We start from the raw sequence: 119,221 nt of genomic DNA, 5'->3' as shown, positions 1-119,221 counted from the left end.
GCGCCGTGGTGGCTTTGTTTGATTCCGGCAGCAACATTACCATTGTTGCTCGCCGCTTCGTCTTACCGCAACAGTGGTTAAAGCAGCATTTGTTGGTTACCTGTGTACATGGGGGGACTAGGTCATATCGTTCCGCTCACTGCTATCTTACCTGGAAGGGGGAACCAATCAAATGGCGGTGCTGTGTTACCTGACCCCCTTCCCAGTGATCCTGGGACAAGACTGGTCTAAAAGAATCAGCGGTAAGCCATTCGCGCTCCGGGCCTCGTTGGATCTTGTCATGAGGGGAAAAGGCACCCTCCCGCGCCTCCACGCCGTGCACAAGGGCAGGCCCTATGGGCGCTGGTGTCTCGGGGACCTTTCCGTGGCTACGGACCTTGACCCGGAAGATTCCGCGGAGAAGGGACTAGCCAGGAACTCTTCCCGGGCCCAGGCCCCAAGACCCTCTCGGCGCCTGGACCATCAATTTCGGTCCACGCCGCCTCCTTTAAGAGGGAGCAGTGGAATGATGACTCCCTGCGCTTTGCCCGAACGCGATTGTTCTGCCTAACAGCTCGACAGCGGACGGATCCACACCGGGAACCCTTCTTTGTCCTTGAAAATGATCTGTTGTACCGAAAGTGGCTACCCATGAGGGCGAGGTGCGGAAGTTGTTGCTAATTCAGCGTACCTTCCGGCGGGAGATATGCGAGTTGGCACATGCTCACCTCCTAGGCGCCCACCTCGGGGCCGAAAAAACACTGGAGAGGATTAAGCTCCGCTTTTACTGGCCTGGGATCAATGAGGAGGTCCGGCGGTTCTGTCAATCCTGTCCGGAGTGCCAGACCCGCCAGATTCCTAGGAGGGACCGTGCTCCTCTAGTCCCTATTCCCCTCGTGGACATCCCCTTTGAAAGGATAGGGGTCGATTTGGTGGGACCCTGGAGCCCTCAACCCGTGGCCACAAGTATATCCTAGTCATGGTGGACTATGCCACCCGGTACCCAGAGGCGGTTCCCCTGCGCCCGCTAATACTAAAAGCATCGACGGGAACTGGTTAACTTGTTTTCACGCTGGGCATACCCAAGGAGGTCCTCACGGACCAGGGTACGCCTTCACTTCGGATACGTTCAAGGAGGTGGCCAAATTACTGCAGATAAAGCACCTGAAAGCGTCAGTCTATCACCCGCAAACTGACGGGTTGGTGAGCGATTTAATCAGACGCTTAAGCAGATGCTCCGCAAGGTAGTCAGCGCGACGGCAGGAACTGGGACCAGCTCCTCCCGCCGTGCTTTTGCCTACCGGGAGGTACCCCAGGCCTCTACGGGCTTCTCCCCTTTGAATTACTATACGGGCGACAACCCCGGGAATCCTCGACATCCTAAAAGAGGGCTGGGAGGCCGAGGCTCTTCCCTCCTCTAATATTTTGAGCGTGGCGCAACTGCGCCGACCGACTCACAAAGATCAGGCCCCTCCTAAAAGAGCACGTGACTTGGCGCAAGCAGCGCAGGCCCGGTGTTACAACCGCAACTCCGTCCTCAGGGAGTTCCGCCCGGGGACCGAGTTATGGTGCTCGTCCCGACCTCCCACTCGAAGCTGCTCGCTCACTGGCAAGGGCCTTACGAGGTTAAGGAGAGAAAAGGACTCGTCGACTATTTGGTAAAACAGCCCAACCGTCGACCGAAAGTGAGAGGATCTATCATGTCAACCTGTTAAAGCCCTGAGAGATAGAGAGGAGCTCCCAGCTCCCGTAGGTCACTCTCCCTTTCACAAGCACAACTGCCCTTAACCTCGGCGAAGAGCTGACCCCAAGCAGCGGCAGGAGTTAGCCCAAACACTCCGAGCCATCCCCGAGGTGGTGAGCGAGTCACCCGGCGGACCGCTGATTGAGCACGATATAGTCACGGAGCCCGGGGTAATCGTCCGGGAGAGGCCCTACCGACTCCCGGAGGCAAAACGCGCAGAGGTCGAACTGGAGGTGAAACGTATGTTGGACATGGACATAATTGAAGAGAGCCATAGTCCCTGGTCCAGCCCTATTGTCCTCGTCTCCAAGCCAGACGGCTCCTGGAGGTTCTGTAATGACTTTAGACGCCTGAATCAGATCTCCAAGTTCGATGCCTACCCCATGCCCCGCATTGACGACCTCCTTGAGCGGCTGGAGTGCGGCTCGATATCTGACTACCCTTGACATGACAAAAGGGTATTGGCAAATTCCTTTAACGGCATCCGCAAAGGAAAAACGGCCTTTAGCACCCCTAGCGGGCACTGGCAGTACAAGGTCCTCCCATTTGGGCTGCACGGGGCCCGCGACCTTCCAACGCCTGGTAGATAGAGTGCTGAAGCCCACCAGTCCTATAGCGCCGCCTACCTGGATGACGTTGTCATCTATTCCGCACCTGGGAGGAGCATCTACTGCAGGTCGCAGCTGTCCTCCGAACACTGGCTAAAGCCGCCTCCGCATAAACCCCGGAAGTGTTTTTGGATTAAAGGAGGCCAAATATTTAGGCTACCTCGTGGGACAAGGACAGGTGCGCCACAGAGCTCCAAAGTGAAAGACATCTTAGAATGGCCCGTCCGAGTACCAAGAAACAGGTGCAGGCTTTCTTGGGGCTTGCGGTTACTACCGCCGGTTTGTTCCCGTTTCTCGAAGAGCAGCACCCTTGACTGACCTGACAAAAAGGGCGCCCCTATACGTGGTGTGGACCGACAAAGCAGAACACGCGCTCAGTGACCTAAAGAAGGCCCTAACGCCGGCACCTGTGTTACGGACGCCCGATTTTGGGCTCCGCTTATTCTCCAGACCGACGCCGGACACAGGCCTGGGTGCCGTGCTGAGCCAAAGCGTCGATGGTGTCGAGCACCCTGTGATGTACCTTAGCCGGAAACTGATGGACCGGGAGACCCGCACGCGCAGTGGAGAGGGAGGCCTTGGCCATTAAGTGGGCAGTGACCCACCTCCGTACTACCTGCTGGGTCGCGAGTTCGCTCTGGTGACTGATCACGCTGCACTTCAGTGGATGTCCCTGCACAAAGAGTCGAATCCGCGGGTCACCAGGTGGTTCCTGGACTTACAGCCGTATAAGTTCACTGTCACTTATCGGCGGGCACCCTTCAGGCCAATGCCGATGCCCTCTCGTATTCACGACCTCTCGGTTAGGTCCGCCCGACCTGACGGTCCTGGGCTAAGGGGGATCGTGTCACGCACGCGCAGTAGGAGGCCATGGATTGATTCGACAGCACCTGGGAAACCACTCGCCAGGGAATGGTGGGGTATTAACTTTCTCCCTCTGCTTCCTCATAGGAAAAAGACCGCCCTGCACCATAGGCATGGATGACCGCAGTGCGATACTTCCGCCCTTCCTCCGCCATCTTGCCCTGACGTCATCCTTCCCATCCTCCCTTGCGGTCCTTCCCGACATTCCTCCACTTCCGCTCCTCCCCAATAAAATGGCAGACGCCAGGAGTCGGTGTCGCGCATTATGAACTGTTTAGTTTATGATTTTGACCTGTTTTTTTTCTGTACAATATACGGGGCCGGAAAACCCCAACCCTTGCTACTGTCTCTCTCGGTCTTTTACAATATATATATATATATATACCAGCAACACTCATGACAATGACAAAACAATTACATTGTTAATCATGTTACGTTATTCCTTTTATTACTTCTTTAACACACTACTCTCCGCTGAAGGCTGGGTATTTTGCTAGTATACAGTATATATATATATATATATATATATATATATATATATATATATATATATATATATATATATATATATATATATATCCATATATTATATATACACACACACATACAGTATATATCAGCACTTCCCGATTCATTTTACACTCGCACCCCCTGTGATGGACGATCCCAAATTCACACCCCCTTGGTTTGAGAAGAAGTATGAAAAAATATGACGTTAATGCAGAAAAACAGATCACCAATTGAAGCTTTATGAATAATGGATACTTTATTCGCCATCAATAATTGTTTTGGTAAAGCCATACTCAGTGTAATCCTCCTTCCATTTTCTAATTTTTTCGTGACTAGCCATGATTAAATGAACGGTAAAAAAGTAAGAGCAAAGCGACGGTGACTTATTGAGGCAGGCAGGCGAAAGCACAACAGCACGCGGCCTCGATGTAGTGCACGCGTCAAGTCGATCTAAAATGCGCGATCAGATTAGAAAAATATATCTTTCAAGTTCTATTTGGATATAAGTAGGTTCTATTTAGTCGACAGAAATATCTTTGGTACTAATGTAAGTTGAATTTAGTCTTTAAATTTCTATGGTGAAGATAAATTTATGCAATGATGACTAAATTTAACTTACATTCCTACCAAAGATATTTCTGTCGACTAAATAAAAATTCCTTCTATTTAAAATTTAAATAGAACTTGAACAGATACGATAGTTCATAATATCCACGCAGACTTGCGTAAGAGTGGAGTCATCCATTTTAACAAGCAGCGTATTGGACTGATACGAAATAGCCTGCCCATTTAATTATTTAGGAATGGATTGATAAATTAAGATTTTGTACAAATAATGTTTTTCATTTTTCTTTCTCGATGGATTCTGGCACCCCCAGCAACAGCTGCTCGCACCCCAAAGGGTATATATATATATATATATATATATGTATATATGTGTGTGTGTGTGTATGTGTGTATATATGTAGATATGTACTATATATGATATGTATATATATATATATATATGTATATATGTGGATGCATGTGTGTGTGTGTGTGTATACAGTGTATATATATTGCGTCTGTCCTGGTTATGCTGGGGGCCTCGGGTATAGGGCTTGGAAGCCCAGCCCTGTAGGGACCCGTGGCCACCGGCAGGCGGATGCCAGAATATCCGTGTGAGACCGGTCGGTACCCAGCCGTGGCCCCAGGAGGACCGGAGGAGGGCTTGTGCCTCCTCCAGGCGGCAAAGGGGCGATCACCCTGGTTGCATTGGGGCCACGGGTAGAGGGCTTGAAGCCCAACCCTGTAGGGGCCGTGGCCACTGCCAGGCGGCGCCCTGGTGCCTGAGGAACCCTGGAGCCCAGCATTTCCGCCACACCAGGAAGTGCTGGGGGGGGGGAGAAGACAGGAGACACCCGGACGGCTTCCAGGTGCACAGCCAGCACTTCCGCCACACAGGGGTGTGTCCAAAGGTTCCTACTTAAGGGGCCGCCTCCCTCCAGTCATCAGCAGAAGTCGGGTGGAAGAGGACGGAGCTGGAGGGAGGACTAGAGGCGGCCAGGAGAAAGGCAGAGAAACTGTGTGGCCTGGACATTGGGGGAATCAGTGCTGGAGGCACTGGGGTTTGTAGTGCACGTTAAAATTGTAAATAAGTCTTATAAATAACGGTGTGTGGTGGAACCATGTTGTCCGTCTGCCTGTGTACGGGTTCCAGTCCACAATATATATGTATATATGTATATATATGTGTATATATGTGTGTGTGTATATATATATATATGACAGCGACACTCATAACAGTGACAAAACAATTACATTGACAATCATGTTATGTTATTTTCAAAATGTTTCCTTTTCTTTTTCATTACTTCTTTAACACACTACTTCTCTGCTGCAAAGCGTGGGTATTTTGCTAGTATTCTATATGGTGTTCCACTATCCTGGGTCCGCTGCTCTTCTCAATCTAAATGCTTCTGTTAGGTCAGATTATCGCAGGGTACAACGTGAGCTACCACAGCTGTTCTGATGACACACAGCTGTATTTATCAATAGCACCTGATGACACCGACTCTATCGATTCACTAACACAATGTCTTACTGATATTTCTGAATGGATGATTAGTAATTTTCTCAAGTTAAATAAAGAGAAAACTGAAATTTTAGTGATTGGTAATAACGGATTCAATGCCAGAAATAAACTTGATGCATTAGGATTAAAAGTTAAGACGGAAGTAAAAAACTTAAATTTTAAATTGCATATTCATCAGACCACTAGGACAGCATTTTTTCACATAAGAAACATAAGTTAGACCTTTATATCATTGAAAGATGCTGAGAAATTAATTCACGTGTTTGTTTTCAGTCGACTAGATTACTATAAAGACATAAATTGTTTGCAACTAGTGCAGAATGCAGCTGCTAGAATCCTAACTAGGAAAAGAAAATCCGAACACATTTCTCCAGTTTTGATGTCACTACACTGGTTACCTGTGTCTTTCAGAATTGACTTTAAAATTCTGCTTATGGTTTATAAAGCCTTAAATAATCTCGCTCCATCTTATATATCGGAATGTCTAACACCCTATACTGTATTCCAAATCATAACCTTAGATCCTCAAATGAGTGTCTCCTTACAATTCCAAAAGCTAAACTTAAAAGTAGTGGTGAGGCGGCCTTCTGCTGCTATGCACCTAAAATCTGGAATAGCCTGCCAATAGGAATTTGCCAGGCTAATACAGTGGAGCACTTTAAAACACTGCTGAAAACACATTACTTTAACATGGCCTTCTCATAACTTCACCTTAATTTAATTTTGATACTCTGTATGTTCAATTCATCATAATAACTATTCATGGTGGCTCTAAAATCCATACTGACCCCTACTCTCTCTTCTGTTTTGTTTTTCCGGTTCTTTGTGGTGGGGGCCTGCACCACCACCACCTACTCAAAGCATCACGATGCTCCAATATTGATGAATTAAAAGCCAGAAATCAACGTGACCATCATCATCAAGTCCTTCCGTGAGAACCCTAAATCCAAAGAGGACTGTTTCATTTATGTTAGGTAGAATGCCCAGAGGGGACTGGGCGGTCTCATGGTCTGGAATCCCTACAGATTTTATTTTTTCTCCAGCCGTCTGGAGTTGTTTTTTGTTTTTTTTGTCCACCCTGGGCATCGGACCTTACTCTTATTCTATGTTAATTAATGTTGCCTTATTTTTTATTATCTTATTGTGTCTTTTATTTTTCTATTCTTCATTATGTAAAGCACTTTGAGCTACTTTTTTTGTGAAAATGTGCTATATAAATAAATGTTGTTGTTGTTGTTGTTGTAGAACTAGTATTACCACTAAGGTAGACTATTTTGGCTTTCCAAGATAGACCATAAGGCAGCACGTAAGTTTCTTAAATATAAATATATCTATTGTGAAAGATCAGCCTCGACACAGACAGACACGGACTCCAAATGTCCAAAACACACACCATTTATTTTCTTTTGTGCACACAACACAAACACAGTGCACAAATCACCACACTAAACTCAGTCCTTCTTTTCCTTTCTTCAGTCGCCTCCACTCCTCTCTTGCAAGCTCCGTCTACTGCAACTGCTATGTGCTCCAAGTGCTCCGTGATGGTCTTCCAGCAGGACTTTCTAGTGTGGCAGGAGTGCTGCCCTTGCATCCAGAAGCACTCCGGACGTACATTTTTCCTGTTCCGGCAGCACTTCCTGGTGTGGCGGAAGTGCTGTTGTCTTTGGCTCAGGTACCATCCAGGCGCTCCCTGGTGGCAGCCACGGACCTCCCCCGAATTACAGCATACTAAATATTGTCACCTTCTATATACTCCCCTCCCGATCTCTACACTGCTCCTTACGTATCTTCCATTGATTGAAACAGTGCTGGATGTCTTCTTGCTTGAGACTCTTCAACAGGCTTGCTGTTTCTGTCCTCACTTCATCCACTGAAGAAAAATGTGTTCCCTTCAGGTCACTTCTGATTTTCGGGAACAAGTAAAAATCACAGGGAGCTAAATCGGGCGAATAGGAAGGATGATCGAGGACAGGAATATTTTTCTCAGTCAAAAACTGCTTTACGGAAAAAGCAGTATGATCATGTCAAACAATCTGATTCACTGTTTTGATGTTTTCATCCATCTGAGACGAGCGTGGGCGACCTGGGTGTTGAACGTCTTCCACATTTTCTTGTCCTTCCTAGAAACATTTGTGCCACTCAAAAACTTGTGTGTGAGGCATACTGGTATCACTGTATACTGTTTTTATCATTTCATAAGTTTCTGTGACCGTTTTGTTCAATTTCACAACTTGTGTAGCGGTTGTTTGTACAAATATTGACTGGGCAATTCACAGGATATGCCTAGCTGGTTGGCAGTTTGAGAGGGAGTGTTCTATGATTCTCGTTCGGCCGACCTCCAGACGGTTTTCCAGAAAAGCCCCAAGCTCAGTCCGGTTATTTTTGTGTCTCACCTTGTATACCTTTTTTTGTTTGTTTTTTACATTCCAATGTAATTCCAACATTACAAGTAGAGAAAAAAATGATTGAGAAGTAACTGCAAAAGTGGAGTACTTCACAGATTGAGTCTGTTGAGAGGAGGCCTGGACACCCGGCCAAAGCATGAGATGACAGTTGTGTGTTGTGCAAAGGTGTTATTACTGCTGTCAGCGCAAGAGTCCTGAAGAGGAGGTGTTGTTACTGTTTCAGGAAATGACTGCTCCTCCTTCTGTTCCCCTGACTTGCTCCTTCTTCCTGATGGCTGTAAGTTGTCAAGCTCACTGTCTTTAAATCTGAATTTTGCATAAAGGACTCAGCTAGTCTCAAATCCACTCTGTTCCAACAATAAAGTGAGTCATCTACTCCTACTAAATTGGATCTTGGGGCTACCTTCCGCACACAGGATCCCAGTTTCCAGACACCTGTTTGATCTCCTGACTGTGGCTTTACCCAAATGGCTTCTGTCAGTGAAAACTCTGAGAGACCTTTCTGTTAAGCTCTATGGCAATTGCATAATCTTCGAATTCTGATCAGAATACATCCCAATTTACACCTAGGTCACCACTGATTTTAATTGCTGCAAAAGGTGGAATGTGTGTGGTCACAGATGAGTGAAGGATAGGACTACTCACTTGAATTGATTCGCAGCTGTGCAACCTTTGTCTGTGCTTAGGGTGCAAAAGAAAAGCAGTGCCTTCTTGGTCTACAGAATTATTATGTGGTTAGACATCTGACACTGTTTTTTATGTTAATAATGACAATAGCCAGGCATTTGGTTCAAAGATGGTCATGTTGTATACTGCTTGATAAATGCACTGAAGAAATATGCTGGTCCTGACTCACACTGATGGCATCACCATATGCTGTGGCCGACTAACCAGGTAACATCTTTAACAATTTGTGGGTGTGACTTTGTGACATCTGTGAGGAACTGTTCCGGTTAGGCATCAATGACTGGTCAAACATCCAAACTCTAAAGGGGAGAAGGAAGGAATATGAGAGAGAATGGGCGATCTACGTCTGGGCATCATTTGCAGTTAAGAAAAGAATTGAAGAGACAGATTCTATCAACATCAATCTTGAAACAGTATAAACGACTCACACTCTGTTGTCATGGACAAAGTTGGTGAGGTAGCCACCTGCACACCTTTTAAAGACTGTTCTTTTGCCCCGGCTAGCCAGTCATCAAAGGAGGGCGATAGCATTGTCTTCTCATCTTCCTCCATTTGCATTTTCCAGTGTCCTCCCTACCCCACACTGACAACACACAGTTTAATCTTGGGCTACTGTGTCTGAAGTCTTGTGGTAATAAAGTCAGGCATCGAATAAGCCCTAAAGTGAGTGACTTATTGCAAGATGAAGGGTTGACTCTGATAACTAATGCCTCTCACTCTTTCTTTCACCAGACCTAAAGAAGAAAATTAACAATGCCATTCACCTACCTCCACCATTTCCAGGTTCTCAAAATGGCTGTCCAACATCATTTCTGCTTCTGACTCCAGAAGATGACTTTACTTTCCGGTCCCCCTCTGATGATGTCACTTCTGGCTTCTTTTGATAATGTCACTTCCGGTGCCTCCACGATGACATCACCTCCAGTTCCTCATTGATGACATCACTTTTGGTTCCTCCACAATGATGTCACTTCTGTCCTACAGGTTAGACATCATTTCCTGCCATATCACTTCCGGTCACAATTTTTTATATGTATCTTCAATTCACTACTGTCGTTTGTGAAATGCTTTGGTTTTTGATCCATTTTTCAATAATTTTTCATCAAGTCCACTCAACATTATACGGGGCAATTCCCCAACTCTTTTTGACTTGCATGTATCAATTCTTTTTCCTATTACATTGGCGTAGTCGGCAGAATTTAAGTGTTCGAAATGTCTGAAGAACAGGATCTGAGTACCATTTTGGCCACCATAATGACCAAGCTCGAATGACTGCTCAGTCTCTTCCCCTCAGTTGACTTACTTGACTGAGGGGGATGATGTGGTATCTTATTTTCTTATATTTTTTTTATTATTTATTGATTTTATTGAAATCACACAACATTCCATATCCTGCCAGGTTTTGAAAAAGATCTGCACAAATCCTCTAAGTGAGAATTAGATTTTTTCCAATTTCAAATAGTATATAACATCAGTTACCTACTGACTTAAAAAAAGGAGAGTTAGGATTCTTCCAGTTGAGCAAAATAAGTCCACATGCAAATAGTGTAGTAAAGGCAATTTTCTTATATTAGAACATATTGCAAAACGCAACGTCTGGCCAAGGTCAGAATGGGCTTACATACTGGCACCTTATCTGAAAAGGGAAGCGCAGAAGGCTTATTATGATCTGACTGAGGAGCAGGACTCCAATTTTTGATACTTTAAAGGCAGAGGTGTATACAAATACTAAAGCGTATTGGCAGCACAGCAGGCAAGGGATTGGAGGGAGTGGAAGTTCAATCCAGAATGGATGATACAAACCCAAGCCTTTGAGGTATGGAGCAAAATAGGGCATTGGTTAAGGCCAGATATTAACAACACCCAACAGGTGTTTGAACACTTAGCATTTGAGACCTTTGTAAATGCCCTCCCTGACTATCTCGCCCAGCAGTTATGCAAGCAAGTATATACCACCATGGATGCCTTAATCAAGGTGGCCGAATGGCATTGGGTACTCTTTAAATCGGAAAGGTCAGAACGGTCCTCTCGCCAACACAGACAGGTTCGTGTCGCTGTCCCTGTGCCCACCCGATGACTCACAGAAACTCCAGTCCGACCAACGGAAAAACAGTTCAGCCTTTCCTGCTGTTTCAAGTGTGGGGAGGTTGGACATATCTTTCTGCATGCCCCACTGCAGGTGAGCCTATGGATTGTTCACATAGCAAGGGAGAGCGGTACTGTGCTCTGATTAACCCTTTGGCTCTTCCTTATGCAGGAGTAGTGATAATAAATGGATATAAGGTAATGGCTATGTTCGATTTGGGGAGTAACATTTCTATTGTTGCTCGCCGTTATGTTTTACAGTGACAGTGGCTTAATACTAAGACCAGTCTCAATTGTATACATGACGAAACTCTCTATTATAAATCCACCTCATGTATTCTTTCAGTTGATAATTCAATGAAGAGTTTAGTAGTAGCGGTTTTGTCCGATCCACCCTATCCTGTAATATTGGGGTGAGACTGGTCTGATAATAAAAGTGGTATTAACATTACTACTCCTTGTAAAAAGATGGGCTTGTTAATGGATGAAAATAATGTTACTCCGGCTGCCTTCACACCGTGTATAACGGCCACTAGGACCCATGCATCAACTAAGTGTGACAGAGTGGAAGGTCCCTCAGGCAATCCGGAAACCATCCTAGTGACCAGAAAACCTGTGTGGACTGAAACTCTGCCTATTGAGGTCAAAAGGGATCCTATTCAAGAATTAACTTCACAATTTAAGTTAACACCATCCTCCTTTAAAAGTGAGCAGTGGAACAACAATTAGTTGAAATTTGCAAGAAATGCAGTCATTTCAGTTAATGGACAGATGCCCCAAGATCCTATGCCACAAATGCCTTACTTTGTCATTGAAAACGATCTCTTGTATCGTGTGGCAGAACATGAGGGGGAGGTGAGGTCATTGCTGCTAGTCCAGTGTACTTACTAGCAACTATGTGAACTAGCACATGCACACCTCCTAGGTGCCCATTTGGGAACTGAAAAAATGTTAGAACAAATTAAGTTTGATTTTATTGGCCTGATATAAATGAGAAGGTCAGTCAATTCTGTGCTTCATGCCCTGAATGCCAGCTTTGTCAGATTCCTAGGAAGGGCCACACTCCTCTAATTCCTTTACCCCTGATTGATATTCCCTTTGAATAGGTTGGTATTGACTTTGTAGGACCTTTGGAATCCTCAAAACATGGCCATAAATACATGTTGTAGACTATGCCACTTGATTTCCAAAGGTCCCTCCTTTGCGCTCGGCTACTTCCAAAATTATCTCATGGGAGCTAGTAGGGATATTTGTGTGTGTCAGGATCCCCAAAGAGGTGTTAACAGACCGAAGGACTCCCTTCACTTTGGAGATGTTTAGGGAGGTAGCCAAGTTACTGCAAATTAAACATCTTAAAACTTCAGTCTATCACCCTCAAACAGATGGTCTGATAGAACAATTCAATGAAACGCTTAAACAGATGTTATGCCTGGTAGTTAGCAAGGATGAAAGAAACTGGGATCAGTTACTTCCCTTCACATTATTTGCCTATTGGGAAGTACCACAGACCTCCACAGGGTTTTCTCTTTTTGAGTTATTATATGGACAGCTACCCAGGGTTCTATTGGATATGCTAAAAGAAGGCTGGGAAGAAGAGGTCCTTTTCTCCTCTAATATCTCTCTATTATAATAAAAAAATCTTGGGATGAGACGTGACTTTTTGAGAGACTTTTTGGAATGAAATCCTGTGACACGGAGACTTTTAACATGAGATTCTTTAAAGTCACCACATACTTGGAACCTTTGGAAGCAAGTCTTGTGAGATGGTGACTTTTGCCATTAGATTCTCTCAAGTCACACCCTACTTACAACCATTTTCATACAAGACCACGGCCATCTAACCTCTCAGTTGTGTGAAAGCTTTTGTCAGACACACTTCCTGTGCTCTCAGCTCTTATAAATTTTATTAGGACAATAATTGTATATGTTCTAGACATGTCAATGACTAAGTGAAGAAAAAAGAGCAGGGACAAACATTTAAAAAAAATTTGTCAGGTAATTTATTACACATAAAAAAAACTAACTTCACTCACGGGCAGTTATAAGTTGAGTTGTCACAATGTAAGTCCAAACATGAAATCAAAATTCAAATCGATCTTGAAGAAAAGTTAATTTCAAATATTGTTTTAATGAATTTTTAAAGTAAAAGTGAAAATATTACATATGTAACAATTCCCATGAAAATAACAGTTTCTTTAAATTGTATATCCAGTTAACCAAACCCAGTGGTGGGCAAGCAAAGCGAGCAGGGGGCCGAGCACCCTAGTTTTAGAATATATCGCTCAGTTACTGTATGTGATAGATTGGCAAAAATTCAACCAGTGTTAAAAGATCATTTGGAGAAGGCTCAAACAGCGCTGGCACAATACTATAATAGAAACACTACCCTCCAGGAGTTTCTTCCACGAGATCATGTTATGGTGCTTATACCTACTTCATAATCCAAATTATTGGCGCATTGGCAAGGCCCTTATGAAATTAAGGAACGAAAAGGACTCATCGATTATTTGGTGAAACAACCAAATCATCAGCCGAGTGAGTGAGTATATCATGTAAATCTGCTGAAACTGTGGAAAGACAGGGAGATTGACTCTCCTCCAGACAGCCTAGCTCCCTTTTCATCGAACATCACCACCTTAATTTTGGACCTGATTTGACCTGAAAACAAAGACTGGAGCCGGAAACAGCCATCCTGTCGATACTGAAAGTAGTAAGCGAGCAACCCGGTCGCACTGCTTTGATTGAACATGACATCATTACTAACCCAGGAGTAACTGTCAGAGAACACCCATATCAGCTCCCCAAGGCAAACAAAATGGAAGTGAAGTTGGAAATCAGATGTATGTTGGAACTGGGTGTAATTGACAAAAGCCACAGTCCCTGGTCTAGCCCTATCATCCTGCTTGCAAAACCAGATTGGACATGGAGATTCTATAATGACTTCCAATGTCTCAATCAGGTCTCCACATTTGATGCTTATCCAATGCCTCGAGTAGATGATCTCCTAGAAAGGCTAGGTAATGCTCAATATCTAACTACACTTCACATGACTAATGGGTACTGGTAAATTGCCTTAATGGCCTCCACTAGGGAAAAAACAGTGTTTAGTAATCCTAGAGGACACTGGCAGTATACAGTCCTTCCATTTGGTTTGCATGGGGCAACGGCGACCTTCCAACGTCTGGTAGATACACTGTTAAGGCCCCATAATGCAATAGTACCGCCTACTTGGATGACATTGTCATCTATTCTGGCACATGGAAAGATGATATACTGCAGGTTAAAGCTGTCCTCTCAACAATTGGACAAGCAGGACTTTCAATTAATCCAAAAAAAAGTTTTTTTGGGTTAAAAGAGGCTAAATATTTGGGCTATCTGGAGGGCAGGGGAACAGTAAAACTACAATGTTACAAAGTTGAGGCCATTCTCAATTGGCCCCGTCCAATGACTAAGAGGCAAGAACAAGATTTTCTGAATTTAGCGAGCTATTACCGCTGATTTGTACCTTGGTTTTCAGAAAGGAGGAAAATACTGCATCAAGAGACCAGGGGCTTCATGCATAACGCCGTGTGTAGAATTCACACTATAACAGGGCGTGTAGACAAAAGAGCAAATGCAAAATCTGTGCGTTTGCCAACTTCCACGTTCTTCCACTCCATAAATCCCGGTCAACATGAAAAGTAACGCACATGCACATGTCTGCTGCCATTCCCCAAACTCCTCCCAGAATTACGCCTCTTTGAATATGCAAATCAATATAAATAGCCCTTAAGCGCAGCCTTCTGTGTAAAAACAATGACAAAAGCACAAGGGAAAATAAAAGAATTTCAGTGAGTACCAAGTGGAGTCAAGGAAAAACGTATTATTTGTTGGTTTAAACAGTAGTATAAACAACAAAAGGAAGTTGATCGAGCGACATAGCATGTTGGAGAAACGCGAAAGCTCAAGTTCACAAAGTCGCACAGTGCCCGAAATAAAAATGAAGTTGTCACATGTCAAAGTCGCTGTGAAAAGGCTAGTCATTGCCCACTGTCTGAGTGTCATATGAAAGTTTATTAGGGTACAGAGAAAAAAAAAGGAAATGGAAAAAAAGCACAAAATGTGAACTTTAATCTCTAAATTTCCAATTTAATCACGTAGTTTATTTTGTCATTAAAATAGAACATCAAAAACTTCATCTTAAAATCGTTTAATTTACTAGCTTTTCAAATCCCATCGTAACTAAAGTAGCACATTAAATGCTTTGTTTTGTATTTGATCTTCTATGTGCTCTATATGTGTGAATCACTATGTGCTTCCGGGCTTTCTCTTCCTCCAACAGGACACATAATCCATTACATTCGTAATATTACAGAATAATTATTATACTGAGATATAATATCTCACGTATATATACGTGATATAATTTTCATGATGATAGGAGTTAAAGTATGTTATTAAATGTGGGAACACGGTGGCACAGTGAATGTTCATGTCTCACGCAAAATGCTTGCTGCACCATGTGCGACCTTTGATGAAATACTTTATTGTAGCAGTACTGTCTCTTTCAAACGTACTAACCCCCAATTCCTGTCCTTACTTTTCTTTCTCCAAATACCCAATCGCCATACAATCAGCTCTGTAATAGATGTTAATCCATCTGTAAGCTTAGAACGCCGATTTTTCAAAACTTTTAAGGAACATTGAAATATCTTCATAGTACATGTTAAGTTATTCTATCCATCTATCCTTCCAATGTCGCGCCAGCACCAGCAAGAATACAGCGCGAGGAAGGAACAATCCGTGAACGTAGTGTCAGCTCAATTGGTGATCTGTCTTTCTGCGTTAACTGCATATTTTTTCATACGTCTCAAACCAAGGGGATGCGAGGCTAAAATGAATTGAGAAGCGCACGTACATACTTAGTGCATCCCCTCTCGGAAATCGAACCTCGGAAGTCAGCACTAGAGGCGAAGCCTCTACTATTGCACCACGGTGTGCGGTTTGTCTATTTGAGCGTAGCAGTGTAATTCAGTTTTTGTTCAGCACTCTTTGGAACTGTTGCTTTTTGTCTGCGCTCGTCAGTTCACGTGAGCCACTGAATATGGTTTTATATGTCACTCGCTCGCTTCTAATTGTTTTGCTGCCTTCTTAATTATATAATGTATGTTTTCTTCAGAGCTTTTTGTAGCTCTTCCTGGTTTTCTACGTAATGCGTGATTACATGAGAGGCGTGATGATGTCACACGAAACTCCGCCCCCCACGGCTTTCGAGCTCAACTCCATTACAGTAAATGGAGAAAAATAGCTTCTAGTTATGACCATTATGCGTAGAATTTCGAAATGAAACCTGCCCAACTTTTGTAAGGAAGCTGTAAGGAATGAGCCTGCCAAATTTCAGCCTTCTACCTACATGGGAAGTTGGAGAATTAGTGATGAGTCAGTGAGTGAGTCAGTCAGTCAGTAAGGGCTTTGCTTTTTATTAGTATAGATTGAGATTAATCATCTGTATCTGTAAGTTTTATCTGTATAATATAATAAACATATTTTGCTGCATTTCATTTTAGAAATGATATTGTCATCATATGGAAATAGGCGCTTTATAAAGTGCCTCAGGTTGTGCAATATTATAACTGTATCGCAAGTTTACAGTGAGGTAATTGAACTTATAAGTACAAACAGTTCTTCAAGGAGCACTTGATAGACTGATTGAGTGCATTTATATGTCTTGGGATGAAACTGTTTCTGAACTGCGAGGTCAGTACAGGAAAGGCTCTGAAGCATTTGCTGTGTGAGAGCAGTTCAATAGACAGCATGGCCGAGGCAGTGAGTGCTAGCTGTTGTATACTGATGATTCTCTTTCCGATCAGCTGCTGTACAGCTGTGATTCTCCACTCAGATACAGTGATATAAATACTCAGAGTGGTGCAGTGAGAGTAATAAGGAAAATGATGATCCAATGTGGCGACCCCTAACGGGAGTAGCTGAAAGAAGAAGAAGGTGCAGTGAGAGTAACAACGCTAAAGCAGCTATTGCATTTAGAATACTTTGACCATTCTGTGGGCAATTATATTGTTACAGGTTAATTAAAATCAGATGCATTAAACTAATAAACAATATGCGGTTAATTTCAGTGTATTTATAAAGCCACGTCAGGGATGTGGATCTAAAAAAGAAAGGGTAACCACACAGGAACAGTAGCACTGCTTTGATGCTGGGTGCCGCCACTCTGCAAAACCGAGTGCAGAACTTGCGTACGACAGGGTATGAGCTACCGTGGAAATGTGCGTGGCTTTACACCAAGTTTAGGTTTTATAAATCGTGATTTGAAACGTTCTTAAGCAAAATTTTTGTCCATTTGCACCGTTTATACCTGAGGCCTCAGGTATGTAGCAGTGGAGCGGGAAGCTTTGGTCATTAAATGGGCTGTGACTCAATTTAGGTACTACTTCTTGGGATGAGAATTTACCTTGATCACGGATCATGCTGCTCTACACTGGATGGCCGTGCATCGAGAGTTTAATCCTCATGTCACTAGGTGGTTTTTAGACCTTCAACCTTACAGATTCAAAGTCATTTATCGTAAAGGTTCTCTACAGGCCAATGCTGATGCCCTCTCCTATATCTATGTCCATCTCGGTTCAATGGGTCTGGGCTAGGTCGGGGTCATGTCACACATGTGCGCTTAGGAGGCAGCCAACAAGCCTTAAGGTGAGTGATTTATCATGAGATGAAGGGTTGATTCTGAGTACTAATGCCTTTCTCTCTCTTTCACCAGACCAAAAGAAGAAAAGTAACAATGCCACTCACTTAGCTCCACCATTTCCAGGTTCTCAAAATGGCCGTCCAACATCAACCTTTGACTCCACAGGATGATGTCACTTCTGGTCTTCCTCTGATGACGTCACTTTCAGCTCCAGCTGATGATTCCACTTCTGGTCACTCCACGATGACGCCACTTCCAATTCCTTCATAATGGTATCAATTCCAGTTCCACCATGATGACATCACTTCCGTCCTACAATTTTGACATCATTTCCTGCCATATCATTACTGGTCACCATTTTGTATATATATCTCTAAGTCACTACTTCTGTTTATCAAATGCTTTGGTTTTTGATCCATTTTTCAATCATTCTTCATCAAGTCCACTAGATATTATATAGGGCAATTCCCCAACTCTTTTTGACTTGTATGTGTGAATTCTTTTTCCTGTTACAGTCTGTTACAGTCTGCATTGTGTTTTATATATATATATATATATATATATATATATATATATATATATATATATATATATATATGTGTGGGGTTTTTCTGATTGGGTGCATCCTTTATAGTTAAAATTTATAGGGAGTGTTTTTATGTTGGGGCGGCACGGTGGCACAGTGGGTAGCGCTGCTGCCTCACAGTTAGGAGACCTGGGTTGGCTTCCCGGGATGTTAAAGTGTCTCCGAGAAATTCTTTATAAGTAGGCCGTGACGTGCAAGTAGTCTCATGGGACTTCAAAGTGTCTCCCTGAGATGATCACGTCTTGACCCAAAAGTTTTTTATATAATATACCTGTATAGCTTTGGGATGAGAACGTCAGAACAACCTAGATCCACTGAGTTCAGGGCTATTGTTATAAACCCATGTAGTTTGTGGTGATAGCCAAAAAAATTGCTTAAGCTCATGTTCGCATGCAGGAAAAGAGAAAAATGTTAATTATATAAGAATAGAAATTTATTTGTAATCAATGCTGCACAATGGCAAATGATTTGAAAACCATCAAAGGATAAAAGAAACAATTCTCATTTTATTCAAATTATAAAAATTCACATGTTATCCAATTGTATGCTCAAAATGTGCAACATTCATAAGATGATGGAGAAGAGGAAAAATAAAAAGTAAAGAGGACATGAAACAGCATCGTAAGGAAGCTTTGTAAACATTAAAAGGCCAGGAGATATCTAAATTAGTAAATATGACCACAAAAGGTGAACAATAAGGGGGTTTCACAATACTGATAAACATTTTACACAACACCCCTTCAAACTAAACCTGACTGAAAAAAGAGCAATTTGTACAGTCAAATTCATTGTTTCCATCAAATGAGAGAAGAGAAGTACGAAAAGGTGAAGCTGTAGCTGCAGCAATAATAGTATGATGCTGTATGTAGAATGATAAAATCAAATGAAACCAATCTGACTAGGTTTTATTCGGTTTTGGAAGATTGTGTGCTAAGTAATAAGTTTCACCAGCCTGCAGATGAATCTTGTGATTTAAGCTCATAAATGTTTTGCTGTTTGGAATGAGCCAAGCAATTGCTGAAATCAGTTGTGAAATTGTGAATTAACATATGTTATTAAATAGCCAACTAAACAAATACAGGTTACTCGCTGAACTGTATTATTTGTATCCAAATCATGCTGGATGCTGAAGGGGGCTGTTGCTTCAGTGCTATTATTCACTTGTCTGCTTATTTGTAAGTAATGACTCTCAATGAATACATATAAATGGCAATGTAAGAATTGCTTCTCTTTAGCATTCAATGCTGTTTACACCTGTTCTGCTTTGTTCATTCTTCAATCTTCAGCATTTCAGTAAAATTAAGAAAGAAAATACTATGCATTTAAAGTTATGGAAAAAATACAAATAGTTAGGAATTTCTAGGAAATATTTGTAAGCAAGATTACTAAACAATATTACTGAGTAAAAGTTAGAATAATGCACTAATTGTGAAATTGTGTGAATTAAAAATATACAGTCATGGTTGTTTCCAACACTGAACTTCAAAACCACTGGAATATCCATTTTCTTGTTTTGTTTCATGGAAAACCTGCAGTCTTCAAATAAAGGTGGGTTTGTGCAGACATTTGTCTGGCTTTGTCTCTTGTGCATTTTGTATACCATACTTACAACTCAAAAGATGGTGCTACTCTTCTTTTCCTTTCTGCCATGTTTCCCGCTTGAGTAGTTTGCTATTAGAAAGACGCACACTCTGATAACTTTGCGGAGGTTGCCACTACCCAATTTATTTAGTTCACCGGCACATATCATATAATAAGCTTTTGATTAAGACCAAGGTCAAGGTTCTAATCTCAGTGGTTCACAAGTAATCATGTGACATACAGACATAGCCCTTATGATTTTATAGATAGATAGATAGATAGATAGATAGATAGATAGATAGATAGATAGATAGATAGATAGATAGATAGATAGATAGATAGATAGATAGATCAGATGTGCATTATTTATTCAGTGCCTGTATCCCATATCTGTTAAATAGTAATTCGTGGACACACCTTGAAATTCCAATGCATGAATCTAATTGACATGGTGCTCTGCCATATTTAGCAATGCTCTGAACTCCTTTGTGATCTTCATTCTGCTTATCTTTGGTCTCATTCATACCACTGAGTGTTTTGTGAAAACAAATCTGACAGGAAACTTCTTGATGTCTTTACAGAAAGGTCAGCTTTCTTCACTGCGATAGAAACTTTAGCATGGGATCTTCATGTATATAATAGTATTTTTGCATTTTGGGTAAGGTAAATTTGAAACTTTAGCATGGGACCTTCATGTGCATAATAGTATTTTTGCATTTTGTGTAAGGTAAATTTATTTAAGTATTTATTTTGGGCAATTGAGAGAAAATGTGAAAAAGGGGAAAAATGGAATGGCAGCCGGACAGGTTCTATAGAACATGTTCATCCACCACCAAGGGTCATGTAGCCTCCCAGATATACTATATTTTTAACTAATGCATAGTTTTATAAAAAATAAACTGAAGCTGAACTTTGACAGGCAGACTTTCAAAATGCATCAAACGGTGAAGAGTGGCTAGTTTGTTAATGAATGTATGTCTTGTAGCCTCATCCAAGTGGTCCAGTGCACATTCAAGGGAACCGCACAACACTGAGACATGGGAATTGGATTCTCTGTACTAAAATGAGTAGATTTGATTTGGTGATAGGAGAAAAGCTGCTCTTGACTGACAATTAAGTCATAATATTTACATGCAGTTTGGTACACTTCTCCATTCTTCTAGTGCTGTATTAAACTGCAGCACATGTACCAGCTGAAGCACTCAGTCTACATAACAATAATAATAAATTGTATTTATAAAGTGTATTTCCCATGCTCAAGTCGACTAATACAGTACTTTTATAAACTCTTCTTAATGATTAAAAAGGCAGATCTGGTAGACGAAACACAGAAGCACAATTTTCCATGTTGTCGCCGTGCGTTAAGGAGGACACGCTTGTATAACCACTTCTTAACCTGATTGGTGTCTTTTAATGATTTTGCTTCTTAGTGAGGGTTTCGTTGGAGATGTATCATTGTCAATTTGGCAAATACTTGAAACACTGGAGGAACATTATTTCTCTGATCTGAAAAAAATAAGGAATCTTGTACCATGCCTTTCTTACTTTGATCAGGAGTCTAACCAAGAGAAAATAATTTAAAAAAATGATTTGAAATACAGTTAAGAAAAATAAATCTACTTTTAAAAGTCATCCTATTGTAATATCATGAAAATTGGTATACTGTATTTAGGAAAACCCTTGCAACGACTGACACCTTACACTTTACCGGGCCAAGCTTCTTAATCGCAAATCTGACATCCTCAGAGTGCACACTTGCACAACAACAAACACTATTCCCACCTCTTTGGGGAAGCTGGTCTCCGCGTCTCAGTACCTGATTGGATTTTTCGTGCCTTATATTTTAGGTCTTACCTCGTTTGCCGAAATCCGATTGGATCGGCCGCGCGGTATTTTATAGGTCCCGCCTTCTTTGCCTTTTGTGACGCGTCAGGCGGCTTTTGAAGCATCTGCTAGAGGCCAGTGACTCTGCCACTCATTCCGCCCTTCCCTGTACTTCCGCCTCTGTGTCAGGCTGTATTCAGGTTATTGCGCTCGTCTTACCTGGATGTAACCGGGGAGCGAAGGGAAGCGAGACTAAAGAAGGTACATCGAACAACTGTAAATTTCATTCTGTTATTCAGACGGTTATTTTAAAGTATCGGGAGGACATCTGCTGTGCCACTCGAGGCCCTTGAATGTCCTAGTATTGGCCCCTGTGCTTGCGTTGCAATCATGTGAAAAACAAATATTTTGTATGTCTTTTTTATTCCAGAAAGTTAAAACTTAATTCGTTACTAGTATTTGGTTTAGTTTAGTTTAGCTGGGGCAATCTCCCATCCAAAACATACTCACACTTAGACAAACAAGATTCTGTAAATTAATGGGATGTAATCGAAAACCGAGAATATGTATTGAAACGTGATATTTGACATAGATCGTAAAATACTGTTTCATCTAATTATAAATCAGACTTGATCTTGTTTAACGTTAATTTGATGCATCGAAACTCAAATCTGAACGAACAATAGTCTTATGTAGAAACTAGGAAGGAGAGTTCGGTTTAGGGAATGTTATATTGCAAATTAAATTTTATGTTTGAATTAAACTGGATTTTGCGAAGTACACGATTTTTAACGCCGCTGATAGAAATCGTTGCGACGTCTCGCGTTATGTGTTCTTATTAAATGAGAACTAGTTTTGGAATTTGTTTTTGCCTTCACTATCATTTGTTTCAATTGTAGTTGTACCCTTTTGATTGGGTGATTTATTACTATATCCTACTTGGATTTTTGTACTAATTTAGCATGACATCGCTTTATGTAAGTAGACAGTCATTGTGTTTTTAGCACACTGAATTGAATTTTAATGGGACATGATTTTTCCTGACAGTTTTTTTTTTTTTAGAGATGCATAATGCAATACAGAAATAGTGTAAAATAGCAGGTGGCTGTACATTTTGAGTATTTGGTTTTACAATTTGCCCTTTTGGGAAATGTTCACTAGCTTACAAAAGTTTAGTTTTTTTTTCTTCCTGCTGATACAGCCACAGATACAATAAGTGCAAGTCATATTTAAATGGAATGCGGAGTCTGCAATTGTTATGCAATTCTTCTAAGGGTTTTGCCTGTGGGTGGGTTAGCATACTTACCTTTGTCATATTGAGGCATACTTTGACAGGAGTCCTCGGCCAGTTTAACAAGGGAAAAATTCAAATATGCAGACCAGTTTAAGCATTGAGGTACAAACGCGTATATTTAGTTTAGTTTTTTATTTTTACAAAATATGGTTGATTCGTTGTGTGCCATCTGTCATGTCAATCAATAACTAACATGAAACAGTGTTTTAAAAACCGTTGGGAACACTTTAAATTATACTGTTCTCGTAAACGTCACTATAAGGTGAAGGCTGTTTAAGCAAATTCTAACATTTATTAGGAATACATGTATACATGATGTCTTAAGCAAAAGTTATGTTAAAATCAGTCAACAGTGAAACGGGCGTTTGGACTCGATTTTTCTTAAATTAATTTTATTCCTATAAAGTGCTTTTCACAAAATATGGGCTCATTTAAATACTAAACGGCATCAGTAATGTACAAAACCAACCACCAGTTATGTATTAAGCAAATGTATCAACTTACAAAAAAACTCTCTCATCAGTTTACAGGTTTTAGAATTTTTTGAGATTGTTAGTCTGGCATATTTCCATATTCCAGAAGGCTAAAAAAAATCAAATTTCCAGTGCAGTGTTTCTTAATTAATTTGCATTAATAATAATGTTTTCCCTCAAAAGTAAATTTATTGGAGCTTTGTCATGTTATAAAGTGAATTAATGTAATAATTTTATTTATGAACATTACATGCCACTCAAAGATGCTGAATAATGTTACTGTAAGTGAAAAATTCAATATCTAAAAAGGAAAATGTAGTAATATATATTTGTAAAGATGCTTTAATGTTTAATGATCCATGCACCCTGACTTTCTAAGCTCGTTCTCTATAGGACTGGGTTAACAAGAAAGAATCTTAACGGAGGCATGAGCCTGAAATATTCTCATACAGTATATGTCCGTGTTTCTGTCTGCCTGTCCATATACTTGTTTCTTCACTTCCTTCACTTCCTTTGTGCATTAAGGCCCATCCTGCTTGATGTTGAAATATTGTGTGTACTTTAATGGTAAATAATAATGTGACACAGTTCTGGAGTTGTTAAAGCTGATTGCCCTGTGTCTGTGCCCCTTAATACATTGGCAGTAGGAAACCATAGTGGTTTGACTGTAACCATCCCGACATTCATTTACATTAGGCAAGTTCAGAAAATGAATTAATAATGACAAATATGACAGCAGCAATACGACAACAAAATCAGAAATTGATTTTGTTTATGTTCAATGATCACCAGGATTTTGCTTTAACATTTACAATTATGTACAAGCTAATGAGACCTAAAGCATCAAGCTTACTATTTGTTACAATGAAAATGGATGTGAAATTATACTATGAATACAACTTACATTATACAAATAAATTGGACGAATTTTACTAGAAACTAATTCTTTCTAGCTTTCTATCAGGATTTTAATATCTCTATAGGTAATTCAGTGCATTAGGGTTCATTTACATTTAATGCATACATGCAGTTAGAATTACTATGTAAATTTTCACTGGTAGAGTTTCCACTTTTGTAACCAAGACCACTTCAAAAGTCAGAATGATAGACAAGCATACCAGGTTATCACTTCAGGAATCCGTAGTCTATATTGCTTAAACTGTTTTTGGAGAAATTCAAGCTGTTTTTTTCAAGTATGCATCAAATAATACAACAGAAATGTTGTGCCATTATTTGTTAAGATTTGTGATATGATCAGCTTAGTTTACATTTCTTTAGCAAAAGTAAATTACTATGGTAATATTACTTCATGTTATAAGCAATAATAACTGAACATCTTATCCATAATAGCAAGTTGTTGTTAAATAAGCCAAAAAACAGACTCTATGAACAAAAATTACAATTCCTCTAGATTTTGAAGAAGAGGATATCTAATGTAACTCTGGTACTAAATAAAAATTACATCCATGGTTAATGCTGTATGTCAGATCCTATTTAGCAAACCTCATTGAAAGATACTAGTAACATATTAAAAACTTAACAAACTGCTAGTAAAAAACTAAGCAAATTATACTTTCACAGACATGAAAAACACCACATGTTGAAGCTAAGTGAATTGTATTCTTTAATACTTTACAGGAGACACAGTTATCACATCCAAACAGAACATTTGCATGATATGTGTGTTATATCTCTTTTTTCAGTTAGAAAAGTGGAGTGCATGTTCAAAGTCTAATTTTGTTCCTGTGGTCATTACACTAGCAAATAAATTAGATGTTTATGTAGCTGTAGTATAACCTGCGGAGAGTAAAGCAACAAAGTTGCCCTCTGGGCCAAAGAGCATGTCCTACTTTGATTCACCAGAGAAACTGTTTCTTCAATTCTGAGTCAAACACACATTCAGAAACCCCACTATATTGATACTGTTGCAGATTATAAAAATACTAAAGTACAAAACATCAGCTTTCTTGCACTTCCACTTCCATAGTGTAAAGTGAACTTGTGACAGGATGCATCTACAAAATGGACTGGAACAAATAGTTTTAGTAGATTCTCTGCTACCATTAAACAAGCAATTTGAAAATCTTCTTGTATGAAATGACAACACATCAAACAGAGCAGAATGAAGTGTTTCTACTGTCATTTTATTTGTGTGTAAACTTCTTCATGTGTGTAAGATGGACTGAGACAAGAAACTTCATCCTTTAAAATTCTCGCTTCCAGATTAAGAAGTTAGTGATTAAACACATTGTTTAGTGACTTTAAGTCATGCTTCTTTTCTGTTAGATGTAAAAGTAGACTGGATAATAAGTTAAATGTTGCGCTTTGTGTTTGTTTATTTACTTGTTTTCTCTAAATACTTTCTTTTTTTTCTGGAAATTGAAGATCTTTGTCCTTTAAATGGACATTTGCAGCTTCCCTTTAGTACACATTGGTTTACCTTCTAGTAACATGGTCCTGTAAACAGGTGTAGGACCACTTTGTGTGGTCTGTTCCTCTTGTAATAAGCTGTTCTTTGTCTGTGAAGTACATCAATGAAAATCAATAGACATATATTTAGAAATTTGAGCGATATGTCTGCTTTTTAAATCAAAGTCTAGCGTCTTCTACCTTTCTCTGCATGGCTGTCAGTCTTTGATGAGAAACCTGGATTTATAGCAGCCAAGTTTTGTAAAATATTCATTTTTGTGTGTGTGTGAGATGTTTTCCAGTGTTTAAGCTAGGGTATATATATATATATATATATATATATATATATATATATATATATATATATATATATATATATATATATATATATATAATACACTCTAATTTATTAAGCAATTTTTTGTGTAGCTGTTTTGAACCCCCCCCCCTTCCAAAAGTGTATGACATAATTATAGAAAGTGCTTTTTTTTTTTTGTTTTTTTTTTGATAGTTTCTTAGTCTTAAACTTTTGAACTCTGTAATAGCCCGTGTGTGGTACATATTTAAGGAATCAGAAGATCACATAAACTATATATAATTTCCATCCATCTTCTATCTTCTACATATTCAGGTCAGGGACACAGGGAGCCAGTGCGTTACCTGGTAGCATTGAGTGTAAGACAGGAACAAGCCCTCAACATGGCGCATACATCTGTAGATTCCGGCAGAATGTGTAAACTCCACCCAAGCAATTTATTTAACACAAGGACTCTGGAGGTGTGGAACAAAAACAAAATGTATTAGGAGGCCAAAGAGTATTCACTGTTTTTAAATTATTTTACTCATAATTTATGTAAAGAAAATTACTTTAATAGAAAGCAATGAAAATATTAGGATTGATAAACATAAAACTTTTAACCTAGAGCATACCAAGTGTGAAAGCAGCACAGCAAATATAAACAAATTGCTATTTTAGAAAAGAGCAGGTAGAGTGAGTACACTGCACACAAAAGGTGCAAATAAGAATCTTTCAGTTACCAGACTGGTTCTTGTCTTTCCAGCTTAGAAAACTTTCCTCTTTAACAAGCAATTATTTTGTCAATAATATATTCAATCCCATCTCTACGAAGGCACAACTTTGTATAGCTCATATTTCATTAATCAATAATCTGGGCAGATACAGAAGTTTTGAAAGTAATGTTGAAGTAATAATTTAAATAGCAACACAATCTCAGCACTACTACAGATGTATTTCAAGCATATCAGCATAAATATTTTTAGGAATAAATTTTGATTTCCTGTCTCTTGAAACTAGGTTCAAAAATGTATTAGTAATGGTAGTTACTATGTGGTGTTGGCATTACTAAGATTTATTAAAATGTATAGATGTATGTACTCATTAAGCAGGTTCTGGTACATAAGAGTTCTGGGTGTGGCCAATACCTGTCCCGGCACTCAAAGCTTTTAAGGTGACTCGACAAGTCAAACAGGATTCCATTCAAATAGACCGCCTGTTGAATGTGTCACTATAGAAAGAAGTAAAAGAGGTTTGGGAACGATTGGGTTTCATTAAAGCAGACCAGAATGAAATATTTAATTTTTAAATCCATTTTTCAAGGAAATGCATGGTAAGTATTCTACATAATTTAATTTACTAAAAGTAATAGATAAATTATTCATGTTTTACTTTGGAAAAGGAAATCATTTTCTGTGCTACCCGAGATAGTATAGGATTTCATGACCTTTCTTCAGCTAAATAAAGCACAAAGGTCTAGTAGATTAGTAGGCTTAAATAAGTTTTTTGTTTTATAAGAATTTGCACTGGACTATTTAGTATTTTTTCGTCCACAAAAAAAAAAAAAACTATTTAATTTTTGAATATTTGTTATTTAATATACTGCAGAAAAGATACTCCAAAGAAAAGCTTTATATGTAAGGGAAATGAAATGTTTAATTTTTATTTTAGTTTTATATCTGGCTTTTTCATGTGGATATTCTAATGGACTAAAGGATAATCTTTGATATTTCATATGGGATCTCCTCAAAGTACATTAAATATTTTGAAGTGGGGGGAAAAAATGTAAAATTAGAATTCAGCTGGATTTGCTTTGTTGTATTTGGCTTGGCAATAAACAAATGATAATCTCTTTTCTGTTTAAGAAAATGTTTTTAATCCTCCTTAAGTTTTCCCTCATTTTCTTGGCTGTGTCAGTATTAAACTGATAGAGACTCTTCCTTTTCTTTCTTCCATGAAACTTTTCAATGAACTCTACAGTAGTGTATATTTTTCCAGCAATATTTGTTAACTAGAGTTTAATTTCCAGTCCCATCAGTGCTAACTGTCCACATATTCTGTTTCATATATTAGTTGTTAGTTGTTTTCAATAGATTAAAAACAAATTACATGTGGAAATAAAATGTTTTTTTCATGTTTATATACTTTTCTTACTCTTCTTCTTTTTCTGTTTGTCATTAATGACCCTTTTGAGGGAAAAGTAAAATATGAAAATACATAGAATTGAACTGAACATACATCCATCCATTTTATGATGTTTTATTTGTGTCCAAACCTTTCAATATATTATGTTTACAGCATATTAGTTTTCGTCACTTTCATTGTAGTTGAGTATTTATAGTGCCAGAGTGATGAGATAGCTCTTTTATTATGCTGAACTGTTGCAGTAAAATGAGAGTAAGGCAATTTATTATTAATGTATTTTTCAATTTGGCAACAGAATAAAGGAAAAGGAAGGCTACCAGTATGTTTTTTTTTCCATGTTTTCAATATAAACAGTATTATTTCCAGTCAGTGTCAGAAGGCTACTCTTAGATATCAAGGGGTATCTTTGATGTATTTTGTTATTCAAAGACCAATATAATAAGTAATTATACTTGTTCAGATGTTTCTCTTGTGCAACATCATGCTTGTGTAGAATTTCATCAGTTGTGTAATGAAAATGTAATTTTCCTTATCAACTGCTCAGTTTTATCTTCATTGTTAAAGACTATATTTTCAGGTCGCTTCTCAAACTACAGTATAAGTTTGAAAAATTACCAAACTGCTATTCATGAAATATTGTATTATATTGCCAGAGGCAATGTGATTGATAAGAATTGTATCTTAGCGCAGGCTTGTATTGTTTTGAATAGGTCTAATAGAAAATTACCATTGTACCTTCTTTTATGCCTAGAGGAAAAATAAGGAGTTAAATAACAACTACGTCTATTCATAGTTTACTGCAAGACTTGTTTTTAAGGCATCCCAAGTCTTGATAGTTTGGCTAGGTTATTTGTTACCAGGACAAGGGCAAAACATTCTGATGAATGTAGCAACAGATGCGTTTATCAAAGGTGCTCCTCATGGGAGAGTTAAGTGTGTCCCCCTTCCCCATCCAACCGTCCACCCCCTAAATATTATTTGTGGAAATTTTTGTCTAGTTGTAAAAAAAATCTTTTAGTATTACTGGATTTTTTTACACTGTTATTTATTATTTCTCAAATATACATTTGTCTTGTTTGTACCAATTAAATTGCTGGGTTTCCTGTTAGCTGAGAGATGCTAGGAAGCCATTCAAGCACCTGAGCATCAGGAATCAGATTACTATTAATGGCATTCAAAAAGCTGAATTGTTTATGCTTTGTTATGTTCATTTGCTGCTGAATAATACTGTGAAATACAAATGAAATTGATTTCCTCTTTGCATATTTATATGGTTATAAATATCACCTCTGGTGGAATTTTATTCTTAGGTTGATTTTGAGCATCTCCATTATGTCAGGTGATGTACATGGTGAAAGTGTTTTCTTTTTTTTTTTACTTTTGCATGCTGGCTTGAATCCAATTTACTTAAAATGTCTGCTGTATTGCATTATTTTATATATATTTTATGATATGTGATTACAATTAAGAGCCATGATAATTGTAAAGAATTAAATGTAATGTAAATAATGTGTTTTTTATGTCTAAACTAAAGGTACAGAAAAGATAGATATTAATAAGATATTTAATGACAGTATTATAAAAATAATTATGCTGAGTTTTTCTATTGTAAATCATAGCTAGAGATAGGTAGCCATAATGGCTATATTTTTAAATCCATTTGTATGAGTCCAAGTTTTTTTTTGTAGAGTTACCAATCTGAGTAAATAATAATGTTGATATGTAAATTTAGGCATTTTATGGTAATCAAAGAAATCAATAAAAGCATTAGCTACCAAAACAGATGTTATTTTCTTCAGGTGTGGGTAGTGTTCGCTGTAATTTCAATGAGATTCTGATTTTCTTTGAAACAGTTTTTGTATGTCAATATTATGTCATAACCTACAAAACATCTCAAAGCACAATGATCCAAAAAAGCTGTAGTCACTGCTGAAAACTGTGTCACCTTCTTATGGAAAAGATCAAGAGAATATATATGTAAAATGTGTAAAATGGTCAATTCTATTCTTCAGTACTATTAGAGGCCTGGTTATCCAAATAAAAGTACTGAACAGGTGTCAACAGTATAAAAATAAAGTCTGCTGGCTACATATAATTTGTACTGTACAGATATTTGCCTCCTTCACAAAGACTGACAAGAAAAACACGTTTCAAATCACTTAAGTTTATTTAATAATTTTGTGGAATATGACAGAAGATCTAACATCAGGATTATTATTGAGGATCGTAATGCATACTTTTCCCAAGGTGAGAAAGGATACCATTATCAAAATGCAGGGGAGGTCAAACATCACTTTAGGACACTTAAGTCGGGTATTATGTTGTCCTGATAGACTGCAATCCTCAATTTAACTATTAATAAGTTCTGTAAGGTAACATTTGGGATTATGAAATTTGCATTTTTCTATTGCTGAAGAAGGGATTTAAAATGGTCTGTAAAAGTTACTGTAAACTAGTGCGGTGATTTGGGGACTTGCATTATTATGATAATACTACTTGTTCTACATATTATCCTTTTTGGCACATTTGAATTAAACTGTAGGTTAATAACAAAACAATTCAACAGACTATAAAAAGCATTAGTATAGACAATTCTGCCTTATATAAAGAATAAACTTGCTTTACCATAACATGAATGTTAAGAAAATGGTAATTCTACAGTTTGTCTGGACTGGAAAAGGATGTGTTTATATGTAAATATTCAAAGGTTATTTCATTGTGAAAGGCAACACAGAAAAATTCATCTGATTTTCACCCAAAGTAAATGTTTGTTTAGTTAGGCCAGGTTTATACTTCACACGACGCGACTTGTGCTCCAGTGGACACTACTGCTACGCAAGCATTGTACTGTTCATACTTGCAATCATACTTTACGTAAATCTGGAAGATTCCACCAGGTGGCAGTGCAAGATATCAACATGGTGAGAACAGGTGCGGATTCGCTGTGTTGTGAATTGCCTGAAACGCCCATTAAATTTTTTTATTTTTTTATTTTTTTTTTTAAATTTATTACAATCATTCCATACAAATCAATCAATTTTTACAAAAAGTAGGATTGAGAACAAGTCGACCCCTAGCCCTGAGAGAGAGTGCATGGCCAACGGAGTAAAACTTAAGGCTTGTAAACATACCTAAATTGATGAGTTTGATAAGCCAATAGAGATGAATGGAGAAGAAAAAGAAATGCAGAAATAATTGCTTCCTCTGTGCTTTAAGAGCTTATTCTAAAATATTATTGATTAGATCCTGCCATGTTTTGAAAAAAATCTGTACAGATCCTCTAACTGAGTATTTGATTTTTTCCAATTTCAAATAGTATAAAATATTGGAAGGGCGGCACGGTGGCGCAGTGGTAGCGCTGCTGCCTCGCAGTTAGGAGACCCGGTTCGCTTCCCGGGTCCTCCCTGCGTGGAGTTTGCATGTTCTCCCCGTGTCTGCGTGGGTTTCCTCCCACAATCCAAAGACATGCAGGTTAGGTGGATTGGCGATTCTAAATTGGCCCTAGTGTGTGCTTGGTGTGTGGGTGTGTTTGTGTGTGTCCTGCGGTGGGTTGGCACCCTGCCCTGGATTGGTTCCTGCCTTGTGCCCTGTGTTGGCTGGGATTGGCTCCTGCAGACCCCTGTGACCCTGTATTCGGATTCAGCGGGTTGGAAAATGGATGGATAAAATATTGGTTTCCCCACTGACTTAAAAGAGGAGAGTTAGGATTCTTCCAGTTTAGCAAAATAAGTCTGCGTGCCAAAAGTGTAGTGAATGCAATCACAGTTTGTTTGTCCTTCTCCACTTTAAACCCCTCTGGAAGAACCCCAAACACAGCTGTTAATGGGTTAGGAGGGATTGTGACACCAAGGCTGTCTGAAAGGCACTTAAAAATTTTGGTCCAGAATGATGTTAATTTGGTGCAGGCCCAAAACATGTGACACAGTGAGGCTGGAACTTGATTGCAGCGTTCACAGGTTGGATCTTGCCTAGGAAACATTTTGGAGAGTTTTAGGCGAGACAGATGTGCTTGATATATAATTTTGAGTTGAGTAATTTCATTTTTTTACGCATATGGTGCTCGAGTGAATTCTCTGCATTGCTATTTTCCACTACTTTTCTGATATATTAATTGAGAGATCTTTTTCCCAGTGTCCTCTTGGATCTTTGGAAGGGAGGAACTGTAAAATAATTTTATATATTGCAGAGATGGTGTCTGAGTCAGGGTCGACGGTGCAAGATGAGGAAAATCAGGAAGGTTCTGTTTAACAAAGTTCCTAATTTGAAGATAGTGAAAGAAATTTGTAGCTGGAATGTTAAATTTGGAATGTAATTGTTTATAGGATGCAAAGACGTTGTCTATATAAATATCTCTAAGCAAGTTAATCCCAAATTTTTTCCAGATATTAAAAACTGCATATGTTTGTGAAGGTTAAAAGAGGTGGTTCTTTTGCAGAGGTGCCACAGATAAAAGCTTCTCCATCTTAAAATGCTTTCTACATTTGTTCCATATTCTGAGTGAGTGAAGTACAATTGGGTTACAGTATTAATCTATTGCCGATAACTTGCATTTATTGGGGCACAGAGCAGGGAATATAAAGAAGTACTGCAGGATTTTAGTTCTATTGCGGACTAGTGATGGGAAGTTCGGATCATTTTACCAACTCGGACCTTTGAGTCTCGTTCAGCAAAATGAACGAATCTTTTTTTCCAAGTCATTTCATTCATTTTAGCAAAATATAATTAAAATGTTAACACATCTACTGCTTACACAAATGTTGATCACACTACAAACAAGACAAAACTATAATACTATAAGAAACAGAAAATATTAATTCATTGTTTACCTGGGTCTTTAGTCTATGATTCACTCACCTCGCTTCTGATCTGACAAGTTTTCGGGTTTGAGTCGTTCATTCATCACGTGACAGCCCAATTAGCTAACCAAGGAAGTCTGAGCTGGATAAAGAATTGATTAGTTCATCTCTACAGTCTTCGGGTATGAGTCATTCGTTCATCACATCACAGCTCCATAAGTTTAACCTATGCAGTCTAAGCCGGAAAGAGAATTGATTAGTTTATTCCTAAAGTCTTTCGAGTCGTTCTTTCTTTTGTCACGTGACCACTTACTGGCTCAGTACCTCGGTCAAATACTAACGTAAAATTCCATTTGTTGTATGTTGGATCATATTTAGAAATTATCATAAAATTATCAAAAATATCTAAAACGCATTTTCTTATAAATAAAAAAGGTCTGTCAATTTCTGTCACTATGATTTTGCTATTGTTTCTTGAGGATCTGTGGTGTGTTATTTTATAAATAAATAATCCTGTTACAAATAAATTATTGATTAATTTGTCCTTTCATTGTCTTTGTCTATCAGTAAACAAACACTAGACTATATAATAAAGTAATCCAACATACAACAAATGGAATTTTACGTTAGTATTTGACTGAGGCCTGTTTATGTTCATCTATTTGTGTCCAGGTTTTTATAGCTTGTATGTTTGCTGCCCAGTAATAAAACTGCAAGTTAGGTAGAGCTATGCTACCTTCTGCCTTTTGTCTTTGTAGAGTGGCAACACCCATTAAATTCTGAAGGCACCTTGTCGCAATATCTCTGAAAAGGTTGTTTAATGATTAAAGCATCAGGCATGAGACAGAAACAATCCCTGGACGGGGCATCCGCTAATCGCACTGTGAACACAAGCTCACACATACACTAGTGTCATTTTAGTGTCTCCGAATCCCCAAACCTTCATGTTTTTGGAAGGAAACTGGAGCATGCTGTGGAAACCCACCAGGAAAACATGCAAACTGCATGCAGGGAGCACAAGGAACGTGACTTCTTGCGAGGCACACTATGCCGGCCCAACATGTGTAATTATTATCAGTATTCATTATTTAAATGAAGTTAACAACTTCTCTGTAAAATGTAACATACATACTTAAATATATTTCATCATGAAAGTGATATCAAGAATAAATCTTAAGGATTCTAAATGTGCAGTGCTGGAATATCATAAATGTAATGTGTTCTGTGTGGTGATTGCTGCTATCAGTTCAGGGAGAAGCCCCAGAAGCACATAGCAATTAACAAATGGGTCAGTTTAAAGATGACGTCTACTTTAATGACAAAGTAAACTATGAGGTTAAAGTGGACATTTCGAGATTAAAGCCGACATTTCCACTTTAATCACAAAGTAGACCTTTTCACTTTGTCCTTAATTTTTTTTTCTCTGTGGCTCAAATATGCTGCCATATGTTCTGATGCTGTTGTGAAGGTGCAAAAAAAAAAAATATGACGACACAGAAGATGTTATCTGAGACCTTTAAAATGTATCATGTCATTATGATGGGGAATATGCAACGCTTGAATATAAAAGCACTACGAATGCTTAATCACACTGCCCCCGACTTTTTGCTGGTACTGCAACTCGCGCACACGTCACATTAATTTCTGAGGACATGCTCCGAGGATGCCTGAAATGTACGCTGGGAACGCTTTGCAGCCATGATGCGTGCACATACGCGTTCTGAGCGTGATGTATAAATGAGCCCTTGCATAAACAGTGGTTCATTTTGTCTTGTTGCTTGCTGAATTGCCTCCTATAAAACTCACTAACTACTTAACTAAAGGTTCTTTGAGTTTTATATAAAATATAATAATTATATTATGAGCTATGTTTTATTCCCAAAAACTAGAACGCTGCATCAGTTTATTATAATACAGTTATTCCAAAGGAAACACTGTTGGTTTTCTATTGAAAAACATAGGTTTCAAAATATTTTTTTTTCCTTCTCATAGCATATACAAGAAAACTCTTGTCATCCATGACCAATATCTGTGACATCAGTAGATGCAAGGACAAAAGTTAATAAACCACCCAGCACTAGTGATGCAATAATAAATAATTCATAATCACTGAAACAGTACTTAACTCACCAGGAAAAGTACACAACACCCTCATGCTTTCACATGTGAGAAATAATGGTGAAAGAGCTGAAAAATTATCTTAGTGTCACATTTATGGGCCTGAAAAGTCTGTTTTCATTTTGGGGTCATCTTAAGAGTCACAGCTGACTGCACTGAAATTGAGAAGAATGGCTTTATCGTCTAATTTTTGGTCCATTTTGGTTGTTCCATCGTAACCGTCTTATCCTGTGTTTTCCAGACATATTTTATGTTGAATACCTATTGCTACTAGTGTGTATTTCTGACAGGCTTCTTGTAAACTGTCAGTTGTCTAAGTGTAGCCTGTCTGTTACTGTGCTTAAGATGTTTCAGTCCCCATTGGCCCTTTTCATTAACCGCTTTACTTACCAAAGAACAACCATTGGCTGTACATTTCCTTGATGGTAGCTCATTCCCTTTACTTGAAATGCTTGTGAAACTTTTCTGAGTAAAAAGAACAGCAGCATAGTTATTGTTCCTGATACACTTGTGTCAGTGATTACAGAAATGTATTTTTATTAATAAAATGACATCTACATATAAACAATGAAATAGTAACAGAATATTGTTTGTACCTTAACAAGTTAGTGGCTGTCTTAAAAACACTGAGAGGAAAATTCAAAGAGGCTTTGGGGCTGGATTTCTTTGTGCAATTTTTGCAAGGCATATATGGCCAAGGTAGGTGTATTCTTCAGATATAAACAGTGAATTTATTGTAATGTACTCCGGAGTATCAGAAGGAGAGTGAATTGGGTAAAGATGATTTGTCTGAAGGCCAGATGACATGCTGGCTTATAAGTGCTTGCACATGTTCCCTAGTTGTCTAAAGACCGGTCATGTTCCTTCTATAGGAGATCGTGTCAGAGTGACAACAGTGACTTGAGAACAGCTGTGCTGGAGCCACTTATGTGCTAACTTAATTACTCAAACTAAGACGTTACCAGAAAATAATCAATCATTTGTAAAAACACTCTAGACTGAGGAATTATTATATTCCAGAGGAGTATACTGTTCAAATTTATATGATATTTTTTATGCCTAAAGTTTTAGAGATAACCTTGAAGAAAATCCTATAGCATACAGTGTCCAATGGTCCTTTACTCCAAATCAATTTCCATATTTAAAGGAAACAAACAAAAAACAGTTTTTGCATGTTTGCAAAGTAGAAAAGAATGAAACATATGATGGTAGCAGAATCCACATAATTCCCAGTCTCAGTAGTAGTCTTCTGTGCAAATGTGCTTTCTTAATTGGCACTAACAAGAACTAAAACATTTTGGTACTTGGCATGTCTGATTATATTCTGACCAACTGAACATCTGCAGAAAGAAAATACAATTATTTACCACCCCTGGAGAGACTGAAATCTTGTGTAAAGACATTCATACCTCTCATTGTGTATCTTTATGAATAATTTGTGTTAATAATTGCATATAGATACACATTATAATTTGTAAACTAAAGGAGAAGCTTGTACCATGTAGCAGTATTTTAGTGCTGTATTATTCACCAGTGCTTGTGAAAAAGAAATTGAAATCCCTGGAAATCAACAGGGTGATTGTTGTTTGAATGTACATAAAGTAGACCTTTGATTTTTTTTTTTTCTGCCACTCTTTTTTTATATATTAACTAGCAAAATACATGCGCTTCGCAGCGGCGAAGTACTGCCTTAAAATTTTTATTAAGAAGAAAATTACACCTTTTTAAACTGAGGGAAAATATACCAATAATCATTTGTTAAGGATGTCTTTGTATACCACATTGTCATTTCGGCCCTCTGGTTGCAGTATGACCAAGCTGTGCACTGAGCTTACTCTTGAGCATGCAATGTACAGTTGGCCATGTGAAAAGTAATCTTGTTTCAAATCTCACAGCTTGGATTGCTGCTGTCATAATTGGTTTGAGTTTTATTGTTTGTTTCAATTACGACAGTATTTTCAGAACTTGTGTTAAAGTGACATTCGGCATCTATCAAGCGTTGTAAGCATACAACCGGTTTCATCGATAACTTCACATCCAGCTTTTGAGAGTTTAAACATTCATAAACATAAAAGTATCCACTACTGAAATCGTCACCTGTGAATCTAAGATATTTAAGAGGCATTGGCGGTTGTCCAAAGGTGTAAAATATTTGGCCATTTCAGTACACTTGAAAGCGACAACCAAACAATTCAGCGGCAGCCATCAACTCACATGCAGAACCATAGGTGAAGGGCTTAAGCATTTCACTCTTGTGGTGCTCCTGTGTAGTATAATTATCTCCTGTACCGTCATCAGTTCACACCTTGAATCTGTCCCAGTCATTCAATACATAAGATACAATGTTCCTCCGGATATCAAGAGTGAGCCTGATATGGCTGTGCAATATGTAACAAAGAGAATGGAAAAGGTAGTTGCCATCTCCGGGCATAGAAACCAGTCGGTAAGTGACAGTTCTTTGATCGATGGTGATCACCTCGATAGACATGTTAATAGGGGTATGGTTGGAACAATAAAGGAAATGGGTACCTGAACAATGTAAAGTAAGTCAAAATACCTACACCATAACCATAATCTTAATAAACGAACAATAAAACAGCAGAGAAGCCGTGGATTAAATAAAAAGGCTGTAGTTATCAGCAGGGAGACATGAATCCCATGGTGAAGCAAGGAAGGGAATGTAGAGACCGGAGTGATGGACGGCCCTATATAAGCAGGCGGCCAACAACGTGGGAGGCGTTGGGATGGGGGACCCAATGCCGCCTCACACGGTGACAGAGCTGCAGGCTATGGACGTGTATATGTATGTACATTGGTTTCGGTTAGCGCAGGGAAGCCGCCTACCAAATTTCGTGAAGACGGGGCCATAAATAAAGTTCAACATGGCGGATGTTATCGACCGTTATGACCGTTACGCATAGAATTTCGAAATGAAACCTGCTTAACTTTTGTAAGTAAGCTGTAAGGAATGATCCTGCCAAATTTCAGCCTTTTACCTACACGGGAAGTTGGAGAATTAGTGACGTTGGAAAGTTCAATATGGCGGCCGACAGTGGCGTCATACCACCGAAATAAGTACGTACATTGGTTTCGGTTAGCGCAGGGAAGCCGCCTACCAAATTTCGTGAAGATGGGGCCATAAATAAGAAAGTTCAACATGGCGAATGTTGTCGACCGTTATCGACCGTTATGACCGTTACGTGTAGAATTTCGAAATGAAACCTGCTTAACTTTTGTAAGTAAGCTGTAGCCTGCCAAATTTCAGCCTTCTACCTACACGGGAAGTTGGAGAATTAGTGATGAGTCAGTGAGTCAGTCAGTGAGTGAGTCATTGAGGGCTTTGCCTTTTATTAGTATAGATTACCTCTTGAAATATGTGATGTACAGTAGAATAGACACAAGCACAGTGAAGGTAAAGTCACATACGGAAAATTTTTATCAGAAATTGAATTTAACCCTACACTACCTCTTGTGGTCTTCTGTCTCAGTATTAGTCCCACCTGGAGAACAATATTCCACCAGTGGAAAATGCACTTGCTTTCTGTTATATAACCAGTATGAAATAGCAATTGGGTGGTGTGTCCTAGACTGTTCATTCTAAAATTGAGTTAAGACATTACCAAAGGATAACCCCTGTTACATGTGCATTATTGTATTGTAGCTTTCCTTGAACAATTTCCTTTCCATTGAAATTGAATACAAATTGTATGAAGTGGTTTGGCTATCCCTTTAACCATTTATCTTGCAACTGAAATATCTGGTATTTTCTTGACACATAATTTTATGCAAGCATTACAATGTAATTTGCCTATGTGATACATTCTTGACATCTATTGTATTAAACAACACATAAATTACTTACAAATGTAAATCATAATGTTCATCATGACCAACTATTTGTGTCTTTTTCTTTCCCTCCAAGTTTCTGTAACATTTCTGTAACACGTGCAAACTTTGGAATTAGACTGTTTTGCTGTTTTATGTGGCAAGATTTTTATTTTTTCCATTTCAGGTTTTGTGTTCCCTTACATTTTTTCAAATTATAGGTCTACTAATGAGTTAACTGCTTTATTGAAATGCTAGATTATGCTGCATTTTTATTTTTAATTTGAAAATATGTCTTAGTATGACAGCTGTCTTAAGCAGTAAACCGGAATGTTTACATTCCTCAGTAGCGTTAGCTGAGTGGGTGTGTACATATTTAATGTCATGTATAAACCTTCAATTTTCATGTACAGTATACTGTAAGTCACTTAAAAAATATCCAAACAATTAAGGAATGGATAGATGGAACACCAAGTATACTACTGTTTTAGTGGTTATTCTTCAGACCTTATCATTGACAGGTTTTATTGAGTGACATTAATAGGACTCTTAGAAATCACCCTTATAGTTGTTCATTTAGCTTTAGTGTACTTTTAAATGTATTCATCTTTTAAGCTGAATGTTTTCTCTGCCAGTTTTTGAGCATCTTCTGTTGTTCTCATTCCTTTTTTGTTGTAAATAAATGAAATCTCACTGATTATTTTTTTTTATTTCCTTTTCGTTTTGTCAGGTATTCTTCACAATAAGGATTGGAAATCTTAACTGCAAGAAGAACATCTAACACCGAATGAAAACGATGTACTAATAAATCATATAAAATATAGTTAAATCTACAAAAATGAGCGAAGAAGAGTTCTATGATGCCGTCACAGGTAAAATTGAATGTTTGATTACTCTTTTCAGCTTCAGCATTTTGTTAAAGAAGCATGCTCATTCAATCATAAAATGCCAATATGAAATATTAAGGTCTTCTGAAAACCTAAGGGCTCTGTCTTTTACTAAATACACCAACCTCCAGGTAGTGTAAGGCTTATTTAGCATTATGTCCTAGTTGTCCATTCCCTTAAAGAATAGCAAGAAATTTTTATCCCTAACTTTGGATTGATGGGTATCATGGGCCTTCTTTTATGAGGAACTATGTGTCACCACCTTTTGGCCTTTTTCTAGTCCTTATGGGGCCTTTCTGTCGTTTTGAGTAATGGAAAAGGCACCCCTGACATCTGCTTCATTCTTTCAGTTGGGAAAGATCCGTCCTTGGGTACTATTCTGTGTTACACCCCCTTCTGGCTTCCCACAGTCTCATACAGGCAAGCTCTGTGGTTCACTATTTTATTTGAAGGATTCCCTATGAATTATACTCACTAATTGCCTTATAGAAATTGTCGTTACCCTTGACAGCTTCTTTTATAGTCAAATAAAAAAAACACATGCATAATGTCTTGTATCAGATAAGATGTGAGATATCTGAAAAAATTGGTTTTATGTTTTCCTTTTTTTCTTATGAAAAGGCTTAGAATCTGATGAGTCTTGTGAAGGCAATAGAGAACTGAATTACAAATCCAGTGAGTTTATTATTGAAGACAACCCACAAGGAAAGAATGGCACACAGTTACAAGAAAATGGAATTAGGAAACGGCGGACTACCTTGCCTGCACCTATGTTTTCTAGAAGTGATTTTAGTGTGTGGAGCATACTAAAGAAGTGCATTGGACTTGTAAGTTTATGCTTTGTATTTTTATCGCATATATTATAATGGTATTTCATTTATAAATGCTTGTTGTACAGTTTAAGAGTTAGCTCTAATTTACAGTTAGTATTTTATACTAGAATATTTGAACAGTAGACGAAAACAGGCCATTCAGCCCAACAGAGCTCGCCAGTCCTATTCACTTTTTCTAAAAAAAACATCAGGTCTAGTTTTAAAAGTCCCTAAAGTTCTACTGTCTACCACACTAGTTGGCGGTTTATTCCAAATGTCTAGCTCATTCCAAGTGTCCAATGTGATTTTTTTCTGAACATACTTTTTCTTATCCTAACTCTTATTTAACTGATCGTTTGTTTATTTAGTGACATTGCGTTGTATTATCATAGCACACAGCATGTTCAATTCATTCATGCTTGCCTACAAGGTGGCGAAACACCTCATTTGGAGGCCCTCATTTGGTCCTGTGCTGCTTCATTATTATCCAGGTCTGCTAATTTATTATGTCTAGTGTTACCACTGCCATGTGGCATCAAATTTCAATCCAGACAATTCATGTGTAGCCCCTTGCTGGTGGAATGAGCTACCCATATTTATCCAAACAGCTGACTCCCACAGTGTGTTTAAGAAGCATTTGAAAATTTTCCTACTTTGTGAGTACCTTCCTAATTGCTGAAAATATTCATGATTTTTTTGTAGTTAAGGTTAATAGCTGTGAACGGCACTATATAGCGCCTGACCCGACACAGATTGGACATGGGAGGCACGTGTAAAATAAAAGGACTTTTATTTCTCTTCAGCTGGAGGGCACGTCTTCCCCGTAATCCCCCCAGCCACAACACAGTCCCAAGCACCAGTAACCACCAGTGCAGCACAATCACAAACACTCTTCTCCTTATTGGCACCACCACCACTCCTCCCTCACAACCTTGTCTTCCTCCACCCGACTCTGGCCAATGAGTGGTGGTTGCTGGCTCCCTTTTATAGGTCACCTGGAAGTGCTCCAGGTGTTTGATCACCAAGATCCGGCGGCACTTCCAGGTGCGATGAAGCTGTTGCCCACACGGACTCAGGAGTCCCAAACACAGTACCCCCTGGCAGTACCTGCGGGACCCAACAGGGCTGCCCCCAACTACAATTCCCAGGGAGCCCTTTGGGAAACTGAGTCACTACACCAGCCCAGGGTGGCGGCCATCTAGCGTCCAGGGGGAGGTATTGCACTGTCCATGGCTGCTCCCCCTGTATACAGTGTGAAGGGGCGTCCCGACTGGGCATGGACGCCAGGCGCCTGTCACAGTGCCCCTCTCTTCGATGAGACCCGTTGGGATTATCGACACGTCCCGCGAGGGCTGGTTTTCTCCAAGATGGGGAGACGGGAGGGGCTGTCCTGACGTCCGTGCCCTTTGGACGTCCTCCAGGGACAAGCCCTCCAACCGTGTCCACAGCGGCCGCATTCGTAGCAACGCCACTCCCCCTTACTCCAGACCCTGCGGGTGTGGAAGCAGGCTGGGAATCCCTGCCTTGACAGCAGCTCAGCAGAGCGCTCTCTGTGTCTCCGCCCCTTCGCAGCGCAGCCCTTCACTGCCTTTGAGCAAACAGGCTCGCGCTGTGCACTGTTAGGAGTCCCCACCTTTTCACGAGTTCTCCTCTTCCTCTGGGGTGCACTGACGGTCAGAGACCCCTTATGGGAGAACCCGCGAGACTGACGTCGGTGGCTGTGGGAGAGTTGTTTGACAACTGCTGTCATTCAGCTGCCTCCCCTCACTCACCTCCTCCGTATCAGTCTCCGTGGCCGCGTCTCTTGTAGGAGGCGGAGTTGCCTGGCAAGCTGTGTTAATCATGACGCCCACAGCCCTCCGCCCCCTCCTCCACAGAACAGGCCTCGCTTACCTGTGCTGCTGCGTTGGTCGGGCTGAAAGAATCAGCCCTGCGCCGCTTCACCCACTGCAGGATGTCTCCAATTGGCGCGCCAAGCTTCTTCTTCAGCCCTTCCTTCGCCTCTTGCAGGGCCTAGAACACCTGAAAAAGGGACTGCAGGGGTAGGACCATAGCCTCCACATCCCGTGCAGCCTGACACAGGTCAGTTTCTTCGGGCCACCCCCGTCCGGCGTTCCGCCCAGGGGCTCCTCCGGGTGTCTCTCGGGTTCGGAGTGGAGATTCGTCGTCCTCGTCTCGCCGATTGTCTCGACGGGGAATCGGCACGCGTCCCCACCCCCTTACCAGCCAAGGGAAGGCTTTTCTGCTCCTCCACTGGAGCCACTGTGCTGGGGAGATTGTCCGGGCCTCCGTCCTCCACAGGATCTCCGAGGCCGAAGCAGGTATTTAGGTCGACCTCGCTCTCCCGGGGCTCACTCCGCCGACCCGCCAGGAAAGCCCATCTTCCGGCCACCAATGGGTATCTCGCCCCTCGGCATCTAGGAGGCAGGTAGACAAAAAGGCAGAGTAACATTCCCGCAATCCGCTACCTACCTCCTGCTGCAACCCGTGCTGCTGGCCACTGTGGCAGCGGCGGACAGTTGACTTTTGCGTCCTCCCGGACCGTTTCTTCCCCATCAGTACAGCGTCCCTTGAGGTTTCGGGGCAAAACCGCAACTTCCTTACCGCGTGTGCGCGCTTCGGGATCGCGCCTTCTGCGCTGCTGTGCTGTGCACGTGCCTCGTGCTACTGTGTCGGGTCCTTACCCAATTTTACTGCAGGTTCCGACCTAAACAGACGGACCGGAATCCTGCCGGCTACGCCAGATGTGAACGGCACTATATAGCGCCTGACCCGACACAGATTGGACATGGGAGGCACGTGTAAAATATAAGGACTTTTATTTCTCTTCAGCTGGAGGGCACGTCTTCCCCGTAATCCCCCCAGCCACAACACAGTCCCAAGCACCAGTAACCACCAGTGCAGCACAATCACAAACACTCTTCTCCTTATTGGCACCACCACCACTCCTCCCTCACAACCTTGTCTTCCTCCACCCGACTCTGGCCAATGAGTGGTGGTTGCTGGCTCCCTTTTATAGGTCACCTGGAAGTGCTCCAGGTGTTTGATCACCAAGATCCGGCGGCACTTCCAGGTGCGATGAAGCTGTTGCCCACACGGACTCAGGAGTCCCAAACACAGTACCCCCTGGCAGTACCTGCGGGACCCAACAGGGCTGCCCCCAACTACAATTCCCAGGGAGCCCTTTGGGAAACTGAGTCACTACACCAGCCCAGGGTGGCGGCCATCTAGCGTCCAGGGGGAGGTATTGCACTGTCCATGGCTGCTCCCCCTGTATACAGTGTGAAGGGGCGTCCCGACTGGGCATGGACGCCAGGCGCCTGTCACAGTGCCCCTCTCTTCGATGAGACCCGTTGGGATTATCGACACGTCCCGCGAGGGCTGGTTTTCTCCAAGATGGGGAGACGGGAGGGGCTGTCCTGACGTCCGTGCCCTTTGGACGTCCTCCAGGGACAAGCCCTCCAACCGTGTCCACAGCGGCCGCATTCGTAGCAACGCCACTCCCCCTTACTCCAGACCCTGCGGGTGTGGAAGCAGGCTGGGAATCCCTGCCTTGACAGCAGCTCAGCAGAGCGCTCTCTGTGTCTCCGCCCCTTCGCAGCGCAGCCCTTCACTGCCTTTGAGCAAACAGGCTCGCGCTGTGCACTGTTAGGAGTCCCCACCTTTTCACGAGTTCTCCTCTTCCTCTGGGGTGCACTGACGGTCAGAGACCCCTTATGGGAGAACCCGCGAGACTGACGTCGGTGGCTGTGGGAGAGTTGTTTGACAACTGCTGTCATTCAGCTGCCTCCCCTCACTCACCTCCTCCGTATCAGTCTCCGTGGCCGCGTCTCTTGTAGGAGGCGGAGTTGCCTGGCAAGCTGTGTTAATCATGACGCCCACAGCCCTCCGCCCCCCTCCCTCCACAGAACAGGCCTCGCTTACCTGTGCTGCTGCGTTGGTCGGGCTGAAAGAATCAGCCCTGCGCCGCTTCACCCACTGCAGGATGTCTCCAATTGGCGCGCCAAGCTTCTTCTTCAGCCCTTCCTTCGCCTCTTGCAGGGCCTAGAACACCTGAAAAAGGGACTGCAGGGGTAGGACCATAGCCTCCACATCCCGTGCAGCCTGACACAGGTCAGTTTCTTCGGGCCACCCCCGTCCGGCGTTCCGCCCAGGGGCTCCTCCGGGTGTCTCTCGGGTTCGGAGTGGAGATTCGTCGTCCTCGTCTCGCCGATTGTCTCGACGGGGAATCGGCACGCGTCCCCCACCCCCTTACCAGCCAAGGGAAGGCTTTTCTGCTCCTCCACTGGAGCCACTGTGCTGGGGAGATTGTCCGGGCCTCCGTCCTCCACAGGATCTCCGAGGCCGAAGCAGGTATTTAGGTCGACCTCGCTCTCCCGGGGCTCACTCCGCCGACCCGCCAGGAAAGCCCATCTTCCGGCCACCAATGGGTATCTCGCCCCTCGGCATCTAGGAGGCAGGTAGACAAAAAGGCAGAGTAACATTCCCGCAATCCGCTACCTACCTCCTGCTGCAACCCGTGCTGCTGGCCACTGTGGCAGCGGCGGACAGTTGACTTTTGCGTCCTCCCGGACCGTTTCTTCCCCATCAGTACAGCGTCCCTTGAGGTTTCGGGGCAAAACCGCAACTTCCTTACCGCGTGTGCGCGCTTCGGGATCGCGCCTTCTGCGCTGCTGTGCTGTGCACGTGCCTCGTGCTACTGTGTCGGGTCCTTACCCAATTTTACTGCAGGTTCCGACCTAAACAGACGGACCGGAATCCTGCCGGCTACGCCAGATGTGAACGGCACTATATAGCGCCTGACCCGACACAGATTGGACATGGGAGGCACGTGTAAAATATAAGGACTTTTATTTCTCTTCAGCTGGAGGGCACGTCTTCCCCGTAATCCCCCCAGCCACAACACAGTCCCAAGCACCAGTAACCTCCAGTGCAGCACAATCACAAACACTCTTCTCCTTATTGGTACCACCACCACTCCTCCCTCACAACCTTGTCTTCCTCCACCCGACTCTGGCCGATGAGTGGTGGTTGCTGGCTCCCTTTTATAGGTCACCTGGAAGTGCTCCAGGTGTTTGATCACCAAGATCCGGCGGCACTTCCAGGTGCGATGAAGCTGTTGCCCACACGGGCTCGGGAATCCCAAACACCGCACCCCCTGGCGGCACCTGTAGGACCCAACAGGGCTGCCCCCAACTACAATTCCCAGGGAGCCCTGTGGGAAACTGAGGCACTACACCAGTCCAGGGGTCAGCCATCTAGCGTCCAGGGGGAGGTATTGCACTGTCCATGGCTGCTCCCCCTGAATACAGTGTGCAGGGGCGTCCCGAGCTTATGTGCTTTAATTGATTTATTGTTTTCCTACTTATAAGGTCTAAACCATTTTTCACATGTTCTGGTCAATTTTTGTGTTAACCTCTTTCATAAATCCCTTTGGATATACAGTAAGCTGCTGCTAAATGAAAATGGAAATTGGAGATGTCCTAATTTAAACCTTTTTTTTTTCTTCTTCCAACTATATAGGAACTGTCTAAAATAACAATGCCTATAGCTTTTAATGAACCACTGAGTTTTCTGCAGAGAATAACAGAGTACATGGAGCATACATACCTCATTCATAAAGCTAACATGCTTTCTGATTCTGTGGAAAGAATGCAGGTGAGAGATTTGTTTCATAAATACCCTGTCAGAAAAGACAGTAGACTGTTAATATCTCAGTGGTGGTTGTCAGTGTATAAAAAGTGATGTTTTAGTAAATAAAATTTGCTTCTTTAAAAATTGAATGTTTTTCTACGTATCTATTTGAGTGTTATATTTGTTTATTAGTGCATTGTACAGATACCTTCACTGTCTTTGCATGAACGTGTCATAATTCATTAAAAGAAAACATTTGGATACAATAAAAAATTAAGGGCATTATTTGGAAAAGGAGCTGTGTATAAGTTAATTTCTTATTCATCCTAGTTCCTCATAATTAGTAGTAGTATTGAATTACATCAGAAAATAGCAGTGCTGCCTCGCTGTTAGGAGACCCAGGTTCGCTTCCCAGGTCCTCCCTGCATTGAGTTTGCATGTTCTCCCGTGTCTGCGTGGGTTTCCTCCGGGTACTCTGGTTTCCTCCCACAGTCCAAAGACATGCAGGTTAGGTGCATTGGCGATTCTAAATTGTCCCTAGTGTGTGCTTGGTGTGTGGGGGTGTATTTGTGTGTGCACCCTGCCCAGGGTTTGTTTCCTGCCTTTCGCCCTGTGTTGGCCGGGATTGGCTTCAGCAGACCCCCGTGACCCTGTAGTTAGGATATAGCGGGTTGAATAATGGATGGATGGATGTTTTAAAATGAAAGATTTAAAAACTAGGAAGCTGGTGAAATGTGACAGAACACATGTAATGACATACTTGGTTTAAATATAACTGCTCATTTCACTTTGTTTTTCTAAAGTGCATTTCTTGCCATATTGTTTGTCAGAAAACATTCAGCTATACATTTTCAACAAAAAAATAAAACTGTATTTTACTAAATATGTTTTCAAGGTGTGTTTTAAGTGTGCAAAGGTCAAATCACAGCAAAAGGAACAAAACATTTTGATGCATTGTTAAGCTTGATTACAATTATTGCAATATTATATTTGATATTAATAGATTTGTTAAGTTTAATATTGAAATGTCATAAATGGTTTATAGTGAGTAAAATACATTACGTTTCTTAATAGTCAGCCAACAGAAAGATTTCCTCTGTTCACAGAAAACAGAAATATGCCGTGGTGAATTATATCAACAATTCCCCATGTTTAACTATGATCTAGTACTCCATATTTTTCAATATTATCTTAAGCTATAAAGTAATTATATTTTAAAATTGGGTTAAATTATATTTTAAAATTGAGGTACATTTTTAAAAGCATTCATTATTTATATTCACATTAAGTCATCTTTAGGAAAGTGTATATTTACATTTTTTTTCATTAATTTTGTTTTGTAGGCAGTGGCAGCTTTTGCTGTTTCTGCTGTTGCATCTCAGTGGGAGAGAACAGGAAAACCATTTAATCCATTACTAGGAGAAACATTTGAACTTACACGGTGAGAGAATATTTTGTTTAATACTTTTTTAATGTTAATTAAATTTTGGTAAATCTGCCATTGATTGTTTTTGCTTACATGGTAGAGGGGTAATTTGAGGTTAAATGACTGTGTTTTGTCAGCTACAATTTATGTGTCCGAAAGTAATGTGCACTTACCACTATTAAGCAAACAAGGAGCTATTTATTCTTGTGCAAATAGAAGTATAACATAACAAAGAAACAACAATGCAAAATATTAAATTGCAGAAAAATAACTGGATACTTGAATGGCATTTTACAACTTACTTAATTTTATTATGAATTGAGATATCTTCTAAAATATTTCTGTGGCAGCTGTAAAAAATGAGACCTGCAAATATGATCCTCCTTGTTTCTAAATGTACACTTGTGTTTGCTTTTATTTTATTTTTTAACCCCTGTGGACCACCAGGGGTCGTATGGCTCCCCCGACACAGACAGAGACACAAGGCTTGCCAGACAACATGCCTTTATTTAAGTGGAGAAGCACTTTTCTGTTGCTGCCCACTAAACAGCACAATACAAAGCACCAAATGTACAAACAAACACAGTCCTTCCTTCTTTCTTTCTCTTTCTCTCTGTTTCTGTCTCCACTCCTCCTCCTGCAGGGCTCAGCTGTACCTGCATCACCCCCTAGTGGGGCCCACGGAACCCAACAGGGTTGCTTCAAACTACAATTCCCTGCATGCCCTGCGGGGATCCGTGGTGCTGTAGCAACCCAGGGGGGCTGTCTTCTAGCATATCGGGGAAAATAATATCCCAAACATGGTCTCTCCATTGGTCCTTCCACCCAACCGGCGTCCCAGCCACCATCACACTCCTTATGCACTAAGTAGTTTTTGGCATTATTGCACCTAAAGTACATACCTAAAAATAAAGAGCTATAACTCATGTATGGTAATAAAGGACCTGCAAATGGCTGAAGAGTAGTGAGTACAACATAATTTTATAAGAAAGTGCTAGTGTGCTCTGCCCACTGCTCGCTTCGCTCACCAACCCCCTGGCGGGCGCTATATACTAGCCACTTCACGGATCTGCCGCTCGCGTATGGGGAAGGGATGTACAATTTAAACAGATTATTTTCATGGAAATTGTTACATATACATAATATAACTATTTTACATTACAGCGAGTAATTAACCATAGTGAAAAATAGTAAAACATAATAAATTGAAAAAAAACTATGTTTCATGTTGCGTTAGAAGTATTTGTTACGTTATCCGTTTTCGTTCTGTTTGGCTTTGAAATTAACACACTTAATACTTTTTAAACTTGTTTTTACTGAAGTTTTACAGTAAAAGTATAATTTACTGAATTCATTTTTTGTCAATATCGCATTGAATTTTGATTCCATGTTTGTACTTGAATCATGACAACACAACATATAACTGCCCGTGAGTGAATATCGTTTCTTTCTCTCTAGTAAATAAACTGACTTTTTCAAATGCTTGTCCCTGTGATTTGTTAATTGCCATAGCAAAAGCTATTGTAATGGGAAACTGTAAATGTTTTAATACAAATGGTATATCAAGATCTCCTTTGGTGTCTAATGTTATCCGCGGAAGATATACTACACTACCTTTCTTGTCACCGGTTAAAATTTTACATGTCATTGCCGTGTAACCGATTCACAATTTTTGTTGTTAATTCATTTGACTTCATCGTTTCTCGGTGCTAGGATTGCCCATGTACACATTTCTTCTGTTGATAAGCCTTCGGGATTTAATTCTTCAATAAGATTTAGACATAATAAGTCTTCTTTTATTGGGAACTTAAAGTGAGGAAAACGTAAAAATTCATAAGAGCTGAGAGCACAGGAACTGTGTATGACAAAAGCATTCACACAAATGAGAGGTGAGAGAACCGTGGGCGTGTTTGAAAATGGCTGAGAGGAGGGCGGGACTTGAAAAAAATCTCTTGGCAATAGTCTCATCCCAAGATTTTCTTTTATAATAGAGAGATTTATATGATTATAAACCTTTATTTAATTCAATATCCGTTAAATAAAACCAAAAAAAATGGATACTTTAGAGAATCTATTTTCTTTTGTACCTCAGTCTGTCAGCCATCTTTGTACCAAGCTTGGATGTCATATCCCATACCATAGCAAAGTTTCACTATTTGGCACAAGATGCCCCCTGTTGGAAACCTTGTGTCCCATTTTGGAAACTTTTAGCCTCATACACCTAAAAAATCTCTCAAAACAAGTATTGCAGTTGCAGTTATATATTTATTTTTATTTTTTAGAAAAAGAAATATGTTTTCACATAAACACACACACACACACAGGCACTATGCATCACTCTGAAGCAACAAGTAAAACAGCTTGTAACTATAATTATGTATTCATCCAAACCTTTCATTTTCAAAATTATTTCTCATGCCATTCCTGAAATAATTTCTGTTTTTACCTCTAGACACAGATAATCCTTGCCATTTGTACAATAGATTGGAGTTTTTGTGCTGCAATTCACCCATCTTCTCCTGACTTCTGTGGCAGTTGTCCCACAAAAGTTTAGTGTATATTCATTCATTCATTTATTTTTTTTTTTGTTGTTGCTTTTTTCTTTCATTTCATATTAGAAGTATACTAAGTACATGCATTCATTATTATAGCACCTTTTTTCAGTGCTGAGTTATGCAAGATGCAATAATGCCTTCCCTGGCGGTCCTGGGCGTAGGGCAGGAAAAACAGTCTTAGACAGGGCCCCTCTAGATCTAGTTACGCACACACACCACATAAACCTAAACCAGTGTTTGTCAGACACTTTTGGGGTGCTGGGTGACTGTTGTTCCATTGTGAGCACATGAGACTCATTCACTATATAATTTGCCCGAAACGGCCATTGTTTCTAATCACACTTGCTTCATCCAAGCGTTTGCATCAACCTACGTTAATACAGCGATACAAGCAGAGTAATACAGTAAAATTTAATCGATGGGGTTGGGGTACCCAGGTGAAATTGCAAGCAGAGGCATGCTTTAGTGACGTTAGATTGAGGAGTGGCTCCTTGTGAAAGTTTGCATGGTGTGATTCAGTGTCATTTCCTCTGGGGATCTTCACTGGAAGGAGCAGCATGGTGTGGTGCGATACAAATACATTCAATTGAAGGGTGATCCCTTGTAAAAGTAAAATGTGGTGCAATCCACTGTCATTTGATCGTGGAAGGGAAAAAAGGTTCTCCACGTGAAACTATGAGCAGCAGCTTGACTCTGTGATACAGTACAAATACATTTGATCGAAGTGTGGTCCCTCGTGAAAATTTGCTCAATCGATGACATTTGATCAATGGGCTTCTCGTGTGAAACTTCAAGTGAGTATGCAAGCCAGGAAACTGGAAGAACACTGCTCATAAAACCAACATAGGTAGAATGTGCAGATAGTGTCTGGATATGGTAACTGAACCCATGAAATTTGAACTGTAAAAGTGCATCCCTCCACACTTCAGAGTTACACTAAGTAGTATTTACAAATCAAGCATAGCATTGAGTCCTTCTGCAAATGTGTCATTCTCAAGTCAAATCTATGCAAATACCCTTTAATTAAAGTCTTCATTGTGCACTTTTATCTTGTCTGAATTGTTTGATTTGTAATTTTATACTGTAGAACAAAGGGGTAAATCCAGAAAAAAATTAACTTTGTCTGAAACATTATGGAGTTATGCTACCTGTCAAAGACAGGCAATATAATAATTAAAAAATATATGCTATATCTTGCCCTACATGCACTTTCAGCTACTTTCCTCAGTATTCGCACATGTGAACATTTCTGCGCCAGCACTCTTTCTCGAGCATGTTCCTGTAAAGCCAGCTTATTATTTTTGAGGCAGCTTTCCCATATCTTATTCCAGTTTTATGCTTGCCATCTTTGAGGGTGACTCACCACATGCCTCCCATGCCATTATTGTTCCTTTTGTGTCTGTGAATGAAGATACAGTTGTTTCTAATGTGAATCATTTTAAATAATTAGCGTAAATCAACCAGTTATTCTTTTCAATTAAAGTATTACAGAATTGTCAATGCATTACAAACATCTAAGAATCTCGTCAGCAACAATAGTTTATTATAGTGAAAATATAAATAAGACTTGTACAGATGCTGTATTATTCATGTGTTGATGCAGATATTATGTCCAGTTGACTTATTTAATTTTTAATGTCTTTTGTATTCTTCTTTCAGCGAAGACCTAGGTTTTCGGCTTATATCTGAGCAAGTCAGTCACCACCCTCCCATTAGTGCTTTTTATTCTGAAAGTGAAAATAAGGACTTTATTTTCCATGGGTCAATCTATCCAAAACTCAAGTTCTGGGGGAAGAGTGTAGAAGCAGAGCCAAAGGGAACAAATACACTAGAACTGCCCAAGTAAGTTATTCTTTAACAGTTCAAACTCTGGCCATTTACAATGAATATATTCAAAGAATAAATATTAATAAAACTATTACATTTCAGGAGAATCAAATTTTTATTGTATACACAGTTTGTTTTTATTTTTTTTTCTCTAGACATAATGAAGCCTACACATGGACAAATCCTTCTTGTTGTGTACATAATGTAATTTTAGGAAAACTTTGGATTGAACAATATGGGACAGTTGAAATAGTTAATCACAGGTAATAGAATATTTTAATACTCAGATATCTGTTTTCTTTAACATTTTTTGACTAATATTTCATGAATGGCTACCTTAAAGATCTGACTGTCCTCTCACTAGAGAACAGCTACATGTGCCAGGAATTATTTAATTGTTTTAGCCTTAAAATTAATGTATCAGTAATGGCAGGCACTCCATTTTTGGTCCTATGACCTATTAAATGCTATGAGCCCAGACTTTCACTTTTTGCATGTGTTTTTATGAAATATTAGATGGTTTAAGCTCACAAATCTGATCTTGCAAGTGCAATCCTAAGATATATTTTTGGAATGAGAGCAGTGCTTTGGTAGTACAAGTTTCTGATCATAAAAAAAGCATGTTTTTACAATCCCGTTAGTATATGAATTTATGAATATTTAGTACATTTTTTTAACATTTTCAGTACTGGAGAGAAGTGTATTTTGTACTTCAAACCTTGTGGACTGTTTGGAAAAGAACTGCATAAAGTGGAGGGATACATACAGGACAAAAAGTAGGTGATTTTTATAGTTCTACACACAGAAGTATAAATGCAAGGTGATGTACTCCCTCAAGTAAAACTTTTCCCCCTTATGTTTTGAAGGTTGTTTTTAATAAATGTTAAACAGTAAATTCTAGATACTTTTGCACTAGCTGGAAAGTTTTGCTGCACCAGCCATATCACAGAAGGGTAAGAATAAAGGCTAATGAACAAAAGTACTGCTTGACATGGTGTCGTACAGGTTTGTGTTGTTATCTTGTAGATGGAGAGACCTGGTTTTAAATCCCTGTCAAGGTACTATATGTGGACTTTGCAACTTCACTCTTTCTTCAGTTACTGCTATTCCCTCCAACATGCCAAAGGAATGCAAGTTAGGCTAAGTGGTGACTCAAAAATCACTGCATGTGTTTTGTGTGCATGAGTCCCCTTTTACAGAAAGGCATCCCATCCAGAAATACTTTAAGGTACATGCTTTGTACCTTATACTACTAGGATAGCATAGAGAAGTGTTTGACTTTAATAACTGGGAGGAATAATTAGCACTTCTCATTTTGGCATATCAGAAAACTTGGTATGTCTTCAAAAGATGTAAATATACATTAGGTATTTTACCCAACCAATTCTATTAAGGCCTGGTGTGGCAGTTATTTATTTGCTAAAATTGTCAACTACATATGTTAGTGAAAACTGTAAATTAAATTATAATTTAAACTTAAACTAGCTAAGAATATTTTCCACATCCTGTCATCTGGAAGACGGGCAAAGAGTCTACTTCACCCAGTTGATTATGTTTTTTTCTCACTTAAATTCTGGCAAGTGGAGCAGGAGTATAAAATGCCACAATTCAGGACTAATAATGGCTTTTACCCTTCAATTCATTATAGATGAGACCAGCCCAACTTGCATTAATTACAGAGAATAATTGTGGATCAAAAAGTCACTCTTGACTCTTGCCAAATCAGGCTGCTCGGTTTAGGACAGAATGTCAGTCAGAATATAGGGTAGAATAATGCAAGGAAGGTTTTCTTATTTGAAATGAATCATAGAATATCAAAGAGGGTCCCTGCTTTATTATTCTTCTTTATTTTTACTAATGAACTCAAGCTGTATCCAAACACACAAATTTCACAATATACACTGAGTGTCAATGGCATATCCATTGAATTACAACAGCAAAGCATCAGCATATTCATATCCTAATTCAAGTAACATAGAGTAGTCATTCTGTAAACACAACTGACTGTCTATAGTAATGGTGACATCTACATAACAAATACCATGCTTCTGAGTCATTTACACCACACCATCTTGCTACTCTGTAGTACATTCCCTTATCATCCACACACCGTGACAGAATTCCTTCCTGTGTTAGCTGGGCTGATTGGCTCTGACTTTCTTATATGAACATAAAATCGCATGCAACAAAAACAAAAAGCGTAATTTTGATATACCAGGATAAATAAAAACGCATTTAATGTACGGTATATGTGTGTAAGCTAAAGTGTGTATTTATGTATAAGTGTGTATATACTGTTCCCTCCATAATGGATTGGGACAAAGACAAGTTTTTCTTTAATTTTGTCTGAATCTTGGATCTGAATTTTGGATAAATCAAAGTACACATTGCAGACTTTAATGTAAGGATATTTGCATACATTTCAGTTACACCATGTAGAAATTACAACAATTATTCTACATGGTCCCCCCATTTTAGGGTACCATATGTTTAGGGCATATCATGGTCGGTATATTAAAGCAGTCATATTTAGTACTTTGCTGCATATCTCTTTCATGCAATGATTGCTTGAAGTCTGAGATTCATAAACATCACCAGATGTGGAGTGTATCTATGGTGATGCTCTGCTAATTCTCGTAATGCAGCCATCTTCCGCTCATGCTTGTTACAGGGTCTTGTCCCCTCAAGTCTTCTCAGCATATGGAAGGTGTGTTCAGTTGGAATTTAAATTAGGTGACTGGCATGGCTATTCAAGAATTTTCCATTTTTTAGCTTTGAAAAACTCCTGTGCTGCCTTAGCAGTACATTTGAGATTATTATCTTGTTTTAGGATGAAGCACCGTCCAGTGAGTTTGAAGGTGTTTAATGGAACTTGAGCAGATAAAGTGTTACTATGCACTTCATAATTCATTGTACAATTTCCATCGGCAGTTCCATCTTCAGTGAAGATAAGTGTGCAAGTACCTGTAGCAGCCATACATGCCCAAGCCATAACACCTCCACTACCTTGTTTAATAGATGAGGTTATATGCCTTGGATCTTGGGCAGTTCCCTTTCGTCTTCACACTCCTCTCTTACCATTGCTCACATACAGGTTCATCTTTGTCCTTTCTGTCTACAAGACCTCTTTCTAAAATACTGTAAGCTCTTTTAAATAAATTTTTGCAAACTGTAATCTGGCCATCCTGTTTTTGTGGCTAACTAGTTGTATTTTTGTTCATGAAATCTTCGGCAGATAGTAGTCTCTGACACATACATATGTGCCTCTTGAAGACTGTTTCTGATCTGTTGGACAGATGTTTGGACTTTTTCTTTACTATTGTGAAGATTCTTCTGTCATCAGCAGTGGAGGTATTCCTTGGCCTGCCAGTCCCTTTGCAATTACTGAACTCACCAGTGTGTCCTTTCTTCTTAATTATATTCCAGACAGTTGATTTAGGTAATCCTAAGGGTTTACCAATGTCTCTAATGGTTTTATTCTTGTTTTTCAGTCACATAATTGTTTCTTTAATTTTTCATTGCCACAGCTCTTGTCGTCATGATTAACAATGGCAACTACAGATTCCATTATGCCTGCGCTAATGAAAGAATGAAACACGCCTAAGTACTTACAGACTGAAATGTATGCAAATACACTTAAATTAAAGTTTGTAATTTGCACTTTAATCTGTTCTAAATTGTTTGATTTGTGATTTTTAACTGTAGGACTGAGGAATAAATAAAGGAAAAATGTGTCTTTGTCCCAAACATTGTGGAGGGCACTGTGTATGAGGAAGAAAAGTAAAGATTTCACAGTTGTTACAATTATTAGAAATCAATACAGACATTCTCAGCAACTTCTCAAATAAGTGCACTTCATGTTAAAAAAGTGAGACTTTTATCTTGATTTCTTAGAATAAAAGTATGTTATTGACCTTGAACCAAAAAAGCAAATAAACTAAACTAATATTGTAAAGTACAGTGTTTTTGGAGTTTGGGGAATTCATAGTTAAATATTTTATATACAATAATCCCTCCTCCATCGCAGGGGTTGCGTTCCAGAACCCCCCGCGATAGGTGAAAATCCGTGAAGTAGAAACCATATGTTTGTATGGTTATTTTTATATATTTTAAACCCATATAAACTCTCCCACACTGTTTATAAATATTCCCCGCACAGTTATACAGTATAAACCCTTTGTATTCTCTTAGATATTAGGTAAGATTCATTGAAATTATGTATGTAAACACACTGTTTATATACAGTAAAACCTAAATATTATTTTAAAGATATCAAGCGTCTCCAATATCATTATCATACAGACATTACAATAAACAGGCCACCAACAATAAATACGTGCAATGCATGAAAAATTGTATACAGTAAATGTGTGTACAGTGACACTAAACGTACGTACATGTACTAAGTACTGTAAGTAAAAAATTAATTATGGTTACTCACCAACAATGACATGATAACTTGTCCGATAACGATGAGTTTAATTTTACTGCACAACAAAGGAGAGCGTTACAGCCCTTCTAAAGGAGCCTCTTCAGGCGACTGTGTAGCACCGCCGTTGTTCTTCTTCCGGCAGTCTTCAATCCAAATCCCTAAAGCAGATTCCATCCGGACTACCACCTTATTATGTCCACTTACAACTCGTTTTGCGCCCTGGTTAAAACGACACTTCGGCCATAGATCTTATATTCTTTTCCTCCTTTTTAAATAAAAAGAATCGTGGACTCATTGATGCCGTAATGGCGTCCTACAGCGGTGTAGCTTTTCCCTTCAACATATCCAAAACTTTTACCTTTTCGGCAATTGTTAACATCTTCTGTTGGCTTGGGCGCGGCCCCTGAAGCAGTAACAAATGCAGATCGTTTTGGAGCCATAATGAAGGGCTTGACTACGCACAAAGATAAACACAAAAGAGCACAAAAGTTAACTTAAGACACAGCGAAACACGTTAATGCTGAATGAGCGAGACAAGACTTCCTGTTTAACGCCGCGGAATCGAATTCGGCTATCCGTCGCTGACCCATTCAGCACACAGGAACTTAACTGCATGCTCTTTGATTGGTTTGCTTCTCAGCCATCCGCCAATAGCGTCCCTTGTATGAAATCAACTGGGCAAACCAACTGAGGAAGCATATACCAGAAGTAAAAAGACCCATTGTCCGCAGAACTCGCGAAGCAGCGAAAAATCCACGTTATATATTTAGATATGCTTACATATAAAATCCGCGATAGAGTGAAGCCGTGAAAGTCGAAGCACGATATAGCGAGGAATTACTGCATCTTTGGAATTTCTACTAAGCCTCCATCTGAGAATTGTAGTGTACATTCTATCTATCTATCTATCTATCTATCTATCTATCTATCTATCTATCTATCTATCTATCTATCTATCTATCTATCTATCTATCTATCTATCTATCTATCTATCTATCTATCTATCTATCTATCTATCTATCTATCTATCTATCTATCTATCTATCTATCTATCTATCTATCTATCTATCTACAGTATCTAGTATAGGACATAAAAATAATTAGGCAATAAAACTATGTATAGTACCTGCTAAAAACTTTCTATACCTGTGCTGTCTGCTAAATAAACAGTAATTATGCATGCTTTTGTGTAATTCTTTTAATATCTGTCAAATGTAATCATGTAAGCATATCATTAATATTTCCTTCATTGGTGTTTCTTATGTTAAGTTAATTGCCATGGAAAGAGCACTGGTCCACTTTCTTACATATATACATACATACACACACACACATAGCCAGTTTAGAATTGATAATTACCTTAACCTGAACATCTTTTGGGATATGGGAGGAGGTACAGAATACCCAGAGGAAAGTCCACAAACAATATACAGGATGGAATTTGAAATTGGGATGCTGGATCCCTAAAGCTGATACTGTGCTTCCATGCCACTACAGTAGTAACACAGTGAAATCAAAATAGACTGAAAATGTGAACTTTTGGTATATGTAAGTACACTACTTTAATCTTTACTTACATTATAAAATCATGCAATTTTTTTGTAGTAAGAAGAAGCTCTGCATTATCTATGGAAAGTGGACAGAATGTATGTGGAGTATAGACCCCAACACTTATGACACCTACAAAAAGACTGAGAAAAGGGGAGTTGAACCACGGAAAACTAAAACGGTACACTTAGTAAATTTATGTTATGTATGGTTTGATGATTTAGTGGTCCTTTTGGAACCTTAGATCTAAAGGGAGTTCCAAAGCAGTCTTAGACTCTTGCAAAAACTATGCATAATGACTACATTTCTTCTGATTCATTTTACTGTCAAAATATTTTTGATAGTAAAATGTCCTAATTAAAATGCACTTGTACTTTTAGTTAACATGGATTTTGTTTCGTTTCATTTTTAGAATGAAGAAATTGACAAATCTGAAAATGATGAGGCTGATGACATGCCTGAAGTTCAAGAAACTGTGCATGTGGTACCTGGAAGTAGGCTGCTTTGGAGGATAACTTCTAGGCCTCCAGACTCTGGAAAGGTTAGAAAGTAAATAAAGTGGTAAAAGTTTATTTTTTACTTTTTTTTACATATTTAAATATTAGATTTAGGATGTTTACTTTTTAATTATTTTTAACATAATGTTATTGTATAGCAAAATATTAATTCACTCATTCAAGTTTTGAAGCGTAATATTGTAGTAAAACAACCTGGCAGTTCACAGGGCACAACTGTGCATAGATAAAATTTTTCAAAATGCGAAAGAACTGTGTAAAACAAAACTACTGGGATGGATAAAGAACAGGGAGAATATGCAAACTACACACAATATGTTTGAGCTTAAGACACTGGAACTGTGAGGAAGTGGTAATAAAGACTGTACCACCATGCTACACTTTAAAATATTAAGTAGGTTTACATACTGTACATTGATGCCTTACTCTAGTAATGTAAAAGCATTATACACATTTTTTGTTTGTTCTTAAACTGTTTTGTAAGGAAGTGTTTGCATGCCTTATGACTGCTAAGTTTTATTTACATATATATTATTTATTTAAATAGAGTGTGGTAAATGGGGAAAAAAGCTTAACATTGCAAATATTATTAACCCCTTCCCTGTCTGCCAGAATTTAAATAATGGGCTCACTCCACTGAACACTAAAGTGTTTACACTATTATAAAGCAGAAGAATGTAAAATAATAATGCAATACTGTATATACATTTGGCTGACTACACTGCATACCTGTAACATGATAAAACTGTAACAATTAGAATGTTAAAGTGTATAAAACAGTGGTCAGAACAACATTGTTTTATGAATCAGAAACCTGCACAGTTTAAAAGGTGCATGAAAGGAAACTGGATACTACAGAAATGAGAATGTTGAGATGGATATGTGGAATAAAAGAACTGATAAGATCAGGTAGGAGAGTTTCACAGGTTCAGTTAAAGTTGGATGAATCTCAAAGAAAATACAAGGAAAAAATGTTAAAGTGGTTCAGGCATGTCATGAGTAGAGAGGTAGACAATGTGGGAAGAAGAATTCGTTGATATGGAGGTGTCAGGACAGAGGAGAAGAATATGACCAGAAAGAAAGTGGATATACTCAGTGAGGGGGATCCAAGGGAGAAAAGGTTATTGGTCGAGAAAATATCCAACAGGCAACAGTGGAGGAGGCTTGTCCAGTATAGCGATGTCTTATGAAAATGGTAAAAGCTTCTAGATGAAGAAGAATAAGGAGTGAAAAAGGACATTCTTATTTTGTATAGGTTGTATCTAGCTCAAGTTAGTACTTGGACGGCAGACTTAACTTGTACCAAAAATGCAAATTTCACAATCGTTAATCATTCCTTGAAAAATGTTTATGGGCAGAGAATAATCTACAATATTGAGTAGGGAGACATTGAATTTTTTCTGTAATTTATATAAGACCACATGCCTGCTCCATTGGTATGTTCAAGTAATTTGAGACTTGATTGCTGAAATAAACCCATTTATATATGTAAAAATATTTATTATTAAAAAAAAATCTTGGGAGGAAGACGAGGCGTGATCTTCTCAGAAGACATGTTGAAGTCCCACGAGACTACTTGCACGACACGCCCTACTTACTTAATTCTCAGAGACACTTTAACGTCCTGCGAGACAAAGAAGTGAGATAAAAGGACAGCTGCTGTATAGGCTTTTAAATGATCGTTGCACAGCGCGACATGCAGATCACGCAGCATGGCACAAGCAGTAGCTGGCTTTATTGAGAGCTGCTGTATGGGCTTTTAAATGATTGTCACGCAGCGTGACATGCAGATCACGCAGCACGTCACAAGCAGCCCCAGGGTGCGGGGAATAACTCATTCACTACAGCTTTATTACTGGCAAATATCAAGGAATAAAAAATGAATGAAATGCAAATAACAATCTCTTTAAATTATATATCAGGATAACCAAACCCGGCAAGCAAAGCGAGCAGGGGCCGAGCTCCCTAGTTTAAAATATAAAAATGTCACAAATAAAAGCAAGTGAAAGACTTTTCTTATTAACCCTTATCCATTTCATGCACCCATGTAAAGCATGGCGAGTTTGTGGATATGTCCAAAAAATGAAGTGATATTTGGCATATCAATAAGAACAGTGGCATTACTTCAGAGCCCTAACCATAGGTGTGCCTGCTTTGTTGCAAGTATCTTATAGGGTACTATAGTTTCATAGCTTCAAGTCTCATTTCCCCACATCTTGTTAAAATTAATCTTTCAGAAATGAATTAGTTTTATTTATGGGCATAAAACTCTTCTCTTTTAACAACTTTCTTGCCAGTAAATGTTGAAAACCAAAATGAAGTGTTTAATTTTTATTCTAAAGTCTGCTTCTCTCTTGACATTTTTACATATTTATTCAATTTCATTTCTGTTCTTTAGTATTCTCATCAAATATAAATGCAGTATTTCTGATATTCTTTTGTCCAGTTAATCTAATTTTGTCACAGGTTTGAAATTTGTAAATAATATGAAATGGCATGGGCAGCATGGTGGCGCAGTGGAAGCGCTGCTGCCTTGCATTTAGGAGACCTGGGTTCACTTCCCGGGTCCTCCCTGCGTGGAGTTTGCATGTTCTCCATGTGTCTGCGTGGGTTTCCTCCGGGTGCTCCGGTTTCCTCCCACAGACCAACGACATGCGTCCAACAACATGCAGGTTAGGTGGATTGGTGATTCTAAATTGGCACTTGGTGTGTGGGTGTGTTTGTGTGTGTCCTGCGGTGGGTTGGCACCCTGCCCAGGATTGGTTCCTGCCTTGTGCCCTGTGTTGGCTGGGATTGGCTCCAGCAGACCCCCGTGACCCTGTATTCGGATTCAGCGGGTTAGAAAATGGATGGATGGAGGATGAAATGGCATGGGCACAGCAGCACCATTGTGCCATAAAATGTCAGTCATAAGCCTATGACCATATAAGACACTGATAGTTGGTGACAGAATGTTTATTATCCTCGTCTGCTGTCCTTGGACGAATTATATTTGTTCTTTATTATGTTAATTTGCAGTTGAATATTCACAAATTTGTAATGATGTTGCAACAAGATACACATACTTCAAGATAGCCTCCCACTACAGAATGCATGGAGAAAGCATTGTCATAGTATAATTTTTCGCAATCATATTTCAAAGACCTAATCAACTGAAGTATGATGGTATTCAGAGTATCAATCAAATTAAAACATTATTAAAGGTTTAGCCACGTTTCAGTATAAGTTAAAATAACAATGCATGTATTGACATGTAGAGCAATTATTATTCAGCAGAGGGGGAAACCTCAGCAGTATAATCAAGAATTCATTGGGATTCCTTTGTTTCAGATCTTCAGAGTGATTCAAAATGTATAATCAAATAAGATATGTTAGATGATCTTCTAATCGATGTTTTCTTCAACCTGTTGATGAATATACTTAAAATTATTGTGATAATGAGTACAATAATAGTTTCTAATGGTAACATTCTCATAATCATGGCTGGGTTTGATCTTGAACTTTCATCCCACTGAAAGGTATAGCGGCATGTTTATAGAATAATCATTTTAAATTTTGTGCTATGTATAAATGGTATACTAGTTATTTTTTCTTTACGTAAACAGAAGTTCAAACTTAATTATTTATTTTGTGTGATATGAATAATGTAAACATGCATTACACTATGCAAAGACATGGTAATCTGTAAGAGAAATGTGTGGAGAAACCGTGAAGAGGAGACTTTGTGCTGCAGGTTCGACAGGGTGAGTGACAGTAAAAAAGCCGTCCCTTAAAGGACAAAATAGGGCCAGGAAATACTGGCTGTGGATGACTGCAGACTTGTTGAAAGTCTTCTGGACTGATGAATCAAAATTTGAAATCTTCGGTTCATCATGCAGGGTGTTTTTATACACAGTCGAGTTAGAAAAAGGAAGGTTTCTCGGTGTGTGACCCCAACTGTCAGACATGGAGGAGGAAGTGTCAACTCCCAGCCTTGAGTTGGAGAGCTAGGCCAGCAGAGTAAATCTTTAAGCTAGTAAAAATAAGTAAATAGATAAATTAATAAATAATTAAAAAACAAAGGAAATAAAGAGGGGAGAGAATCTGCTTCCTCAATTAAAATGCTTACTCTAAAATGTTATTGATTAGTTCCTGCCATGTTTTAAAAAAGTTTTGTACAGATCCTCTATGTGAGATCAATGGCCAGATCTAAAAATGTTAGATTTTTTCCAATTTCAAATAGTATATAACATCAGTTACCCACTGACTTAAAACAGGTGGGTTAGGATTCTTCCAGTTGAGCAAAATAAGTCTACGTGCCAATAGTGTAGTAGGCCTAAAGGCAATTATAGTTTGTTTGTCCTTCTCCACTTTAAGCCAATATGGAAGTACATGATGATAGCAACGTTCGCAGGTTGGATCTTGCCCTGGAAACATTTTGCACAATTTTAAACGAGAGAGATGCGCTCGATATATAATTTTAAGTTAAATAATTGAGTTGGATAATGGATGGATGGATGGATAATTGTATGCTTTGCGCATATGGAGCTCAACTGAATTTTGTGCTTTGCTACCTTCCACTCCTTTTCCGAGATGTTGAGTGTGAAATCCTTTTCCCACTGTACTCTTGGATCTTTGAAAGGGAGGAACTGTAAAATGGTTGTATATATTACGGAGACGCTGTCCGAGTCCTCAAGACTGATTCATTTTTTTTACGGCATAGAGGTAGGTGGGATTTGTGGGACCTTCTGCAACAGTTGGGAATTTCTTCCTGATCAATATTTGATTTCCCTTATAGAAAGAAAGCAACCTGTGTGTTTAACTATTACTGTATATCAGCACATGGTGGCTACTTTGTGAATCAAAAATTTAAATAAAATTTTGTACACTTAAGGATTGATTGGCTTGACTTAAGTTTTTTATTTTCATTGTTCATTTGTTCTATGCTTTTCGTTATACATTAAGACATTAAACTGCATGTATTTTCATAAAAAAGAAAAAACTATGGGATTCTAAAACTTTTGTACATAACTGTTTTCTGCTGCTACATTAAAACCAGTATTTTTTATTGAGCCGATCACACAAGACAGAGAGTCATCTTAATTTAACCCTAGGTGAGAGCTGTGTGAGGAGTAATGTGCTATATAGGAGTAAAGCATGATCAATGAAAACAGAACATGCAGCAAAGCTTAGCTGGATAGAACAGAGATGAGAATGTTCAGTTGGATAAGTTAAGTATTAGTGAATGGGAGGAAGTGAATTACCAGTTAAGAGAAGGAGTTTTCATGGACGTAATAGCTGTTGTGCTGAGGAGAAATGGAATAAGGTGGTTTGAGCAGGACGAGGGAAAGGCAAGGCATGACTGGATGAACACCACCACTAATAAAAAGAGAAATCTGAAACAACTATTCCCCTTTTTCTTCCAGATGTACAATTTCACACATTTTGCTGTCACTCTAAATGAACTGGACCCAGATATGAAAGATTTATTAGCACCAACTGATTGCCGTTTACGCCCTGATATTAGAGCAATGGAAAATGGAGACATGGGTATGAATTTAAATACTTTTGTTGATTTGTTTTAATATTGAGTCACCTTTTTCTTTTCCAACGATTAGTATTTTTGTATTTTATTTTACTGTGGTCTCATTATGCACCCAATGTAAAGGTATCATAGGTGAATTGGCTCAGACATATTACTAGTCATCATTGGTGGTCTCTTCATAGACTTCAGCTCTGCCTTTAATAGCATCGTACCCCACAGACTGGTGACCAAACTGTCAGACATAGGAGTTCCACACTCCACCTGCTTTTGGATCAAGGAATTCCTGAGTGATCGCACTCAGAGGGTTAGAGTGGGCCCCTACTTCTCCACACCCATCAACCTCAGCACTGGATCCCCACAGGGCTGTGTGCTAAGCCCCCTGCTTTATACCCTCTACACTCATGATTGCATTCCTGCCCTGCTACAGTAACACCATTGTTAAGTTCGCTGATGATACCACGGTAGTAGGGCTCATCTCTGGGGGGGGATGAGTCCGCCTACAGGGATGAAGTGGAGCGGCTGACAACGTGGCGTAGGAATAACAACTTGCTCCTAAATACTGTACAGCCAAGACCAAGGAGCTCATTGTGGACTTTAGGAATAACGCAGACAACATCCTGCCACTCATCATCAATGGGGACTGTGTGGAGAGGGTCTCAGACTTCCGCTTCTTGGGAGTCACCATTTGGGAGGACTTGACCTGGGGAACACACACTGCTGAGGTAGTGAAGAAGGTCCAAAAGAGACTCTACTTCCTGAGGGTGCTCAGAAAGAATAACATCCCTGTGTAACTGCTGGTGTCCTTTTACCACTGCACAGTAGACAGCATCCTGGTCTACAGTCTCTGTGTGTGGTTCTCCAGCTCCACAGTAGCACAGAAGAAAGAGCTCCACAGGGTCATTAAGGTCGCCCAGCAGATAGTCAGCTGTCCTCTTCCCTCACAAGAAGAACTACATAGTTCCTGTTGTCTTAGGAACATCAAGACAATTCTTCAGGACCCATCACACCCAGGAAATGCATTGTTTGAAAGCCTGCCTTCAAAGAAACAGTTTCTGTCTTTCAGCCATCACCATGCTGAATGCTGCTAAGTGGTCAATCTGACTGAGTGCACCTTCATTCTGAGTTAACCTTAGATAAGGGACATGTGCAATATGTCAGTCATACATACAATGTTTTGCTTTTGTTATGGACAATTTTGGATACTTATTTTATTCCCTTATTTTAGTTGTAACTTGAGTAATTGTGTTTTGTTTTTGTTTTTATTTTTATTTAGTTTTTTTTCTGCACTGGAAAATTGCACCTACAAATTTCGTTGTACAGTGTCTCATTGCTACAATGACAATAAAGATTTTGATCGATTGATTTGATTGATTATGTATGAATGTGTCGGTTTGGTAGTATGTATAAATGTGTCCAGTGAGCTACAGGGGTACATCCTTGGGCTGATTCTTTAATTGAGCTCTATGCTACAAACAGGCTGTACATATTTTACAAAAGATCTTTGAAGGGTAGACTTTTTCCCATGCATCAGCTAGTAGCATTGTGTGCACATAAAGTTCTACCCTTTGGAAATGCAGTAGGGAAACGGTATTACAGAAGCCTGATTTGATTAAAATATTAGTTGCATATTGCTTATTGAACGAATGTAGCACAGAGATAATGGCAAATATTCTTGTAATAATGCAATATACATCCATCCATCCTTTTTAAAATGGGAAAGCTGTACCTATCTGTGCTATCACTGAGTGCAAGGCAGGAACAATCCATAGACTGTGTGAACACACACACACACACTCACATATTCGCTAGGATCAATCTAGCAATGTCAATTCGCATAACCTGCATGACTTTGGACTGTGGGAGGAAACCCACTAATAAGACACGAGTAAACTCCACATGCATGAAGAGTGCCAGTCTCCTTATTGCCACACAGTAGCACTACCACTGCACCACCATGCTGAGCATCCAAAAATAATACTGCAAAAAATAATTCTGTTATTAACACAGTTCAAGTAATGATTTCAAATTGTTTTCTTAAGGTGTCTGCTTTGATTGGTTAATTTGGTTCCCAGTGATTTACCCACCCAATTCTACTTATCTAGTTGGTTTAACCAGGGCAACTTTGGGTTCACTTATTTTTGCATCTGCACTAATTCCTTTTTGACTCAATTTTTCTATTACATTCATGATTTCCTCCAAACCAAAATATAAAAATGATAATTAGTATACACGTTATGTCAGATAAGAAAATTGATTCAGATTAAGAAACAATTTTATAAAACTATAGGAATATGTAATTGCATAAGGGGGCTCACATCCATTCCAGAAGTATTGTATACCAGTAATGTTAGTTTGGCTCTTGACGCTTGATTGCATTTTAAATACATTTTAAATATGTGTTTACTCTCTTTATCATTAGCTGTCACTAGAAGACAAAATCATACATACACACACACAATATCAGTGGCAATCAAGCCGTGTCTTTGTGATAAATAATTGCAAAATAACTGAATTAAATTTTACGAGTAGAAGAAATAAGCTTCCATAACCTATAGTGCCTTTCAACAGGGCATCGAAAACTTCCACACTCTTGCGTATTGAAGGCCACATCAGTGTTTTTAATGCTGCTTTTAAATAAAAACTCTAAGGTCCTCTGCTGCAGTATCTTTCAAACAATAAATATTGTCATTAGCAGGCTATTGAATGTTGCCCAGTGTAATGATTATTATTTGTGTTGTTGCCTTTGTGTTTCACTGTCTTAGCATGCTGCTTGACGGTTTATTTTCATTTATACCGGATAGGTGTAATAAATGTACTGTAGAATTGCAGTAAAAAGTCTGAACGTGACATACATATAGTGTGTCATATAATGAGTTCATCTGCACAGCTTTTACCTTTATCAATTAAACTGTCATGCTAAATTTTGTAAAAGTAGAAAATGGTTTTGCTGCCAGCAAAGTTTTCTTCTTTAATTACTGTAATTGGTGTAGAGAAGCTTTGCGTCATTACACCCCATCTTCCAAAAATGACTGACTGTGTTCCTAGACTATATACATTCATTTCCTGATCATATTATCATGTATGTATGTAAAAAAAAAAAAAAGTCTTTGTAATGTACTTGGTGCAGTTTACAATTAATTGTTCTTCTCTTTATTAAGCTCTTTTGAGCATGTGAAAGGTGCTTTAACAAACAGGTGATTTTTTTTTTTATAGATGTGTGTCATTACTTTAAAAATCTTAAAATTAAAAATGCCATTGTAGATAATACTAAAAGGGGCATACATTTGTACAGTGTAAAATTGATTCTCATTATTATACTAAATGTTCTTTAGCCTTGTGGGGTACTGTATGTATTATCAACTTTGTAAAATACTGTGCCACATTTAGAATGACTCATTTAGTCATAAATTAATTTTAGATTGCAGCCTTTACTATTCAAAGTGTTAAAGTAATATCCCATATAAATCATCATTTTAAAGAGAAACTCATCAAAATGAGATTCAGAGTTTTTTATGTGAAGCCATTTAATTTTTCCTTTACATTCTGTATCCTGTAATCTTGTGAGTCGTACTACAATCATAACATATTGTTTTTACAAGCTGCATAGCCCTGTTCAAGGTAGAATGCACTTATTTTTGTTGTATTTGCAGATATATAATTTAATTTAACTTGTAAGTTTTTTTTATAAAAAAATATACAAGGAGAAGTACAATCTAAAAATATTTTTTTATTTAAGCAAAATATTAACAATTTTTGATGTCACTAGTTTTGCTTTTTTAATAATAGTACTTTTAACTGTTAACATATTGTATTTGACAATTTATAACAGAGTTTGCAAGTCAAGAGAAAGAGAGGTTAGAAGAAAAACAAAGAGCATCTCGTAAAGAACGTGCTAAAAACGAAGAGGAATGGGTCACAAGGTATGCTATTCAGTCTAAAATCGAGTCAATATATGTAATACTTTACAATTTAAGAAAAAGCTACTAACATTTTTAAATATTATGTTTAAGCTTTTTCTTAATTGTCCTAGTTTTGTAGGTCTGGCCATTGATGTTTTTTTTTAATTTGTTTGTTTTATTAGGTGGTTCCAGCTTGGCACAAACCCTTACACAGGATTGCAGGATTGGATTTATGCAGGAGGGTATTTTGATAGAAATTATACTAATTGCCCAGATATTTACTAAAATGAACTTCATTCTGCATGGTTCCAATTTAAGCTGGGAGTATACTCAAATTAATCACTTATGGATTGTAATCTACTCATGCCATAGTTATGTTTGAGTAGACCCATCTTGATGGTGAGAAGAGGTTTCCAAATCAGGGATTTAAATAAGCATACGCTAACCAGAAGGTTATAGTGAAATACTGCTATTAAACTCTTTATAAGGATTTGCATTGAGGATTTTATTTAGGTGTGTTTTGAAGAGTCTTTTTCATTTTGAACTGCCTTCAAAAAAAAGAATAAACAATTTCTAACATCATAAAATTAACCTAGAACAGAGTTTACTACATGATATTAGGTTTCTGTTATCACTTCAGTACTGGAAAATAGTGCAGTTTAGTAAAAACCCCAATAGTTTAAAACTGGCAGAAACATTATATCAGCTGAGAACGCCAGCATGACTCCGTGAGGTGACACAGTTGATTCATTTAAGACAAACATGTAAAATATCTTTTTCTGCAGGTCAGAGTTTAGGTCAGACAAACTAATAAAGTAACTGTGTGCATTAAACAGGGATGAGTAACAGTTAACCTTTTGATTCTGAAACTCCTATCATTTTTAAATTTGGTCATGCAAATGTCAGTACCCTGTACTAAACGCATTTTACCTCTTGTACAATATCAAAACAATCTTTTAGACTTCAGTTAAGGAAGAGATGATATAATATATATGGCTGTCGTCTGTGAAAGCAGCCACAGGCAATGGTGTACAATTTAATAAGGTACTTATGATAAGCAGCATGTGGTAGCATCACCAGCAAAACAGTTTGGCCAGTTTAGCGTTTTTTCCATTCAGCATGTATGAAGCCTTTTGTAAAGATTAAGTTTTTTTTTTTTTCTCATTATCATTCTGAATGCCCAGATTACAATTTAGTAGTAAGTTGAATTTCATGGAATTTGCATACAACAGCCTAAAGAATAAAGTTGTATCAGTAAAGCTAGTATTTAGTTAATAGGTTTAACTGCATATATTAATACAATTCTCATTGAAATATGTAGTCCCCAAGCCAACCCGCATATAAAAATGAAAAGAGTTAACAACTGCTGGCATTAAATAAAACGTTCAGGTCCATCAGTATGTTTTTAGCTCATTGGAACTACTGACAGAACTGTTTGTGTGAGTGGAAAGTGCAAACTAGACAGATGTGTCTTTTGTATAAGTGTATTGTTACCAAAAAACAAGTTACATATTTTAAGACCATATTTTATGTGATTTTAATTGTCACATAAAACTGTGAAGTGGCATAATATTTATTCAAACGTTTGCAGTTTATCAATATATAGGTCATGTTCTGTATATATTATGAAGTCTTTATTAAATAATATATCCAAATGCACACACGTGTGTTCAAAATTACAAGAACAGAAGCATTCTGATTCATTATTATGGCAGACTATAGGCAAATACATAAAAAATGAAAGACTTGTTCTAATTGAAAAAAAAAATATACATACAGTTTACCTGCATGGATGAACACAGTTTATATAGTGGGCAAGTTGCAGTATTTCTGTCTTTAATAATCAAGTTAAAATGTGTAAATATTTCTAGTATTACCATTATTTGATTTAAAGCTAATTAATATTTTAATCAGAGTATTATCTAGAATTTTAAAAGTTTTACATAGGTAACAAATAATTTAAGGGCAATTTATTCATGAGAATTAAACTAGTTACATTCCATATCTGAATTATGTCAAAAGGTTGGCTGAGCAGTTATATTGTTTTATAATATAACACACATACATTGGAAAGCTGTTAAATCTGAACAAGGGGACTACAGGAGAAAGCAAAGATCACTTTCAGTAACATTGTGATTTTTTATTTGTTGTTACAAAAGAATGTTGTAAAAACCACGGCATTAGTTTTTTTAGCTAAAATATATTTTAAAATATTGCCAAAAATAAACTATGCAAAATATAGGCATATATTCCTGTTAAAATGTAAAAACATGATGTAAATAGATTTGTCTTTTTTTTTTTTTTTTCTTTTTTTTCTTTTAACTCTTTCAGAGAAGCATTTGGTTTAAGAAGTTTACCCAAACATACACCACATTACAATACATAAAATGTATTAGATTGAAATTTGGGCAATTCAGAAACCTTTTGCAGACAGACAGATAAATAGTATTGTCATGCATTCATTAGATAGAAATAAACAATAAATTATGCCCTGTGCAAATATTGAGCAACCTATGTAAATAAATTCATGTGCAATCAATGGAAAAAAATGGAGTTTATTTCAAGACGCACAGCTTTTGGCTTTAGATTACTGGAACTTTGTTTCCCATTTTTTCATTAATGTCATGAATAGAATGTAAATGTGATAAGATTGACTATTGCTGTGCTGTTGCCTGTTTTCATTTGTGACCAGACATAACCAAACAGTGCAAATGGGTCCTTCAGTATCTTTTGTAATTCTGTGTAATTTTGATTACCTTTAAGATGGCAATAAGAAAAGGTGAAAGAAAATTTTTAACCTATGTTTCCATGTTGTAATTTTTTATTTGTAGTACTGCCCCATTTCAACTGGAAAAGGCATAGGCCTGTTCCAAAAATAAGTAACACACTATGTTTGGTTTCTTTATTTACCAAGAAAGGTCTGTGGATTGTAGTAAATAAAACGTGCAATATTTTGTAATTCCTTATCAACCTAATCGGACATTAATCAGAAATAATAGTTCATTAAATTCTTGTGCACTACAAATAAAAGCTGGGTAGGCGCACCTACTTTTATTATGGGGAAATTTAACACTAATTTTCTGTTTTGCTTTGGATCTCATTAGTTGGTAAGAGTTCTGCTGGTCTTATCAATAATACATTTTAGGTTAAATGAAAAAATCTCCTTTTTTTCATAAATTGATTTATTTTTTTAGTATTTAATTATTTCCAGAGCCCATTCATCTGAAATAATATTCCACAATGATTACAAAAGGTCTGGGTTATAATTCTCTAAAAATAGGCAGTTAAATGTAAACCAATTTAGTATACAAGAATGGAACTTTTGAAAATAAATCTTTTTAAATAAACATAATGGTGAACAAATACTTTTAAGTGTGCTCTTCTTATTTTCATTTTACTTGTTTACAAGACTAGAAAATACTAATCAGAAATGTGAAGTATTCAGTTTCCATACATAACATTGGTTATTATTCTATTACGAACTGTCATTCGGTCTTGTCTGGCATTTCTGATGTTACTGATTTTGTTTTACTCGGTATGTCATTATTAGATTCTCTCTTATTTTCTTGTTGAAGCAAGTGCTTCAATGGAAAACTCACTTCATGATCAGTATTGTAAATGGAGTTGGCTTAGCTTGGGGTCTCTGGGATTTTTGTTGTTTTGGCTACAGGCTAAGCAAATACATATTAATGTAAATGAGAGTGCAACAGTGTTACGAGTTAAAGAAGCAATGAAGTGTCATCACTCTTAATAACTGAAATAACGTTAACTCCAAAATAGTTCTACTGTAGCAACAGAAAATAGCTCTAACTGAGAAATTGTCTGGAAAGAAAATCAATAGGCACTGTAGCCAACTAGGAACAAAACCAAAGACCCCTAAATTAATGATATTCTCAGAAAAAAAAAAAAAAATAGCCTATCAGAAACAATTGTCAAATAAGGTATAGAGCCTTACAGAAGTGAAACAGGAAGCTGCTCCTGACCTAGAGCTTAAAAAGGATAAGAAATACTACACTATTTCCTTAGGAACCTAAGTGGATAAAGGCTGAGAAATAATTGTAAATAATGCCAGAATTCTAGGTACAGTCGAGTTCCACAGTCTCTGTGGAGCAGCAGTTTCCTAAAATAAACTACCATATATTTTCATTGTCTGAAAAGGGTCTTATCTAAACTAGCAAAAATAAAAGGGGGCAACAGTGTGATATGAGTCCAGTGGTAGTCCAGTTATGAAGATTTTGCTTGTTGGTCTTTAAAACACTATTAAAATGTGGCATCAATATATTTTTGGAGTTTTGCATATTTGTGGAAGGGAATTGCTTATATTCTCTGCAATGGGTGCTAATTTCCATAGGAAATATTACATTCATCCGGGCCAGAAATACAGAGCAGAGTATTATCTACACACAAAAAAAATGTCCAAGATTTAAACTCCCAGATGAATAGTTCAGTAGTCTAAATCAGCTCAATCAAAGCTTTTTCTACATCCTGAGATGATGATAAACCTGGTATGTTTTCACATGTTGAGGGAGCTTATGTTGCTGTATAACAAAAGAAAAAAATGTTAGAGCTGTCGGGAGACATGTCTCTCTGAAGCTAGACATAAAGTGCCCTCCACTATTATTGGCACCCCTCGTAAAAATTAGTAAGAAGGGTTAGAAAAACATCACTGTTTGCTGAAGAACCGTCATCTTGCACAGAATAAATGAGAAACAACTGACTTTTAATCGAAACAAGGTCATTCAAAGAAAAACAAAGCTCTAATCAAGAAATAAATATTTTTAACAAAAATGCATGTGCCACAATTGACACCCTAGGAAATTAATGTGAAACAATGTAACTGAAGCAGGTTTCCCATTTAAATTAGACATTGTTAAGTTGATTGGAGTGTACAGGAAGTTTCCAACTTTAGTCCATGACTTCCTGATTAACTGGGATACAAATGTGAGGAGACACATCACCAAATTTCCTTAACCTGCCATCATCATGGCAAAGAAACAAGAACATTCAATTCAAATGAGGGAGAAGTGTGTTGCCCTTTATAACTCAGGGAATGGATATAAAAACTGCTACTCACTTGAAAATGCCCATTTCTACTGTAAGGTCAATAATAAAAAAAAAGTGGTCATCAACTGGAACTGTGACAAACGTGCCTGAGAGAGGAACCAAGTTTATTTTACCCCATGTACAGTGAGAAGGATAGTAAAAGAGGCAAGGATATCTCCAAGGATTACTGCTGGGAAATTGCAAGAAAAAGTAAAATCCTGGGATTACTGAGTCTCCAGAACCACCATCAGACTGCATCTCCATACCAACAGATTATTTGGAAGGTATACCAGAAAAAAGCCTTTTCTGTCAGTTATCCACAAACGTAAGCGCCTGGACTTTGTAAAACGTTACTGCAACTTTGACTGGGACCATGTTCTATGGTCTGGTGAAACAAAAATTGAACTTTTGGACAATAAACACGCAAAGTGGGTTTGGCATAAATAGAAGGATGTAATGAAAAGAACATTGTCCGAACTGTGAAATATGGTGAAGGTTCTGTAATGTTGTGGGGCTGTTTTTCCACCAAAGGCCCCAGAAACATTGTTAGGGTACATGGCATTAAGGATTCCATGAGTTACCAGGAGATTTTAAATCAAAACCCAGCTGCCTCCTCCACGAATCTAAAACTGGGTCATCGTTGGATCTTCCAGCAGGATAATAATCCGAAACACATGTCCAAATCAACCCTGCAATAGTTAACTGACCACAGAATGAAAGTTCTGCCATGGCCATCTCAGTCCCCTATTCTGAACTCTATTGAAAACCTGTGGAGTGAGCTGAAGAGGGGAGTACACAGGAGAGGGCCTATGACCCTGGATGATCTGGAGAAATTATGTAAAGTAGAATGGTCTCAGATCTCATGCTCTGTTTTCTCCAACCTTAAAACGTTTACAAGAGAAGACTTGGTGCTGTTATATTGGCAAATGGAGTTTGTACAAAGTATTAAATGCAGGCGTGCCAACAATTGTGGCACATGTGTTTTTGTCAAAATATTTATTTCTTGATTAGAGCTTTGTTGTTCTTTGAATGAACTTGTTTCAATTAAAAGTTAGACGTTTCTAATTTTTTCAGTGCAAGATGACGGTTCTTCAACAGTGATTTTTTTTTCTAACCCTTCTTACTAATTTTTACAAGGGGCGTGCCAATAATAGTGGAGGGCACTGTACACAGTTGAAGTTACAAGTTTCCATGCACTTAGGGTGAATTCTATAAAACTCACTTTATAAAGCAACAGATTTTATACTAACTATCATTTTGGCCATATTGTTTAGACATCCCACTTTGTGCTGGGCAAAAGTAATTTTTTCCAACAGTGCTCACAGTCTTAAAATGATATACAAAATTTATAGTCTGTTAGGATAAAACCTGTGGAGGGATTATAAAGCTAGTTTTATGGAATTCACCCCATGTGTATTTAAACTTCCAACTTCAACTGTAATGTGTGCATCTGAAGACAGCCATGAGTGAATTTGGCTTAAAAGTGGGTGGGAATAATTAGACGGCTGACTGAGTGTCAAATTTCTAAACCAATCCAATGCCTCATGAAGGTGGTGCTCAGAGTATGGTCAGTAATTTTGAACTGCAAAGAGCAGAGTTGCTCTCGTTAATCGTGGTCCAACATACAACAAGCTTCAGTTTATGATGAGTCATCAAAGTCTATGAAAAAGCCCTAGTAATCATATAAATATGTGTTGTGTGTGCAATGAGTACACTGTACATGTTAAAAATAAACCTAACCTGTTGCAAGTGAAAAAACGTTCTGTAACATCAGATTACACTCCTTGAAAAAATGGTAAATGTGAACGATGCATTGTCACATGTGTAGTGTAGGAGTTGATGGGAGTTTGAAAGAATTGACAGCTATACTTTGTGATGGACTGCCATAGCCACTACCTGGCTGGGATGCCAGCAAGGTGGAAGGACCAGGGGAAAGGGCATTGATGAGGCAATACCTCCCCTGGGACACTAGAGGGCAGCCTTCCTGGGCAGTTGTGGCACCACAGATTCCTGCAAGGCACGTCGGGAACTGGAGTTTAGCAAAGCCCTGTTGGGTTCTGTAGGGGCCGCCAGGGGAGCCGCAGAGCCCTGTAGAGGACCTCCAGCACACCTGGGAGTGATTCCAGGTAATAGTGATGAGCCACCTGGCACACTCCCAGGACCTGAATAAGAGGAGCTGCCTCACCCCATTGGGGTCCAGAGTCGGGAGGAAGGAGACGAAGCCTGAGGAGGAGTGGAGGCAGATGGACTGTATATTGGTGTGCTGTTACTTTTAATTGTAAATAAGCATGGGTGTTGAGTGAACCTGTGTCCTGCCTGTCTGTGTCTGGCGGTTAGGATGGCAGTATGCCTCCTAGTGGCTTACAACTTGCAAGGACTGGCATTAAGATAGCTGACAAAGAAGAGCTCCAGGAGATGCAGGATTCAGTGCTCAAAACACCTGAATCAACAAAGCTGACTTACAACACCAGTAAAACACAGAAAAGGCTGCACAGCATCCACCTTCTGACTGCACATCTAAATTAATAACTAATGGAAGTTAATATTACTATGTCTAATTGAAAATGCAGATGTGTCATGGCAAGATAGCCACAGGTGTTTAACATGTTGTGTAACCAAAGACCGCTGCCCTTATCTAAACTCCTAAGTGCTGTTGTTATGTCCTATAGCAGTGATGGCGAACCATTTAGAAACCAAGTGCCCAAACTGCAGTCCAAAACCCACTTATTTATCGCAAAGTGCCAACATGGGAATTTAACCTGAATACCACCTAAAACTGAACACCAGCATAACCAAGGAGCTGGTGGTGGATTTTAGGAGGCCCAGGCCCCTCATGGACCCCGTGATCATCAGAGGTGAGTGTGTGCAGAGGGTACAGACCTATAAATGCTGGGAGTGCAGCTGGATGATAAATTTGACTGGACTGCCAATACTGATGCTCTGTCTGTCTATCAATCTACTGAGCTTTTAGTTTAGAAAAGCAACTCATACATTAACATATTTTGTCTTAAAAGAGAGCTTTCAATGATACAAACAACTTTTTGTTGAAAGGTAAAAGTTTGCATTCGGTATGCTTTTGAACAATTAATGTGCTTTTTGCTGTTGTATGCATGCTGATAATTTTTCTAACTTTGGCTCATACTTTGTAAGTTTGAGAGCAACACATGCAGCACTCAGGTCATCTGTTAGTCTGTTTCTGGTGTCAGATTTGATTTAATTCAAAGCTGAAAACAGCTGCGCACAAGCATAAGATGTTCCAAACAAAGTAAGGAAAGCAATCTCAAGTGCCTTCATTGACTTTAAGGATTTCATTTTCATAACTAACTGTGCTGTCCTTTGTTATCCCTTCGATCCTCTCAAGTGTTTCACGCAGGTCTTCCCTATTAAGCTCCGCCCCCAAAGCTTCCATTATATATTACGGGGTCGTGGATCAGGTGTGGCGATTAGCAACTCCCAGCAATAATTACAGATGCGGACGACTCCTCACCTGTGCGCTTAAGCGAGGACTGCCCGCATCACAAAGCTCCCGGAAACCGCTCCGGCCACTCTACCATAACCCCCTTTAAGCCGCGAGTGCGGTAATTATCTGTTAAAACTAGCCTTTTCAATTTTGAGCTGTGGACCCGCTATACCACATCCCCTCCAACCCCACCACGGGAATCACAGACTCAAAAGGCTGCAGTCCGTGCCACACCCTCAAGCAGCATGTGTGTCGCCCGCCTTACCCCAGACAGGAGAGGAAGGAAGCACTCCAATTGGGCTGCTGGGCAGAGGGGCGGGTGATGTGAGAAAAGTCCTCCGGAGCGCGTGAAGAGGGGGGGCAGCCCGGCCCCGCATTCCTCTGGCTTTATAGTAACGAACTCTGTGCTCGGGCGACGGCACGCGTGCCCACTGAGAGGGCTCTGAGTGCCCCCTTTGGCACGCGTGCCATAGGTTCGCCACCACTGTCCTATAGTGACACAATAATCACAACTTTTTGCCTGAAATCTGCAGCAAACAGAAGCACTTCTCAAATGTGTGTAGCTGAGTTGGTCTACAAGAGTGGGTGCGTATGTCTCCTTTGTCATTACAACAAACAAACAAATAAATGATTAAGCTTCAGTTACCTTTTGCTATTGTTTGCATCTCTCAGACTGACACAGATAACCTGACCCATACCCATACTGTTTTGAAAAACTCATTACAAACTTCAAAGGACTTTGTTGGACAGTTATCTTATCCAAAGATCTTGACCATACATTGTTCTTCTCTCTCTTGTTAAATTAATCTTAGCCTGAAGGAATCTGTTAATTTTTTACATTTAAGATTTTTCATTTAAAGATTTACAAATGATGTTTCTTGTCCTAGCGTGTGTACAGGTGCTGGTAATAAAATTAGAATATCATAACAAAGTTGATTTATTTCAGTAATTCCATTCAAAAAGTGAAACTTGTACATTAGATTCATTCATTACACACAGACTGATGTATTTCAAATGTTTATTTCTTTTAATTTTGATGATTATAACTGACAACTAATGAAAGTCCCAAATTCAGTATCTCAGAAAATTAGAATATTGTGAAAAGGTTCAATATTGAAGACACCTGGTGCCACACTCTAATCAGCTAATTAACTCAAAACACCTGCAAAAGCCTTTAAATGGTCTCTCAGTCTAGTTCTGTAGGCTACACAATCATGGGGAAGACTGCTGACTTGACAGTTGTCCAAAAGACGACCATTGACACCTTGCACAAGGAGGGCAAGACACAAAAGGTCATTGCTAAAGAGGCTGGCTGTTCACAGAGCTCTGTGTCCAAGCACATTAATAGAGAGGCGAAGGGAAGGACAAGATGTGGTAGAAAAAAGGGATAACCACACCCTGGAGAGGATTGTGAAACAAAACCCATTCAAAACTGTGGGGGAGATTCACAAAGAGTGGACTGCAGCTGGAGTCAGTGCTTCAAGAACCACCATGCACAGACGTATGCAAGACATGGGTTTCAGCTGTCGCATTCCTTGTGTCAAGCCACTCTTGAACAAGAGACAGCGTCAGAAGCGTCTCACCTGGGCTAAAGACAAAACTGCTGCTGAGTGGTCCAAAGTTATGTTCTCTGATGAAAGTAAATTTTGCATTTCCTTTGGAAATCAAGGTCCCAGAGTCTGGAGGAAGAGAGGAGAGGCACAGAATCCACGTTGCTTGAGGTCCAGTGTAAAGTTTCCACAGTCAGTGATGGTTTGGGGTGCCATGTCATCTGCTGGTGTTGGTCCATTGTGTTTTCTGAGGTCCAAGGTCAACGCAGCCGTCTACCAGGAAGTTTTAGAGCACTTCATGCTTCCTGCTGCTGACGAACTTTATGGAGATGCAGATTTCATTTTCCAACAGGACCTGGCACCTGCACAAAGTGCCAAAACTACCAGTACCTGGTTTAAGGACCATGGTATCCCTGTTCTTGATTGGCTAGCAAACTCGCCTGACCTTAACCCCATAGAAAATCTATGGGGTATTGTGAAGAGGAAGATGCAATACGCCAGACCCAACAATTCAGAAGAGCTGAAGGCCACTATCAGAGCAACATGGGCTCTCATAACACCTGAGCAGTGCCACAGACTGATCGACTCCATGCCACGCCGCATTGCTGCAGTAATCCAGGCCAAAGGAGCCCCAACTAAATATTGAGTGCTGTACATGCTCATACTTTTCATGTTCATACCTTTCAGTTGGCCAACATTTCTAAAAATCCTTTTTTTGCATTGGTCTTAATTGATATTCTAATTTTCCAAGATACTGCATTTGGGTCTTTCATTAGTTGTCAGTTATAATCATCAAAATTAAAAGAAATAAACATTTGAAATACATCAGTCTGTGTGTAATGAATGAATCTAATATACAAGTTTCACTTTTTGAATGGAATTACTGAAATAAATCAACTTGTCATGATATTCTAATTTTATGACCAGCACCTGTATATAAACACAGGGAACTCCAGTTTCTGTATTCCATCTTGCCTGAAGAAGGGGCCTGAGTTGCCTCGAAAGCTTGCATATTGTAATCCTTTTAGTTAGCTAATAAAAGGTGTCATTTTGCTTGACTTTTCTCTACATTCATAATGGCTAACGCTGTACAACACCCTAGTACTACTGAGAACCTGAAATTCTCACAGCAGTTTTAGCTTTTTATTTTCTTTTTTAGCGTCACACGTTCAGTTTTTTTTGCTTTCTCTCTGAACTCTGATGGTTTAGTTTACTGCATGGACTGAAGGAATTACGAGTAGGTTTTTAAGGATGAAGCCCTGTGCGCACAGCCTTTGCAGTGCTAGATTTTGATACTATTCACTGCAGAATTTTAATGGGTTGTCCTGAATATGTATTCTCATTTGAGGTTACAACCTTTAAGAAGAATTTGGATGAGATATTGGGACGGCTTAGCAATTAGCTAAACAAATGGGCTTGATGGACAAGGTCAACTCTCATTTTGTCAAATTTCTTATGTATTCTTATGAAGGAAGTGCAGTTTAAGAAATTATTTCTTTTAAGAAAAACAGAAGCTTGCTGGAACAAAAGTAAGGAGACTCAATGAGGAAACACCAGGTGGAGATTATAGCAAATAAAATGTTCACAGTAAGAGTAGGGGAACCCAAATACGTCTGTAGTTAATAGAGAAGTCCTAATGTCATATTTACGTGCATATACTGTATATCTCTGCTGCCTTGCAATAAGGAGATCATGGTTCCCATCCTGGGTCCTCCTTGGGTGCTTTGAGTAGTGAGAAAAGTGCTATATAAATGTAAGAAATTATTATTATTATATTTATGTGTCACAGTAGCACATACTAATAATATATTATGACAGTATTTGGACCCCTCACTGTGGAATCGGCCTAATCCCTTCCCCACATTCGCATGGATTTCTAATCTTCGGTCCAGACCTACCGTGAATGACATTGTTTTGTGAGTGGCAGATTGGCGTCCACCCCACCCTGCACCGCTGCTTGAAGAGTTTCCATAACATGGGGAACAGCATAGTAGATGCAGGAGGGAGAGTGATATACCAATGAAATTCAGAAGCTAAAAGAGAACAGCTTTTATTTGACTCTGCTCAGCAAGTCTGTGACTATATTTACTAGGATTACGCCGCCTGCCATCAGTTGGAATTTATGCAGGCATATGCCTACTACTGTAGATATGGCAGAATCATACTTGTAGGTAAAAGAGCTGGGAAATCACAGACCTATCTTATTTAAGCATGAACTATCTGCAAAATAATGGACTTAATTCCATTAAAAAGCAGCAGGGTAGGGAGATGAGACTAGAAGACACTTCTCCTTTTTGCGTATCTGTATTGCGACATTCAGTCTGTGAAGTACAAGGGAGGAGAGCAGGGTGTGAGGCCGGTGTTTGACATTTGTGTTTACCTACTGAGTGGCAAACACTGCGTGGCCAACAGATGTATTGAACCATTCCTCTTGGCATTTGGAATTTGCCATCTGAAAAAGCTGGGAGGGGTGAACAGGACTCGGGAACAATGGAAATGAGTGCAAAAACAGCAGAAAATCCCCCCAGAGCTCTAGACAGGTAGACTCGACCTCCTCCATTGTTATAAATAGCAGGCTGTCTGGGAGCAGCTGCTCTTGTCTGACAATATTGATATCAAATCAGTTGTAGTCACAATGTGTGGTAGAAGAATACATTTTAATGTATTACATAATTGTTGATCACAAAATTGAAAAAAATTGTGTAAGTATAGATAATGTTCATGTTGCTTTTCTCAGTTATGTATTTAATAGAAAAATGTTAAAAGTGAAATACAACTTATGGACAATTAATATGGCCTGAAGCCTGACACTGCTGGGAATGGCTTTAATGCTTCACAGAAGTGGTAAGAAAATTCCATCAGGGCTATTTATCTCCAGATTGAGGTCATCTTGTGTTTAGTCAACTAATTTAATACTAAAGCTTTGTACTTGTTGGACACCTTGGAGTCAGAAAGTATTCAGATCAGCACACTTAATTGTGTTGTAGATTGAATGTTCAAGTGGATTAATGTGCCATTTGTGCTCATCAGTCTGTTCTCCATAACCCATAATCAGAAAGTGAAAACATCTTTTCAGAAAGGCTTGCAAATTTATTAAAACTCCAAAATTAAAATCTCTCATTTATTATACAGACCTTTACTGCGACACTCCGGTCAATCTGTCTGCTTTAATTATCCTTGAGATGTTTCTAAAACTTGATTGAAGTGCACGTGTAGCAAACTGAATCGATTGGATGTCGGCTATGTATAGAAGGCCCCACAATTCGCATTTCATGATTGGACAAAAACCAAGGCATGAATTCCAAGGAACTCTCTGAAGATGTCCACAATCAAATTGGTGTAGCACTGATCAGGGCAAGTGTGTAAGACTGAGCATTCAAAATGGCCACAAGAATTGCGAAGTGGACGTTTGGAACAACCTGGGGCCTCATGCATAACGCCGTGCGTAGAATTCGAACTATAACATGGCATAAGCACAAAAGCCGAAATGTGCTTATGCACAGAAAAATCCAGATGCAAGAATCTGTGCGTACTTCCGCATTCTTCCGCTCCATAAATTTGGGTCAGCGTGAAAACTAACACTCGTGCACGCGCGTGCTGTCCCGCCCAAACTCCTCCCAGAATTACGCCTCTTTGAATATGCAAATCAATATAAATAGCCCTTAAGCTCAGCGTTCTGTGAAAAGACAATGGGAAAAGCACGGGGGAAAAATTTTTGAATTTCAGCGAATACCAAGTGGAGGCAAAAGAAAAACATACTATTTGTTGGTTTAAACAGTGGAATAAACAACAAAAGGAAGTTGATCGAGTGACATAGCGTGTCAAGTTCACAAAGTCGCACAGTGCCAAAATAAAAAAGAAGTCACATATCAAAGTCGCTGTGAAAAGGCGAATTGTAGCCCACCATCTGAGCTTATTAGGGTACAGAACAAAAAAATAGGCACACAGTGGGGAAAAAAGCACAAAATGTGAACTTTAATCTCAAAATTTCCATTTTAATCATGTAGTTTATTTTGTCATTAAAGTAGAACATCATAAACTTCATCTTAAAATCGTTTAATTTACTAGTTTCTCAAATCCCATCATAACTAAAGTAGCACGTTAAATACTTTGTTTTGTATTTGTTCTTCAATGTGCTCTATGTGTGTGAATCACTACGTGCTTCCGTTCTTTCTCTTCCTCCGACAGAACACAGAATCCATTACATTCGTGATATTACAGCTCTCTGAGTAATTAAAATACTGAGATGTATACGTGATATCATTTTCATGATGATTGGAATGAAAGCATGTTATTAAACATGAAAACACGAGGGCGCAGTGATTGTTCATGTCTCACACAAGATGCTGCTGCGCCATGCGCGACCTTCGATGAAATAATTTATTGTAGCAGTACTGTCTCTTTCAGACGTACTAACCTCCAATTCCTGTCCTTACTTTTCTTTCCCCAAATACCCAATCACCACACAATCAGCTCTGTAATAGACGTTAAGCCATCTGTAAGCTTACAATGACGATTCTTCTAAACTTTTAAGGAACATTGAAATATCTTCATAGTATGTGTTTAATTATTCTATCCGTCTATCCTTCCAGTGTCGCGCCAGCCTCGGCAAATATACAGCGTGAGGCAGGAGCAATACGTGAACCTGCTAGCGCTGCGGCACCGTGTCCTCACATGTTTAATTATTAACAATACAGATTATTTAAATGAAGTTGAAATTTCATCTGTATCATATAATCAACATATTTTGCTGCATTTCATCTTACAAATGATATCGTCATCATGGTGCCTTGAGAGTAACAACACTAAAGCAGTTATGGTATTTGGAATACTATGGCTATTCCCTGGGCCATTATATTGTTACAGGTAATCTACAATCAGATGCATTACACTAATAAACAATATGTGGTTAGTTTCAGTGTATTTATAAAGCCGCGTCAGGAAAATAAAACAGTAACCACACAGGAACAGTAGCACTGCTTTGACCCTGGGTGCCACCAGTCTGCCAAACCAAGTGGAGAACTTGCGTACGACAAGGTATGAGGTACCATGGAAAAGTACGTGGCTTTACGCCAAGTGTAGGTTTTATACATCGCGATTTGAACGTGGAAACGTTCTTGCGCAACATTTCTGTGCATACGTGTAGGTTTTATACATCGCGATTTGAACGTGTAAACGTTCTTACGCAACATTTCTGTGCATACGCACCGTTTATACATGAGGCCCCAGGTGTCTTCCTAGAGTTGGCTGCCCACCCAAAATAAGTAACTTGATAAGAATGGGCTTGGTCAGTGGGGTAACCAAGAACTTAATGATCACAATAACAGAACCTTCAGACGTCCTCTGCTGAAATGGGAAGGAGATCCATCTCCACAGCACTCTATCAGCCAGGCGTTTAAGGTAGAATGGCTAATGGAGTCAAGTGGGGTTTTATTAAAAAACAAAAAAGTCATTGGATGTACGATAGCTCTGTGTTGCACTTTCTAGTTCTCATTGAAGGTACAAGCCCACTCAGTATGAAAGTGTGTGGAATGGATTGTACAATACTTATACACTCAGATGGCCAATTTTTTAGGTACATCAGTACACCCCATAAGTGCAGAATCCTCTAAAAACTTTAACAAGTGAGGTGTGTGGTCAATTTCAATGTTTGGTCAAATGTATGGGAAGATGACCAATGCTCACATTCAAAATGACAAAGACTGAGAATGAGATATGAACCCAGCATGATGGATCTGAAAATGGGCTGTGCCAGCCAGTGTTCTGCCAGGCCACCTCTACCGAACATATATTTGCCTAAAAAACAAACATGGGGAAATGCTGATGAGTTACTGTTGAGATGCAGCCTGATATAAAAATCGGAGTAATGCTTCCATCTGTAAAGTGCCTAGGTAAGAAGCATTCTTCTTCATGAACTTGGACAGTTAAGAGCACAGCCAGCCTGCTCTGGACCATTCAATAAATCAATGTTGGGTACTGCAGTGGCACCCATAAACTTTACAGTCCAGCAATGTAACCAAAAGGCCATGCTGCTTATCTTGCAGAATTTGGTAGGCCTTCTCGTTTCACTCACACTAAAGCTATATGTTATAATAATGTGTTCATAACAATCACTCCACAGTTTGTTTTTTTGTTTGTTTATTTGTTTGTCTGGTACCTCCTAACTGACCAACATGAGCAAACCTGCACACGTGGTAACTGTTCAAATCATCTTGATGTCTAATTGCACAAGATGTCAAGCTTTTTGTGCCCCCGCTCTTTTCCATTCTTGGTGCTCTAGACCCAAAACTCCTCATTTTTAGGCCATATTTTGTGCAGGAATGTATATGATAATTAGATCATCACACTATCTCCCTTATGATAAAGAGTAAAGTAATTGGTATCTTAAGCAAATATGGTCAGAAGCACTTTTACGTTGTGTATGCCAAATCAACTGGCTCCCTAATGGGATACGAGGGGTCAAAGTTGCTTCTTTTTTCAAAACGTTGAATAAATGTGTATTACCAATAGATGCATGTGGAGTGCTGTTTCATGATCACTATTATGATATTTTTAATATCTGATTCTTTTCTGGTATTCCTAACCCCATCTCTAAGAGCCCCTCCTAGAGAGACACATTTCAAACCTATTTCAGTGGCTGCAAGTTTTGCTTCTTGCCACTTTCATCATCTGTGACCATTTTCAGTTAACTGGCTTCATTTTGTCATGTTTTTAAAGACTTATTCTTAAAATGTATTTTCATCATTTTTCTTTAAATGACAGCCAAATATAAATCAGAAATCGGGGCCTCAAACTCCAACCAATTTCAGTTCAACCAGTTTCCTAATTGGAAGCCGATTCTTGATGTTAATTAAATCGCGTTATTTAATTCGATTGCCCTTTTCTGCTCACATTTTGCTATAGAAGAAATTTCCAAAATGGTGTATTTTCTTTTTTGTAGGAGCTCCGTGAAAATGTTTTGTGGACCTGAGCAGATCAACATTATACTTTCTTTATTTTCAGATCGTATATGATGGACGCAGGTTAGCAGGTCATCTGTTAACTCTTATTGCTATCTCTTAATTACTTGGCTGCTCATATTGGGAAAAATAAACAATTAAGGAGTCTGAGACTTAAATATCACCGATTAAAATTAAGCAAAATAAGTTTTTTGGCCGCAAAAACGTGTTACTAATTAAGAAAGAGGTTAGAATGATAACCTGGGGGCACCGCAGCATTCCTGTACCGGAGTTGGACGCCCTGCTCTTTATGAAATAACAATGTGTATGAATAAAGTTTTTTGAAAGATGCAAAAAAATGGGTGAGTCGTCACGTTCCTTCGGCGTCTGCGCATTTTGTTTATGACACAGCAAAACCTACCAGCCAACCACGCAGTAATGAGTGACAAGAAGTTTGACCTACCATCTAGCTACAATTGCGGGACCACTGTTGTTCACCCAATCAGATTAGAATGGGCGGTGCTTAGGTCCAGGAAAGGATCATTTTTTTCGTTCGTTATACTAGTTTGTATCGAAAACCATTTTTTGTTGTATTACTTGCATAATTAAAGGATACAAAGAAGATTAAGTCAGGTAAAAAGGTCGATTGTATAGTATCGATTATGAATAGTATGGAGGTTCTTTGTTTTCTTCTTCGCACGCGTTTATCTCATTTAACAAAAGTTCAAATGGGAAAATCATGTTATAATAATGTAAATATCCTCAAAGATTGAAATATTGATTGTTTTGTAAATTGCGCTTTTTGTTATAAATTTACTCCAAATTCTGTAAGTAACTAAAAGTTTATTTTTGATTATTTTATTGGATTAATTTACGCGAAACAATACGGTGTGTAACTAAAGTTTATTTGAAATCACAGAAGTTTGTTAAATATGCATATTCCGTAGTCATTTTTGATCTGCCAGTACCGTCTCGGTTTATTTGTTGCAGAATGTCATCCGGAGCGCTTTTTCCGAGTATGGTTTCCGGGTCCAGGGGCTCATCCAGTAAATACCTGGTGGAGTTTCGGGCCGGCAAGATGACTCTGAAGGGCAGCACGGTCACCCCTGACAAGCGAAAGGGGCTCGTGTACATCCAGCAGACCGACGACTCGCTGATCCACTTCTGCTGGAAGGACAGGACCACGGGCAACGTCGACGATGTGAGTGGGTAGAATTCTAAGCATGGGGTACCTCGGACATTGGTAAAGACACTTGTTTAAAATACGAATAATGTTAAAATATTAGCATATTGACCGATGTAAAGAGGATAGAAGAAGAGTACTCTTTGCACAAAGCACTGTGACAGATTTTACAGGATCTTCAGTTTAATCGTAGTTTTTTCATTTTGATTATTTTTAGGATCTCATCATTTTTCCTGACGACTGTGAATTTAAACGAGTCAATCAGTGTACCACTGGACGAGTGTTTGTGTTGAAATTCAAAGCTGGATCAAAGCGTCTTTTCTTTTGGATGCAGGTGAGGGCGAGGTGTTAAATTCGCTTTTCTGTTTTTATACAGGCAAGGGCAGTGAAAGAAGCTATTCATTAAAGCAAAAAAGTCTGCAGTCAGTATTAAGGCTAAAAATTGCATCCTAAAATTCTACAAAATTGAATGTATATAAGCATTATATTGGATAGTTTTGTTGTTTTATTAAATTTGTTAGCACTTTATGACCTAATGTAAGGATGAAACTGTAAAATTACTACTCGGCGTGTCATTTTTCGAGTCGGCAGGATTAACTCAGATCTTTTGTTGCATGCCAATTTTACATTAATAAAAGTTCATTTTTGTTCAAAATTTCTGATTTGTTTTAATGCAAAAAAGTGATTTCAAGTAATTATTGGAAAATTATTGAATATTTGGATGCCTTACTGTTTAAAGCATTCTGTTCATCCAACAGAGTTTCTACTACTAATCTTTTTTTCACATTAATTAACCTTTTTTTGTTATTTTCCCACTACTTACATACACACACACACACACACACACACACACATGCACATTCTTTGAGGTAGAATGCAGGCAAATTTACTAAATCATTGACACGAGAAATAGTTTGTCCTTTTACAGAGAAAACATAGTATGTTAGGCCCATAACAACAGTGTTTTCATGAAAAGTGGAGAATGGGTTTTTAAATGTAAATTGTTTAAATACTGTACATGTTAATCAGTCAGTTTGTTGTTCATGGCATGGAATGATGTGCTAAAAATATAACTTTTATTTTGAAAAGACACCAAATAATATAACATTCATACATGTAAGTATATTATTGGTAACCCCCACTTCCCAAGACATAAAAAGGACTGGTTTAATTTTTGAATATTTTATTTCATATTATATGATTAAAATAAATCAAAAGTTTGCTTGCATCTCAAATCCCAAGAATCAACATAACGTTTAGGGGAAGGTTAGGCCATACATGGCCTGGCTGGCGCTGCTGTGGTGATGCTTGGGATTCTGAGCCTTTCACCAGCTCAGTTGAAGATCAGTGACAGTTTTACACTGCAATTGTTATTTATTTTTAAAACCATCCACATAAAAGTATATTTTACACTATTAAAAAATTGAAAAATGTGACTGTATCCCTTTAAGCTGTCCCAATATCTCATCCAGCTGCTTTTTAAGCGTTTCAATGTTTTGGTTCCAGATTCCACAAGTCTTTGTGTGAAGAAGTGTATAAAACTGAAACTAGGAAGCACCTGTCCCCTTAATTTCCAGTGGTGGTCCTGATTACACGATCTGATAGTTGACAGAACTCTCCTGGGTTCATTTTATTTTTGTTTTTAAGAATTTTAAAGGCCTGAATTAGGTCACCGGATAGTTTCCCTTATGTGAGACTAGAGATTTCCCTCTGCAAGCCTCTCAGAGTATTACTTGCTCTTTAGACTTGAGGTTCACTTAGTTACTCTCCTCTGCGTGACCTGCTGTGGTTTATTATTTATTATTACTATAACATAGATGGTGACCTGAGCACCCCACAGTCCCCCAAAAGCAGTTGCCCTCGCACTAGTGCATTTCATTGTCTAACAGTAATGTTCCTTGATTTATATTAAGTAGTTTCTACAACATAACCTAAAATCTTAAATGCCTGCAGTCAAAATGCTGCTTTTGATTTAATTACTTACATTTGTGTTCTGTGATGACTAATCTTAAATGATTTTATTTAGTATAGATCCTGTTTATAGTAGTGAACCTGAATCACAAAACCTTATTACTAGCAAATAATGTTCTGCAACCCAATTCTTCTTTCTAGTGCAATACCTGATTGTAAAGAATTATGTGTTAAAGCATCATTGTCTAGTTTTATTGAATTCTAAACTATTTCAAACTTTAATTTGCTTATTTAAACCTTATCAGATCCACTATGTGACCCTTATTCTCCTTGAAAAAGAAAATTGTACTATAGCTGTGTACTTTTCATTATATCAATACAATTTTAAAAATGCTGTTTGTGTTTATATAATAACTAGGCAATTCAGACTACCAGTGAGTAAGTCGGGTACCCCAATGAAGGGACTGAGTGTTTTCACTAAGTTTGTTCAAACCTGTTAGAATGTTGTGAGTTGTATTGGCTGTTTTATGAAGTGCAGGACATGGTGTTTTTGTTTATATACAGGTAAAATTCCATTACAATGAACTCCCAGGGACCTAAAAATGTGTAACGAATTTTGTTGTAATGAGATTCTGTATTTGTTACTAAAGTGCTTCCTTTAACTTGTATCCAGGTGTTTGAAATCATTTCGATAGCTTCTTTCACGTTAATTGTAATCTCCTCCTGCCTAAAAGTTATGCTGATGAGAATTTTTCTCAGCATTTCCTTGCAATAATACACTTTCAGGGTGCGAATGATGCTCAAATCCAATGGCTGAAGCACTGCTGTGCAATTGGGTGGGAGGAATTCAACGCGAAGATTATCTAGATGTGGAAGCATGTTGTGGGAAGCACAGTTATCAATCAGGAGCCGAATCATCCTTCTTCATATTGTGAGGTTTCTGAACTCTTAAGACCCCACACACGCAACGGAAATGACACGCTCAAGTGCGTCCCGAAGTGCGATTGCAGCATCTGTGGAAGATTGTCCGTTGCTGGGGCAGGTCAATAGGCTGTTCACAGCGGTGCAGTGAAGCGCCAAAAAATAAAATCGTAAAAGATCAGGGTCGTGCTAGAAGTCCCTTTCTTGCACCCCAAAACACGAGGCTTAGTCTGAGTACTTTAGCAAAACCAGCTTTAGTCCGCTTGAAACAGGAATAGTAGTTATTTATTGTAGCGTGATCTGTCGCACACAGCCTTCAGACAGGGTCGTGGCCAGGTCAGTGACCAAGTAATCCTGTTATCTGCATTTACAATGTAAGTGCTCCTAACCTTGCTTCACCCTTCGAGATCTTTTTTGTTTACTTTGGCGGAGAGACGCAGCATAGCACTTCGGGACGCTCTTTGGCATGCTGTCTAGTTGGGGGAGGTCCCAGGAGAGTTTACAAACCTCACATTTTCTTGAATGAGTGCCGCATTAATAGGAATTTTTCTTGAGCAAGCATCACTGAACCACGTAAAAATTGCTTTTTCGAGGTCTTCAAATGCAGCAGTTCACATATGTTTGCAACCCTAGACTTCTGTTTTTGTTTTTTGTCTTTCAAGAAAGTTGACAGTGTCGATGGCGAAGTTCCGAATTCACTGGCAACATCTTTTTTTTTCTTTTTGCTGCAATCCAGAACTGCATAAAAATTGTTTTGTTTTTTTTTCTAATATGAACAGTTTTCGCGTCTACCATTTCTATAGGAGGGTGACAATGAGTTAAATTCTAATGGATGCTTTTCAAATGCTGACGAGCAATAAACAAAAGGTATCACTGAAAACCGCAGGAAACAAAAAAGGTAGAAAAAAAAAGTACGAGGAAAGTTCGAAGAAAGAAAAAAAATTACAATGTTTCTGTTTGGGGATCGTTGTACACAACTGAGCTGCAGCTCTGTGGATGATTCATTCAGGCTTTTCAAGGTCTTTTGGGCACTTCGTTGTAATGAAAGTATCTGCTGAATGTACTTCATAGCAACAAGATTTCTATAGACTCTCGTCATATGGGGAAACTGTCGGGGAAAATAAAAATACTTGGTTGTAATGAAAATTTCGTTGTAACAGAATTTTATCTGTGTGTGTATATATTATATGTATCTCTCTCAGCATCACTGCAGTTGTGTGCTAAGGTGATTGTCCAGAATAATGTTTTTTGTCATACATCTGTGCTCTGATGATAGGGACTCAAATGGGTGCTAAATTAAACTAATATTAAACAAGATAAGATACTGTACTTGTAGAAAGGAAAGGATGATATTGTTATAACTGTTAGCCAGCATTTTGTATTTCACAGTCCTCTGTTTATTTTCTTCTAATATAGTACTCAATGGAGGCTTTTTTTTGTATTTAGAAAGTTTAGACCAAACATATATAATTGTATGTATAAAACTTTTTTTTTATTATTTCTAAATTTTATTAGGAGCCCAAAACAGATAAAGATGATGAGTACTGCCGCAAAGTGAATGAATATCTGAACAACCCTCCGATGCCTGGTGCTTTAGGAAGTGGAGGAAGTGGTGGTCATGAACTGTCTGCATTGGGAGGTTATAAAAATTTACTTTTTTATATAAACACATGAGTAGACATTGGACTGCGCCAAAAAACACATCCTCTTTGTATTAATAACATGATTATTCACACACTGTGGTGTGATGTGGCTTATTTGGTAAAAGCAGTATTACGTATATCAGTATTGGGTGTAGCCTCCCTGTGCTATAATACAGGACTGCTAATTGAAATGATTATAAAGATGACCAGAGTTCACCTTTGGGAATGTCAGTCTCTTTCCACAATGTGGAATAAGTTTTCTCACCAGTGACAGGACAAAGGAAAACATAGTGTCCAATCCTCTGAAGCACATTGAATTGCACGTGTGGAATACGCATAGGTATTGTCTTGCCAGATGAACATATTTCATGCAGTAACAGCATCTCTGGTTGGATTGGAGTCCCTGACATAGGTAGTGCTGTTTAATAACCACTCCACAGATACCATGTAATGATGTAAATGAAAACTGTTTCCAGTGATACCCTACATGATAATGCCCAGCATGGGCACCCCTTGTATCATAGGCATATACACAGTAGATGTGCCAACTCAGGAGGTCTCTGTCAGACACATACATTGATTTTACTCGTTCCCAGAATATATTGTCTTAATACAGATCTCAAATGGAAAATTCTTCTTTCCTACCAGCCTGTTTTTAGTGCTTCTGTAGATGCGTATGACAGTGACTAGTGAGTGACAATCACCAAGATTTTCTTTCAAAAAGATGACTGCATATAAGCTGAGTGGGACACTTCTCATGCTCCTGTTGTGACCATTTAGTCTGTGATTATCTTGATGTGCATCCATATAACTGGGCTGTTCAGAACCACGTCCTTGGCTGTAGGTAGCCTCTTCTTCCCCTTGCCACCAAAATTGATGCACCATCTTTCTTAAGAATGGCCCACTGTAAGATACAACTCACTGGTATAGGTCACAATGACATCTACCACTCTTGAGTCTAATGTAATACCCATGGTAGCACGGCTATTGCTATAACTGTGTGAGCATCACCTGTTAGTGACAGTGATGTTGCATTTGTTGTACTCTCCATTGCTAATGGTTGATTGACTAATCTTCACCTCCCAGTTTATGCCATGTTGTATTATGGTATTCCAAGCTGTATTTTACTGAGTTTTCCTTTTGACTTTACACTGATGTAGTAGCTTACTGTGGTGACGGACACCAGACTTGGAAAAAGCCATTCAAGAATTGGGTTTAATAGTGAATGCCACATGTTCACGTGGTTATGCGAAGCCTAGGTTTTCTTACCAATGTATTGGTCTCTACCCATTTTAATTTTAATATTATGCTTATTATTATGTACAATGAAGTGATTGCCTCGACTTGTACTTACTGATTGATGCACTGTCATTTTGAGACAATTAAGAATCTGGTTGAAGCATTTATTTTGTTGATTCTGACAATAATGAAGATAAATATGTAGGAATGGGAAACATTTGTAACTGAGTGCAGCCTGTATGCGTGGGTGTTTTCTGTGAAATTGGAATGCTTTCAAAAATAATTATTATTATTATTAATATTAATATATTTCCGTAATCACTATGTCAGTTGACATTTTGTAAATTATACTGAACTTTTCCATACACAATGATTTGCCTTAATTTACCAGATGTTCTTTTTTTTAATGTATGGACACTCTTTACATTTTGAGTAGATTGTACTTATAGGCAAAAAACTTTATAATGATACCATGTATGCGTACTTAAATGAAAGGATTGCATGTCATTTACATTATTAGCTCTCATTATTGTTAATCATTTGCATTGTTTCTGTTGGATAATTTCAAGTTATATTTAGAAATGAACATGTGCAGCAATTGTGTGAAATCTATTAGTAATTATTATAAATTCTAAACATTCTAAATTAACATATTACTTGCTTTAAGGAAAATTTCACGAACGGAATTCTTCTAAAACAAAATTATTGAAACCAAATGACATTAAAAGGTGTCCATATTTTAATGCACTATTGGGTAGGAGGAGACCGGCAGGGTAATCTAGTGTTCACGAGTAAGAGGAAGAAATAAAATCCATACCTGTGCACTAGTAAAGTCTTGCTGTGTGTTTTGTATGGATTTATAGAATATAAAAATAAAATAAAAAATGTTTACAAGGAATGATATAGAGACTAATTATATGTTTATTGTGGTGTATCATCTTCTAATATTCATTATATTAAATAGCATACCATACACTGTAGGGTGCACAGTTAGTCAAATCTAGTATGCCATGTTTTGGAAGTAATCGCTCATCACCAAAAGAGTAGCATGGTGTTAAAGATGGTAGATTTAACTAAAGTCTTTTGATATTTATCAGATTTGTGACTAGGTGGTCTAGAAAATGAAAGTGTACTTTCTTTTAAAGTTATTTGTGATGTGTACCCTGAGGTGAGACTGGAATTCCCTTGAAGCATTTATAACAAAATTTAACACTGTTGTTGGGGAATAGTCTTTTGTGCCTGTGCCTCCAATAAGGCCCATATAGCTGCTGATTGCTAAAGACCATAGTTCACCTGGCTCTGGTAACTCATGATTGTATACACACATACTGGTGCAATATCATGCCTTTGATACATGGTAGAATTTTTATAGGAAATGATGCTTTTTGATTTTGCTTTTTTCTTGTTACAGTTTCAAATGTGGTTTAGAAAGAACCCACTGGCACAGTCATTCTGAGGTTGTCAGTTGTTTTGGGGGTTTAGGTTATTAAATAAGTCAAACAAATAGAAAGATTTTTTTATGATAACATTTTTTCTAGTGTTAATATAGACCTTCGTAACAATGTGATTAACTGTTGTCTTTCATATTTGAATGATAGCTAAATCTTAACTGCTTTTTAAATGTGTGGGTTTTTTTGGATCTTTTGGTAATTAAAAGATAATTCCAAGCCACCTTCAGAAGCTATCACTAGTGTAGTCTCGTATCTTATTATTATGAACACTAATAGTGTTATCCTTTTGTGGGGAAGAAATCCACATGTAAACCCTGGCATTCCCCCATACCCTAAATTCACATTGTGAAATATTTGCACTTTGAAAGCACTGCAACTGATAAGTCCAGGAAGATATTTATGGTGAAGACCTTGGTTGGAAGTTTTAGCCTTCTCTTTATTATGGGTCAGCACTGCTGAAAAGGGCTTGCATCATGGGAGAGTCTATGACATGTCATGGCAATTGTAGTCCATTCTCCGCTTCCAAAGCTCTGTTTTTGTAGCTTTCCTTTTTTATTTCTCTGTTGTGGTGAATTTTTATTAATGACATTGATCTGTAAGCTCACTTTTATAGTTTCAACTTTTAATGTTGCATAATTCCCATCAGTTAACTACTTTAATAACTTCCTTAACAAACTTGCTGTTTACATAGTTCAGTGTTGTCTGTTCGGTACATTGTTGGTTCATGGAAGATGGATTCAATTGTAGCAGTTCTAGTCACAAGGCAAAAACCAACGCTGGACAGGAGTGCATCCCATGCACACACACATCACCACTTGTTTATACCTGGCATAATTAATGGTGAAGCTAAGATTCACTTTCTGGCATATTGTACAAAATTGAAATACCTGGACACAGAGAGAGAACTCGGCAAAAAGAGTGACTGGGCCTGGAATTATTTGTTTACTTTATTGTAAAATGGCTCTCTGCACTTCATTGCCATAATGCAAATTCTGTTTTAAATTAAGAATAATATTCATAAATAATAAATGTTGTGTTATTTTGCTTTATTCTAGTTTTAATTGGTAAACCATGATGCAGATTCTGTTTTAAATTAATAATATTCATCCTTTAATAAATGTTATGTTCCATTAATTTGCCATATTCTTGATTACTAATCAGCATAGTTATAACTGCTATTCCACACTTTATATAATAAAGCTTGTGAAAAAATATTTACACCTAAAGATTTGATCTTCATCTAAACAGTATACTTAGGTAAAGGTGATCTGATCTAGAAAAGAACAGTGGAAATTTGACTTTGCAGTGTTTGGTTCAATATAAAATGAACAGATAAACCTTTTAATCTGTGGAATAAGTATGTACACCCGTGATTCCAATAGTTGGTATTGGTTTGGTTAGAAACAACCTCAAGTAGGCATTTCCTGTAACTGTCTTATCATTTTTTCATATTGACTGAGAGAAATATTTTTCCTGTCCTCCATGAAGAATTCATTTAGCTGTACTGCGTTTGAGGAGTTTCTTTTATACATAGCCCACTTCAAATCCCCCTCATAGCTGTTGATGGGATTTAGGTCCATGGTGTGACCTGACCAGTCCAGAGCCCTGCATTTCTTCCTTTTTCAGCTATTCCTTGGTAGATTTTCTGGTATGCTTAACATTATTATCATGTTGTAAGGTTCATGTTGGATTGTGCTTACATCTTTTGGCAGATGGTCTCGCGTTATTCTCAAGCACTTTGTGCTACAATGAAGTATTCATAGTGGATTCTGTTTTAGCGAGCTGTACCATGTTACAGCAAAGCAGCCCCAAACCATAACATTTCCTCCACCATGCTTTGCAGTTGTTATCAGGTTGTTCTGGTCAAATACTGTCTTTGGTTTTGGTACTTTGCCGAATAACTCTTCGCCTTGTTTGTCCAGAGCACTTTGTACCAGAAATGTCCCTGGTTCTTGTCTAGGCATCCTCTTGGCACTCTTCCTATGTAGATCTAATTTGTATGACCTCTTTCTAATGGTAGACTTGTGCATGTGGAAAAGTCCAAAGTTGCAAGAGCTAAAGCTGCCCATAGGTACCATGATTAAATTTTAGGGTTCCTGGAGACTTTAGAATCTTGTGTTCTGCTCTTGGATTAAACTTGCTGGGGTGTCCTGGCCTGGACAAGTTGTCAGTAGTTTGAAGATATCTCTACTTGTAGATGATATTAGATAAAGTGTAATGGTTGAATTCCACTTTGTAAAGTACTTTTGCAGACTTGTAGGCATCTATAAGTTTCTTTTTGCAGGCCTCAGAGAGCTGTTTCGATCTAGACATGCATAATGATTACATGCACTTCAGCAACAAAGAGCAACCTAAACTTAATGTCTGAGGTGTAAATAAGACCTCTTGAGACAAAACCCTTGCTAATGATGTTCTAGTTACTTGCACCAGATTCCAGTTTTAGGTATTTGAGGTACTGGTAAAATGTAGTTGTGTATTGACTTTTTTCTCCACATGTGAAATTTGCATTCATGCTTATTTAAATTTATACAATGGAAAACAAAATTTATATGTGGCATGATATTTGTTGTATCATCTTTATATGAAAATAGTGTCAAAATGAAAATAATATTTTTATCTCCACATGTATTAAAAAACATTTTATGGGGTGTACTTTTCACTTGACTGTATACATTATTTAATAGTATTTTCACTCATTAGTGCAAATGTGAAATTTACAAGGATTTTTTTTTTATTTTTATTTTAGGTGAAGGTGGTCTACAAAGCCTTCTAGGTAACATGAGTCATAACCAGTTAATGCAACTGATTGGCCCAACTGGATTGGGAGGGCTAGGTAAGTAAAATGGATAATAATTTCAAGACTTATTTCTCTGATTTGAGTTGATGAAATACGCTTTTGTGGTCATTCAGCAAAACAGTCAAAATAGGATAACCACATATTTTTGCTGCAACAAAATAGAATATTTAAGTGCAGCTTTTTACTGGCTGAAGAATTGCTGTGTTCAATAAGTTTATTTGACAACTCAGTGCTTTTTTCCACATGTTGCAGTGTGCAAAGTGTAAAATATCTTCTTTCAGTATTGTTCAATTGATGCACTGAAGACTTGATACAAAAGGAACAATTTTCTCTAATTTACTTTATTACCTGAATCGTGTAACAATATGCAACACAGAGGGATGTAAATAAAATTGTTTGTTTTTCACATCGGTATTACAATTTCATGTATACATAAACAACTAATTTGGGACCCTGATGTCATCTGTTTCTTATTCTGTCCACAATGCATTTATTACTTTGTCTTGATCTATTCCTGTCAACCATGTCTTTATGTTCTATCAAGAGATGGTAACAGTATTATGAAGGTTGTGATTTATATTCACTTCAAAGTGTTTTTCCGGTCAAATTGGTGAAATGTTATGTCTGATTCAATATCTGTCAGTGCATTCAATTCTCTTGTACAATTAGTCCATCTTCCATTATTTCCTAATTTTCTGTTTATTCCTAATACAACAGATTTGTTATATCAGTATTTTCCTTAAGCTTCTTTACTAACCTATTCAAGTTTCTTGTATCTTTCTTAATCTTTCTTTTTTTTTATTTTCAGGTCTTTAATATTTGGATTATCGGTTAATAAAAACACTAATTTTTAGTAAACATTGTTGATGATTTTTATTAGGTGGGCTTGGTGCCCTGGCTGGACCGGGATTGGCAAGTCTTCTGAGCAGTGGAGGACCACCTACAAGCAATTCCTCCTCAAGGTAAAGATGCTTCTGTTACCTAGAGTCTTCGTGCTGCTTGGTATTTTGATTTTCACATGGTCAGATGTATTTTTAAACATACATTCTGTAGTGATGTTTCCTAATAGTTTATCTTGTCTTCAGTTCTCGCAGCCAATCGGCTGCTGTCACACCCTCCTCTACATCATCGTCAAATCGGATCAGTTGTGCTCCTGCTCCAACCCCAGCAGCTCCAACAACAACAACAACACCAACAACAACAACAACAACCAGTGCTGCTTCTCCTGTGACCCCAACTACCCCTGTAGCTAGCATTGCCAGCACTACCCCTGCCACTACTACTGCTGGCAGTCCAACACAGCCTATTCAGCTCAGTGATCTGCAAAATATCTTGGCCACTATGAATGTTCCGGCCATGGCAGCTGGAGGACAAGGAGGTATAGTAGATGTTTCTTAGTGTTTTCATTATTCAACCCTTTGAAGTTCTCTTATATACACTACTGGTCAAAAGTTTCAGAATGCAGTTAGAACAAAGCTTTAAGTAATCAACAGACGTTAGGACACCTGCGCAAATTGTTTGCTTCAATTTGCTGGCTTAATTTACTTTAATTGTTGCAGAACATCTGTAGGTTGTAACATTTTAGGCCTTCTCTGCTGTAGACCGTTTTGTAATATTCTGAAATTTTCTTTTTCAGTTTTTATTAACTTAAAAATTAAATTTAAACCTGGCAATTTATTGCTAACTTGGTCACCATTTTAGGTTTTTCATTGCATTTTAACTTGATTAAATTTGAAGAAAAACTGACGTGTTTTAAAACTTTTCACCAGTAGTGCATACAATGCATCTAGAAAGTATTCACAGCACATCACTTCTTCCACATTTTGTTATGTTACAGCCTTATTCCAAAATGGATTAAATTCATTTTTTTCCTCAGAATTCTACACACAACACCCCATAATGACAACGTGAAAAACGTTCACTTGAGATTTTTGCAAATTTATTAAAAATAAAAAAACTGAGAAATCAGCATGTACATAAGTATTCACAGCCTTTGCTCAATACTTTGTCGATGCACCTTTGGCAGCAATTACAGCCTCAAGTCTTTTTGAATATGATGCCACAAGCTTGGCACACCTATCCTTGGCCAGTTTCGCCCATTCCTCTTTGCAGCACCTATCAAGCTCTATCAGGTTGGATGGGAAGCATCAGTGCACAGCCATTTTAAGATCTCTCCAGAGATGGTCAATCGGATTCAAGTCCTTGGCTCTGGCTGGGTCACTCACGGACATTCACAGAGTTGTCCTGAAGCCACTCCTTTGATATCTTGGCTGTGTGCTTAGAGTCGTTGTCCTGCTGAAAGATGAACCGTCGCCCCAGTCTGAGGTCAAGAGCGCTGTGGAGCAGGTTTTCATCCAGGATGTCTGGCCACTCTACCATACAGGCCTGATTGGAGGATTGCTGCAGAGATGGTTGTCGTTCTGGAAGGTTCTCCTGTCTTCACAGAGGACCTTTGGAGCTCTGACAGAGTGACCATCAGGTTCTTGGTCACCTCCCTGACTAAGGCCCTTCTCCCTCGATCGCTCAGTTTAGATGGCCGGCCAGCTCTAGGAAGAGTCCTGGTGGTTTTGAACTTCTTCTTCCACTTACAGATGATGGAGGCCACTGTGCTCATTGGGACCTTCAAAGCAGCAGAAATGTTTTTGTAACCTTCCCCAGATTTGTGCCTCAAGACAATCCTGTCTCGGAGGTCTACAGACAATTCCTTCGACTTCATGCTTGGTTTGTGCTCTGACAAGAACTGTCAACTGTGGGACCTCATATAGACAGGCGTGTGCCTTTCCAAATCATGTCCAATCAACTGAATTTACCACAGGTGGACTTCAATGAAGCTGCAGAAACATCTCAAGGATGATCAGGGGAAACAGGATGCACCTGAGCTCAATTTGGAGCTTCATGGCAAAGACTGTGAATACTTATGTACATGTACTTTCTCAATTTTTTATTTTTAATAAATCTGCAAAAATCTCAAGTAAACTTTTTTCACGTTGTCATTATGGGGTGTTGTGTGTAGAATTCTGAGGAAAAAAATGAATTTAATTCACTTTTGGAATAAGGCTGTAACATAACAAAATGTGGAAAAAGTGATGCGCTGTGAATACTTTCTGGATGCACTGTATATAATTTTAGAAATAGATGCATTTTTTGGGTGAGTAACAGTAATTCTTATTAGTGATATGACACAAGTCCATTTTGGTCTCATCGTTTCATTGTGATTAAGGTTATCATTAATGACAAGCAAAAAAATTGAGAGTAATAATGAATAACATAAATAAATAAATAATGCACACTTGCGTAAGATAGATATCTAAATACAAGAAAAGTACAGTTATTATGTATAGAAGTTTCTCAAGATGAGTCAGATGACAAAGTCAGATGGTGGGAAGGACAGAAAAACTAAATCTCCAGTTAAGGAAGAGAACAAAAAAGAAAACTGCAGAGACTCCAAGGCCAAAAGACAACCTGCCTCACCAGGCATCCTACCTAACATAAATATGCTGAAGTAGTTCCTTATTGTTGTTTTAGGCTTTGTTTTGTAGAAGTCAAAGTTGGGTTATCATCACAGGTAGCTGCACAGTGCTTTGTTTGATCAGGTGGAATAAGGATAATGAATATTATCTTAGTTTGTTTTCACTTTGGAGAGTATGACATTGCAGTATCAAGCATGCACTTAACTTACATTTGGATAGTTTCAAACTATTTGGCCTTTGAGAATGGCATTCGACCTATTTTAAGCATTGGCAATTTGCTTGTTAAATCTTTTTTTCCCCCTGTGTAACTTTGTGCCTTTATGACAGAATAAATTGAAATGTGTGTGTGCATTTTAATATTTCAATTTTCCCCCTTTTTTTTTTGCAGTGGACTTGGCTAGTGTTCTGACTCCAGAGATTATGGCACCAATTTTGGCTAATACAGATGTGCAGCAGCGGTTATTGCCATATCTTCCTTCAGGGGATTCTCTACCTCAGACTGCAGATGAGATCCAGAACACATTAACTTCACCCCAGTTTCAGCAGGTGCTTGCTTACATGCAGACATTTGACATGAACTTGTCATTTATGATGAAGTAAATCTAATTGTGGCTGATTTCAACCCCCCCCGGTAGCTATTCATCTGCTATTCATCTAAGGCCAAGAATGTATTCAAGGATGCAGATTTTCATTCAAACCATTTCCTTCTAATTGAAATTTGGATATCCAATTTACACCTTCTCACATTATTCAATCAAACCAAAAATTCCTGCAAGACCATGTTTACATTTTATTTGAAGTGGCCATGTTTTTCAAAGTTAGTCATTTTCATGACATGTAAATGTAATTTACACACAGAAATGTCAGTCTAAAGTGTCTGTTCCTTTTTAGCATTTCTTAACCTTTTATTCCTTTTCATTCTGAAAGGAAGAAGTCAAACAGTACAATAGAAGGTGATTTTAAAAAGAAATGAACACTGATAATAAAAAATAATCAGACAATTATAAGCTGTAATCAGCAGTGTTGTGTTTTTACCTGGGACTCTGCTTCTTCTGGGGTTTCCATTGCAGTATAAATTTTACCTGCTCTCGCAAAACCAGGATAATTATGGGAGGAACCTGGATTCTTAAAAGCATTTGTTAGCATGTGCTTTGGACACTTATTGGAGCATTACGCCGAATGAGTGCTCCATGTCATACTAATACACTAAAAGAAAGGGATTAAACGTAATCAATGGCCACCGTAAATCTAAAAACGAGCATGCAGCCTGTGGTGAATGTTATTTTTAAAAGTAACTTTACATAACAAAATGAGTCACTTTTTTGCAAGTAATGAGTACTTTTATAAAATGTAATGTGTTAAGAAACATTACTTTTCTTTGGTATGAAAAACTGCATTTGTTATGAAATCTTCAACCCATATATAAACCTTTATGAAACTGATCTTATTCATAATCAATTTACGTTTTGTCCTTCATGTGCTATAAAGTTAAATACATTCATTCCCTTTTTGTATCTCTGTACTGAGCCACCAAAGGTTCACTGTATGAACACTGATTACTGCGCAGTTTCAACATATCGATAACAACTTAAAACTAAACTGACACTTTACTTTTAGCCCTACAGTTTTGGGAATGTGGTTATGTTCAGAAGTAGGCCCAATGAAGCCAACAAATTATTCAGCACAAGTGTGTCACAAAATGCGATTCTGAATTGGGGGCTCCTTTATACCAGCAGCAGTACACCTGCGTAATGTGTCACTGGGACTGGGACTGTCAATTCAGAAATTTAGTTAATCTTTTGAATTTTCTTGCTTTATAGTCCTGGTGTATGTGTGTGTGTATATTTATTTACCGTATATATTCATGGATAATTTCTCCCCGGATAAGTCTGGAATTGATTTTACCATATAATTTAGGGTATTTTATAATGTTGGTCGTACAAGTTGAATGCGGAAAACTCACGCTATTGGCCCAAGAGACTGATGTGCTAATACCCACCTGAGAGAGAACCACGGCGCACGCGGCCTTTTTTTTTTCTATGTGTGTGCAGCAATGTGCTGTATCAGCGTGTGTTCCTAACCCCTCTCTCTCTCTCTGTCTGTCTGTCTGTCTCTCTCTATATTGTGTCTGCGTGACCACACGGTAATACCCAAACTATTCTGGAGCAACGTCTGCACTGTTCTGTGTATCTCACCCCCTCATACACCTTTATCGTAAGAGCATCCCTTATCTACAATGGAGTGTTTGATCAGAAGAAAATGTGAAGCTAGTATTAAATTTAAACGTCGTTCAAGTAGCAAAAGAAATTAGTAACTGCGCTGCTGCAACAAAATTCGATGAGTCTGAGTAACTGATATGAGATTGGAGGAGGCAAGAAGATGTAAAAAAAAATAAAATTAAGTGCCGCATTTTTGAAAAGGTGAATAAGTCAGGGTCTGATTTTATGGTCAGTTTTTCGGGTTTCAAGACCCAACTTATATGTGAGTATATACGGTACTCATTTATTTATGTATTTATTTAAAGAACCTTTGCAAAATGCCATATTTCCACCAGAGTACAAATAAAGTCCTATCTATCTATCTATCTACCATATAGTGCCTTTCATGTCTACAGTATCTAGTTCTGTCATCCACGTTGGACCCTGCCTTGAACCCAGGACTGACAGAATTATTTGATTAAGCTGGCTGAAGAATTGTCCGTAATTGACGAGTGTGTATTTCTTTTGTGTGCAGGCCATGAGTATGTTTAGTGCTGCATTAGCTTCCGGACAGCTTGGCCCCCTCATGAGTCAGTTTGGGTTACCATCTGAGGCGGTAGAGGCAGCGAATAAAGGTGGTAAGTAATCGTTCTGATTGTGGTAATTAGGATGGACTTTGTTTGATTGTATATTGTAATCCACAGTATAAAGTGAGTGAGTGAGTGAGCGCTTTAGGAGTAAATTCACAAATGTCTTGTGTTATTAACGTTAGTTCTGCTCAAAGCCAACTCCTTTGTGGCCTTTTTTGGGTTTCCTGTCCAGCTGAATCAGACTACATCCAAAAACAATCTGGGTGGTCTGTTTCACTGCTTTTGTTAATTAAATTAACTTTATGAAACTTAACATATTCCAAATGTGTTTCATTTTGCTCCTAGATGTTGAAGCTTTTGCAAAAGCAATGGAAGGTAATGGAAGTACAGATAAAAAAGAAGGGGATTCCAAAGACAAGAAAGACGAAGAAGAAGACATGAGTCTGGATTAGATACATGTGGTCATAGTAGTCTTCTAATAAGTAGTCTCTTGCTAAGTTTGAATTATTAAGCATCTTTAAAGTTCTTCATTTATTGTACTGTTTATGCATTTATCAAAATAAAGCATGTACCAAAATAGTGTAATTTATTGTCACTGATAATAAGAGGGAAGTAGTTGTGGGTTCTTTAATGTAAAGTCGCACCAGTAAATATATAAATAAACCCCGGAATGACCAGCTCTGTTCATTCTTCCATGGACATCTTTAGGATAAAATGGCATTGGCGTAAAGCACAGGCCAGGAATCAATGCTGAAAATCCCAGTGAAAAACTAGCATATACACCAGCATTTGACAGACCTTGTCTATTACAATTCTTAATGTACTTGCAGAACACTTATAATATTGGTTGTGCTTTTAAAAAAAATGAACATACCAGAACAGTGAATTAAATTCTCAGAAAGCAACTTTCTTTCAGTTTCCTTTCCATCTTTATTCTTTTATGATCTATTGGTTCAAGTGTAAGCAGCACAATGACCCGCCGAATGTTCTGGCAGTTCAGGCTGACCGTGTGGATCATTCAAGTAATTCAAGCGGTGAGAAGGATGGCCAGCATTGCAACTGTAAGCCTATTGAAGTGAAGAACTGTCAGCTAAGTGTATTGCATCTCCTAACTGAAAACCAAAGCATTAGCTCACTAGGGGGCTGCTTTGCTCCCACCTACTGTATCAGGACTACTCGCTATGCCAATAACATGACACATTGGGGGCCAAACAGCAAGAAATAAGAGCTCAGTGGCAGTTTGTAATGTGTGGCGCTGGCCCCACCAAATATTTTAAATACTTAATTAGGTAATTGAAATAATCATGAAATAAATGTTTATTTGCACAATATGCCTGGTGTCCGTGCATGTCATCATCCATTAAATATTGGTAATGGCTTGTATTTGTTTAATTTCTGTGTGATTACCTGTATTCCCTGAGTAAAGGATACTGGCCAAATTAGAGTGTATGCAAGCAGGTGACCTGAGGCTCCCCTTTAATTGGTTGCCTTCAGATTTTTCCGGGGATGCGGCTCTCTGTGCCCTGGACACGCCTACATTTATTGACGGCGAATTGGTGTTGTTTTAGGTTTTCTAAATCTAATGTGATTGGATGATCGTCAACACACCACTTGATGTTCACATCACAGTTCACACCTGCAATTGACGTAACTACAGATGAGTGAGAGCAATGTTTAGGGTGATGGCAACTTCAAGTGGAACTTAAGAAATCAAAGAAAATTTGGTTGTTTCTTTAATAAAGCACCTCTTCATAAATAGTTCACCTGAAGAAAAAAAGAAAGCAGCTTGGACCAGAGCCACCTGACTTAAGAATTCAGCATTTGGCAAGTGATCGAGGAAGAAGGGTCCAGCTGCAGACATCCTTGGATCGAAGACAAGTTCACACAAGGACTTTTCCCCGCACAAGATCCGCTGGTGTTTGAAAAGTCTCTGAAGAGGATAGGACAACCTGGAGAAGCTGGCATAAAGTAGCTTCTCGATTGCTATGTACTTTAGGCACTTTGAACGTGTCTCCTGGCTGCTAGACTCTATCAGCCCTGGATGTGGTCATCAGCAAGCCTCACCGGGCTGGTGGATAGTCGGCATACGAGTTGCCTCTGAGGCAGAGAGGGAGAGGCAAATGGGCAAAGCAGCTTGAAGATGCCACCAAAGTGCTCACTAAGTGCCCTGTTTGCAAACTCCGACATCAGGACAGAGTGAGAAACGTATGACCATTTCATCTAATCGTCAGCAAAAGCCTCTCATTATCAACATCGATCGCTAAATCAACAAGCCATCCAATGACGTTCATCTTAGGCATCTTTACTTTTCCGTAAACTTTATCTAAAGATATATATATATGTTATATAAAAAAAATTTGGGTCGAGACGTGATCATCTTGGGGAGACACTTTGACGTCACTCAAGACTAGACATTACAAACTTGGGAAGTAAGACCGGTGAGACGTTGACTTTTGTACAACACGCCCTACTTACAAACAGTTTAGGGGAGAGGATTCAAGATGGCGGAGTGAGTAGCAACCTTTTTGCAAGCTCCGGAACTTTTTCAGTTTTAGTCCTGAATTTGTGAACTTTTTTTTTTTACAGTAACCCAGTATTTGCAGACCAAAGTTAACCGCTATCCAAATAACCAACTATTTAGCAAATTCACCGTAATTACTGTCTTTTTTGATAATTACACTGTGAATAAGATGGATCTTGATTACAACTTGTTGGTGTTCAGAGAGGTGTGTGACGAAAACGATGCTGAAGACCTGGAAGTCAACGAAACGACCTCCAAAGAGCACAAAATTAACTGGGCTCAGAAAACGGAGGATGAGAATACCGCCACTGCTATCCTACATGCAGTCAACATCTTAACGCAGAAGAACAGATGGCGCTGCTGCAAACGTTTGAAAAGTGTATTTATATGAACACAGGAAAAATAAGAAAAAACAAAGAAGGAATAGCCGAGCTCCAGGAGAAAATTGTTGAGCTTCAGAAAATCAATAAATTTCTGCACAGCTCTTGTGAGGAACAAGCTCATTACAAGAGAAGGTGGAATATGAGGCTAACTGGTCTTCCCGAGAAAGAGGATGAAAACACGAGAGACACAGTCATTGGGATGCTCACCAGAGTTGTGTCATTGTCTGCGGATAGACTGAGAGAAACTGTCGACACTGTGCAACGATTAGGAAGAAAAGGAAACTCTGCCTCCTCCATTACCCCCGAGAGCCATAATCATTCAGTTCGGCATGAGAACGGTCCGAGACGACATCTGGAAGAAATTGAGAGATGTGAGAGTCTGCAAAGAGATGAACATCCGCTTTAAGGAAGACTTCTCCAAAGAAGACCGGGTGGCTCGAAACAAACTGTGGCCATTGGTCCAGGAAGCCAGGAGTAAGAGGAAGAGAGCTACGCTCTGATTGACAACCAAAGAGTGGACCCGAACTGAACATTATGTTTCAGTGTTTCACTTCTCAGGTGTGCTGATGTTCAATCGGCTTTACTATTTCATGTTTCCTGATTGTTAAGGGTTATTGCACTACTTATATTAATACGAAGGACACAGCTGCTCGTTCCTGCGTGTCTACTAAATTTTTCTGTTTATTCAAAAAGTTTGTTGAGGTGTTTTATGTTGTCTTTTATCTCGTTGAACGCACTGTGAAACGCAAGGCAATTTTTCTTTTCTGCAAGGAGCAAAAGGCTAACTGTGTGTTCTTGCAAGAGACTCACTCAGTGGAGGCAGACACTAAGAACTTTAGTCATGAAACATCTCATTCAGCTGGAGTGAGGATTTTATTGACTAGGTTTCTGGGTAATGTCATAGACTATAACAGTGACCCTAACGGACAGTGGCTAATGGTGGTGTCAGAAATTCGTGGTTCGAACTATATTCTGTTATGTGTGTATGGACACAATAACAGAGCTCAGAACAAAAACTTCTTACTTTGCTATGTGAAAGGTTGGAGCAATGGAAGTTACGGTATTCAGTTGATCATGGGAGGAGACTTTAATGTGGTTCCTGATCCTTCCTTAGACCAGTGGTTCTCAACCTGTGGGGCGAGCCCCCCCAGTAACAAAAATGGGGGCGTGAAGATGTGAAAAAAAGAAAACAAGAATCGAAAATATGAAAACTACATCTATTGAAACCAAAACAAATGAACTTAAACTACATTCTTATACTAGAACAATAAATATAGAGTTAGATAAATGTCGATAAAAGTTAAGTAGGTATAATAAAATATGCATCTATGATATATCATTAATTAAAAAAGAACAAATTGGTATTAGTGGGCTCCTTTCAAAAAAACCTTAGGGGGGCGCGATTAAAACTGTTATGAAAACTCGGGTCGCAAATACTTAAACGCTGCGTTAGACCGTTTTCCATCTAGGGCATCATGTCACATTTTTGATGATAATATTCTTAACTTTGGTCACCAAAGTCAGCCTGTGTGACTATTGGAGACTGAGAATGCCACTGCAGCTCAATACCCTTGGCTTAATTTCCCAAACAATGGTCGATGTTCAAGGATAGATTACTGGTTAATTTCAAACAATTTGAGCGATGATATTTCAAAGTGTGAAATCTCAGCATCTCCGCTAACTGATCACTGTGTGAGTTCTTTGTCCGTTTCATTAGCTAAAGGGGGACCTCGTAATCTTACTTGGAAGTTTAATACCAACCTTCTGAATAATGAAACCTTTTGTACTGAAGTGAAACAATTAATTGAGGAAATTGGCCAACTGGAAATGTCAAGTTTAAACAAATGGGAATGGTTCAAATTCAAAGTTAAACAGGTGGCAATCCAAATAAGCAAATCCTCTACTAAACAGAAAAAATATGAACAACAAAACATTATTAAGGGCATTAATAAATTATGCTGTAAACAAGATTTATCAAATACAACTAAACAATTTTCAATCTCAATTAGATAAACTGTTGGTGCTTTTACTCGCTCCAGAGCCCGATGGATTGACTTCCTACTTCTTTAATTTGGAAAAACAGAGACAGAGAGCTAAAAAGAAAATTCAAAAACCGATTATCAAGGGGGTTACAACTGATGATCAAGACCAAGTAAACGAGGAAATATTACAGTTTTACAGCAACCTTTATAAGTCAAATTCTTCAGCGGATAATAGTACTGCATTTCTTGGGAAAATTAAAGGTCTTATTAAAACGCTGGAGGGAGATTTGAAGGATCTTACAGAGGGTGACCTCAGAATTGATGAGCTGGACAAAGCAATCTGACAAATGCCCAAGGGCCATCACCAGGAATTGATGGTTAACGGTAGAATTTGACTCCTTTTTCTGGAATGATATTAGAGTAATATTTTACAATGGCTATTTAGGATGTATCTCAACAACTGATCTCTCCTCCACAATGAAACGAGGTCTCATCACTCTGATCCCAAAACCCAACAAAGACAAACTTCTATTGGATAATTGGAGACCCATAACCCTTCTGCGCAATGACTACAAATTATAGGCTCAAGTTTATGCAGACCATTTAAATGAGTGTTTAACACACATAGTGGATGAATGTCAGTCGGCTTTTATAAAAGGAAGAAATATACATAATCATATTAGACTGATTCTTGATATGCTTGATTATCGAGAGCTAATTAAAACAGAACGTCTGGTGTTATTTCTAGACTTTTATAAGGCTTTTCATACTGTTGAACATTCTTTTTTGCTTGAAACCTTACATCACCTGGGTTTTGGGAGAAACGTTTGCAATACAATCAAAATGTTTTACACTAACATCTTTAGTTCGGTTTCCCATAATCCTGGAATGACCCCTGGGTTTGAGGTGAAGCGAGGTATTCGACGGGGATGCCCAAATTCCCCTAAGCTGCTCATACTGACCACTCAATTACTGGTGCTACTCATCCAAAATGACCTCGATCTACAAGGCATAACCATTTTTGACAAAGAATATAGAATCAGTAAATTTGCGGACGATACAGCTTTGTTTTTAAAAGACAAATCCATGGTTATTAAAAGCTCTTAATATTATTTCTTTATTCTCCCAGGCTTCAGGACTGTGTCTGAATATTAAAAAATGTGAATTATTACCTATCCACACATGTTCTGATTCTAATATTGCTTCAATAAGAGTAGAACCAGAAGTGAAATATTTAGGAATAGTGATATCTAAAAAAATGATCAGAAGAGAAGGCACCAACATCTGTAATCGTATTGTCGACATGAAGAGATCTCTTTGTCGTTGGCTGACCAGAGACATTGCTATATTTGGTAGAGTCATCCTTTCCAAAGCTGAACGTCTATTCAAATTAATTTACCTTTGTCACTCTCTGTATGTCTCTCCCCAAAACATAAAGAAAGCCAACACAGTAATTTTTCAATTCCTATGGAAAAATAAAACCCACTATATTAAAAGATCTCAGTTAGTAAAAGATTATGATAAGTGTCGTGTTAAAGCCTTAGACTTTGAATCAATGGTAGGAACTTTTAAGATTGTGGTATATGGCCGGCCATTCATCCCGGCCAATACCCCCAGGCCGCCAAATGGAGCCCACCCTGCAGCATAGAGGTGCCCCGAATTCCAGCAGGACATTATGGACATTGGAGTGTTTATTCACAGCCCTGCTGGATACCATGGGGGCTGCCAGAGGACACTGCAGGGAGGACCAAAGACTATTTTCCTTACAGCCCGGAAGTACATCCCAGTCACGTGGACAGAGGAAATGACGTACTTCCGGCTTGAAGAAAAGGAGTTTTTATCTGACCCGGAAGTGTTGCCAGTCACATGGACAGAGAGAGAGAAACACTTCTGGGTCAAGGACTATAAGAGACTGTGAGAGATCCCAGATGGGCGAGCTGAATTGGGAGGAAGGGAACAACGTGTCTGGGAGTGGAGGGTTGATTATTGATTTATTATTGGTATTTGTTTATGAGTATTGTGGAGTGGAGGGTGCTTTGTGCACTTGATTATTATAATAAAGTCAAGAATTGCACTTTTATCTGGTGTCTGGTGTCTGATCTGAGGGTTCATGGGGACAACAGCACCCCCTATCTGTCACAAGATGAACTGACTCAGAGCTTTTTTGTCACAATCTGATTCCATGTGGTTTCCTATACCCAGATCTATATTTAAAAAATTAGGAGGAATTGAGTTTTTATTAAAATGCGACTTTGAGATTAGTAAAATTCCTGTTAAATTATCTAGTTTCCACAAAAAGATCCTTACTTTCTGGTAAATGATATTTACACACAACTTTTCTCCCCTACATGTCTACCTTATGGAACAACAGAGTGATAACAGCTAACTAGTTTCTAACTAGTTTAGCTAGTTTTGATGACACCACAGTTCGGTCAGGTTTATATGTATGATAATGGAGAAGCGACGCAACATAGAATCAAAAGAGTTCAATTATTATTATTATTATAGAGTTCATGATTTTAAACAAATCTTCCTATCACTTAAGAAACTGAAATCCAGCAAATCTGTAAGAAGGATTTACTGTATGATAACATATCTCATTAATTACTGGTTTTGATTTACGCCTCCTGTGTCTTTAGGCCTGTGCTCCCTATTTGTTATCTTGCACTATTTTGTATACTGTGAAATTTATCTAGCCCCACTGTATTGTGAATGTTGTTTATACTTTTTTGAATATTGAATTTATATCCTCTACAAGAGGTTTATATTGTATTGTGTTTCATTTGGTAATCAAAAAAACCTTACAAACAATTTAAAACAAGTTCACGGGCATCTAACCTCTCAGTTGTTGAAATGCTTTTGGCAGACACGCTTCATGTGCTCTCAGCTCTTATAAATGTTATATGTTCTAGATGGCACGTGAATGACTAAGTGAAGAAGAAGGAGCAGCGCCTCAAAAAAAAAACATGAAGGCATTGGAGAGAAAAGAAGGCAAAAAGGATGCACAAGAGAACCATAATAATCTATGTGCAAATTCAGAAAATAAGGAAAGTAATAATCAGCCTGGACCAAGTGGAATTGAAAACCTCGAAGGTCCAATCGGGGTCAGAATTAAACTGCATAATGACATTCAAAAATGTTGGTGCGATACACGTGCAGAGCAAGTTAAAGAATATGAAAGTAGTAAAATTCGAAAGTATCAAAAAAAAAAGATAATAAAGATCGCTTTAGCAAAAACAAACGGGAATTATTACTCGGTGAAATAAGGGAACAGCAAAAAGAGAACGAATATATGGACAAAGGTGATATGTCAGAAGTACGTAGATATTGTTCGGCTTTAAAGATTATGTCGGAGACTTGAAAATCGTCTAATTTGTGTTGCCATCAGGGAAAAGTACTGCTGCTTCCCAATGAAGAGGTGTATCTGCGAGAATTCAAAGATTTGTTCTTTGATGAAAGTGAAATCCACAAACACTACAGGCAAAATATCCGAATCTACAATAAACTTTTCGTGTTCGCTTCATTCAATGCTCAAAGTGTAAATTTACACAAAAATGAGCCATATGTTATGAGAATCTATGGTCCCGCAACAATTACAGCTACAATAAGTTTAGTTTCGATGACACCACAGTTCGGTCAGATTTATATTTATGATAATGGAGAAGCAACGCAACATAGAATCAAAAGAGTTCAACGATCGGACGTATTAGAAATTCTACAGCCAATAATGGATACAAATCCATACATCCAAAAGTATCGCACTTTACACGAAAAGTATCTGCAAAACATGGACAAGGAAATTTTCTTAGATTTCTATATGAATCCGAAAGATCACAGTTGCATTTATAATAAACCATATGTATTATTTAGATACTCAGTATGTCAGTGTAAAGGAAAGTGGGTGGCATTTAATTGAATTGCCAATGCCATTCAGTATAATTATTACCGATTCATTTACCAGGTCAGAATATGATTCAATTTAAAAAGGGCGAAGAAGTAGAGGCTTTAAAGGAAGCAAAAAATAGAAATACAAAATTAATGGCTTATTTTGAACTTAATAAAACAGACATAAATGCAAAAGCATATACATATATGCAAATCCCGCAACATTACTGGCAGAAACAAAAAAGAGTTTGGCATCCAAGAAAAAATAATTGCAAAAGTGTTGCATGATTAAATATTGTATCACCGAAAGATATCGAACGGTTTCCTATGAAATTGTTATGTGAATCGAAAGGAGCAACATCGTATAAAGATGTTCAGACTATAGACTATAGGCACGAGCAGCTGGTTATGTAAGTCAGACGACTATATGTTTGAAATGATGTCTGATGCCACTTCTGTAGTGATGCCTGACAAATTAAGACACTTCTTCGTGTATTTAATTATGATGGGTGAAGTTGATGCTTTACAATTATGGGAAACGTTCAAAGGACCATTATCTGAAAAGTCGAATGAACAAACGGCTCTTTCGATTATCAAAAAAATTTTAGAAGCAGAAGATTTAACGATGCAGCAATTTGGACTTCCTCAAGAAATTAACAAATCAGAGGTAAAGAAAGAGATAACAGCAGACGGGAATTTAACAGTAGAAGACCATAAAAAATTATATGAGGAAATGTGCTCACAATTAAACGATGATATATATATATATAAAATAAAAGGCAAAGCCCTCACTGACTGACTGACTGACTCACTAACTCACTCACTGACTCATCACTAATTCTCCAACTTCCCATGTAGGTAGAAAGCTGAAATTTGTCAGGCTTATTCATTACAGCTTACTTACAAAAGTTAAGCAGGTTTCATTTCGAAATTCTACACGTAATGGTCATAACGGTCGATAACGGTCGCCAACGTCCGCCATGTTGAACTTTCTTATTTATTGCCCCATCTTCACGAGGCAATAGGCGGCTTCCCTGCACTAACCGAAACCGATGTACTTACTTATTTCATTGGTATGACACCACTGTCGGCCGCCATATTGAACTTTCCAACGTCACTAATTCTCCAACTTCCCGTGTAGGTAGAAGGCTGAAATTTGGCAGGCTCATTCCTTACAGCTTACTTACAACAATTAAGCAGGTTTCATTTCGAAATTCTACGCGTAACGGTCATAACGGTCAACAACGTCCGCCATGTTGAACTTTGTTATTTACGGCCCCATCTGCACGAAATTTGGTAGGTGGCTTCCCTGAGCTAACCGAAACCAATGTACGTACTTATTTCGGTGGTATGACGCCAATGTCAGCCGCCATATTGAATTTTCCAACATCACTAATTCTCCAACTTCCCATATAGGTAGAAAGCTGAAATTTGGCAGGCTAATTCCTTACAGCGTACTTACAAAGGTTAAGCAGGTTTCATTTCGAAATTCTATGTGTAATGGTCATAACGGTCAACAACGTCCGCCATGTTGAACTTTCTTATTTATGGCCCCATCTTCTCGAAATTTGGTAGGCGGCTTCCCTGCACTAACCGAAACCAATGTACGTACTTATTTTGGTAAAATTATGCCACTGTCGACCACCATATTGAACTTTTCAACAGTCTTTGTTACTTATGGGCCCATTTTCAAGAAATTTGGTACACGGGTTCCCAACGCTAACTGAATCCTACTTACGTACATATATACGTCCATAGCCTGCAGCTCGGTCACCGTGAGGCGCGTTGGGTCCCCATCCCAACGCCTCCCACATTATTGGCTGCCTGCCTATATAAGGCCGTCCGTCGCTCCAGTCTCTACATTCCCTTCCTTGCTTCGCCACGGGATTCACGTCTCCCTACTGATAACTACAACCTTTTTGTTTAATCCACGGCTTCTCCACTGTTTTATTGTTTGTTTATTACGATTATAGTTATTGTGTAGGTATTTTAGACTTACTTTACATTGCTCAGGTACCCATTTCCTTTATCATTCCAACCCCCATTACCATGTCTATCAAGGTGATCACTATCGATCAAAGAACTATCACTTACCGAGTGGTTTCCATGCCCGGAGATGGCACCTACCTTTTCTATTCTGTTTGTTACATATTGCACGGCCATATCAGGCTCACTCTTGATATCCGGAGGAACATTGTGTCTTATGTATTGAATGACTGGGACAGGTTCAAGGTGTGGACTGATGACGGTACAGGAGATAATTATACTACACAGGAGCACTATAAGAGTGAAATGCTTAAGCCCTTCACCTATAGTTCTGCATGTGAGTTGATGGCTGCTGCTGAATTGTTCGGTTGTCGCTTTCAAGTGTATCGAAATGGCCAAATATTTTACACCTTTCAACAACCGCCAATGCCTCTTAAACATCTTAGATTCACAGGTGACGATTTCAGTAGTGGACACTTTGATGTTTATGAATGTTTAAACTCTCAAAAGCTGGATGTGATTTTATCGCTGAAACCGGTTGTGTGCTTACAACGCTTGACAGATGCAGAATGTCACTTCAATACAACAAATCCTGCAAATACTGTCGTAATTGAAACAAACCATGAAACTCAAACCGATTATGACAGCAGCAATCCAAGCTGTGAGATTTGAAACAAGATTACTGTTCACATGGCCAACTGTAAGTTACATGCTCAAGAGTAAGCTCAGCGCACAGCTTGGTCATGTTACAACCAGAGGGCCGAACTGACAACATGGTATACAAAGAGATCCTTAACAAATAATTATTGGCATATTTTCCCCCAGTTTAAAAATGTAAAATTTTCTTCTTAATAAAAGTTTTAATGCAGTACTTCGCCGCTGCAAAGCGCGGGTATTTTGCTAGTATATATATATACAGTATATAGATATATATATATATATAGATATATATCGATATACTGTATATATATATATCGATATATATATATAGATTTATAGATATATATATACAGTATATATATAGATATATAGATATATATATACAGTATATATATATAGATACAGATATAGATATATATATATAGAGATATGACAACACTCATATCAATGACAAAACAATTACATTAACATTTATGTTACATTATTTTAAAAATTTTTCCTTTTCTTTTTCATAACTTCTTTAACACACTACTTCTCTGCTGCGAAACGCGGGTATTCTGCTAGTATATATATATGTGTGTGTGTGTATGTGTATATGTCTGTATATGTATGTATATATATTACATACTGTACATATATGTATGGACATATATTATTCAGACTTTTAAAAGCAAAAGCTACTTAATGTTATATGTGGTATTTTATCTATACTAATAAAAGGCAAAGCCCTCACTGACTCACTCACTCACTCACTCACTCACTCACTGACTCATCACTAATTCTCCAACTTCCCGTGTAGGTAGAAGGCTAAAATTTGGCAGGCTCATTCCTTACAGTTTACTTACAAAAGTTGGGCAGGTTTAATTTCGAAATTCTACGCGTAATGGTCATAACTGGAGCCTATTTTTTCGTCCATATACTATAATAGATGTCTGCTCGATGGCCGTGGGAGGTGGAGTTACGCCTCACACGTAATTTAGTGCCTGCCCATATAAGGCCGTCCGTCAGTGGCAATCCAATAAAAACACTGCTGCTAAATATTCACGGGTGAAGGACTGTGCTTATGCAGAGGAAGATGAGATGGTCAGGGTGGTGTTTGGCACAAACTCAGTGAAACTGCGAGAGAAACTTTTAAGTGCCGGGTCTTAGCTAACATTAAATACAGCCGTGGACATCGCATGAGATGGCACCAGCACAGCTGGGAACCTTCGATGCATGTACACCGAGCGGCTCACGTGAAATGACGCAGTGCACAGATAAAAGGCAACAGTTCCAAAGAGCGCTGAACAAAAACCGAATTACACAACTGTGGAAACAAAGCAGAAACTTTGAAGTGCCGGGTTTTAGCTAACATTAAATAAAGTCGTGGACATCACGAGATCGCACGAGCACAGCTGAGAAGCTTCGATGCATGTACTCCGAGCGGCTCGCGTCAACTGACTTTGCAGGACTGGAAAAGATTAAATTAAGTTCATACACACGCTACCACTAAATATTCACAGGCAATGTACACAACTTACTACCGGGAATGCCTGTTGAACATCTTACATTCACGACTTCCGATTTGTGTGGTGAACACTTCGATGAATGAAACCTGTTATCTTTACAACGGTTGACAAAAACGGAATAAACTTGAACACAACATGTCCTCCAAATACGAACCTGATTGAAAGAAATAATGCTAATCAAAACCTTGATGACAGCAACACTCATAACAGTCACAAGACTATTACATTGACAATCGTGTTACGTTATTTTTAAAATGTTTCCTTTTCTTAGCGCAAGCACAGCTGAGAAGCTTTGATAACGCATTTAATCACACTTTGCATTCCAAGCAACGAGTAACTTTTGTCAATGCATGATTTCCTGGTACATCGATTACATTGATGCACACATCAGAGCTACAACAATGTAAGAGTCGGAAGAAAGCGCGTTGCTAGCACTGATCGGAGGCAAATTTCATTTCAAAAGACTACCCGACGGAAGCCTTGATAAAAGCGTGGTTTGGTGCAAACTGTGCAAAAAGGAGTTTGCATACCACTGAAGCACTTCAACCTTACAGTTCCATCTAAATGCAAAACATGTTACAGCGAGCACAGAAACTGTGTATGCTGTTAGCACTAGCAGTACGAGTTCGAGTAACAACACAAGGTGTCGGCAGCCCAAACCTCATGAAATGACTGGCTTCAGGACCAAAATTAGTAAGTCAACATCGGTCAAAATTACAAATTCTCTCGCAAAATACTGTATATTATATAAATAAATTCCGGGACTACACAAGACTTTTTTTACAAGAAGAGACTTTGTCCATGAGATTTTTTCAAGTCCCGCCCTCCTCTCAACCATATTCAACCATGCACACGGTATTCTCACCTCTCATTCGTGTGAATGCTTTTGACAGACACAGTTCTTGCTCTCTCGGCTCTTATAAATTTTTATGTTTTCCTCACTTTAAGTTCCAAATGAAAGAAGACGTATTATGTCCAAATCTTATTGAAGAATTTCATCACGAAGGCTTATCAGCAGTAATAATGAGTACACGGGCAATCCTAGCACCGAGAAATGATGAAGTCAAATGAATTAATGCCAGAAATGTCGATCTGTTACACGGCAAATTGGTTACATGCGTATCAATAGACTATACTGAAACAGCTGGCAGTGATCATGCGGATGATGAAAACATCAACTTACAATATCCAGAAGAATATCTACAACCATTAACATCATCTGGTCTTCCTCCACAAGAATTATTGTAGAAAGAAGGATGTATCCAAGAAAATTAATGTAGTACATCTTCAGGGGATAACATTAGACAACAAAGGAGATCTTGATATGCCATTTGTATTAAAACGTTAACAGTTTCCCGTTAGAATAGTTTGCTGATAAATCTGAGCCAAACATTCGAAAAAGTTGTTTATTTAATAGAGAGGTTTAAGAAACAAAATTCAATCAGCAGTTATACGTTACGTTGTCACAATGAAAGTCAAAACACATTATCAAAATTCAATGCGATACTGATGAAAATTTAATCCAAAAAATAGTTTTTACTGAAGTTTTACAGTAAATGGGTAAGTTTAAAAAGTATTTCCGTGTTAATTTGAAAGCCAGACAGAACAAAATTGTATTACGAATAACTCTAATGCAACATGAAACATAATTTACTTTCAATTTATTATGTTTTACTATGGTTAATTACTTGCTGTAATGTAAAATAGTTAGTTCTATTATGCATATGTAACAATTCCCATAAAAATAATAATCTGTTTAAAATGTAAATTGTACATTCGTTTCCCCAGACGCGAGCGGCAGATCCGCATACATATATATATATACACATCCATCCATTATCCAACCCGTTATATCCTAACTGCAGGGTCACGGTGGTCTGCTGGAGCCAATCCCAGCCAACACAAGGCACAAGGCCTTAAGAGGTTAGGAGACCTGGGTTCGCTTCCCGGGTCCTACCTGCGTGGAGTTTGCATGTTCTCCCGTGTCTGCGTGGGTTTCCTCCCATAGTCCAAAGACATGCAGGTTAGGTGCATTGGCGATCCTAAAGTGTCCCTAGTGTGTGCTTGGTGTGTGTGTGTGTGTGTGTGTGTGTGTGCGCCCTGTGGTGGGCTGGGATGAGCTCCAGCAGACCCCCGTGACCCTGTAGTTAGGATATAGCGGGTTGGATGCTGGATGGATTTTTGAGACCCCCGACAATCCTCCAATTGCGCAGTGCACTGAAACTCTGTTAACACTGGCAGGGATTGGTTGACTGCCAAGGGTTCAACTACATGTTCACAGGCTCACTGCGTAATGCGTCTGTTGCCCAACATGCAGGGAACATTTAAAACTAGCCACTGACCTGGCAGTGTGCTCACTTTGTGTTTCTAATTTTCTGAGAAAAATTCAATTTTTGTGAAAAATGTCAATATCCTTTTTAGGCAAAATGAGGAAAACATACTACTGCCAACTGTATAAACACTTTATACAGAACCACTTTTAAGAGTACAATATTGTAAAAGGCACCCAATTGCATACAATACTAATCCAGGCTGTATTGAATCTCTGTCAACATATTATTTTTACGTTCAGTCAATCAGTATTTATTTTCTGAAGTGCCAATATTATAATGTGCTTCATAAACAAAACAATAACAATCTCAACTTGAAACATAAAACTCAAACTCAAGGTAGAATCCTGTACTTAACTAAGCTCTTGTTTATTTTTAGACCTTACAGATAAACAGAGAGAGTGTCTGTCTAAGCCGTGACATAAAACAATATTTTATTTGTAATATCTTATGACTGAAGGCAAGTCCTTTTTATATGTTCAAAATGTACCATCAATCATCAACCCATCTATTTCCATAACCTTCTCTTTAAATATTAAGAGTTGTGAATGCACAACATAAACAGAAGACTTGGTATGACTAGGCAGTTAGAAAAAGAACCCTGATGATAGGACAAAAGGTACCCTTGCTGTTGCCTACAAGTGAAAACTGTTTATTATCCAGGCGGCAAGGGCCTTAGGAGGTGGTTGTATTAATTCGCCTGAGACATATGTTTATGCCTGATAAACCTGTTAAACACAAACAAGCTCTCCATATTAATAAATTGAGGGAATGGTATGAAAGGGATAACATTTCTCTGCAGTTGTAAATTTGTAGCATCCAAGAAGAAGTGGAATCTGAGAGGCAGTACCTACCTGAGTGCCAGGAAGAACAGTCTTTGAAGCCAGACATGAATCATCTATCCAAAAAAGAATCGAGAAATATCCTTAAATTCCAATTGGACAGTTTACCAATGTTCCGTGCCGAGTAGGACAAGCCTAATTATGCATAAAATTCATCTTACCTCCCAAGGACATTTATGAACAACTTGAGGCAAAGTTCCCACTAGGTTGCAAGAGGTGGCATTGTTGAACCATCCAACAGTGAATGGAGCAGTCCAGTTGTGTTAGTGCCAAAAAAATGGTCCATTGAGGTTTTGCATTGATTTTTCTAAAATGAATTAAATATTTGCCTTTGATATATACTTTAACCACAAGGGGGCGCCAAGAGAGCCCCAAACCACAGATACAGCAATACAGCACACAAAATACTCACCGGCCACTTTATTAGGTACACCTGTTCAACGGCCTGTTAACGTAAATCAGCCAATCACGTGGCTGCAACTCAAAGCATTTAGGCATGTAGACATTGTCAAGACAACCTGCTGAAGTTCAACACAAGCATCAAAATGGGGAAGAAAGGTCATTTAAGTGACTTTCAGCGTGGTATGGTTTTTAGTGCCAGATGGGCTGGTCTGGGTATTGATCTGCTGGGAATTTCACTCGCAACCACCTCTAGGGTTTACAGAAAATGATCTGAAAAAGGGA

General features: G+C 38.6%; 2 protein-coding genes across 4 annotated transcripts; both read left to right on the top strand.

Annotated features, from left to right (window-relative positions):
• The first annotated feature begins 21,781 nt into the window (after nucleotides 1–21,781).
• osbpl2b (oxysterol binding protein-like 2b) lies at nucleotides 21,782–71,411 on the top strand. Of its 2 annotated transcripts, none has more exons than XM_039734626.1 (13): nucleotides 21,782–21,893; nucleotides 39,718–39,859; nucleotides 40,496–40,701; nucleotides 46,210–46,344; nucleotides 47,664–47,761; nucleotides 51,961–52,143; nucleotides 52,284–52,391; nucleotides 52,815–52,904; nucleotides 58,166–58,289; nucleotides 58,521–58,649; nucleotides 64,029–64,152; nucleotides 67,977–68,067; nucleotides 68,229–71,411. In XM_039734626.1, exons 2-13 carry the CDS (start codon nucleotides 39,826–39,828, stop codon nucleotides 68,329–68,331), a joined length of 1,425 nt encoding a protein of 474 aa, XP_039590560.1. In that variant the 5' UTR covers nucleotides 21,782–21,893; nucleotides 39,718–39,825; the 3' UTR covers nucleotides 68,332–71,411. The 2 variants fall into 2 exon arrangements, with proteins under 2 accessions (XP_039590560.1, XP_039590561.1); XM_039734627.1 differs by lacking the exon at nucleotides 21,782–21,893 and adding an exon at nucleotides 27,417–27,436.
• A 13,969-nt stretch (nucleotides 71,412–85,380) lies between these two features.
• On the top strand, nucleotides 85,381–103,199 carry adrm1 (adhesion regulating molecule 1). Of its 2 annotated transcripts, none has more exons than XM_039734918.1 (10): nucleotides 85,381–85,399; nucleotides 86,028–86,238; nucleotides 86,438–86,554; nucleotides 90,568–90,691; nucleotides 96,132–96,218; nucleotides 97,063–97,144; nucleotides 97,268–97,560; nucleotides 100,041–100,198; nucleotides 102,386–102,488; nucleotides 102,786–103,199. In XM_039734918.1, the coding sequence occupies exons 1-10, from the start codon at nucleotides 85,386–85,388 to the stop codon at nucleotides 102,890–102,892; spliced, it is 1,296 nt and encodes a 431-aa protein (XP_039590852.1). In that variant the 5' UTR covers nucleotides 85,381–85,385; the 3' UTR covers nucleotides 102,893–103,199. The 2 variants fall into 2 exon arrangements, with proteins under 2 accessions (XP_039590852.1, XP_039590853.1); XM_039734919.1 differs by lacking the exon at nucleotides 85,381–85,399 and adding an exon at nucleotides 85,542–85,670.
• Nucleotides 103,200–119,221: the final 16,022 nt, after the last annotated feature.

The sequence above is a fragment of the Polypterus senegalus genome, chromosome 14, assembly GCF_016835505.1.
Source record: "Polypterus senegalus isolate Bchr_013 chromosome 14, ASM1683550v1, whole genome shotgun sequence".
NCBI lineage: Eukaryota > Metazoa > Chordata > Cladistia > Polypteriformes > Polypteridae > Polypterus > Polypterus senegalus.
This window is presented reverse-complemented; position numbering and strand designations above follow the sequence as displayed.

Coding starts and splice junctions, on each gene's coding strand:
- osbpl2b (XM_039734626.1), top strand. CDS start 39,826: ATGAGCGAAGAAGAGTTCTATGATGCCGTCACAG. Junction 46,345..47,663: donor ATTCTGTGGAAAGAATGCAG/GTGAGAGATTTG, acceptor TTTGTTTTGTAG/GCAGTGGCAGCTTTTGCTGT. Junction 52,905..58,165: donor GGATACATACAGGACAAAAA/GTAGGTGATTTT, acceptor ATTTTTTTGTAG/TAAGAAGAAGCTCTGCATTA.
- adrm1 (XM_039734918.1), top strand. Junction 86,239..86,437: donor CCACGGGCAACGTCGACGAT/GTGAGTGGGTAG, acceptor GATTATTTTTAG/GATCTCATCATTTTTCCTGA. Junction 102,489..102,785: donor AGAGGCAGCGAATAAAGGTG/GTAAGTAATCGT, acceptor TTTTGCTCCTAG/ATGTTGAAGCTTTTGCAAAA.